Source organism: Colius striatus, chromosome 15 (genome assembly GCF_028858725.1).
Source record: "Colius striatus isolate bColStr4 chromosome 15, bColStr4.1.hap1, whole genome shotgun sequence".
Lineage (NCBI taxonomy): Eukaryota > Metazoa > Chordata > Aves > Coliiformes > Coliidae > Colius > Colius striatus.
Window position 1 is genome coordinate 16,970,896 of NC_084773.1, and position 102,720 is coordinate 17,073,615.

At 41.6% G+C, this 102,720-nt stretch overlaps 1 protein-coding gene across 1 annotated transcript; it reads right to left on the reverse strand.

The window, feature by feature from the left end:
• Window positions 1-12,572: 12,572 nt before the first annotated feature.
• Window positions 12,573-57,195, reverse strand: TAFA4 (TAFA chemokine like family member 4). Its single transcript, XM_010200283.2, has 4 exons — window positions 57,116-57,195; window positions 53,973-54,088; window positions 21,546-21,701; window positions 12,573-12,724 (listed from the first exon to the last, which is right to left on the reverse strand). Exons 1-4 carry the CDS (start codon window positions 57,193-57,195, stop codon window positions 12,573-12,575), a joined length of 504 nt encoding a protein of 167 aa, XP_010198585.2.
• Window positions 57,196-102,720: the final 45,525 nt, after the last annotated feature.

A 102,720-nucleotide genomic window follows, 5' to 3' on the forward strand; every position in this document is an offset into this window, starting at 1 on the left:
CCCAGTGCCAGAGCCTTGCTTTGATGCTGTCGACAGCTGGTTTTGATCTGGTCAAGCCTCTATCCTGAGACAAGAGGAAAGATAACAGCTACAGCTTTCAGTTTTCACCAAGTTCAAGCCCATCAGTTTCTTCAGCTTCTCCTTTTCCCCCCCTGCTCTTCCAAACACTCTGCTCTTCTTTACTCTGTCCTTGCCAGTGTGCATGTTCTTGGTGGATGGAGTGAAGGAGCAAAGTTTGGGAGTCAAACCCTTGGGAAAGGAGAAATGACCAGACCATGAGCAGTCAATGTGCCAAACTCACCTTGGTGTGCTGAGGGCTGCAGCAGTTGTACTGAAAAGGCTTCTGCCTCAGCAGTCAGTCACTTGCCCCTGCTGAACCACGGATCTTCACTTATCCTCATTGCTTGTCAGGAAAGGAATTCAGGGTTACTTAATGAAGGTTTTTATGACCTTCATGGAAGACAATCTATTGTGAGGAAGATAACCTGGTGGCTGAGTAAATGGAGAAAGAGCAAGGGCACAAGGGAGAAAAGATCCAGTAATGACAACTGGAGCTATACTCAGCCCACATTCTGAGGGCTTCTCTGCAAAAAAGCATTTACAGATATTTGAATAGAACAGTTCTGAAATGAAAGGTAAAATATTGATATGTTTGTCATCAACATACTGTAGCACAAATGCAGCTCCGTGGGCAGAGTCCTGAAAGCTATCATAAACAGCTCAAAAATTTTCCTCTTGCTTAAACTCTGACAGTCCAGATCTGGTTTGTTGCTAGGCTTAATCTTCAATCATGAGGCAAAACCAAAAAAACCCAACCCAACAAACCAAGGTTTTGCAAAAAGAATGCAAATATCCTTGTGTTTCATAAAAAAGGTCCTTTTTTGACACGATTACCCCAATCTAATTAAAAACCATGCTCATCACATCTTGGAAAATTAACTGTCTCCACATAGGACAAGTGCTATCATTTGGAGAGGTCACAATAAATTACTGATAAACAACAAAAAATAATGATTCCTGCTCTAAGTACCAAACTCTCTACAAATCTAATTAAAGAGAAAAAAAATCAGCATCCTGAAGTGACTCTGAGATGCTTCCCACTTGCAGAATAGAAGTCTGTGAGTTTAAGGTAGCAACTCAACACATTTGGGAAAGAGATGGAAAGTACAAAATGAATAATATAGAAGATGAGAGACAGGATTTTATGCAAATGCATTATGAATATCAATACACCCCAACACTAGAACAGTGAGCATATCATTATTGTGGAAACTAGGGGATTGGCTTTGTTGTCATTCAATGCCAAAAATCAATGCTTAGTATCCTTTTCTCATGACACTGTTACAATTCATAAATTATTAACTGGAGTCTTTTGTAAAAAGTTCCTGTTTACAAGGTTACTCTGTAAGTTAAAATGTTTGTTTCCCCTCAGATCTCTACTGTAAAGCATCTGTGGGTAGATTTACATGATGAAGTTGATAGATTTGTATTTTGACAGTACATCTGTCATCTTTGTTTTGTGTGTCAAGAGGTCAGGTGTGCACTTGGTGTTATCAGGTGGCTCATTAGAATCCTGTGGGATGTACTACCTTGTCTAGTTTACTGTAAGTGACAAAAAAATGTTCTTTTTAGCCCTTGCTGCAAGAATTCACATACCCTTTGCAATTGTTTGTATTTTCCTACTTCTAGAAAATTGGAATGAATTTTTAGCACATGTACAGAGAAAATGTCTAGGGACACAGCAGCATGTAGAGACAAAGCTCAGTGCTTTCTCACACACACACTTCTCCCACCCAATCAATTTGGGCTGCTAAGGGTGCAGAGTACCCTCGTGGCCTCTTCTTTACATGACCTGAAAAACATGCATAGACACTCAAGCACAGTCACATTACAACTTGCACAGTCTGTCAAATAAACATACGTTAACCACTGCCAGCAGGCCATCAGCTTTCTGCTAACTGCTGGTATGCTCTCTACAGGGGCAGGGCCTAATCCATAGGCTGTGAAAGTAGAGTGAAGTAGTCTTCTTCTTTCCAAAGACTGTGTAAAAGTTGTTGAAAGTAGCAGTACTATTCCTCTGCTCTTCCTGCAATATTCCTCTTGGATTTGCTAATGTCTCCTGCTGTCTGAGGGCACATTTTCAAAAGATAGACTCAAGAGCATCATTGTACGTTCATCTGGGCCTGTGTGAACTCAGCTCCAGGAGTTTCATACAAACCCAAGTGACAGCAGAGTTTAGTCCTGTGAATAGCAGTGCTCTTTTACAAAGCACTTATTTTATTTTGTTGAGACTTGGAGTAATGCATTTTATATTGATTTTACTACTGTGGTAGATTACTTTGTGGGCCACTTAATTTAAAGGGTAAGCAAACAGCTGACAGTTTTGCTTGCAAATCACTTGTTCTAGTGAGTTTTAAGCAATGGATATATTTGTTGAAAAATGTAGTAAAGAAAAAATTACTGTGTTTCTGTTCACTGGAAAATCCTTCAGCACATGATCTTGGGTAGATTTGCAGACACTCTAATTTTTTGTTATCTTTTAGGTTACTTTTCCACTGTTGTAATGTTCCTCACCTCTTCCTCATGGTTGCTGATGGATGGCATTGTAGATGTTCTTTTAAGGTACAAAAAAGTTATTTTTCTATTTATTGTGGCTCTTTGAGGTCTCAGATATATGAAGACCACAGGACAACTGTCCTTGAAAAGTCTATTGAATAACCCTTTGTATAACTAATAATAGACTATATCTTGAGGTAAAGTTTTCTTAGCAATGTTACCTTGTTCCTTTTCTGGCTCCCTGTAGGGATCATTTGTGATACTGAATGAACCTCATTCCTCAGCTTTCTTTTCATCTCTCAACCAAACTTTCCTTCTACTCAGAAGACTCAGCAAGAAGTTTCCTGACTGGAAAGCACTTCTGTGAAAAACCTCCCTGATGATCCAATTTAAACAAAAAACAAAACAAAAGGTTAAGCAAATGCATTCACTTGTGCATGCCCTTAGATACGTTCCAGAATGAAAAACTTACATTGGCTATAAGAGATTTACAAGTCTCTGAACTTCAGGCTCAGAAGGCACACAAAGATTGACTACACAAACTTTTCTTCCTTGTGTGCTATGGACAAGAAGAGCAGAGTCAGAGTAGATTGTCCATTTAGTCTCCCTCATGTCTGGACATCTCAAAGGCCAAGAAAGCCACATTGATTTCCAGGACCCATCCTATGCTGGAAAACTGCAACAGTGACATTTCACAGGCTTGAGCCTGCACATTCAGAGCAGCCTGTAGTGACCTGGCAAAATTTCATGACTGTAATTTTGTATAAATAATCATAATGAACACACTTTTTATCTATGCTACCAAAATTGCCCTTCTTTTGAGCACATGTAATTTCTATTAGTATTAATGGGAATGTCATGCACACACACAGAGAGCAGGGCAGAATGGTCCCTGAAGTGTTCTAACAGCAATATTAATTTCTCCTGCTGGGTGACTTTGTCCTCATAACAATAATAAAGCTACAGTATTTTATAAAATGCAAAAGGTCTCTTGAAGGTTGGTGCCAGCTGTTATTCTAACCTATTACCTTCGTGAGTTTTCATTCAAATTGGAAAAATCTGGTAACTGAGGCATACTCATACAAGATTCTAGACTTTAAAGTACAAGCTGACAACTCTACCTAGGTACTTTTTTTGTTTATAAAGAAAAAAAAAAAAAAAGAGTAACTTTAACAAGCAAAAGACAGAAAGAAAATGAATGGGAGACACACTGCTTCATCACCAAGGCAAAGTCCAGCTTTTATCATTGTCTAGATAATCCTGCTTTTGCAAAGGGGATCTAGTTGCTCAATTAAACATTAAGGTAATTGAAGTGGAAAACAGCATATTCTTTACATTTTCAAGTGTAGGAGTCTCATTTCCATGCAGTGAGAATCCCTGCAGCCGTAACCTTGAAAAGAAACATCCTTGATGAACTCAACCAGCGTATTCCAAAGTGAGCAGATCCACTCCGAGTCTGCCCAGAATTAACACAATGTAGTGCTTGGGGACATTGTCCTGAGAAAAGTAGTCATTTAAGTGATATTACTACAGTTTAGAGGCATGTCTGTATCCTAAAGAGTTAATTTTTTTTACTGAATCATCTAGATTTCAATAGATACAGAAGTATCTATTGTTATGACCGAAGTCTGAACTGTTCTCTTACCTCAGGGTCTGTTTGGTCTGTGAGAAAATTGTTAGTCTTCAAAGACACTTTTTATTGTTGTAAGTTTGTTATGAACTAACTCTTGAGAAAATTTACAGCAAATGTAAAAATTTTATTTGCTCTCTTTAGGTACCAATTCCAACACAAATCCTTGAAGATAACAGGCTTAGAGGTAAATGGAAAATGGAATAAAATCTATCGTGGATTTAACAGAGTTGGAGGATGCAAGAAAAACCTTGCAGGGATTTCTATTAAGATAATTTACTTTATAGATAAAGAAAATTCCATGTATCTACTTTAATCTATATATCAAAGCACTTATTTTGATACTACAGGTATTTCCTTATCTAATTGGAGAAGATAAGGGCAGTGGTAAGGAAATGGCTAAAGAGTGAACAAAGGCACTTTCTGTTCAAAATAAGATAAGATGGAGTTCCTCACCAGTCAGGCTCAGTAGTGTTCAACCACGGCCTTGCAGAGAGGGATGTGGAAAACCTCAGCACAGGGAACAGGCAGCACCTCATTGCCTCTGCCTGAGAGAGTAACAGTGGGTGACATTCATCAGCACAAACTTCAAGGCCACTCTCAGCAGTAGAATCAGTGAGAACATATGCTATTCAGCAAAGAGGCGTGACCTGAAAAAAGCAAGCCTAGAATATTAGTCAAACACTTGCTGACTGTGAATTGCTACCGTGATGCAACTACGAAAAGGGTAAAAGCTACACAGGCTGTAGAAAGTGAAGTATTTGCAGCAGCAATGGGGAAGTGTTAATGACACTCTAGAAAACTGGCAAAGGCAGATGTCAAATAAACTATGTAATTCTGGCAACCCTTGTACCAAAAATCATTCACTTAAATTTCAAGGGATGCAGAGAGGGCTACAAAGATAGGCAGAGGGGAAAAAAAAGTATGAAGAGGCCATGGTTATTTTATGTCTACTGAAATGTCACCCAGGTGATGGAAAATACATCAGGATCACCCTAATGAGGGGAGAAAACACCACATTTATGAAGATATTAGTATAATCAGGACATGAATCAGTTCACCTTGGGTATTAGAATAATATCTCAGAGGAGTGCCTCCAACAATCTCAGTTTGAAATTGTGTGGTAAAACATTGCCACTTTAAGACCAAGGGGATTACTTTCTGAACCAGACTATGAGACAGTGCCTGCCCAGACAAGAGTCTGGACATGATGATGCCTGGATTTTAGCCCCATGGAAGCTTCACAGTGGGACACAAACTGAGGTTTCTAAGGGATTGCAAGTATGCTGCTTACAAAAACCTCTCTTCTAGAACAAGCAGATAAATATAAACTAAGTAATTTACATAGAGAGCACACCACAAATCTGGGACACTGATCTCTTCTACTAGCAGAGCTGCTGGCAAAGACTTTAATTTTGCTCTTGCTCAGCAGAAGGGCAATGATGGTGTCAGATGCCAGACAACAGCATTAGAAGAAGCAGCAATCCTTCAAAAAGAGACAGGCATATATTACAGCTTCTGTGCAGTGAGTCAGAAAAAGCTTCAAATCAGCCCAAGATCCTCTGGTTTAGGAATATAAAATCTCTGCTATGGGCTGAGGATGTAGGAAGGTAAGCCATTAATTTGGGCTGTATTTCACAACCTTGTGCTATCAAACATATGTTGTAGTTTCCCCCTTCCTCAGTAGCAGCAAAAGCACCTTCCAGGTGGTTACTGCAAGGCTTGTAACATATTGTACCCCTTCTGGGTAAATGTGGTGCATGTCTTAAGTGGGAAAGACTTAATCAGACATACGAAGTTTTGGTTCTGTTCACCATTCCTTCACAAATCTGGTGCATGACCATAGGCAAGTAACTTCTTTTCTTTGTTTTTTTCTACAAGAAAAGAAAATAACTACTATTCTCTAAAACTTGTTTGTCCATTGAGAACATCTCAGCAATGGTTTTTACTATGTCTTTGTAGAGCACTTATCTAAATCAATAAATAACAGTTCTGGATCACCACTGTACAAATAGTAAATGAAACTGATCTTCAGTGATGATGCTGTTGAATACATATGCACAGAAACGGTGGAAATAGTAAAGGTCATGTTAAAATTTAATTGCAAAATCAAAACAATGGAAAAATATTAGGAATGTAGAGCTCATTAGGGCAAGCAGAGTCTATTAACTGATCAACTATCCAAGCACAGAGCAGAAAATCTCTTGTTTACTTATCACCGAGTACAATGACCACTATGATCCCGGCTGAAATCAAACACACCATTGAAAGTGAACTAAACCAGAGAAATCAAAACTAAACAACACACAGGGCCAGATCTTCCCACCACTGACTTCAACAGAATTATCTGGCTGAACACTCCCACTCACTCCAGCAAATCAAAAGCTAACAATTGCTACTCTGAATAGCTTCACACAGCTGATGGTATCTTCCCATAAACTAGAAAGCTTATGCACAATGACCTAATTAGTACAACACACTCAATATTTTTTGGCTTTTCTGACTATATAAAAATTAGATGTACATTGTTACCCTAATATTTACATAAAGTCTAACAATGAACTAAGTAGCTGGGTCAGAAGCAGTTCATCTCCATGATAGCCATCTGCACTGTTGCGCTTCATTCTGTTTCAATGCATCTTCAGCCACCAAATGACGTGTTGGGGAACAGACTGGCTATGGCTTCACCTCTACTTACTGTTCTATTTATGAAGACCGACGACAAAAAACTATAACAGGCAAATAAGTAAAACAGTATGAAATGCATCTACAATAATATGGTACAATTATGTGTCACAAAATGTAACCACTTTGAAATTCAGTCTGTCAAGGAACTGGACATTTAATTATTATAATCATTCTAAACAAGAACTAATTGAAACTGAAGATTCACTTATATCTAGAATTTCTTTATGAATTTTAAGTATGTTACCTATTAGGATATAACCAAAGCTATGAAAATACAAACAAATTACTCTCCTTCCAGTAAGCCTTCCTTACGCAGTACAAGGATGCTCTCCTTTTTTTGAAGCATCTGAATAAATATTTCTAGCTAATGGCTAAATTCTTTTCCATGTCTAGATTCAAAGAGGCAAGGAATATGTATACTTTGCTATTCCCCTAGAGAATGGATTTATTTTAAGATAAGAAAAACTATGTCTACTTTCAAATTTTGTCTCTTCCTCATGCTTTCCTGCCATCACTTATGAATGTAAAAGTTCAACTACCTAGAACTATCTAAAGAAATAAATCTAATTGTGCAGATATAACCAAAGTATGCTCTACAAAAATTGCTACTGATTTGTAAGTTCCATCTTTTCACCTTCATACAACCTTGTTAGTAACTAAATCACAATTGAAAATACACTAAGACATGACTTACTAACACTGTCCTGTTAACTCACTTAGCACTGGGATCAGCTTTATATTTTTCTGTTGTACTGTATAAGTACCTCAGACAAATCCATAGAATCAAAGAATCATTTAGGTTGAAGAAGAGCTTTAAGATCATGTTCCAACATTAGCATTTTCTTTCTATGACCCCCTAGATTACATTCATGATGGAAACTCATTTAAAACAATTTTACATATCTTAGTGTCATTAAGAAAGTCTTATCCTTGATGCACTGCAGACGTTTAGGTGTGTGCTTCCAGGAACTTCTGCCAGGTGTCAAATTCTTGGTAATCCAAGGTGTATTTCAGGCAGAATCAGATCTTGCTTTTTCTCAAGAAATTAAAATGTATCATTGCGTATGGCAAAATCCAGGTTCAGGAACTGTAGCCACAGTTGAAATGAGAAGTGTTGTCTTTCTTGCTGGCTAATATTTGCAAGTTCAAAGAATTAAGTCAGTAGCCTCATGACAAAAAAGGGTCTCTGTGTAACAGTGGAGCAACAGTTGCACAGGACATTGTTCCAGTAGTGACCCACAGGTTTATTCTTTGCTACCGTGTTACCTACAAAAGAAGAGGAAAGAATCAAGAAACAGGGATGATAACATGTGCTTTGTTGCTGCAAAGGAACTGTACACCCAAAGGCATCATGGATATACTTGCCCCAGACATATCTATATACCTTGCAGAGAAAGAGAATCTAGTGAACCTGCTTCTGTAGGGGGGTGGACTAGATGATCTCTGGAGGTCCCTTCCAACCCCTACCATTCCATGATTCTGTTAATAACACCGTTATTCAATAGCATAGGGGAGATGTGCAGGTAAGAAAAAGGCCATTCACTATTAAATTTGCTACCAACATGTCATGGAAATTTCCTTTATTTTGCTCACCATAATTTGTAACATCAATGCCTACAGCACAAGTGTACAACTTATATCTCACCAAAAAAACCCATTTACGCAAACTGACGCCCATTCCCAGTAGGCCACCTTATGGGAGGGAAGTAGGGATCAGATAGAACATGGTCTGCAGAGGGGGTGAATTGCTTTTGCAGCAGAAGCCAGATAGCACTTCTCCCACAGGATCCCACAGTCTCTTCCCCTTACAACCACAAGCACACTCAGGCAGGTGCTGCAGGGGTGAACATGCAAGCCTTAATGCACACACAGCGTGCATAAAATAAAGAGGTTTGGCTGCACAGTGAGGAGAGGTCATATCACAGAATCTTAAGTGTTGGAAGGGACCTCAAAAGATCATCTACTCCAACCCCACTGCCAGAGCAAGACCACATAGAGTAATCAGATTTCCCATCCTGGAAATAGAGGAGAACAGGCAGCCTACAAGGAAGAAAGCTTCGTCAGTTCTGCTCTAGAGTGTTCTAGAAGAAAAAGTAACCAAACAGCATAGAGAAGTTATTTCCTTCCCCAAGGTAACTGATGATATGAGCTTTCCAGCTTTTCACATTTTAACTGTCCCGTTCAGTTACTGATTATTCATCTAAACTCTGAGTTGCATCAGGAGTCTCCTGTGCTTCACAAACTTCAAGTTACTCTAATATTTTCACAAAATGAATAGATAAAAGAACTTAAAACTGATTAAATGGCATTTCCTCTTTCCGTGCACAATTAATGTGTGGAAGTCATTGTGCCAACTAACACTGATCCCAGTGTCTTAGAAAGCTTTAAAAATGGATTAGAAATCTAAATGGTAATAAGATAATCTTTGGTACATAACATAGAAACACAAAATGAATACAGAATGTATCACAAATCTTGTGGTTTAGACATAAGCCAGTTACCGGTCTGACAGGTCACACAGTCCTCTGGGTAAAGCTTTAATAATGCACTTGATACATATTTTTATCTGAATTTGGACAAATCTTCAGTTCATTTTTAAAATAAACTTTGTTTAAAAAGTTATATCATACTCTTCTTTTCCCTGTAACAAGAGAAGGTTTCTTTCCATTCTATTTTCCTTCTAGTTCAATATTGTCTGTGCCAAAAACTTCTGTTCAGTATCTGAAGTTACTATTACTCATTATATTTGTGCAACAACTATATCTTTGTAGACAGAGAAAACCACCCACAAGACAGGCAAAACACCTATTGAGGAAATATGGATGCCAGCACAGATTCTGTAGAACAGAACAGCTTTTACTGTCTAACAAGCAGACTGCCACATGTAAGCTTGTCATCCAGGGCTTCCCTAAGGTACAGGTGAGAGAAAGAACTACTCATGGGAATACCCTTGTACATGGGCACAGTCATGCTGTGAGATCACCCACTTCTCTCCATGTGACTTTGGAGAATTAAGCAACTCATCTTATCTGGAAACATACCTGCAGCTGGGCATGGTGGATCCCATCCACAAAACCCTTAACAAATCACATTATTTCTTACTTGGACCAATAAAGAAGATAAACTTCATGATTTCAGACTGATTCAGACTGACTCTCAAGAAGTATAGTATAAAAAAAACTAACTACAGGAGCACAGAAACTTGGTTGTAGCATGACAGGTCCTCAGCTTTTAGAGTCATGCTAAATCTCAGCCTCCAAAAGCAACTCTTTGGGGTTCAGTTAGTAACTCCACAGGTAAATGCAGAGAAAAAGCTTTTTTGTGTCAAAACCGAAGTATTTAAAAACATGAAAGTATTTCCCTCAAGTATCCACACATAAAACATATACAGCAAGCAATGGAGGAATTTCTAACAAGTAATTGAAAAGGGAGGTACTAAGACCTCTTTTTAAGGGAACTGCCCTTTAAGAAACACTGTCTGTTCCCTTCTTTAACATGGTCCATCACGAGTTAAAGCTTAGGACTCTCTTGTGTCACTCCAATGTAATGTTTAGCCTCTAACTCCATTGTTTATATTTATATTGTTGTAGTACTCCAAGACTCCAACCAGAATCACAATGTCCCTTATGTTTTTGCTAATCACATGTATGGGAAAATACAGTCCTACCTTAACATGCTCAACTCTGACACAACTGGGCAGGGAAAGAAATACAAAACCACAAAAGGAAAATGAACAGTTCTCAGGTCAGTAATACAGTAGAACAATTCATGTCAAAGCACAAGTGCCAGTTCTTTGCTTATCCTTTCAATTAAATGTCCCTCAAAGAAATCTCCTATGGTGATAAAAATCAATGCAAAATGCATTACTCTACATCCCAGCAAAGTACAGGAAGACTTTAATGAAACAACATTTACACTCCTATTGCTGCACTCTGCCCTCTGTTAGACCTACACAAACTTACTGGAGTTGATGAATTTGTACAGATCTAATTGCAGGTGAGATGATTTGTCCCACTCTAGCTTTATAAAGACATTCCTAACCTCCTCAGAACGCATTACCATGTGCTGTAGTTTGCTGTTTGCAATATTTTTCACGGATAATAAAATAAATGATGTATGCCAAATTTTCTCTTCTCCCACTGACTCAGGCTGTCTCTTCACTGTTTAAGAGCAAGTAATGAACACAGGTTATATGGCTCATGTGGTCAGTTGACCTCAATGGACTCAGTTGACCTCAAGGAAGAGACTGCTCCATGGATGAGGACTTGATGCCTCAGGCATCAACAACAAAAAAGTTCTTTCTTCTACTCTTCATCCCTCTGCTCTCTACTGAAGGCATCACAGATATTTAACTCTAACTTACTCTTTTCCACTAAAGTCCTTTGGGTATAAACTGCCATCCCTTTCCTGGTTTGTCCAGAGATGAAGTTGTCTCAGTATCTAGAACTCCTTCAGCAGCCTCACCCTTCAGTATGATGCTACACTGCTGTCCTTTATCTACATATGAGTAGTTAAAAGTCACTGTATGTGAAAAAATTTAAAGGCTGAGGCTAATTTGTATCTTGCAATAAGTGACTGCCAGTTACCCATACTGATTCTAGCATGTGCAGGTCAATGTTCAGATGTAGTACCCATCACAGGAGAACACCAGAACCTAAGCACACTATAGACTACATCTGTGGCATTTGATCAATAACACTGGTTTGCAACAATTCCTCTGATCTTAAAAGCAGAAATAGGGATATTCAGACTTGGTTTGGTCAGATTTTTCCAGTGAGCCTGCCAACATGCAGTGCCCGTGACTGGGTTTTTGGCCACTGGTATCACACCACAGCTGCCCAAACTATCTAATGCTCTCTGAGCCAGAAATCAGCAAAGTTTTCAATCTTTAGAATGGCCATTATTAAACAACATTTGGTGTCAGTATTTGCTTATTAATTCAGACTCTAAGCTAATCAACACTGACTCCCAACCAGAAGAGGCTGTAAAGGAGAAAGCTGAGCATGTATCTTTCCTTGCTATTGCCTGTTAAAGACTCCTGATTTATGATATATTTAGATATGCAGTTCACTATAACCTGTTGAACTCCAATCCACTGAACTCATTTTAGATTGTTAAGCAGACACAAGACATGATATTTTCACTCTGCTCACCATTAATTAAGAAATAGAGTGGCATAACAAAGGGGTTTTTTTTTAAAACCAGGCTGCCTACAGGATGGGTCATAAATAGAAATGATCTGAGCCAGTCTGATTTCCAATGGTGCTCAGTGTCCCACACTTTCCACAGACATCAGTGTAGATTCTCAACAACTCACCATGCAGGCTACTTCTTTCGAAAGCTAAAACAGCCTTGCATTAGCACAGGAATCTAACTTTAAGTGACACTGGTAAAGACCTTGGATCCATGTACTCAGTCTGCAAATTGAAGAATTGATCCTGGAACATGATTATCCCTCTAACACCGGTCACAACTGAATAGCTTCTTTGCTCCCTGAAAGAAGCAGAGCCTTCTTCAATTTTACTTCAGTGACTAACTTAACTGGGCTGGCAGGGAAGGGGCAGTTCTGACCCAACATTTGCCTCTCTGAGAACAATTGCATTAATCACAGCTTTCCAAAACACTGAGGAGTCCAGTTCTGCTCCTCACACCCGCAGATGTAACACAATAAGCAAGTGCTCTTGGCAGATTGCCACCTTTAAATATAGGTGATCTCTGTACTTGCCTTTGTGGTTTTGACTTTATTTCCACTGCTGCAAGACCAACCTGAATAGTCTGGTAGTACTTTACAATCCTCTCCATCCAAACAGGGGTTCATATGACACCACCACTTCTGTAGGACAATGGAAGCTAGAAAAAGAAATAGGAAAGAGAAACGGGATATAAGGGGGAGATTGCTGCTGTTAGTTTTAGTAAGTAGGTTGTCTGTGTCATTTCAATGGTTTGATTGCAAAAGGTAAAACTAACAGTTGCAGTTCTAATAGATTATCACACCAATTGTGTTTGAGCTAAAAATAAGGCTAAAAAAAATTCACCAGCACACAGAAGGATAAATGCCATATGCAAATGGTGAAGACAAGCAAGGACCAGCAGAGACTGACTGCAAGGTTTGAACTGACCTCTGCAAGAGCCTTTCCATCTCCACTGACTGCAAAGATGGCTTGTCTCCTTCATTTACAGGCTTCAGTCAAGTACCTGCTTTAAGATGGAATGAAACTAAGGCTTCTCATGTAACCCAGATATGCATATGCGAGACTGGATGAGGAAATGCCCGTTTCTCCCTTCACTGGATGAGAAAATAGAATTGCACAGAGATGTAAGCATGGGAGATCTGTCAGCAAATAGCACAGGTAAGAATGTGGAAACCACTGGAAAGCACTAGATTATTAACTAAAAATCCACTGGTAGTCATATTGCCTGTTCTGCAGTACATTTTGGAAGACTGCAGTAGTACACCTAAACTCTGCAAATGTATTAATTTTCAACTCTGAAGCCAATCTCCATGAATAAGACCATGCTTGTTATTTTTACAAATGTAGTCATGACTATATAATGCTGCTGTTAACAACAGATAGACTTCTCCACAAACAGCTGACAACATCTGCACGCATTTCTGGTTTGCACTGCTCATGGGATTCATCAAATCCCAGCAAATTATTATGAAGTAAATCAGTTTACAATCTTACAGAATCTCAATTAGGTTTCAAAACAAAATATGGCTTAAACTGTTGCTTCAGGTTGCCTGTATCACACTACTATAAGCACAAAATATGGAATTGCATGCTTTAAAAGATACCACATCCAAAAGAGATGAACAAAAGCGATTCAGTTTACTTCTCCTAAAGCACTTTTTTTCCTTTTAATTTCAAGGTAGATTCATACTTCTGCAACCTTCAAATTAAGGTGACGAGCTGACATCAGGATATTGCTGAAATGTTCATTCCATTATTTTTATATTGCACCTTCACTCTAAGCCTACATGAAAAGCACTATGACAAATACACTTCTGGAACACCACTTTGGCTTTTATAAACTATTCTTTTCATCTCTTAAAATTATAAAACAAATGTATGATTCCTTTCACTAGTTATTTGGATCTTAGATCATTGGCGTTGATATTGACAACAAAACAGATGAAGCAATATGTTTTGAGACCACAAAAAATGCACCAAACAGAGTAGTTTTTATTTATCTTTATGTCCTGCATCAACCTGCTCCTAGCACCTGATTTAAAAAAATAAAAGCAAAACCAGGCATTATTTGACTGGCCAGAAGTGCAGCACAGGGAAGCCACTCCTTGCCCATGCAACTTCCTGGTCCGTGTGGCTGGTGAAACTGGCCCATCATCTCCATATCACCTTCCATTAACATAAGCACAGATGAGAATGGAAAATTGCTGAGTCAAACATCCACAGACCCTACAACAGACTACATATTTCACCTTCTATTCACCTCTTGTTTAGACACTTACATAGGAAGTGACTCCCATTCTTCTGTTGACTGATTTCTATTCTGTGCAGGTAGCTCTCCTCAGAGTAATGGCAACACTTTGAAATACTTAATAAAGGTCTCATTCCATTAGTTTCCAGTAAATCCCCAAGTCTTTGCTGTAGTAATCCACTAATTCTTACATCCATTTTATGTCCAATTTCTTTGTAGCTCCAGTGACCACTCTGCTGTTGTATATGTCCTAACTGGCTATAGTTGTTTGTGTCAAACACACTCCTTAGATTAGTCCATTAAAATTCTCCACCAGAGCCTTAGGCTCATCTCCATAGCTCGAGTTCTTTAATTATTATTGTCCCTGTAACTGTGCAACTCACTGGAGGATATTAAGGCTTCCTCTCCTTTTCAGATTAAGGCACTCTTGGAGAAGTTCCAACTGATGACTTTTCTACGAAATGAGAGCAGCTATGTCACTCTCATGCACAACCACCTCCATGAAGGGAAAAGAGACTACTTTAGTTTGACATTAGCTAGATGATTTGCTGGAAATCAATCAGAAACCATCCAGAAACCCTGCCAGAAATAAATCTGCTGCTGACATCACTCCCTAGATAACATGACACCATGGAAACAGTAAGTTCATAGACTGTAAAGCCTAAAGGGTGTCACTACATCATCTCATCTTGCCTCAATGCAATTCACTGTGTTGTCCCTCCAGTTGTGTTTGGCTACACAATGTCTTCCAAGACAACCCAGAACAGGTGAAGTAAGAAATTTCTCCCATTGTCATTTTTCTGTCAGTTCTCAGCATAAGCAATCTCAGCATAAAGCATACAGCCTTAGTTTTCTTCCTCTTCTGGTGTGCTTTCTTCTCCTCCATTACAGCACCTGTTACCAATGATCATTTTCTGCAAACGACTCTCTGTCTAATAAGCTGAGCTGATTGAACTTTTTCAACTTCACACCACAATGAATTTGTCTTTATTCACACAGTGATTTCAAGAAGGTTCCACATCCTGTGAGCAGGACTATGCCAGGTGACTGCCTTGGGTTTCTCATTAATTACTCCTTTGCCCCATTGGATGAAAGCCATACATGTTTTTGACAGGAAAGATTCTATATTTGCTTTCAGGTCACTGCTGAAAACATTGCAAAGTGTCAAGTGTAGGGCTGAGCAGTGTGAAATCCTGGTAGGTATGTGCCATTTGACTACCACTTCCTACTGATGACTCTGGGGAGAGATGCATTTTGGAGGTATGCTAGGTAACTGACACTGAGCAGTGCACAAAGTGGCATGTGGTTCAAAATTAAATAGCTTTCCAAAAAAAGAGAAAATACTTAAATCCTCAGATGGATTTAGTAACCACATTTTTAGTTGAATAAATTATACCTAGCCTTCCAAGGTAATTTGGGAAACCCAGTCTTACAAGTAATGAACTCAGAAATTATTTGTCTTACTTTTGAAAACTCCTCAGCAAGTGAAATCAGTTGTGTCTGACAAATCTCTTTTCAGAAAGCTACATAAATTCTTGTGATCTGTACTCCAGGAACTTCTTGCCAACTGGATACCATATTGGCTTCTCAGTCTCACGCAGGTATGAGATCAGCACCAGCTGTGCCACCTAGACCATGCTGCCTGCCCTCTCAAAACTGACACAATACTAGTGCTCTTCTAGAATACCCTAAATATCATAGAATCATAGAATGGTAGAGTTGGAAGGGACCTTTAGAGATCATCTAGTCCAACTCCCCTGCAGAAGCAGGTTCACCTAGATAAGGTCACATAGGAACATGTCCAAGTGGGTGGGTCTTGAAGATCTCCAAGGAAGGAGCCTCCACAACTCCTCTGGGCAGCCTGTGCCAGGGCTCCCTCACCTAAACATAAAAAAAGACAATTTCACTGTTGAAGTGGAACTTTTTGTGTTCCAGCTTCATCCCATTACCCTTTGTCCTGTTGCTAGCTACTATAGAAAAAAGGGATGTTCCAGCCTCCTGACACCCACCCTTTAGATATTTGTAAATGTTAATAAGATCTCCCCTCAGTCTCCTCCAGACTAAACAGCCCCAGTTCCCGCAGTCTTTCCTTGTATGAAAGATGCTCCAGTCCCCTGATCATCTTGGTGGCAACTAAATATTCTTAAATACACTTTGAATTACATCAACTGACCAGAGATGTATTAGCCAGCTTGTCAGGACTCTAAACTACCCAGGGTCAGAATTAAAAAGAGACAAAAAAAAAAGGTTTCTTTCCAGTAGATGTTGCTTAGCAACTTCTTTAGTTCATAAGTTAGAAAGTACCTCCCAGTCCTGGTACTTCCCAAAAGAACTGTGATGTTGATTTTTCTTCAACATTAACAATATCAGTATTTCATGCAGTATGAGCCAAATATTTTTTTTTTTTTAAGGATTTGTCTGTGTTCTACTTGAACAAGTAAATTCACACTGTCTTTAGTCTGGACAAATACAGATGTCTTTCCTACTCCACTGGATTAAGTTTTTTCCATATAAATTTGCAGTACACTATTCATTCTACTGCAATATTTCCTTTTTTCCTTTGAATACTGACACAGTATTAGCATCCTTTTGAATTCTCAAGTACTCTGAAATCTATTCAAAAACAATGGGAGGGAAATCTTCTCAGCTATTTCTTCTTTTATCTATTTCATATGTATTGACTTTTTGTTTTCTTGTTTCTATATGCTCTCTTCCCTTCAGTCTGTAACCCAGATGGGCTTTCAGCCAAAATTGCCTTTTTTCTTCATTGATGTTCTTTAGCCCTACAAGAGATTGTTAAACAATTCTTCAGTCCCATTCACATTTTTTCCAGCCTGAGTGTTTCCTTCTCATAAATTCTAGAAGTAATGGAATTGTCTGGATGGAAGATGATTTCACTAGTGATGATTTACTTAGAGGCATTTAACACATTTAGCTAAGATAGCTACTCTACAGACAAAAGTTATTAATGTTTTATCTCCTTGGCAGTAGCTATTAGACAAGCTGGAGGTACTTACTCAAGGATGTTTATTTCCATAAAGAAAATGAGTATAAATGAAAATCTCATGACTACTTTAAATGTAATTTAGTCACTGATAGAAGAACGGGTCGACCTTTGCTAAACCAAATTCTGTATAGCTGCAGTCAAGTAGCGTAGCTACAACTCAAGGCTGGGCTGCAGGCTGTGTGGTGTGTCCTCCCTGTATGTTTAAATTCTTCAATATGCTCTGCTTTTTTTCCTGAGTTTAGTGGCTCAATTTATCTACAGCAACATTTCTCAAAATATCATGTGGGTCTGTGTTTAGAAGCTCAAATAACTGCCAGGAAAATGAGGTGTGCAGAAGAACTAGCCTTTGTTTTTTTGTTAGCCAATGGCTGTCAATAGCTTTCACAACTAAGTTCAAATACATATATGACAGTTTCTTGTTGGATGCATCCAAAATGCAATTATCTAGTGTGTTATCCTGGGCAAAAGATAAAAAATATCCTGTTCCAAAGAGTTCTTGTTCTATCTTCTCATCTAGGATACAAGTGATTTCACTGCACTAATAAAAATGCTAGAAAGATATGAGGCTATAAGAAACCTTGTTTTCCACTTTCATATCCTTCCTTTTAAATTAAGTACTTGTAATATTGTTAGTGGGAGAAGTCACAGTTTCCAAGATAAAAGACACTGTAGAAGTACAAAACACTCTACAAATGTCATTTAGTCTTCACAACACAGTATTACTGTACAACATGGAAAAGAACAGATTTATAGCAATTAAGGCACTTAAGACTCACTTCATGTATTTGCAAGACTTAACTAGCTTTTGTTTTCCTTTCTGCACCACTTCAACACCTTTTCCTTGGAACTCACCTGGATAGCTATCATTTCTTCTGTAACACAAGTACTGGGTTTTCTCCTTAGCATGCATCATGAGAAATGTCATTTCTGTGTGTAGATGTATGCCTGAACGTAATTATGCAAACACTCACTCTGATTTGGCTCCAGTAGGAGATCTTCCTGAAAGTTTGGTAGCTGTGGACGTTGGTACATGTATTCAGTAGCTTTTTGAGAAGGGCTTAGCCTTAAAATAGTTGTGCTCCATTAAACTGCTTCTTTAACTATGACCTTGTATAAAATTCTTCAGCATCTGTCAACCTATTTCAAAATGTAAATATCCATCTGGCCTATGACTGTATCCCCAAAAACAAGATGATGGGCTTTATAAGCCTATTTCATGGCCTATATATAGGAAAGGGCACAATGCCCAATACTCATCAACAAGCTCTTTTTGATGAACAAGGATCTAACCCCATGCAAGTTAACAAACAAGCTGTCACTGAAACCCAGTGGGATCTAGGTCAGGAAATCCATATGCTGCAAGACTGAGAAAACTAAAGAAAAATATCCAACTAAATTAAAAACCCGTGAAGTACTAAAACCAGATGTATAAATTTCAAATGAGAAAGGCTTATCTTAAAATCCAAATAGCAGAAAGCTGCCCAAATGTCAAGTTCAAGTCCAGAACAGAATGATAAATATAGTTTGTCTAGACTTTGCTAAATTCCCAGAGCTTTATAGTCTTTCATATCCTGAATAATTCTTGCAGGAGTCTTAATTTCTCATGGAGCAACTACAATTTATGACCAGTGATATGCTTGCCCAGCCTAACAGAAAGCTAGAATCAACTGGTTTGTTGAAACTAAAAGGAAAAATAGATCTTCACTTAAAAAGAGCAAAGAGCAGCAGACTTCTGTAAAATCATCATGCACATCTCAACAAAATTAATTCTAATTATTTCATTATATAACCATCCATTTGTTTGGTCAGGAAAGGAAAACACAATTACATTTCAATTGTTCTATAAGGCTGTAACTCTACAGAACATGGATTATGATCCCATTTACTCTCCTCTTTTTGGGGCTGCCCAAGTACAGCTGAAATCTGAAAAGTTCAGAAGCAACATCAACATAAGAGTGACTGATTTTATCCTCCTGTTTTCCAGCTGACTTGCAGAGAGTTATTGGTTTTTTGAGTGTGTCTAAAGAGGCTAAAATCCAAGCAGAATGTATTTTCTAAATCCAGATAGAACAAACTTAATCATATTTCCCATAAAAACTACTAAGCACCAGGCTACTTTTATCAAGAATTCCCATAGGTAAAAGCATTTCTCTGTGTATGACTTAAGATTATGTAGTCTAACAGAAGAGCTGGGTGGTACTTTCTGGAGACATATTCAATGAATCTGAACTATATTGTTTTCTGATTTTGTCCAAACATTGCACATAAGCAATTTGAGGATGGTCAGTCACTGGAACAGGCTCCCCAGGGAAGTGGTCATGTAACCAAGCCTGTCAGAGTTCAAGGAGGACCTGGATGACACTCTTAGCCATATGATTAAGTTTTAGGTAGTCGTGTGAGGAACAGAGCTTTGGATTCAATGATCCTTAAGGGTCTCTTCCAATCGGAGACATTCTATGATTCTATGGTGTGAGGAAGAAACCACCACGTGCATGCCATGCATGATCAACAGCACAGAGACAATTGCTGCCCTAACTACTACTAAGTAAGGTCTGAAGTTCAAAGAAAATACTTCAATAGACTACTACAAGCCAATTGTTCTATAAAATCTTCTCTTTTATTTAGAAAAGTAACTCTGTGCTTTGGGCATGTCCTTTAAGCTCAGGGCAATATATAGGCAAACTAAACAGGCCTGCATTCAGTAAAAAGCTGCTGAAAAAGAAAATGAAATGTCTGTATCAGACCAAAATATGCAAATTCTTGTCACAAACTGTTTCTGGCTTCCACAGTGTAGATGCCTGCTGAAGGATGTGTATATGGTGGAAGCAAACACATCTAATCCTGAGGCTAAGGAAAGATAGTTATAGTTTCTGTGCTGCAGCAACTGAATAACACTGACTATAGACCCAGATGCTTGCAAAACTAAGTCACGCATGCTAAAGCATTGCCCTAAGGGGTGAGGCAAAATCAAAGGCTTTCACTTTAGAAATCAAAATCTTACATTCATAGTATTTTGTTGTACTTAATTTCAGCTAAACTTGAAGAAAAAAACAGCTGCTAAATTCTTTCAGCAACTATTTGCATTGACTGAATTAAGCTTCTATGGTACCATGCATTTATATCTTTCCATCATGGAATGACAGTGTCACCTTTGCAATCCTTAAGCACATTTAAAACAATGCCTGACTTTTATTATCTGTTGTATGTTAAAGCATTTCTATTTTTTGATACAAAAAGTACTTTGGATTTGGCAAGAAAACTACTGAACAAATTACACAGTTGCAGTTGATTGTGTTCCTGAATTACAAGACACCAAAAGACTAAGCATCTAAAAAAAAAAAATCTACTTTCTTAGAGGTTCTCAAAACAGTCAACAGGCTTTAAAACAATCAAACATTGCATGCATTTGGAGTTTTATGTTTAAAACTAAATATCTCTGAATGTTAGATTAAAAAGCGGAGTTTGAAGCTTTTGTTTTATATTTCACTTGAAATGGTTGGAATTTTGTGTGAAAAAAGATCAAGGTAAGATTTTAGCTTTAGTGTATATAATCAATTTCATTTCAAAAGAGTTATACTGCTAAAAGTGTAAAGATGGCAATATTGAGGATTTCAACAGCTACGCAGGAAGGTGAAAGACTAAGGCACCTCTCCTACATTTTTCCTTCATTTGGTAGGTGTCCTGTGCAGCAGTGTGCTTGCTCTGCTCTCCAAACTCTAATGTATTTGGGGTCAAAATCCACAAAACTGAGCAGACATGGGGCATCATTGCAGCACTGATGTCCAGAATAAAGGCACATAAAATGGTGAAACATTCATCTAGAGAATAGCTCTCAAAATCAGATATCCCAGCACTATCTGTATGCCCAGTCTTAGGGCTGCATTTGATATCCAGTGAATTTTTAGCCAAGTTGGAAAGGTTAATACTATAAGCTTGAATTTCTTGGCTTATACTGTTTTCAGACTAGTTTTAAAGGAGAATTCTTGTGTGAAAAAAAAACCTAAGTTTTATTGGCACAGACATGAAATGGACAAGTACATATATTAAGAGGATTAATTATATCCAGATTCATGCACAGCCGCATTATCATCAACACACAGAGATATTTCCAAAGTTAACAAAAGAAAGGATTATGCTTTTGAGGCAGTGGGAAGTCAAACAATCAAGGAGACTAAACCTCTCAAGAAATCTTAATGAATTCTGAGAGAGTGGGAGACTGCTTACCTTCCACACACGAGGGCTGAGCCCTTGTTGTACCAGCCACCTGCCCTGGGAAGCAGGAACACTTGACCGTTTGCGATCGTTCTTCAATTCGGTTCTTATTGCAGCAACGATGCACTGCCACAACTTCACATGTCCCTTGCTTCACCTGGTGCTGTCCTAATAATTGCAGAGATAAGTCATGGAGAGCAAAACAAAACATCAGTGCATGAAGAAATGGTTTGTGCAGTCCTACAACGTACTGAATCTCTTGAACACCAGTTTAAACCCCAGGAAGACAAAGGAGCAAAGCACCTCGTAGCTTTTGGCTTATTCCCAAGTTTATCATAGTCTTACTAACAAAGATTATTTCATCATAACAAGTCAATTTTTCAATCTATCTTCCCTCCCTCTTACAAAGCCATAAGGAGAAAAGGAGATTGGAGTAATCAATTCAATGGATTAGACAAGAAGACACGCAGAGACAGAGCACAATCCTCCTCCTTTTGGCTTCTTTCCTCTTGCATTAGGTTTTATATTTAATTCTTTCCCTTCATAAATGGACACAATGGACAGAATAATACTTAATGCAAGAGATTTGTAAATAACAGGGAAACTTTCTAACATAACAACATGTAAACGCTGCTTGCTATGACTATCATTGAAGGTAGGCAAACAACAAGGTAGGCTGAAAAGCTGTCATAGACAGTCTTGTCAAAACAAAGCAAACAAAAAACAAACAAATCCAAGTTCCCTTCCAGACAATTTTGAAAGAACCTGTGATAAATATTCTATCCTACTGCTTTATTCTTAAGTGCCTCTCCTCACAATCCACCATTCCCTCTTTCTTTGTTTCATTTTCCCTTTCTCTTCTCTACTTGTTCCTGCCTTCATATCTTAGCTCCACTGCTTCTCACACCTGATTGTTTCCCTCCCCTGCCAAACTTACACTCGGCCTTGCCTTAAATCCTGTCTTGGTTTAAGCTCAGCTGGCAACAACCAACCACACAGATGCTCACTCACTCCTCCCCATCTTGGCCGGATGGGGATGAGAATGATGAGGAAAAAGTAAAACTTTGTGGGCTGAGATAAAGGCAATTAATTAGAACAGCATAAGGAGAGAACAAACAGCCATAACCTTAACAAAGGAATGCACAAAGTGAGTGATGCCCGGTGCTACCGTTCACCACAGAGAATTGACATTCAGTCCCGACTGAACAGCTCTGGATCCCACGCTATTTACTGAGCATGACGTCAGCAGAGGATCACAGAAACTTAAGGGCTGAAAGGGACCTGGAAAGATCATCCAGTCCAACCCCCCTGCCAGAGCAGGACCACCTGGAGGAGGTCACACAGGAACTTGTCCAGATGAGTTTTGAATGTCTCCAGAGAAGGAAAAAAATGTCTCCAGAAAAGCAGAGCAAACTAAATAAAGGAAGGTGAAAGGGAGAGCACTCTCCAGAAACAGACAATCCTCCCAGTAGCAAGCCTGGCGGACAGTCCTGTTTCCAATCAGTCTGTGCTTACCATGGTTTGGGTTGGGTTTTTTTTACAGTATTTGTTACTAATACCAGACACAGAACAATGAGACAGAGAACACCCTGGTCTGATGCAGTATGGCCAGGTTTACATCCTTAAGAGATGAAATCTCATCAAGTGATTAAGACCACTGTACTTTTGGGACAGAAACTTTTCTGAGTTGGTTAAGTGGGAAATCTTCACCTTCAATTCAGGTGCAATTCAGGTTTCTAAAGGGGTTTTGCAAAAAGAAAGAGTATTCAAATGCAATCTTTTTAATAGGTTGGCTTGGCAATGTTCCTTTGCTGTGTGTGCTTTGGTTTCACAAGTATTTCAAGCACCGCTAAAGGGTTGTCTGACTTCTGTTGCCAAATGTGTGTTCACGACAACCCTCAATGAAGAAGCAGCTATGTATATGCAATCTTGGAAAGGAAATATAGTCTTATGTTTGTGCACTCAACATGTAAAAAGAAATCATATTTTCAGACATGTTTTGGGTTTTTTTTTTCCTGGGGAAAATGCTACACTGTACTGTTAAGCAAAATATGCTACAGCAGAAAAAAATGCAGAAGGTATTTTACAGAAAGTTGTAAAATTGTTGAAGACAGCATAGAAGTATCTTACACAGCTATTGTAACACATTTATTGGCAGCCTGTGAATCTTCATGCAAGTAGCTAATATCCTTATCATAATAAACATGAAAAATATGAAAAGAACGACCGGCTTGTTGGACAGGAGTTGTATTGGATTCAACAGCAACATTTTTATTGACTTCAGGAGAGCAAGGTCACAGTTGGAACTGTCTCTTAAGAAGGATATTCTATAAGGGAAAGAAGAAAAAGCAAAAATTTGGAACTACTCAGGCAACATACTAGAGTTTGCCATGGATCTCATCTGAAAGACCAAGTGACCAGGTCTTATTTTTAATTAAAGTCATTATTCACCAGACATCAGATGCCAAGATAAGAGTAGAAGCCATTTTTTCAGAAGGTACATTGTAAGGATGGACTAGATCCAGCTCCAACAAATCAATACACACCTGAAAGAATGTCTATTTTCAAGCTCAAATCCTGCTTCCTTTAGGTGAACAGTCTGTTAAGCCAATACCAAAATAAATCAAACAGGTTGGCCCTGAGCATACAGCCCAAAAAAACCTGGGGCTCACTTTGAATTATCTTGTTTGAATTTTTAAGCAGTGACAGTGCTCCTCTGAAGTGCTAGGAGTCAACAAGCACATAGATGTTTGCAGAAGGCAAAATTAAGTTACCTCATGAATGCATCCTTTGGCTTAGTAGCTGTTTCACCCTACACTTATTCACACTTTGCAGCTACACAAGCACGTAAGAGAAAGCATCCCCTCTTTATCTGCTGCCTGAGGAGAGACTAAGGTTTGAAAGCACTGTTGCCATACAGGAAGACAGAGCTCTGCACCTTGTCTCTAGTGCACAGCTCTTGGAGAGTATAACAGCAAAAGGTATACTAATAAGCCAAAGATATCTGTATGCATCATTTGCATTAATTGGATTGTCCTTGTAATAGTCTTTCCCCTCCTACATGTTCACATCTATATTTCCTCCTGCTTGTTCACACACAACACTTTTTGTTCTGTTGAACACCATTTCTTCTCTTACTATCCAGACACATCTGTAAACAGATGCTGAACAAATGCTAAGTGTTAACATGCTAGCTTTCTGTCTTGTTCTTAGCAGTGGTCAGTGATGTAGAGGACAAGCACTCAGTTGGCACAGTGACTTTCAGATTTAAGAATACTCAGAGAATATCTTAAAACTAACCATCAACTCAGTCCATTCTCTGCCTAGATCTACTGAAACCTGTTGTATCTACATTCAAGTGCCCAAAGGCAGCAAAAAGCAAGGATATAAGAATACTCTCCCACACATTTTAATCTCCATCTTGCACTAGATAAACCGTCATCTCAGATTTAAAGTCCATTTAAAGTACAGCTGAGAGTATAATGACAGAAAAACTCAAGAACAGCCTTAAAGTATTTTATAATCAATGGATTCTCAGGAAGCCAGGGCATTAGAGGAGCAGGAAGTGAAGAATATTTAAGTGTGTGAAGATCACAGTAGGCGAACTCTACACCAGACACATCAGGAAAGCCATTTCAGGGAGAGCTGCAATGAGAGATAGGGAGAAAGCCAGGCTGTGGAGAGCAAAGCCCCTTCGGGCTCACTTATAAAAAGCCCATAAATTCATAGCTCTTCAACTGTAAACCTATTCAGATCTGCAACTTAAGGGCTGTCAATATTTGCAGTTGAAATTCAGTTACATCTTCCCATTTAAATAAGAAAACTCTCCAAGGTGAGATACATGTTATCAGCAACAGTACCAGAGAAAGGTTCCTGTCGTAGAACACCTTCCGCATACCGAAGAGGGAATGTCTGCCAGCCAGGTGCTGTGGAGGACAGAGGATGAATGTTGAAAACTGTGGGGCTCTGGGCTACATCCAATCAGGAGTTTGGCACATGTGTTACTCTCCATATCCCAATTTCTTTTCTGCTTAGCTTCCTAGAAATCCCAATGCTATTCAGATTCACTAAGGACACCTTATAAGATAGGGGCTCACTAAGGCTCCATAATACTCCCTGCTATGAACTTTGTTGCCTTTCATAATATGATATCTATGGATAACAACAGTGTTTGGGGTCCAGAATGCCTCCTAATAACCTCAAGGACTGGCCATGTGAAGGCTCTGTGGCTGTTTGTGTGGCCTTTCCAGCCCAGAGGATGGTAGACTGTGCAGAGCTGCTGGGCAGCCTTCATAATTTCAGAGAAGGAAGCCACCATCTCTGAAGAACAACAAAGTACAAACTAGGAAATTATTAGGCTTGCACATTACAAGCCAGAACAAGTGTTGTGAGTCGAGTTGACTGAATAATCACCGCTGAACAGTTTATTCTCAGTTTAATCCATTTTTTTCAACTAATGTATTTGACAAGACCTTATTTTCACTGTATTCATAGAAGTCAGAGGGCAGATATGCAATTAATGTTTCTGAAACTCTTTGAAACCCTCAAATGAAAAGAGGGAAATACAATTATTGTTAATAAAATATCAAATATCACAGTGATGTACTTTAAAACTACAAGGGAAATATCAAAGAAAGAGGAAGGCTTTCAGAAGGTTGCTAGCCAATTCTGTCCACATCCATTTCATCTCTGTGACTAATTCTAATCGCTCCCAAGGAGTACACTTTCAATGCTATATACATGCAGGCAGCATGCCTTTAACAGAAATCCTGAGTAATATCCTCTTTTTCTTAGCTATGAAATGTATTGAAAAGACATATTTAAAGGGAATTTTTATCTCTGTTTCATAAGCTGAAATCTTTGACAAAGAAAGCAACAGGTACAGTGGAGAATAGCACACCTAGACAGTAGGACAATATGACCCTGGCTCAGCACATACTGCAGTAAGCCTCAAAACCAGCGAGCTTAGTCCGTGCAATATCAACTGCATCATTTATTTAAAGGGTAAAAGGATGCCTGTCAATGGGGAGATGAATGGCTACAGAGTCTAATATTGCAGGCAAGAGAAACAAGTAAGTTTAAAACTCATCACCGATGCTGTTTGGGAAAAGAAAAGCACTCAGAAAACCCTTGTGCCAGTTCATCATCTGTTGTACCTGTATTTCATGCAGGCTTTTGCTTACAAATATATGAATACACAGAAGCATAGACCAAGAGGCAAATATTCTTAGGAAAAAATACCCACATATTAAGGAAATATTATTTGCTATTTTCCACATTTTTTTACTAAACATATTTATGAGAACCTTTCCAGCTCCTGGGGTGCTTTTTGGAGGGAAAGGGGAGAAGGGTTGTTTCTAAAGATGACACTTCTTCTCAAGAGAAGAAGCTAAAAGTCACTTGGAATGTAAAATTAACACAACACCATCTAGGCTGAAAATTTCAGCAGAGCTTTCTTCTCCTGCCATTCCATCAGCCACTGGATTTTTTCATAATAATTTCACATTCATGTCAAGGTCCTGACTTAGATGATCTCCTTCCTCAAGGATATACAATATTTATATATATACTTTCTCATAAATTGTCTCTGCATATACAAGTCGGTCCAGTTCCACTCGTAAAGTTTTACTTTTTAACTTGTTGGCAGCAAGGGACTGTTCAGAGATAGTCCAGGACTGTCACAAAAGGCCAGTTAAGCCACTCTACAGATAAATAGAAGTGTCTTCCCGTAATCACCTGCCCATGGTAACAGGCAAAGAAAAATGTAGCATGCACAGCAAAATAAAAAAGAGGGAGCAAGGAATCCAGCTTGCTGACCATTACTCTCACATTCCTCAAATATGTAACTGTGATTATTAGAGTTAACATCTGTAACAAAGCAAGCAAGCAAAGACACAATGATCTTCCAGATGAAGGAACTGAGGTTGATGCTCACATAATGTGGAGGTTTCCAACCAAAGAGTTTCTCACAGCCCATGAGAAAAAAGATCCAGCCTTTGTTGCAACCAAGACATTTGTGCTTCATCAGTTATGGATGCCAGTAGTATGACGTGCAAAATCACAATCAGAATTTTAACTGGATAATCAGGGATCCAGCAATGAACCTCTTCAACTTATTTTGGGTAAAAAGTGACAACCTGATGAAAACAACGACTCTTTAAACAACCAATCAATTTGAGAGGAACCCTAGGGATTCAGTAGATCTAGATGTGTATTTTAAAAACAAGGTGAATGACCTCAAATCCTGATAATGAGACCCAAAAAGTTAATGAAATCAAACACATAACCTTTCAGTGCAGGTGGAGAGACATGCTGACACAGCTGGAGTGAATCATGTAATACAGTGAATTCTTTGGCAAGTGTCAGAGGTCACATCCATATGGAGATTAAAGTCCCCTGGAATAAGTAGCATAGGTGACCTTACATCAGACACAAGCACCGAGACTTCTCCAAGGAATTAAATCTGACTAGTCGATAAATCAAAACAGCCAAGACCAAAGTAGGTGTTGCAAATGGGGAAGGGAGGAGGGAAAAGTTGCTGCAAATGAAAAGGAAGGTGGATGAAGAGTGACCTGGAAGCAAAAACAAATTAAAACATAAGCCTCTCAACCTGATGGGGTGCTATGCTGAAGCTAATCGATAAGGACTGTCTTTCAGCCAGGCAGTAATATTCATCCTGGTTCACCCACACCTATCACTTGTGCAAATGAAATCTAAGAGCATAAGACTGTATTAAGTACCTCAGAGTAAAGTGGTGTTAATCATTTCCTGTGGGAAATTTTCTCTTGGGTGGTTATTTTAGGTGAGGCAGAGGAGAAAATACAAGGGAAAGATTTGGTTTTCCATCATAACTTGTAGCAAATGAGCAACATAGTGCTCTCTAATAGAGAAGTATTTCCCACGTGTCCCATTAACATTCACTCTCACCATTACATGTGTACCACTCTTTTTCTCTCATTTGCTCCTTCCTTTACAAATTTATCATGAGAGAAAGGGAAAAAGAATGAAACTAGTTCCCTAGAGAGATTTCTGCTTGCCTGAAGGAAGTAGGTACACACCCTCCCATATAAGATAGGCTTCTGGTTATTCATCACACTGTAAGTAAAAATTAACAGCTTTGCCTGAATTGTAAGGGCTGATGGTCTCTGAAAAGAGGGTTGTTCTTGCCATAGAGAAGCAAAAGTAGCATACCTGGGACTACAAATTGGGAAGGTCTACTCCATCCACATTTGCAGCTACCCACCATACCCAGACTCAGTACTGTACTTGGACAACTTACTACTTCACATCTTTGGCATGCCAGAAGCTCCTTTAATATTAACATAAACTTTGAGAATGAGAGAAAGGAAACCTCTTAAGTCTGTCTCATTTAAGCAACAAAATAAAGGTCAATGATTAGGCCTTGTGCCCTTCTAACATTCCTCCATCACCCAAAATAGCAAATGAGCATTTTGAGTATTGCCTAAATACCAGAGGTACTTTTAATCTAGTTCAAGGTCATTCATCAGACAGGAATGATATTTGTTTACAGAATATGAAACAGCAATTGTCATCTCAGTCATTAGTCTCTGCAAATTGAGTAAATGGCAGTTGCCAGAGAGTTTATGAAAGTTCTTCTGGCTGTTCTGTTTACAGTCTCAATTTAAAAGCCTGCCTGGTAGTGAGTCTCTCCATTAATTGCTCCGTTTTTATTAAAATCATACAGTGGTATTTGTCCCTGCTAGAACTGTCTTTTGCAAAAAAAGAAAACCCAGGACTGGTGGATAAGACTGCAAATTCGACTGATACATTTCATTGCTGAAGTGAGATGAAATTTTCATGCGATAGGCAAATCGGGAAAATGGAATTTCGAGGACCGTTCCGTGCAATCAGATCAGTTAATGCACTGGGCACCCAGCCATCAGCTCCTCAGCTGGTCTTTAATTCCTGGAAAAGCCCTGATGTGTTGATCACCACTGATTAATTATTTTCAGAGTTTGCCTCATTTCATACGAGGTTTTCTATAGCTGTTACAGTTATCTTGGGTTTATTCCGATGGAATAGACAAGGAAAGCATCGCAGCAGTCCAACTATAAGATCCAGCTGCCAGTTAAGCAATAACAGGTCATAAAACTAAATTGCACAAATGCATTTTTAATTCTGAGTGGCATGAGGACTTTTAAATGGTTTCAGTATGTGCAGACCGTAATCCAACCTGCTGGAACAGCTAATTGAACTTAAGCTATTTTAACTATTAGATCCATAAATGCAAAGCATAAGTGAGATTTCCTGAATGCCAACAGACTTTTTAGTCAGTATTAATGAATGATGTTTCTTTTTCTTATATGGTAAAAAATAGCCCTGTAGAGTGCTCACAGTGAGGCAACAAAATATAATCATGACCAAATAAAATGAGAATCAGAATATGATAACAATTTCTCATAAGCAACCATTGTAACCCACAACCCTGACTTTTAAGCTAACAATAAGATAATAATTTAAAAGGTCAGAACTCAGAAGTTGTGATGGTTTATGCTTTTCCTATTTCATGCTGATGACTCTTTCAAAGCTTCACCATTAGAGTTCTTTTTCTTTTCAAGGTTCTGCAGATCTCTTCAGTTTCTCAATTTTCATTTTTTTAATCTCCTTTAACGAAAAATAAAGGTGAAAATAAAACTTTTTGATATTTCAGTTGAGGGCTGTAACCAAAGAAAATCCCAGAGAGGTGCAGTCTGGAGAGCCAAATCTGGAGATCTGTGCTCAATAACAAGGTTCATGCACAAGTGTGGGCTACCACAACACACATCCTATGCTCATCTTTCACCTTATTTCGACCATGAGATGGAAATTTCCTCCCTGAAAATGAAATGCATTTATTTTGTTATGTAGCAGCTGCAATAATAGCACTTTCCAACACCTGTGTGTAGTACGACGGTCACTGGCTTAGTCCCAGGACAAAACATGCTTGAATTACAGGCGCAAAGGAAGTAGAACTGAAGGGAAAGTCTCAAATTACCAAGGACTTTCAGATGTCCAGTTCTCATGTTGTCAATTAAATCTATCTGAAATCAATGGGAATTAGTTGTCTAAATAGCAGGAAGATACTTGGGTATCTTTCTAGATCTTGGTCATCAAGAAAAGGGGACATACTTCACTCAGAAGAGAGGGATTGCCCTTTCCAGTAGGAGTACTTGTAACAACTGGGCAAGTTGCAGCAACAGTGTAGTGAAATTGTCTTTCTAAAGTATCCCAGCTAGCTTGTCAGATTTGACAAACTTCTGTTCTTACCAGAAAACAACAGCCTTCCTCACCTGGTGAATTTTCCCTTGGCCCTAATGAGACTATCAGCAAATGAAGAGATGAATTAGAATAGTCATTAAGGAGGCAGAGCATAAAAAATGAGCCACAGGAAAGGTCAGAGCAACAAGGGTGAATGAAGAAGAGCACGTGCCCTGTCACAACTGTTGCAGATGTGAAGGAAACAACCACAGGAGAGAAGCAGATGTTCCTGTTAAAACTGTGCAAATCTGACGGCTGTTTTCAAGGGTAATGGAGCAGCCATAGGTGGCAGGAGAGGGCAGCCATTAACTTACACAGTGCTGGTTAGATTCCCCCAAGAGCCATTGACTTTAACAGCAATGCTCTACCATCTCCCCTGTCTGAATAAGATTAAAGGTGACCTGGTAGAGTTGTCATTAGTTCCACTACCTTTCCACAAAGATGGTACTCTAATTAAAATGGTTGGGTTTTTCCTCTTGAATGTGCACATTACAAGTGAGAGCTTTTAAAATCTTTCTTCTGATCATATGCTCAAAAAAAAAAAAAGGCCAAACAACAATTACACTGCTTATTTTTCTTAGTTCTAAAATCTCTATGGACTTTAGCTTATCAGAAATTAGTTTCTGCTAATGTGGATGGCTTTTCTTGAACTCAAAACATGCATTGCCTTGCTAACAAGATAAATTGTCAGAATGGTAACTAACTTTGAGAACTCATGGGCATTATCAGATTATATACAGTGTCCTTCTGGTAATTCCTTTAACTCAGTGTCCTGCCAGGAACAGGGTGGGAAGGATCTTTCATTCTACCTTGGCAAAGAGGACATTCAAGGAAAATAGCTCGAGCACCTGGCCTGCTGTGCCACAATTTCTTGAATGAAATAGTCTGAACTTTGTACTGTAAAAATACACACATTTCTGCATTAACAAAAAAATGAGTTTTGCTTCAAAAAGATGACAAAATTTTATCATTAGGCAATAAGTATGGTATTATTCAGCAGGGAAATGCTGACAAAGAAATAGCTTTTCAAAAGTCTGGTTTTCAGTTTATATATGATTTACTGTCTGCAAACTTCCTGTTTAAATACTCATAACAAAGTCTTTTACTTTTTAATCGTGTATCACATAGGAAATGAAATTGTAACTGAGGTCTCCAAGAAGTTGTTTCTGAGAATGTAAAAATGACAAGAAGTTAAGGCAAATTTTCCTTTATTTTTGGGCAAAGGTTAATGGAGAGGCAGAATAGGAAGGCTTTTAAAGACTCTGGAATAAGTATAAAATAGTTATTGAGTTTAAAACAATAAAATGGAAGATATATTCTGTTGTGAATCACTGGCTGTGCTAAGAAAGGATGCACCTAGGATGGATATTTTTATTCATTCTGAAATCAGGGGCAGATGCTCTGAGGTTATCACAAGTCCATACACTTTGGAAGTGGCTTCAGCTGAGAAAGTATCCATCTTCAACAACATAACCTCAGAGTTGACTTGTAAACAAGAAAACTAGTTTTCCACTACCAAGTTCCAAGCATTCTGTGCTCTGAAAAGCTGAAAAATAATGATCTATCTTTCATCACAACAACTCGAAACTACACCACAATGATGTAGGTAAGTGCAATTTCCACAGGCACCATGACAACCCCAAGAAAGACAGCACTCATGAAAGAGTCTCAGAGCCACACCTTCTGCATAGGTTGTGGATGGGACACTCAAAGAAAGCTGTGATTCTTTGCTGGCTCTCCACAGAGCCCACTCAAGCCACACCACGCTGTTTTGATGATCACAGCTGGCAGATGATTCCCAGCACAAAAACCCGGAAAAGTTTGCAAATATGACTTCCAAACTGACCGCAACAGTTAGGTACCTGAAGGGCTGAATGATTGTATTTAGTGTAAATTTAATATAAATGTCACTCCTTTCCTAAGCTTTAGGTACAAGTACCTGAAATATCAATAACAATCTCAGATCCCCTTGTTAGCTACAAAAGCTGCCCTTCTTCCCTCCTCTTGAAATCCTTTTCAGAGTGTGAGCTGGGGTGGGTTCTTTTCCAATGTGCCTGGGCTTCATATTCCTTAACACCAGTGACACTTTGAGAGCACTGAATGGCCACTTGTAGGCATCTTTTACAACCAAATGAACAAAGAGGTGTGTCAAAAGAAGAACTCAGCTCTCTCCTACTGAGAATTATTCCATTTTTTAGTTTGTACTCATTAAATTTTGCTAACTATTCAACATGAAATCAGACATGTTATTTGGCAACAAACTTGACAGCTACTTTCAACGGACTAGAAAAAACAGCATCATTTCTTTCCTGCAGGAATGCATTTTGCACTCTGGCATTAAAAGGTGCAGTCTCTTGAAAATCATAAGTCATTTTTTTCTTTTTCTTATTTAAAGTTCCTGAAATCTTATCAGGAACTTTGGTCATACATTGATAATTTAAATAGCACTGAAATTAGGTAAGATCATAGGTGTCTATTTCTTTCAATGAGCACAGATTTTTTCTTCTATTAAAGAAACTTTTTACACGTATATCAAATTTCATTAAGATTCCACTAGAGAAGTCTGTTAATCTAGACCCAACAAAGCCTGAAAATACTACACTTTCAAATCAGACATATCTGTTCAGAAAGTGTCTCAGCAAAATTGGGACTTCTTTCTTTAAAAGAATTTCTCACACATCCTCCCTAATATTAGCAAGAATGGTGTTATGACTGATCATGATTCGCTGCTTAAAGAGCAAGTAAATTTCAGATGAGAGGTGGGATGGCAATTACCTGGATGAATAGATCCTGTATTAGAGATTCAACATGCTGCCAGTCCAACACATTACCCTTTGTCAGCTTTTAAGTAATTTTAAGCATTTGGATAGAAGTGGATTATTAGATAGTTTATGTTTCAAGTCACACAGAGAATTTATAGAGGCTTACTACTGGAAGTGGAAAACATTTTATGTTGCAGGATTCCACAAATTACTTGCCCAGATACCTTCACGCTACAAAGCTGATGCTTTTGCTGAAGTTGAACAGGGACTCTTCCTCTCAGCTGCCACCTCAGACCATGGAACAACACTCGAAGTGCTGAATTCAAGTCTTTAAAGAAAAGCCTGTTAGCAAGGAGTGACCAGTTTCCAGCTATGGGTAGTTTAACTTCATTTTGTAAGCAGTCAGTAGGTGTAAAAGTAAATACAATCCAGCTTATGTCTTATGTTTATCAGTACTGAACCAAGACAGACTATTAGGCAAAATGAAAGTGGACTCAGTGAAACAATTTCTTATTTGTTTACTATACAGTATCATCTAATAAAGACTCCACAGAAACCAAATCCCTTCCTGAAGGTCTTTGCTTTGCTCAAAACTCATTACCCTAGAGACAGGAGATATCACTGATGTTATTTTAATCCAATAAGCTGCCTTTGCTCAGCTATATGGTAAGTCTTAACAAAACTTTGCTATGTACAGAGCAAAAATCTTCTCTCTCCTAGCAAGAAGATCTTGAACTTGAAGGTTTGAATCTGTAGCAAGACTATGGCAAAATGACTAGTTTTAATAGTAGTGCAGGATAAGGTCTTTTATTTTGAAATTTTAGGTTTTGCTTTACTGTATTAGTGCACATCCAGCAGCTCTTGTCACTAGTAATTACTACCCACAGCAACTACACAAAAATACTCACCAATTAGCTAATTTCAGCTTGACAGTTTGGGAAACAGAAAAGGAGAAATATGGACGTCTCCAAACCACAGGCAGCAGCTGACACACATCTTCTTTCTATCCAAAGGAGCTGCTGTCAAATGAACTGCTTAAAAAGAGTATTTGAGGTAGTTTTACAGAATACAGCAAGGATGCATTGCAGAGCCTGCAATGTATTAATTCTTGGGGTACTATTAAGATCAGTACAAATGAGAAATACTCCTTGGTGGCAAGAAGTGACAATTTCAGAAAAGTACTATTTATGGATGGCCAGTATTTTAAAGGCTAAAAAATGTTAAGAATAACAAATGCCTCTACAAAATAAAGCAAATCTTGACTTTCAGCAATATGCACTAAATATTTAATGAGGAATCCTGGAGCTCAGAAAGGTTTAAGATACTGTGTTAGGATATTGAACTAATAAGCTCCTCCAGTAAGCCTCTAAATACGTATAGTTAAACACTAGCTAGTTTATTTTAATTATTTAACACAGAGACTGAAGGAGGTTAATGTGACCCAGTGGACTTGTTTATGTTGAAAACTATTGCCTCTCCTTACTCAAAAATCTGCATGCTGAGCTGCATCACAGCACAGAGTTACAAGGGAGCAATAAGGAAGAGAGGTTTACAGCTGCTTGCTACCATCCAAATGATAGCATTTATACCAGGGCAGCGACTGCATGAAAGCACGAGTAATAAAAAAAGTCAGGCCCATTGACTTTGTTGACATCAGTGAGAAAAACTAACATGTGTAACTTAGGCACATAGTTGAGAACATCCTTGATGATGGGGGACGCTTCTTCCTTAAAAAGACTAAAAGCTAGTCTTGCGTAAGTGAAAAAGGTTTACCGATCTCACAGTAAAAACAACTTGATTTCCAAAAGAAAAAGCTGAGGTAAAACAATTCCAAAACCTCCAAGTAAGATCAACATCTTCTTGACTCACCTAAAATCTCAGAACTGGGGAAATCAGTGGGGCTGAAACAAAGCAGGAAGCTCATCCGTACAAAAAGGATGTTTAAAAATAATTAGTGATTCAAATATTTTGTCTGAGAATGAACCCAGGAGATACCAGAGTCTTTCTTATCTCCAGTTCTGAATAAAAATAGAACACTTAAGTCTTAATTTTGTTGGCTTATTTTTTCCTTGTCTGTCAGATTTTCATTACTACTTTCCTTTAAAGTTCTCCCAAGACTCAGTGATGTGCCCAGAGAGCTTTTAAATGAAAAGAGCTTACTTGCCTGGCATCTCTTTCCAGCCTCTCTTAGCTCTAATTACAAAGTAAAGATTAAAAAGACAAATGGGTTTTATCATTGAATCCTTGGCCTTTTGGAAAGATTAAAAAAACCCAAATCAAACCAAAAATCAGTGGAGTTTCCAACCTCAAATAAAATGTTGAAGTCAGCAGCTTGCACTGGGAGGGAAGGGAGTGGGGGAGATGAAATCCAATTTACAAAAAAATTCACCACAAAGCTCACATGCCTTGTGGCAATCTGCTTGAGTATGAAGTTGTGCAGCATGCAGGTGACATAATTAGGTCACTGGGGGCAAGGCTTCTTAGAACTATTACATAAAGAAATCTATAACATTTCCCAAATTAGACTTCCTCCGGGTTTCAAGGAGGTTCAAAACAGTAACTCTGCAAGTAATCTGGAGTAAGTCCTTCCTGGCCATGCATAGCATGGTCTGGCTAACTAAATATTCCATCATTATTCCATTCTCAGTTAGCAATTATTTATTGAATGCTGCTAAATACATTTTGTAACTTTGGCACTGAACACGAAACAAGACTAAAGAGATGCAACAGGCAAGCTGTCATTGGTGTTCCCCTGCCATTTCAGGATGAGGAGTAGCATTGCTCATATAATAAAGGTGTTTAATCAGAGTCAGTCTTTGCAGATAGGATTTTAAAAAGTGTTTAAATCATGACCCAGAAGCATGGAAAACAATTACCATTCCCACTCAGCATTTGTCGCTACTAACTCAAACAGTTGATATCTAATAATCAAAAAGTAATGGAACAGAAATCAAGTGTGAGTTGGACCTTCACATGCGAGAACAGCAACGGCTGTGCTGGGAGGGATAGACCCCAGTGTTGGGATCACAGTCCCCATTGACACACCAGCTACAGGTTACAGCCATAAGCAGCTGTGCATGTATGCAGTTACCGGATTTTTCAAGCTAGTGCAATACAAGTTCATGCAATACCTGCTCCTCTGTCACCACAGACTAGATGGAATCGCCCCACAATCTTAATATGTGGCCCATTTCACAGTGGCAATGCCATGAAAACCAGCATTCAAAGCATCACCATCTTCTCCCATCACAAGAAATCAATTTTTGTGACATTAAACAAATACTATTTCAGAGGCAACCGCCGCTTCTTGACATGACTGAAGAAATAATTTCTCATTGATTGTGCTGTTCCACTAAACTGCAACCATGAAAACATGTCTGCTTTCTGTTTCCATCTTACATCACTGCCCTGGCTCCCATTCTCATTCACTTTAAAGTGCTCAGGCATTTTCTATGGCCTTTAACTACAATGAAGCAAGTGTTGGTCCTGGTGCAGAGGTGTACTTATCAGCAATCTGCCAGGACACACAGGGTAGGTAATATTCACAAGTAGCTTTTTCTTAGTGGGCGTAATAATGACTCCACCATATTTAAGATCTTCACTGGTTGGATTTGGTCCAGCAATTTCAAAAAAGTATTGAGTCAGTGAACAGTTAGAAGGATTGTAAAATTATATATGTCCTGGGTCTTTAGAAAGTTTTAGTCCTTTTGGGCTAAATGGTGTTTGAAATACAAGATGCACACATGGTTCCCCTTTTGGAAAGCACTCTGAATTCAACAGTATCACTAAATACAATAATACTCAGTCATCACTAGTTGTCTGCATCAGTCCCAGTTCCATTTACTCTGAAGTATTGCATAATTAATTCAGAACATGCTGGACTGCTGGATTGACAAGTACCACAATACACAAGAGCATGAAATGGAACAGACTAACTAAAGGGAAGGATGAAACAACTTGCTCAGGACAAAAAGCAAAGCATTGTTCTTGCCACTTGTAGCTAATCCCAATACTTGGAACAAGACACCAACATAGGGATCTACTTAACAGCAGCCTTTTCATACAACTGTTAGAAATACATAAATCATCTCTTGATTATACTGTATCATCTCCTAATGAATGTACAGGAGGGAATCCCTGCACATATCTATGTTTTCCCCTTAAAATTCTGAAATTCCCCTTCAACACCCCAATTTCCTATGGATTATTTCATGTGTCCGCCACCTAGAGATGTTCTGGCCTCTCCATGGATCTTCCATCATCTATCTCCTGGGGCACACACAGTACCACTCCCAAAGGGTCAATCCCAGAGCTACATTAATAATGCTAGCCAATTACCTTCTCTGAATGACACAATTAACCCTAATGAAGAAATCTCTCTCTTTCTAAAAAATCCTTCAAAGCAACTTTTCCTTTAGGCTTTTAAGCCAACCAGATAAATTCAACAGACAAAATAGCCCCATAAGTCAGCCAGCCCCAATTTCCATCACATGGGACCAGGTAACACATTCAGCCAGTGCACATGGCTTGTATTGATTAGTTTCAAACAGGTTTGTGTCACTGTATCTGCAAGGAACTTCAGAAGGAGGTGAACAAGTTGCAAGAAACTTGTTTCATTCCAAGATTAAGGGCCATAATAGAGGTGAAGCCTGTACCAGCTCCAAGTTTGCATTTTTCCCTACATAGTAATTTTTCCTTACTTTATTATCTCCACATCCTGCCTAGCATCATCACTGAGACCTGTGGCTGGGATTAAGCCTCTTCTACATACCGAAAAGGAACTACTGTGGAATTACTGTTGAGAATCCAGTCACCAGGTGTCACTGCTCCAGCATTTATAAACCCTGCTGCTCTGGGGAAATAGTCTGTGGTTTCATCCCTTATTTCCTGCTTGCAACCAACAGCAATACCTTTATTCTACTCAATACCTTATTCATCCTAGTAAATATTTCCTCTTAAACTTACACACAAAGGAAGCAGGTGTCCTGTTTTCCAAAATACATCTTGCTGTCATTTCAGTTACAGTATTTACTGATTGGACAAGAATAACAAAAAGAAACAAGACATCTAGAAACAAGGTATCTATCAACTCTCAAGATTTAGTTCCAAGAGACCAGAAGTCAACAAATTTTAAAAACCCTCTTGTTCTATTGATTGAAATTCAGTTTCTAGCTACCCAAAAATGGTCCCATTATTAGAGTTTTAATTTTTGTTGGACTTTCCCATACTGCAGAGAGAGCCTTGACTATACAAATCTCTTTTCTCTTTACTATACTGACTCAGCAGACAAATATCTGAAAAATACACTGACACTAAGATGAACTGCCCACACTTTCACCTTAATGGATTGTTAGCCTCAGAGGCAAACTGGATCCCATTTAAATGCTGGCACACATATAAAGTATCTTAGGTCCGAGCACTCAGCATAAAATCATGGCATTTAGTCAAGAAACATGTGATATTATAAATGTATAATGCTACACAAAATGTTGTTACAAATGTTAAGTAATATAATTTACATTTTAAATAGGCTCCTAAATGCAGATAGTGCTCCATGTTACATGAAGAACGTGAGATTGCTCAAGGTCAAATGTAATTACAAAGCCTGCTAAGATGAGGATCATTTTTTAAGCAGTGGGAAATTAAATTATTTGTCCATGCTATCTGGCAGTAAATACCTGCCTGTTTTAATTGCTGTTGATATAGCCTAATAAAAACTGGAAGCGAAACGCTCATGCTCAGTTTCAGTTCCCTTCCCAGGTAAAGTTCTACCTGACATTCAGCAAGCTGAGAGGGCCACTGCTGCGGCCTGACCCACACCAGGTCCATGGGCACATCATCTACCCACTGGCTGACTCAGCCCCCAGCTCTTTGAAGATCTAGTATGGGAAAATGTGCTCTTGTGAGGACAATGTTCTCTTGTGAGAAGAGGAAACTGAAGACAAAGCTGTGCCTCTCCTGGATACATAGAGGCAAGGAGGAGAAGATTAAGTAGGGAGAAAGTCACATGAAAGCTGGGAGAATGCGTTCTAACTTGAACAGTTGAATTACTTGGACGAAAAAAGAAAAGGAACATATAGCTGTGTTCTGCTGCTGCCATCCAGTGGGCAGCTTGAGCAGAAAGTACAGATCGATGGCTAACAAGGGCTGAGGCACTGTCAGATTGATGCTGATTTTGCACCTTGCTGTCAAAGCCATCCATGACGAAAGTTTTCAGAGAAAGTAAAATAAGGCAGGTGCTGAATAAGAAGCCGATGGAACAGGCACAAGGACAAAGGAGACACTCTGCTGCTTCAGTTCGTTCCTAGCACTGCCTGTGAAATCACTCCACGGACTTGAGCACTTCGATCCTGCAGCTGTTTAGCTGTTTTAAGATGCTGAAGCTGACAGAGGGATGGTAACACAGAGCTTTGTAACACGCAGGATCTCTGCTTATACCCTCAGAAATGTCAAGTCTTCAAATCTACAAATTTGCTCACAGTTAAAAGGGAAGTTCAGACACCACCTTCATAGAATCACAGAATGGTAGGTTCTACCTTGCATACACACATTTGAAAAATCCTATTGGCTGCTAATCTGCAGTGATAGGTATCAAAATATCTTGTTAAATCTGGCTTTAAAAGCCTGTATCTGCCTTTTCTCAGTACTTGGGAGCTCAGAATATAGATGTGTAGAGCAAAATGAGACTGATACTCAGCTATCTATTTAGCATTCCCTCATAGATAACAGAGAGCCTCAGAATTGGTAAATGATAGCATAACATTTTCATTATCAACATCATTACTAGTGGATGATGAAGCAGAGGCAGCAACAACAATTTAAAGCCAACTCAAATCATCAGGGTATAGTCTATAGGGCAATTTATGAAGAAGATAAATTTCTGATGCTAATAGGACTCTACAACAAGACACCAACAGACAAGAACTCCTCCAGTAAATCAAGGAGAATGTGAGGGAAGGAGGAAGAAGTGGACTGACTTGGGAACAGGAGAGAGGAAAAGACAAAGTTGCCCTCAGCAGTCTAGCTGAACCTTCATCATATTTCCTGCAAAATTCTTACAAGCAATATAAAAATACCATTTAATCCACAATAACAAATCCCACTACACAGAGCTCTCCCAAACAGGAGCACGGATGTAGCAGCCAACAAAGGGGATGATGCCTGCCTTTGGGTGTATGGGAGGAAGCAGGTGAACTGTGGCCCAGTGAATACAAAACACCAAGCCCAGGACCCTCTCAGTGCTTAATTTCAGAAGGATTAATTTATGATGGTTATGTTTTTCCAGCGAAGAGATGTCTTTGCTTTGCCTCTTTAGCAAAGCACAAAAATCCCATTTACCTTTTAAAACAATTAACTGTAGCATTAAAGCCCTGGTAAATCACACACGTTTCATAGACAAGACTTACACAATACATCATATGAAGAACTATCTCAGCCTTTATACATTTCAACCAGGTTACTGTTTAACCACGTTTTCAACTTTAACTCTTTTTTGGATACAAGACAAGCAGAATTCACTGAAGATATGCAATATATTATTTAATCTGTGATTCTAGTCAAGACAGTATGTAATCATTAGTGCAGGCCTGTTTATCTCCCTCTTGTTTCATCATTCAGTAATTTAAATGGGATTTTTGAATTTCAATTGGCTTATCAAGTGCTCAATGACATCATGAGATCCTGTCTTCACTGAAAATGATTTCTGCTCTTTCTTCTTCCTTGAAGACTGTCATGTCCTGCTCACTCTATCAATCAGCCTGACATTATCTTCTTTCCACAGAGCAGATAGCTTAAGTCATCAGATTTACGCAAAAAATAACAAGTAGCTCTCATTGCCCCTGAGAGCACTTTGCAATTGGATGTTGTTCTTTATACACACTCCTTCTGAAGCACAGTGTTTATCCTTGTGTATTTCATACTGTCTTCTTTTTGTGTTCATCAGTTCTTTGCTTAATGCTTTATTTACTGTTATTTATAACATCAATGACTTCTTTTTTAAAAAAAAGAGTTACTTGCTGATTTTCAGATACTAAAACAAAGGTAAAAAGGAAGAGGTATATAAGAAAGTTAAATACAGGGATATTTAAGAAATCCATTAACGCAGATTGGAATTAAGATCTGAAATCCACACTCATACACTAGCACAACTCATCTGCTAAAACACAGGCCTCTAAATATACCCCAGCACACAGATAACTCCAGTGATCAGCATCTTCCTTTCACGCTTCTGGCCCTGTGTAGCATCTCCAATATAGATCAAAAGTACCTTTGCTTTCATTTAAGCCTGTCATCTCACTCTTCAACTAACCAGCTTCACTCCAACTTCACAGGGAAAGAAAAGGTGCCTCACTAAAAATGGCTTATTGTTTTGTGGGAACCTGAATGTGACATATCGTGGTGCTGTCTGAGGTCTTGATGGTGGTTTCAACCACTAAGGTTGGCCAAATGGTGGTGGGGAGTGGTACTGCCCTTGATCCTGATTTAAGACTAATGGGATGAAGCTGGAACACAAAAAGTTCCACTTATATTTAAGAAAAAACTATTTCACTGTTCAGGTGAGGGAGCCCTGGCACAGGCTGCCCAGAGGGGGTGTGGAGTCTCCTTCCTTTGAGGTTTTCAAGACCTGCCTGGACATGTTCCTATGCGACCTGATCTAGGTGACCCTGCTTCTGCAGGGGGGCTGGACTAGATGATCTCTAAAGGTCCCTTCCAATCCCTATCATTCTATGATTCTATAAGTCTGGAGGTCTGCATGGACTGAAGAGTGATGCTATCAACCAGTCATTTGAATGTGGCAATGCCAGAGTGCTGTTGGCACCTCCTAAGATATGTGCCACCTGAGCCATCACAGCTGCTGGACGACTGAAGGCTAAGAGGGGCCCTGGTATTCTGACTTTCTACATAGTAAGGAGAGAGAGTTTTACTACCTGTTACTGCATTTCTCATCAGGGATCTGAGCAGTGTGCAGCAACGTTTCCTCCTCAGTTAGCATTGTTTGTGATTTAGCAAGAGTCATCATGTTACTGGGGCGGGGGGGGGGGGGGGGGGTCGTATACTTCTCTGCCAGAAGTCCATACATATTGCTTCTCAAATCTAAGTTACCTTAGTGTTACCTGAGACAGAAGAACCCCCAACTTTTTCTCTCCCCATTCCCACAGACAAATGGCAAACCAGTTCTTAGTGAACATCCTAATATAAGAGCAGTGGCAATTAGCAACATCCATCTGCTGAGGCTGACCTAAAACAGACATCTTTTCATTGCTTGTCCTATGACTGAATTCATCATTTCACAACATACAGTTTTCCCTTGGTCAAGGAATGATTTTGCTAATACTGTTTTTAATCTAACACATCTCAAACTGAAAGCCCATGTCATACTCTCTAAAAAAAATTAGGGTAAGAATAAAGTATTTAGCAGTGAATGGAAAACTATAGCAATTTTAAAACTGCCATTTCTTTGCACAGTCTTTTAACTAACTCAGCTAACAGATGTTGGACTAGGAAATATTGGAAATAAGTTTGATAAGGAGCTTACTGGTCACTTGTCAGCTTTGATAGGTGTATACCTTCACTATAGTTGGCCAATGATGGTATTTAAGTACTGCTCTGTGTTGTTTGCATAAATAGAAGCCCAGCTGCCAAGTCACAGGCAAGGCAATCTAAATATGACCTCTGGCACTGGTCTGTAACTGAGTCCAATTTGTTCCCAAGACCTGGAAGCATTCACCATGCACACATGTGTGCTTCAGCCCCCCATCTGTTAAATGAGAATAATCACACTTCATCTGTAAAGCACTTCGTATTCTGCTGACAGACACCTTGTATTGTTTTGATTTCATTGAGTCTGGCTGCCAGAGCTACTGCAGCATATCACCATTTACTTAGACTGAAGCACTGGGGCAAAGACACTTCTCTCTTATTCAGAGGCTATGCAGAGAGAATGCTGGATCACCTTTATCCCTCTGGTAAACTGGTCATTCTGCAGCCATAGTTCTTTTTAATGCTGTTTTGATGCAGTTCTTGCTACAGCTGAAAGAAGAATGAAAATGATTCTGCAAAAAACGCTCCTCGGGTTTTGGTTCTGATCCAGAATTCAGTTAATCCAAATCCCTTGATACTGGGGAAGGGTCAGGAAAATGCTTTCCACAGTCACTGTTGGATTAGATTTGTTCTCCCAGAAGAGAGCATGTTTTCAGAGCAAACTCTTTTTCTCTCCAGCTTGGCACAAACTACCATGTGATACAGTCTGATAAAAGGATGTTTCTTTACATTAGCATAGCAGACTTATTTGTCAGTGGTAGACTAATTATCTTGGCTTCTTGTTCAGGGACTGTGGCATCCCTTGCAGTAAATTGCATTTTGCTGAGGGCAGCGGTTTGACTTCATTTTTAAAGAGTAAAGTTTTGGGGGGTTTATATTTCCAGTAAAAACAGTGTGGCAGGGGGAGAAAAATAGCACACCTGCCACAGCGTTTCCAAGTGAAATGTCAAACTACTGGTTTTCCTATGTAGTTCAAACAACAACAAAAAATTGAGCACAGGTCTGATGGTAATATCCACTCTCTTGTTTCCTTCTCATTCTGAAACCTTAGAAAGTCTGAAAAATTAACTCAATGCAAGTAAATTATTAAACTCTACTATGAGCTCCCCCAAAAAAACAGAATCCATTTGGACGCACAGTCAAATAAGTGACAGTCCTAAAAGACAGATTCCAGTGCAATCAGTCTTCTTTTTTAAGATGCATTTAGAAATACTGAAAATAAAAAGACCAGTTCCATTTTATTTCCTCAGTGTCCCAGAAGTGCTAACTCAAGCAGGGTGCACCTAGAGAACAATGAGGACCTCTTTCTACATTCAGACTGTTTTAGATGAGACATGTCAGGTGATTTAGTTTGGGGTTTCTTTGGTTGATTTCTTTCAGTTGGAGGAATACCAGCATCTGCTGAAAGGAGTCCATAGACAGAAATCATTAGCATACCCCTAATTGGGGCCAGACACACTGCTAGGGTGATTTATGCCAATTGATATAACTTGCACATTTTTCAAATAATATTCTGACCTGATTTTCATACTTCCAGCAAATTATATTTCCTAAAGAAAATGTAGGAGTAGTAACAAATATCAGTGACAATATACAGCCTAAGATCTCCCTCCTTGATCTCACCTCAAAATAGTAGATCATCATAAGAGGACAGGATCATTCTTTTGGGTGACCAGTTATTTACCGTGTCTCAGTTAGAAAACCAAAAACTTCCACTGGGGACAAGAGGTGTAGAGTGTTTCACAATTATCACTTGTTCATCAAATGAAATAAACTGGTTCCATAGTTTCCACTAGCTCAATATACTTTTTATTATCTCACCAGACTATGCAAATGACACCACTGGGGGTGGAGAATGTATCAGAAAGCCCCAATACTTTCAGATTGCCTGACACACAGGATAACATAAAAGAGCCGTAAATATGTATTTATAGGGAAAACAGATCTTTTCTTTCTCTTTTTCCATGAAATTGTCCTTTGTTGTATTGTGCATTGTGTTAGGAAGAGAAGTGGATCCAATCTAGTACCTTAGGTCATAGCTATGAATGAGGGAGTTGCATGCTGTTCTCTCCCTTTTTGCACCGTTTGTTGCTGAAGGACACTTGTGCTCTAAGTAAGCAGACTTAGATTAACCAATGCTGTCTTAGAGCCCTTGAACCCTCTCATCTTCATGTCCTGTCCATTGACAAGCCAGGAGCAGCACAGAGGAGGAAGGCCAGCATGCTCTCTATTAATTTTTATTTCCTACAACATAGAAGGAAACCTCTCAAAGAAAAAAAAGAGAGCTATAAAGAAAAGATGTACAGAGCACAAGAGATACTTTAAGCTTTTTCATCCAACCTGAAAATAAGATGCAGAGGAAAGACCACCTTGATACATTTAATTTTTTGCTTTACAATTGCTTGCGATTTAATTTTTGCCATCAGGCATCAACGGTCAATGTGAAACTAAAATCAGCTATGTGCAACACCCTACAAACACCTGTTAATCATGCTCTGTTACACACAGATCCTGCAGTTCCATCCCAGAAGTAAGGCACACCAAGCTAATCAGTAACAACTTGTCTCAGTACAAAAAAAACCAAAACCAGACAGTAGAAGAAATCTGTTTATTCCAAAATATTCACTGCATCATTGGATGCTACTTTAAGGAAACACAGATATAAGACTCATGGAAGGATTGATGTCAGGAAGATGCAAGCAGTAAATAATGTGAAGAGAAATCCTTCCTCACATTTATCTGGTTATTGTTTCTTAAAACAAACAGCTGTGACCATCACTGAACCAAGGCATATGGATGCTGTCCATCAGAGAAACAAAAGCAGAAGAAAGAAGAAGAAAAATAAAGGCAGGCTAAGCACCTAGGCAATAGAAATGTTGATCCTAGAATCTTCCACTCATAACTTCTGTCATTTCCTGAGTATCGTTAAAGATTGTCAACCCTGGAAGATAATGAATGTCAGGTATAGTCTCCACTCCTGTGCTGATGGATAGCATCTCCAGTCTGATGAGCAGAGATTACCCTGCTGAACCCTACAAGACATCTTTAATCTCCTGATTTAGAATCCATTGTCCTCTGCCAGTTGTCACTCTCCTGAAGGAATGCAAGACTGCTGCCAAACACTGACAAACAGATAGCTGCAGCAAAGGGCTATCAGCAGCAATCTGGAGTTGCTCCATCAACAAAACGCTAAAATGTTGTTTAAAAAAATTCCATCTTCAGGTTCTTCCATTATTAATTAAACATTTTCTGGTTTCCAAGAAAAAAAATGCTTGGTTGTACATGTCCTTGAAAGTAGAGACATCAACATTGTAAACTTTCAATCTAACATCAAGAGGCAGCTCTCTGGTAGGGGAAAATACCATGCACTGAGCACTTCTTCACACAGCCTGAGCAGGCTGGGCACAAGTGGGGCACGTTTGCCACTAAGTCTGACATTAAATTTCCTCCTCTTAAATACAGGGTGAATATTTTATACCTACCTACCTACAATTAAAACCATGGTAAAATGGAAGCCAGCATGGATGGCAAGCATGTCCTCACCTGCTTCTGAACCACCCTTCACCTGGCAGCACAGACAAAAACACACACTAAGCCTAAACCACCAAATCAACAGAAACTACTATCCATTTCCATGGGCTTTTATTCAAGCCTGTACAATCGCTCACTCGGGATGAAACTCTCCAGTAGTACGAGGCCTTACAATTACATTAAAATGTGACTTTAAGTTTGGGCCAGGCTCTGTGCTGCTATTATAATTAATGTAATTGCAAGGCTGTGGCAGTGCAGCCCATGTAGTAAGCACAGACGTGTCGATCAATAACAGAAGAGGCCCTAAAGCAATTTCCATCCCTCAAAACGGCAGTGATTTGCAAACACTGAATGATGACTTCTGTAAGAATGACTGGCTTAAGCACTAATAAAATCATAACTATGAAGTCTAACTTTTCTGTTGGGACTAAAAACCATGACACATCCAGAGCAGGCTGGAAACTAAATCACAGAAAAATCACAAACTTCCACTTCAGTAGGGTCAGGACTTCATCTTAGGCAAGCCCTTTAATCATTTCAGAGCAAGAAATTCAATGCAAGTCCTTTACATTTCAATCTATTGCCTTCATCACTCAAGCATCCATCCTCCCAAGGACTCAGCCTGTTGACCTCCATGTAAACCCAGAGCAGAGCTCCTGAGTAGAACATGTTCCACTTGTTGCTGCATCACTTTATCCAAATAATCACAGAGGGCAAGATGCTTTCCACCCTCTTTGTGGATTTTCACTTATCTAACCATTCTCTCCTCACATTAGCACAAGCCCACTCATTTGCAATAAGGTAATTTTTTACAATACAAGCTCCAAATTTGGGAGAAGCAGACTGAAAGAAAAAAAAAGAGCAAAGAAAGCTTTTTTGGTTAGAACTTTGGTCAATGAAATGTAAAGATTATTATTTATTGCAGATAGTAGCTGTATAAGAACGATGCTGTCAATGTAAAGTGAATAAAATAAAGGCAGTATTTTCACAAGCTTTCCCCAATGGCTTTAAAATAAGGTCACTTTGATCTTGTGGGAAAGAGCTTGGTTTCAGTCTCCTGCTCTACAGATTGATACACTGAACTTGGCCATTTGTGTGTTAAATGAGACTCCATCTTATTTTTGTTACAGAACTTTTTGTCCCCTTTTCAAACACAATGAAATATGATATGAAAAACCTACACATTCACCACTTTCTAAGTTTTTCCCCTGGCTCCCTGGAACACACACACACATCTTCTCATACACAATCACATTTCGTGCAGTTAAAGTGCATGTTCATGGAAAATGATGCCAGAAGCTACATTTTACCTTATAAAAGACTGAATTAACTGTGAATTGCTCCTTACTGATAATATAGCTATGCATCCAAATTGAAGACATTGTCAAAATCTGTCATTTATATTCAAAGTTCCAATTGTTATTTAAGGTAATAAAAAAAGTAGGGGGAGAGAGGGGAATAAAGTATTTCTCTTTTTTTTCATCTCAAAAATAAACATACCAGCAAACTTCAGCAGTGAACTCTGCTCCTATTGCTCAACTGAATTGCTGTCCTGGCTTTGGCTGGAATACAGTTAATGTTCTTTCTAGCAGCTATTAGAAGGCTGTGTTTTGGATTTTGGATGAGAATAACATCGATAACACCCTGATGTTTTAGTTGCTGCTGTGGAGTGCTTACATCAAGTCAAGGACATTTCAGCTTCTCCCCCTGCCCTGCCAGCAGAGGCTGGGGATGCACAAGAAGCTGGGAGGCCATACAGCCAAAGCAGCTGACCTGAGCTGGCCAAAGGTATATTCCATACCACAGGACCTCATGGTGAACAACAAAACTGGGGGGAGTTGGCCAGGGGTTGGCTGGGCATTTCTCAGCAGGTGGTGGGCGACTGTATTGTGCATCACTTATTTTGTATATTCTATTACTCTTTTCCCTTCCTTTTTTGTCCCATTGAACTGTCTTTATCTCAAGCTATGAGTTGCACTTCCCCCACCCATCCCCAGTTCTCTCCCCCATCCCACTGGGCAGATGAATAAGCAGCCATGTGGTGCTTAATTGCTGGCTGGGGTTAAAGCATGACAATTGCTTTCTCTGCCTTATTACTTGAAGGGATTACAGCCAGGGCTGTATATTGTAGCTACCCTATATTTAGAAGCTGGATAATAAAACAAATAAATAACACACTGAATAAAACATTAAGATATAAAAGGAGTTAAATAGAACAAAAGGCTAAAGCTTATTGTGCACTAACCATGTCTGCCCCGTTGAAATACAAAGGGTTCATCATTCTAATTAGTAAAATGCACAGTTATGACTTCAATGACAAGAAAGCAGGCGTGGTACCTGGCCTGAGCCCGTTTGGCAGCCTTGCAGGGCCCTCTGCTGGAACTGGGAATAGGGCTGCTGGAAGGAACTCAACCACAATACAAGGGGAGAATGAGAAGCTTGGGGTTTGCCATTTTTCTTCTTGAAAGTAGCAATGTTTCTAATACAAAGCTGCATTTTTTCAGACACACAGCTTTCACTTAAGTAGATGAAGTCCTGGAGCCTGTTTAAGGGAAGATTTTTCCCTCTGACTCTAACAGGGGCAGGATTCTGTCCACAAAGTCCTTTAAATTGTGAAAACTTGCAATTGATGTGGAACAATCCAGCCTACTACTAGACCACCTGAAATCAAAAGCATGAGGTACAAGTCAAAAAAGCAGGCTTGAAGGGTCCCGCAGACCAAAGCCATGTCTGATATATGCCTGGGCACATGAATTGCTATGTTATGTCTAAAGCAGAAACCTTCTGCTGGGATGTTCCCAGTGTCATTTATGCCCACCTGCTGCTCAACCTTTTGAGTCCAGACCAACAGCATCACTGAATCCCTTCTTCATCCTTCAGATGAACTGTGATGTTCACTACTTCTTCACATGACACCTGGTAACACATCCCATGCTGACAACTCATCAAGGTTTAACCTGTCATAGGCTGCTGTTCCTCCCTCCCTATGTAATAGAGGGCAGTGAAGCACGTATCTGCCCAGCTTGTTAGTGTGGTCGCTAGGTTTGAGAGAGGATTCTTCTACTCCTCCAGGGTACTGATTTCTCTTTGCCATTTGGGACACAGAAAAGAATTCTTAAGCACCTAGTTCAACACATACCCCGTGTACTGCCTTCAGCAGGTCTGGTTTGCTGACCATCAAGGGTCATCACCTCAGGTGAGCATCATCACATAAAACACAACAGTTTCAAAAAAAGCCAAGCTGCACTGGCAATTTGTGACCAAAACTGCTCAGCTGGCTACATCAACTAATGGTCTGCATGAGGTGACCTGAGGAAGTGTCTTTTCAATGTCTCATCATTTGTGGATCCTGACTTATAACAGTGAGATGGAAACATTTTTTTTGTGGTACTAAATGTATGTTGCTTCATCCAGCACAGCATGGAATTCACAGTTATATCGGTATCAGTTAGGTACTCTAGGAAGCTGAAATACTGCCCAACCTTAAGTAGCTATAGTAAGGTTGGTGCCTATGTTTCCCTCAGCTATTGTCAGGGCTGAAGAGGAACTCTTCTGAAGAGGAACAAAGCCAGATAAATATTCTGACATGTCTTCTCTCTATAGATGTATAGAGAGCCTGCTGAAATAAACTGCATAAGCACCATCTTCAGGATATAATGGTAATGCAAAGGAGCACTTCTCCTCTACCTCTTGCCTAGTTGTCAGAGACAAGTGGAAAAACACAAGAGACAAAAGGATACTGCCATGGCTGGATGAAGAAACATAAAGGATAGGAGATGGAAGGAAAACAGTTGTCTCTAGCCCATCTGTGGTCTAAACCAGATAAGTTAAAAATTACCTTGAAAATAAGGAACCAATACCTTATATGGAGAGTCTAAAGACTTCAGCCAAAGGATATCCTTAATATGACCACCAGAGATCACTATAAGCCACAAAAGACCAAAGTGGAAGGCCCTCAGAGACTTAAACCACTTGTAATGATCATGCAAATACAATAATTAGTTCCAGGAAATGTAGGAATATGTATAACTATTCAAGGAAGTTTGATACATATGGATGTAACAGCATTACATAAGCTTTACCCAAGGAAGCTTATGGCACGCCTGTTAGGAGGAGCCCGAATAAAGCAATGCCTGCTTTTTAACTCTAATTGGTGTTGAGAAGTTTCTGCCCAATTTCGGTGACATAGTTAACTCTGCCAGTAAAAGCAATTACAACATTTGAATGAAAAATAGGCTGTGGCCTCCAAATTGGGCTCAAGATCCTAATTGCGTCAAAGCAGTAGCAGGATTGTCTTGGTAGATTGAACAGTCTCTTTCTCCTCTAACAGTTATTTGATGGTAGCAAATATTTTGCAGAACAAAAGAAAGAACCATGTCTGTCTTACACTTCATTACAGTGAAGAGGCCTTTTTTGTCAAAGGGATTGTTCAGTGGCGTTCTCTCCCACTTCTCAGAAATAGGATGGTTATTGGGTCCTTAAAGATCTACTCTCTGTTCCTGGCTGAATACTGCAGAGACAACTGTCAAATACCATTCTTTCAGGCACCATCTAACATAACCAAAGTCAATAATTGTCTTCTCCTAGATGAAATCCCTTACAAACAGCAGTGTTTTGAAAAGAAAAAAGTCAATCCCCACTTTTCATCTTAAATACTGTTGTCTGCTGTTGGTTAATAAAGCTTCTTAGCTTTGATGAGCAAGCATTTTTTCAAAAATGACCAGTGATGGCAAGTACATAGCTTGAAACACAGCATGTCTTTCCCACCTCAGTACATACCTGTCAGGTTACAGCTGCTTGACCTAAGAGACAGCAGACAAGGTCTTTGCCAAACCTAAAGCTTAAATTCATCCCTGTAATGTGCTTTAGGACCATTTCACTTTCAAAAACATTATAGTTGCCTACTGACTGCAAAAATTTAATCTCAGTTGCCATCCAAGAACAAGCTAATTTGTATTAAACAAATGAGACTAATTATTTGCTTTCCACAAAACAGGCTACACTAAAAGCTGTAAATGATTTGCTTTCCTGATGAGCAAGGCATTGTCCTACTCACATATCACATTCTGTCACTGATCTGATCGTACATTAGAATGTCCATCTAGGTGTTGTATCCAATAGCAGAGAGAAGAAGAGGTTGGGAAATGCAGGCCCCTTGAGAAGAGTCTCCCAAGACTCTGTGGTGCCATGTGTCAGACACAAGGAGCTGGAGAATCAAAAACGCAGTGACTATTTTATCTGCTACATGGAATTGTGAAGTGGGATGGCTGTCACTTCAGTGTACAAATAAGAGACACTCAGCTCTAGGGAAGAACACGATACTGTAGTCTAAAAAGGTGCACAAAGGCTACAGCTTTAAGGCTATTTGAAATAACCTGACCAAATAATTTATGAAGAGTAGAACCTGTCTTTTAGCCTACTAGAGAAAGCATGGTATGCAAATCTGCTTAACAGTCGAGCAGCTTGATTGTGTTTTACAGAACTTCTTTAATATAGGAGAAGAAATTCTTGGTGTCAATTAAAAGTACGCAGTCAAGCATTCTGAAACATTATGTTTCAAAGGTTGTCATAATTTGCATAACACGCAATGAATGAGTGTTCATCACAGGAGCCCACAACACGACTACTGTCTTTTTACAGGTATTTTCCTTAGGTACACATGCAAAGTACAGCTTTAAAAGACAATAATAACATTTTCTTTTACAATAAGATTCTCCCCAGAATGACAAAAGCTGCAGAAGGCTGTTTTCCAGATTTTGCTGCATACTCAGCTCTGAAATGCTCTTCTAAGCAGCAGCTGTTTATAGGAAAGGTCAAGAGGGCCTAATTAACTTGTCACTGTGCATAGACCCCCTTCCTCATTGAAGTAATTCAACTAGTTTCCACAACAGCTACATGTAAAATGGTAATACAGATCAGCCTCTAACACTGTATTCACTGAATCACTTTAAGGGCTTTTCCTGCACCATGTCAGTTATTCTCCACAACTCTGTGTTTTAAGACAAACACATACAAGTGCTACACCTCATCAGGGAATGCAGAGCTGGTGACAGGATCAGGCAAGGAGGTGGTTTGTGTAGCTCCTAGATACACACACCGCTGATGTGCTGTGAGCACATGGCCAGCTGTATGCAGGTCACACTCAGTCTTGCTTGCCAGGACTGAAGAGACTTTGGCAAGCATATGAGGAGCCTTCGGCTCCTACCTAGACAACCATCAGAAGCAGCCAGGGCAGAGATCAATAGGTTGTCTCATCTGGAGGATGAAGCCTCTAACAAATGCATCCCCACTTCCTAGCACTGAGCTGAAGTGGATGCTAACATTAGACCTGGACCCACAAGAGTCTGGCTCAGAGCTGGAAACATTACGTATGGATTTAAGGTATGACATCTAATTTAAGAATGAGATTACATCACAAGCAGTAACACTTGAAGACATCCCCAAGCAAGTATGAAGCTAAGTATAGTACTGAGAATGCAGTCATTTCATCACAGTGTTGTAGCCAAGCTTTTGATCTCTTCTAAAAAGTAGAGTTCATAGGTGGTAGTTTTATTCTGTTAACTTACCTTTTTCTCTTCTGAGATCAAAGGTGACATAGGACTAACTCAGCTATCCAGTTTTAGGACTTGTACTGGTATCTTTGCATTAGCATTAGTACATCTATATTCCTTTCTTCTTTCAGGATGGTGTGTCTGCAAAATCCTAGCAGAGGATCCTGTCTGATATCTTTCCATGAAGCCAACCCAGCTTGTTTTGAGCTATTTCTGTCATTTATAGTAAGATACTACATTGTGCCTGGTAGATCTACTCAGCTACAGTAGTGCATTCTCTTAAATCCAGTATCTTTTTCTTTGCCTCACTATGCAAGATAGGAAAAGGAGGAATGTATCACAAGCTGAACTAAACCACAGTTCAGTATCTGTGTTAGTGAAAGAAATGGCTAAGGTAAGTCCAAGGGCTTTGATCTATTGGCCACCAAAGCAAACAATACCATTGTAAGGTATTTTGATAACAACTGGACTAAGAAATAAGATGAAGACACGCTTCAGAATATCTTTGAGTAAGGATAAAGCAAAACTACACATACAAATCCCAAAGTCTTAGCAGTCATGAAGTCACTCCAAACCTGTCTGGTGAGCTTCAGTACGTAAAACTAGTCAAGAAAAAAACATGAAAATTTACAATAACTCTATTTTTTTTCTTGTTGTTGTACTTTTAACCCATTGCACTGATTGTAACATGCTGTCAACAGCCTCATCAATTATCCATCAGTAAAAAGTGGACCCTAACATTCTGTGAGTGGTATTAATTGGTCTCAGTAGCGCATAATGAGTTTAAAAGCTCCTACCTGTGTGCCCCCGGGGATGGTGGCTAGAGGCGGACAACAATTTACAGCAGACCATTAACACATAGACCAGAAAGAGCCAGTCAGATAGAAGCATTGATTTGGCACTGAATCTCATCCTGGAGGCAGAAAAGGAAGCAGTTGAGTGAAAGAACAATGTGAGCAGGGAATAACATAAAAATTTCGTGGGGAAGGAAAAGCTGGAAAGATGCTGAAGAATAACTGATATGGGTTATTACAAGGCAACACTGACAAAATCATACTCATGGATTAGTTGGGATCAATATTTTGTTAAGTATGTTTTATAATTAGAAGCAATGCAGCAGCTACCACACATTGTATTACCCACAAACATAACCTTCTAATAAGACATTTTGAGTGCAATATATTTCCGTGAATCTGAAATAAGGGGTGGGATTTGTTTTGCTATTAAGATCCATTCACATTCAAATTTAAATGTACATATTTGGAAATTGTGCTACTGGTTTTTATCTGCATCAGCTTCAAAATTACAGAAATACCACAGGGAAAAAAAACTGTCTTTCTTACTTAACACGTCTCAGGACATGCTTGCTAAAACTACCAACTCCTATGTCGCCATGCACATAGATTGGCTGGATGTCCCAGCATACTTCATCTGCTGCCTTTCCTGAAGACCAAGAACTTGCTGAGAGTTAAACATTCATGAAACCAGTACCTTAGTCAAACATGCAAAGACTCCCTGCTCTGCCAGGGTGTTAGAAACTGCATTTCAGAAAACATTTGTTCTAAAACAGGCAGATATTGTTACTCATTCATTTTAGGTTCTAATACTAAGACCACAAATCCTCAGCAATTTTGCTGCAAATATCTACAATTAAATCTCTCAATAGCTTTTGTTATACCATTCATCATATACAGAGGTAATCTAATAATTTCCTTAAACTCAGTTATGATGATTTATTACTCATGCAATACGTAAACCGGCATGACGCAGTTGAACCCTTAGATATGATGTTCCACACTTTCAGCAAATGCTGTAAGCAGGAATACATCAAATCAATTAAAGGCAATTTATAGATTTGCATAAATTCAACTAAATACTACTTTCATAGCAGTAATGTTAGTCTGCAGTTAATCAGCACACTGGGATTTGGCCAAGCCTACCATAAACATGCTTATTTGCACCAAAAAGTCCTTTGGGAACTTTTCTCCACTGCAGATTCCAGTTCTGGTTCTTCAAGTATTTTCTAAATAATCTATCTGCATATCTTTAAAATAGCTGAGACTACTCAACCCCATCATTTTTACAAACTAAAATATAATCCCCTTATGCCTGGAGAGCTCTACTGCCAAAGCCAGGTGAAGCATTTGGATCCTGGTTTAAATTTGATAACCATCTACAGATGAACCTATTTTTAGAGCCTGCACAATTTTCCCTTTTGTGCAGCAGAAAACAATTTTGTTCTCTCATTGTGTACAAATGGGAATGTTGGTAAGGCCCAAACAAATCACAAATGCACTTATTAATATTACAAGTTAAGAGATCAAAGGCCTGTTGTATGTAAATATATTTTAGTGACAAACACTACTTCACATCTAAGAATAAAAACACACCGGTGAAAAACCCAGCAAGTTTATATATCCTTGTAGACTTTACCCCAGCCTAAAGACTTCTTTTAAAAAGCTTCACAAATATTGCTAAGAATAACTCATCATATCTACAAATTTAAGAAAAAGAAATGTATATGTAAAGAAGCCTCATTTTAAGGACTGATTTGACAAAAAGGTACCTTTCTTTGCTTTAAGAAGATGCTCTGTTTCAAGCCCAATACGTTGGCACTCTGAATGGAAATAAACCAGTACAGCAAGAAACTGAGGCTCATTTGCAGCAGCATCAGGAGTCTTTTCCTAGCGTGAATCAACCCCAGAAAATAAAGATATCACTGATCCTTGTCTACCCTACAAGTATCCTCTCATGGAGCACTCCCAAGCTAATTCAGAGCAGCTACACTTCAGCTAATAAGCATGGACCTAATCCACCTCTTGCAGACAGCTGAATAACACAATGCTACTGCAGCTAACGGGATTGAGTCACTGTGAAACAGGCATAAATGTTATTATTGATGTTGATTCAATGTTAGCCTAAGGAAACTGACCAGTAAGCTCTGAAATCAACTTACCATTTCAGATTTCAACCTACCAAATCTTCCCTAGGTAACTGTGCCTCATTTTCATGAGGAGAGAGATTAATTCAACCTTAGTTTTCATGTTCTTTCCATAAGAAACACACAGCTTACACCTCACGTACCAGTTACCACTAAAGAGAAAGTCATCATATGCTCATCTTGCAATACCATCCATCTGTTGCTCTAAATGCAAACATTGGAATCTGATCCAAATATCAGGGAAGACCCTAGCTCTGGGGTCATTCTGTAGTATCATAAAGAAGCCAGAGACCTTCCAACAGGTTTCCTGAGGTGTGACTGAAAGCAGGATTTAACCCTTTGGAATTAAACACCACAGGTCAGATACTTAGAGCATGGCCTTTCTGGTGTGAGTGGATGGAAGGGACGGGTATTTAGTTCCAAATCATGCACTGCATGCTCAACAGCTGCTATTTCAGCATGTTAGTGAACCCAGGTGTTCCCACCATTACCAGCACAGGAGCGAAGCACATCCCAGTGGAAATGATTGTGTGCTGATCTAATTTCAAATCCCAGATTGTGAGTTTGACTCTTTTGAAGCCATGGTCTTGGTGTTAGTGAAGGTGAAACAAGGTTTCAAGTTAACAAGTAACCTTACCCCTTTTTAAGTAAGTGTGTTCACTATAAAGCATCAACTTGGTTCTATCCAAACTGAAAGGCTGCAAAAAACATCCAGTACCATTCACATGATACATTTGCAGAGTTTAGTCAGCCTTACAGGTAGACATGACACAAGTCTTCAGCCTGCTAATAAAAAGAAATACAAGAGGATGTTCAAAAAGGCAGGGGAAAACATGAAATTTGGCAGAGAGATGCAGCAAGAGGTGCTGAGCCCTTCAACGTCAGTGGGCTGCGGCTTTCAGAAATGTCAAGCCTTCATTCTCTGTTGGGTTCAAGAGGATATTGTTGCTAACAAGAACAGCAAATCTGTGTCATTTGAAAGATAAAAAGTGCTCTTACCTTGGGGACTTTGCAAGAATTTTGTTCCAGTCAAACACAATTATTTCAGTGTGTTTTTCATAGTTATTCCAGATTCCCATTTGCGGCAGCAAATAAGCCTTTCTGCATTTCAGAATTTTTCCTTTGCTTTGGGGACCTAGAAAGAAAGCCATATTACACTGCAATTAACGTCCAGAATGCTGCTGTGAAATAGACCTTCACTACCAAAATTATTGTTGCACAGTGCCATCTACAGTGCAACCTGAGCTAAAAGGCTGCAGATCGTTCTTTTCACTTGTTTCCACGAGCACGGAGAAAACTGTGATGAGGCAGCTCTGAAATACCACTACAGTAACTAAAGGCAGAGATTGTCATACTAGAAATTACAAATGTAACATGCACAGCTCACTGTGTCCTTAAAACCACGTGCCCTTTTGCCACCCAACCACTGTGAAAGCTTTAAGGTCTAAGACACCACCACAGTGCAAACAGATTTCCACATGATTAAGTGAAACATCCATCAGTTTAAACCAGAGATTATTAAAGACAGAGCAAAAGTCTTTGACTGGTGCTCCAGGAGCAGAGAGTGTGTAGGGTCACATCAACAGGGATCAATGCATTGTAGCATCAGCTGACACTTTCGTCTCTACTTGCTTCCAGCCTCACATCTCACACCCAGCCCACCTTTACCCAGAAGCTACACTTTGAAATCACTATAGACAGACACTTTTGCAGCAGTATTGATACACGTTCCACAGAACAACGAGCTCAAACACTCCGTTTCATAGACATTTGAGTCTCTTTGCTTTCACTGTTTATATTTGTTCTCTCACTTCTATCCCTGGGCTCAACTTGACCTTCTGCTATTGAAAACATGACTCGGTGCAATTTGTGAGAGTAATAATAATGTGGTCTTCACCTACAGAACAATCACAATAACCTTTTCTCTTCTTCTCCCACCACTCATTTCCCTCTTCCTTTGATCAATTAGAGATTTGTTTTTAAGAAACATAAAATTACACTATCATATTGGAGGGTAAAAGATCTCTGGGGTCCTAAAATCACGTAGGCAGACACCTTTCAGAAGCTTAGGGCAGGAAAGCCCATGGCTCAATACACTCATCTCCTTTCTGTTCAGAACACCATGAGAAAACAGAGTAATTGCTGGAATTAAAGAGGTACCAGGCCAGCAATCTATAATTAATCACATTTTACTCTGTCTTCACTTTCCAATGTGGAGAGTTTCAGAAGAGCCAAAACTGCAGCAGTTCTAATCAAAATAAAACAGGGGCAAAGACATATCTTAAGACAAATCACTACCATCCTGTATTAATCCTTTCTTCCACAAATACACATTAAATAAATAAATAAATAGCAGGAATCAGTGTGCCTCAAAAGGCCTATGGAGAAAAAGCAAACAGGTTTTTTTCAATGTAGCATTGACTGACTGAAATGGTTGTGTGGTACATTTTTACCCATTTCATAACAGGACAGACAGATAAATATTCTTACAGAGCTCTTGTACAAATCAATATAGCAATACACTAACTTGGGTTGTAGCGCTTATCTGCTCTACAATTTTTATTACAGAGGGGGAAAAAAAACCTGTGCAGATGCATCTATAGGTAAATACTAACTTTAGTGTAACCTGTTCTGTAAACACATGTTAAATACTGGTAAAAGATAAGGAAATAGTAACTCATTCTACTTCAATGCATGTGGCAAATGTGGCAGATGATACCGCCGCCAGCGTATCTTGGGGCTCTCTGATGCCTTCCAGGCAGCAATATTTCTTAAGAAAATAGGGTTGTTTGAGAGGAGTATAAAGCAAACTCCCACAGTGCAATCTTAAGTCTGAGATTCAGCTGGTTTATGTCAATAAAGGAGAGACATCAGAACAAAAGCAAGAGGCTCACCTGGTTAACAACAGTAAAAGGAATTTCAGGCTTCTCCTGGCGAAACCATGTTTTGTGTGTATTCTGTGATCAGAGGGCTCAGTGTTGCTTTGGAAAGCAGAGCTGCTTATCTGATGGCTGCATAAACAAGTAAATCACTCCTGACCTTCTGCACCAGAAACTCTGCCAGGGCAGCGTGGCCTGGGAGGGCAGCTGCTCCCACCAGTGGGCACCAGCCCTCACACCAGGCACCTGCCAGCAAACCGCTTCACTCTAAACAACATAAAAGTCAGCATCACCTCCCAAGAGGCGCCCATACGTCTGACAACTGGAACTTTGGGGACAAAGTCCTTCAATGCAGACAGGTTAATTTGCACAGGAGGATTTTGAGCAGAAGAAACCCAAGGAAGGCAAAGGAAGGCTCGTGGGGAAAGATTTTGTACAATGACCTCTAGCCAGGAGGCAACTGAAACCCCACCTCCATCTCTAGCAAAGCTCCAGGAAAGAAAGATGGAGGAATGGGGAGAGGGGAAGGACTTCACTCTTGGACATGTGCCATCCATGAACAGCTCCTACTTTGCACACCAGTTCTCACTTCTGGCCACACAACTCTCCCACACCAGTATTTGGGATATACACAAGCCTGAACTAGTACTGTGCGTTCTGGTATCTGAAGAGAATCCCAATGGTCAGATGGGCTGTGCCTCAGTCCTGGCACTATCTCTGTACCCCTGCACTCCACTAAAATGGGTAAAAATAGCACTTCCCTATGTCAGACAGGCATTTGAAGAACAGGAACAATAAAGGTCTAAAGTTATTTGAAAACTGTACAGTCACTGCATATTTTTTTCTGAGAGATGGAATAAGATAGCATTTAAATTAGGTACTTCTACCAATATTTACATGTTGTGAAACACTTCTTATGGCTACTTTCTGTAACAAATACATTACTAAACCACCTTACATCATCTTTTATAATAAGCTATTAAATAATTTAGAAAACCTTTGTCCATTAAATATTTAAAACACATTCATGTCTCCATTCTCAATAATTCCTCAATCAAAATAAAGACAGTGCATCCTTGTGAAGCAATTGGTGAGAAGAAACGCAGTACGGACAGGTACCACGCAATTTTGTACACAGAGATTTGCCATCCTCAGAGCTTAGCCCCACTATCAGCTACACTAAACACATATGTTCTACTGAGTAAAGGAAAGCAGAGAAACGTCTGCAGTTTCTGGGGGAGGGGGGCAGCAGCAAGGGTGGGGAATCTAGTCAAGTCACTGTGTGCATTTGAAAAGTGGAGTTGGAGGGGGAAATAGACACAAAAATTAAGAACTGAGCTCAAGCAAACAGCTCCCTGTCCAGCTCCATCAGCTCAGGCTGCTCACTTCAGGGCCAAACGGCTATAAACAGGACACAAATTTATTAGTGTCCCTCCTTTATCCCACAAAAGCAGCCTGGCCCTGGCCCACAGGCCAGAGAGCGGCCGCTGCCCCTCAGGGCATGAAAGGTGACACTCCCTGGTCCTGGCAGCCCACAGAGCCGTGAGGGCCGCGAGCGTGGAAATGGTTTTGTTCGCGTGGAGTAGCTGCAGTTTTGCCGGTACTAACGGGCGATGCGGACCGATGTGATGCGATGCGATTCGGGGCGGAGCGATGCGATGCTATGCTGGGAGGCCGGCCCAGCGCGCACCTCGCTGAGAGCGGCCGCCGGGCGTGCGGCGTGGCGCTGCTGCCCCCTGGCGGCCCGCTGCCGCCTCAGCCCGCAGCCGTGGGGCCGGCGCCGGCGCAGGCCGCATGCATAATTCAGCGGCGAGCTATTAAACGCTTCCAACTTTTGTCATTACTCGGAAATCTCATTAAACCCCATCCGTACAACGTGCTCCACCGAACCCCGCTCATTGTTCCTCAGCAGAGCCATCCTGGCCCTCAGAGGGATCCTCTCCCAGCCCGCCCCGCCTGCTGCGCAGCCTCTAAATTCACGAGCGGTCCTTTGAGCAAGAATGAACTGTCCGTGCGAATTAAGTTTTGTCATTAATCATATTAACGTGTTGCTGTCACGGGATTCCTCCGTTCACCCGAGGGCTGGAGCGTGGGGCCCACGCGGGAGGAGGCGCCGGGCTGCTGTGGGTTCTGCTCTGCCTCATGGGCTGCACCCCAATATCCCCCGTGAGCCCACAGAAACTGCCCAGCCAGAGGGAAAACGAGCGCTTTAAATTCTTGTTTAATCTCGATTTAGATTCTATTTTAGATTTAGAATTTTGATTCTATGAATTTAGTCCCTCGACTCTCATCTAGAAATTTCTGCATCGGCTCAGGTAAATTTAGCTTGATCTGAAGACTCCACGTGGCATTTAATTCAACACAGCTAAGTTATTCCAACAGTTAATTAACCTCGCTTTAAAAACTGCACCTGATTTCTAAGCTGGATTTGTCCAGCTTCTTGCTTCTAGGCATCTGATCTCATTAGGCTTCTTGCTGGCAGATGAAAGCGACCTCCACTCTCCGTTGTCGCTGCCCACGCTCGCAGCCCGCCATCACATCCCACACTTTCACAGAAGTGAGATGGAGAAAACCTCTCCTTGGAGGGCTTTCTACTATTAAATTTGTCATGCAGCTCTTCTCTGAATCACCACTAGATTCTTAACATCAGGTATTTTGAAGTGAACCCCAGAAAATACAGTAACCAGAGATTACCCTCATCAGTACCACAAATAGAGGTAACAAACCTTCCAGCTTCTACCTCGTGTCCCCTCCTGGTATCTTCTGCTTATTTTCCCAGTTGGCACAACACACTGGGATATGTCAGGTTCTTAAAGGCCTCAGTTCTGATAATCATTACTCACATCAAGTAACAGCTACACCAGGTATGAAGGCACTATGCAAACTGAGGAAGGACACAGTTATGCACATAGGAACGTATGACTTATCTCAGCACAAGGAAGCAAAACCTTTATTGCACCCAATTCCTCTATCCTTTACTCCTAGAGTCAACATCAACTTTTCTCCTGCTGCGTCTGCTTCCCTACAAGTATCACCAAGGGAGGTCCAATCACATCAAGCTCCATATGGCAAACTGAAGTGAGAAAGGCTCTTCAAACAGCAAGAAAATCACCTAAACAAGGTGGCAGCAAACTGCACGCGTGCTTCCTCACGTTTAGGAAAGCCAGACATGTAGCCTAAAAACCGCAGGGGGACAGCAGCAGTTCCCAGCACTTCTCACACCCAACAGACTCCCAACACACTTCACCTGAAAGTTTTGAAGTGCTTTTATATGACATCACATTCTGTTTATGGCATCAGTCTCTGCTGGCAGCAGCTCAGTCTGCCACTGCTCAGCAGCCCTTTCCACAGGAATAGTTAAAAAAATCTCACTTAACAGCATCTGGGAGAGGTAGGGAGGAAAACAATGCCAATGAGAGCTACAGGAAATAAACCCTACCAGCCTCCTCATTCTAAGTGAGACTTTATGGCTTCCAAGTTTAGTACAGTGGAGCTCAGGTCACACAGAAGCAGTAACAGCAGAGCACAGAATCAGAAAACAAATTCAAGCAAGGGACTGAAGGTGAGAAACAAAAGGACTGACAGTTCACACAGCGTAAGGAGTAGTTTGAAATCAAAGCTGCTGAGGCAGAGCAACTCAGGTGGCTGATCAGAACACGGTGCAATGCAAACTACAGGGGCTAGATCAGGTCCCCTCCAGGCAAGGGAATAGTAGATTCTTCATTTACACTAACTCCACAGTATATTCACCAGAACTCACAACTTTCAAATGTATTTCTATGGCAAGAAGTAGTAATTGTACAAATAAAGCATGCAGGTTATACTGGCATAAATAACTGGTCACTTGCAATCTAGAAGTATAACCTCTGTATGAGATGATCATCTAAATGAAACACAATCTCATATAGAATTGGAATTTTTAGGAAAACATTTTATAATCTGCTTTTTTACCTCAAAGTGAGTCCTCATCTTTCCTCCAGGAAAATGCCCACCAAGACAAGCAGGACAGCTCAGAGAATAAAGTTCAGTTATTCCAGTTGTAAAGTAGAGGCAGAGCAGTCCCTTTTCTCCATAAAACATTATTTATCACCATCCCACAAAGAACCCTTCTGCCAAAGTAAACTCCTGAAGAGGTAAGTACTGCCATCAAGGTTTCCTTTTTAAGGTTGCACAGACTTCCCACCTTGGATAGCCAACACAATATACATCACAGCCCAGCATTTCAGTTCTTTCAACTCCATTTATCAGAGAGAATTTTTCACTGTGATTATCCAGGTTGGTTCAGTCCCTCACTACAGCTCAAAATCTTCCCCATCCTCTGGTGTATGGTCTACTTAAGAGGTGGGCACTGTGTTCAAGGAAGCACAGGAACAGCTTCAAACACGTTCAAAGATGAGGCAGAGCAGAGCCAGTGCCCCACTCCACTCCCAGCTGACCTCCCAGAAGCAGAGCAATACTCATGTAAAGCAGGCACCACACTCAAAAATGTGAAGAGAAATGTCTTTGAAGGAAACCTCTTCAGCAGGTTGTTTCAGACATGGCAAACAGGCATTTCCCCACTACTGTAAACTTTGCCTGACAGGTAGCAAAGCATTACAGTTGTTGCACAGATTTTTTCAAGCAATAAGACACTGATTTCCAGACTCTGAATTGCTGAACTAATTTCATTGCTCCCATGGAAAATCCACCTTTCTTCACACTAGGGGCGCAGGTGAGCTGCCGTGTCGTTTTGCAGAAATCACTCAGGAGTAGGAGGGAAGGGAGGAGGAAGCCTCATGCCAGTTTGTGGCATACACAACCTAACCCTAGGATAACAGGATAACCCTAGGATACCCTAACCCCAGTGGATAACACACTGGGATGTCCCAGACCTGTTCCAAGCACTTGGTAACCAGGTCAGGGCTCACAGGAGAGAATTAGGTGATCACTGAACTATGGGTGACCATTCACATTAAGCACAGGAGGCAATCCCAAGGGAATAACATGAAAATGAAGAGACTCCAAGTGTGAACATTAAAGAAAGGTTGAAGTAGCTCATTTGTTTAGTTGATAAAAGTTTATTGGAGACATGCTGTCTCCTCGAAGAGGTTTGCTGTAAAGAAGGGCACGATTTAAAGTGGTTCTCTGTAGCTACTGCAAACAGTAATAAATTGTGTCCTGCATAGATAATTTGGTGAGTGCATGAGAAGGAACTGTCTGCATCCAAGAGTGCTTCCCTAAGCTGTATTAGGCTCTGACTGCAACAGAGTGTGTTGATTGCTGTGTCACCAATGTAACCTGGTCTCTGCTTTTGTCTCAATTCAAGATACACTCCAAGAGGAAAGCATGGAATGGACAATTTTGCTTTTAGAACACAACCATGCTTTATGAGCACATTGGCTAATGAAGAATCCCAACTGTCTGGGTATATGGGATAATTGTTCCACTTGGGACTCATTAGCTAATTATTAAAAGATTCTAAGGAAAAGCATTTCATAAATACAGCAGTAAATTTCCAGATGTGTAATTATGGGCTGAATGCACATTTTTAGCATTGTGTTATCAACTCTTACAAGCCAACAGCAAAATATCGTGTGATATCTCCATTCCCTCTGTCAGTCTCAGGGCAACACGTAGGATAACTCCTAGCAAATCAAAATGTAACCTTTTTGATACTCCCATTTTTGTGCAAGGTAACACAGCTTAGGATTGGCTGAAAATTCTTCCCCTAGCATATCCAATCTCTTATGATAGCAGTGAAGAAAAAGACGGGCACTGGAGGGGAGAAGCACAGACCAAAGATATAATAACCCAGCTTCCTGCTCGTTTTGTTATTTTCATGCTATGGGACAAGCTTCTTAGTGTTGGAAAACACTGTTTGCTTATCAGAATCTGCTCTTAAGTGACTTTAAAAAAATCATTGCTTTACTGAATAGGGAAATTCCAGCACTGGATCCCTGACCCATCAGTTCAGGGACTGTTAACAAAAATAAGTAGTATAATATCATTCCTTATTTTCTGTGATAGAATGACAGAGGCAAAATACTGCTAAGAAGCTAGCAAGGCATTTGCATGGCATGAAGACTTGGAGTTGAGTCAATAAACAATTGCACTTTAAAAGAGAATCAAATCTTGTTCAATAACGAGCCCAGTTAAACGAACAAAAGCATATTCAGAACGAACCTCAAATTTGTATTTGCTCTTCTACGGTTTGGCAATGTCGTGCTGGATGGAAACACTGACTATCACACAGAGTACACTCACACTACCTGACCTAAGGATAACTTAATTCCTATTCCAGCACTGATGGCACTGGTCTGGAGTCCTGAACTCCCATCTCTGTTCAGCATTGCACCATGGAAAGTATCTGCATGTGTGGAGCTCACTGGAGCACCACAATCACAGCAGGGACATGGCACAGTTAGGTTTAGCTTTCATTGAGTTTTGAGAGATCTGGGTGAGGCTGTAGCTCTACACTGTGTTGTGCTCTTCAGGTACCAGGAGTCATATAAGGTTTTCTAATTTCTGACAGCAGCCTACTACCGAGTCGAGAAGAAAAATGAGCAGATAGATATATCTGTTAATGACCTCCTGAGCCATTGGTCCTGCAGCCCTGGAATCAATATTACATTGCCAGGAGAAAAAGCAAATTTAAAATGTGGACAGATCTCAGAGTTGTATCATTTGTGATGTGTAAGCAGCATGCCCTAGCTGCTTCAGTTAATCCAGCACACCACTGACACATCTGTGGAGTGACTCTACCTCTCTCCTGGAAGCCCTTGTCTTTTGCCTTGTAACAAGAAAAAAGAATCTGAATTCTATATGAATACATAAAGTAACCAAGCTCTCAAGGAGTTTCATTTCCAGCAGTGCCAGTTACTGCATGCCCTGATGCAAGACAATTTCAGAAGTCTCATAAATTGCATTTTGCCTCCTCACCTCCAAAAGGTATTTCCTTCAGGCCTCCTTCCCTGTCTCTTCTCAGCTCTCTCCATTTGTTGTTTGTGTAACATCTCTCCCTGCCTCCTCTCAGAAGTTCACCAGCTTGGCAGCAGCATGTGTATGAGCATCACGAGAATGGCTGGCAGGCAGAGAAAGAGACCCCACCTGAGCTATATCATGATCAATGGTGAAAAAAAAGGTCTCCTTGATTAGAGCAGGTTAATCATCTGCTGGCTGCTCTTTTCATCCCTTCACAGGCATGAAGAAGGCAGATAAGAGTTCTGGCTTTTGTTGAAATGAAAAAGAAGAAAACCTCAAAAGATGCACAGGGATTGGTAAGGAGGATAGTCCTGGACACCATCTTGTCACTGCACTACCAAGACAGGACAGCAGCAGCCACTGCAAGCTGATAACTGCTCTTCAGAAACTGTTAAAGGCATTAGCATGGTATTTCTCCTTCAAGTACCTGAATTGTCAGAAGATCCTCCTTCCAGTACCTGTCACAGCTGAAGGAACACCCATACAGGAGTCTCCATCAGTTACCCTGACTGAAGTAAGACCACAGCCACACTTTGAGTAACAGCACATCCTCTTCATGGCTGAGGCTAGAAACCTTCTTTATGTGTTAGGGCTTTTTAAAAAAATAAATAAGGTGAATAATAAGAATTTCCATTTTCAGAAAGCTCAGAGAGGGCTGAACTTCAGTCTTTCAGTTTCTATTGCCCCTTCATTCATGTGCAAGCCTCTTCATGATCATGTAACCATGTGCATGATTGATGGAAGGAGCTGAGATCAGAGTAAGTGTCATCACTTTGATTATGCTTTGAAATGCTTAGGGTTGGAAATGAAATATGAGATCCCCTCACTTTCCCTTCCTCACTTGAAGGCAATTATGATTGCCTTAAAGATGCGAGATCTGTTGAAAGTAATGAACTGCTGATTGTTTGTTTATTTTCAGGGTAGACAAGAATCAGCTTTTAATCAGCTTTTCATCACTGCTAGAGAGCTATTAACTCTCTTAAAAATAATTAGAAAACAGAAAAGAAAAATCTCCTCCAATTCTTTTCATCCAGGAAACTGGGACTGAAAAGAAAATCTCAAGATTCACTGAAAAAAGTTAACTTGGTATCACATTCAGTTCAATCTTTTAACAATGAGATACTGTTTGCCAGAGGTGGAGAAACAAAACGTGACAAACTGAACCATACTGAGTGTTTTTCCATAAAGGCTGGCACAGACAGTCACCCACCAAGGTGTGTGCTGACTGACACATCCATCTCATCACAGCCAGCACTGCCCTGCTCTCCCCCTTCCAAATCCCTCTGAAGTTTTTCCCCACCTTCTGTTTCCTGGAGGACTGTCCTTTTACCACAGCCTCCAGGTTTAGTCTCATGTTGGCAGTTGTTTCCCCTTACCTTCCTCATGTAAAATTTCTCTGTACTCATGCTCACAATGGCAGAGCTGAAGAAAATAACCATTTCCTTTTGAGTGGACTGTGCTTCCTGAGCTTGTAGGATGTTACACATACTGGCATCTGAATAAGAACCAATATTTTCAGCCACCTTGGGTAGACATTCAGTTATTTCTGCTGATTCTCCTTATAGCAAAGGGATTGCAGGAGTCTACCATGTCTCTGATCTCTGACTGTTCACTGACTCTTCTCTTTCCACACAATACATGTTTCCATTTTTAAGTAAATAAAGATGAATACTGTCCTGGGGAAAGAGGACTCAAACTTCATTACAGTAAAGACAGCACTCTCCAAGTTTCAATCATATTAGCAACAGGTATGAAATGTCTCAGCAGACACTACCTTTCAGTGATTTCAGACAGATAACATAACTAAACAGTTCTCTTCCATCTCACACAGAACTTTTCAGTAGCTTTCCCCACCAATAATCCCATGAAAAGATACCTTCCACAATGCATCATTTACTTCCACCCTGTTGCTACACAGACCTTTACAGTAAGCTGGTTGTAACTCACATGCAGTCATCCTTGCAGGAAAAGAAGCTCAGTCATGAGCACTTTGCTAGATGCTGAGACAACTGCTGTTGTACTGGTGTTGAACCACCCTTTGAACACCCATTTGCCTTTTGGGCAGCTGACCAGGTAACAACCTCTGTGTCCCCCTAAGGTGTGCTTAAAAGCGAGCAACTTTTAGTAAGAAGACTGGGGACAGACATGCTTTGTTGTTATCCCATTGCAGGGAACCTGTCCACAAAGCCAAGAAGGGATGCCCTTCTTGATGGTATGCATTAGCCAAACACAGGTACTCAAATCCAGTAAGAGCAAACTGAACTAAATGTAATGGGCTGTGAAAAACAGATCAGACTGGATTATGGATTCTAAGGGACAACTAACTAAAGAGCATGTGAAGGCCCAAGCTAATTAAATACTCCCCCACCAAGACCTCAGGGGCTGGTTTTGGAGGTGTTTTCCATTTTTTTTCAATTGCCCATTGGGGAAGAATTGTCATTCACATTAAAAAGGGATTCTTGTAAATCAATCAGCCTGAGACCCATATGACCTGTTAGTGTCTCTTTAAAGACTGATGAGCTGGAACACAAATGTGAAACTCTGTCACTTTAACTGTTCCCATCTGAGTTTCTTGCACTGAGATACATTTTTCAAGAGGCTCATAGAGCAGGTACATCATTGGTTCAAATTCTAGGGGTATTGCACAAAGCATTGCCACAGCCTGGCAACAAGCAAGACAGCCACATAAACAGAAAGAGGGTCACTAGAAAAGACAGTCACAGGACCGTTATCGATTAAAAAATGCTGTTATGAAAAATATGCTACACCTCAGGGACCACAGCAGGAATTTGTTAGGTCTTTTACTTTAATATTGGTCACTAATTAAATGCAAAACAGCAAAATTCACTTAAAAAAAAGAGGACAATATGGAAAAAACAACTTATGGGAGTTATATTTTCTCTGAGTAAAATCCCTTCCTTGCAAATAACAAGTATTTTGGCCAAAATTAGCAAGAGAGGCTGCAGTTAACTGAACTTTCACTCACCAGAGGGTACCACTGTATCCAGAAAGAACTTCTAATTTATTAAAGTTATTAATTTAATACAGACTTTGAATTCAGAGCTGTGCCTTGTACTTTTTCAGACACAGACCACTTGTTTTCACATATCTACTGCCAATTTAGTCTAATACGTTGTTTCTCAAGCAAGGATGAAGTGCTGCCCACCTCTTTCTCCCCATTTCACAGACAATGGTCAAAATTCCCTTCTCTAATCACAGAAACTGTTTGGTGAGCACCCAAAGGACATTTTCAAGAGAGTGCAACCACCCTTATTTTAGCCTCCTGGTCCTTTTTCCTTTTCTAAGCTGATGGCTTTGAGCAATTAAGACAAGTATTGGGTATTTATGTGTTCAGCTTCATTCAGATTGTGTGATTTTTTTTGAGGAGACATTTGTGAAGTGGTTTACAGCATCTGGATGTCAGACCAGCAGCATAACTCGCTTGGTATAGTGACAGAAGAAATGGCCAGTGGAGGGTGTGGTTTATCATTTTAAATTATTCTTGCATTGAGCCAAAGGCAGTTTCTTAAATCATGATTTTGTCCTTTTAAATTTGACTACTGAATTGTACAGGAATTCTTAATTATTTCTCTTCTTCCACTAGCACCATCCAACTTATTACCTCAGAGTAGCAGTATGGCATAAATAATCTATTGCCTTTTAACCTGAAGGTCTCAACATCTAGTCTTCAGGAATATGAAACATTTCTAATTTAATAATGCAATATTCCTCTGATAGCCACCCTAACTGGAAAGTATTGCATTCTGAAGGCACCATTTCTTCATTCAAGAGGATGTAGGGTCAAATAGATCAGTCAACAACAGTGTGTCCTCTTCCAGCAGAGACTCAGAAGTGCAGAGAGAGACTGAGAGCAGACTAGCTGTCACATGAAGAGCCTAGACCTACACACTGTTTGTCAGCATTCAAGCTGGAAGCGTGAGCACTGCACTGAGGAGAGCTGGCTGGGTTTTAGCACTGTCATTGATGCTCTGTGCTTGGATCTGTGCTTAGTTAGCAGAATACTATGAATAATGAAACAAGCTGCCCAGAAAGGTTGTGGAGTCTCCTTCTGTGGAGGTTTTCGAACCCACCTGGACACATTCCTGTGTGACCTGATCTGGGTTAACCTACTTTAGCAGGGGGTTGGACAGGATGATCTCTAGATGTCCCTTCAAATCCCTGCCATTCTGAGATATGATGCTTAGCCTGGCTTAAGCTTCATTGCCACAATCTAGACACAGCTGTAAGTTCTCTGGGACCCCTTGGAGCTTTCACTGACCACAGACTTCTGGCCCATCTTTACCCAAGACATGTCCCAAAGTGCAGAACCATAGTCATATCTTGTTTCTGTGCTGTACAGTGTTGAGCATAACACATTTCAGAGTGAAAGCAATAACCCAGAGGTTGGCCCCTTGGCACAGGAGGCATGTAGTGGGATCTCCACTGCAATTGGATAGGTTTCAGCTGAATTTGCACAGGAGCAGCATTTCTTTAAAAAATCTCTAAGAAAGGTCTGCTGAGCACCATGTAATAAAAATAAAGACAGACCAGACTTGACAAGTTTGCAATTAATTTTCCTTGGCTCTTATTTACATCTTTGATTCTGGCAGTCTTCTTCTAAACTAGAAACACTGGCTCCCATTCGTTACTCTTAACACAGCGAAATCCATAACGTGGCAGGTGTCTGCTACTCATTTCATCGACACAAGTATCATGTTTAATCAAAAGCTGAAGCAAGATAAAATGAATAAAACACAATAAAACAAAGTAAAGCCTGAAGCACCAGTTTATCCACAACGTTTCACAGTTTGGCAGGATGCTGCTGGGTAGAATCCGAGTAACATTTGTCTGCACAAATCACACACAGTCCTGTCAAACCATGCAGTGGAAGCTCTACAGAGACATCCTAACAGACTCCTCAGCTCACATCCTACCTACCAACCCTTGGCTTACCCAGAGATTTTATAAAGTCTCTCTCCAACATCTTCCTCTTACCAGTGTGGCCTATCTAAAACATAGCCCTCTTTTCATCACCCAAGTGAAATACTTCATTTAGGACAACCATGAGCCTAGCATTGGGAGAAGGCAAAATCTGAAAATCTTTGTGAACCAGCTGTTGTTTTGCCCTAGAAAGCAAACAGAGATGACTAGAAAAAATAGAAATATTTAACCTTCAAAACCACGGTTGGACAACGCATTTGCAACAGAAAGGCCACGACCCAAGGACCTGATGCAGCAGCTCAGCCATGCTTGTCAAATGATGTACTTGGAGCTGCTCTGAGATTTGAGAAAATATATGCTGAAAAACAGGATCTTCAAGCTGGAAAAGCCAGCATGACTTGGGAGTCACTTAGAATTTAAGCATGAATTGTGAAAGTCTTATTCAAGGCACATGACTATACACATAATGAGTCCCACCGGGGAATCCACCAGTGGAACTTGTGTGGGTGCTCGCTCTGTTACGTGAGACCAAAAAAAACCCCACAAACAAAAGAGTGTACAACACAGAGAAGCCCTTCCAGCAGAAGCCTTTTTATCTTCTCCTTTAATAAGAACAACTACAATGTCTTAATAGAGCAGCTCCTCCTACCAGCTCCTCCTCTATACTGTGTGCCCTGATGAGATCCGCACGATATCAAAAGCAACGCTGGATGAAACACAGAAGTCCCGAGATGTCCCTTTTTCATCGTGTATAATTTGTAGAGCTAGTCAAAAATAAGAGCAAGCAATTTAGCCTGGAATTTCATGAGCTCTGATATTCATAGCACACGTAATCAAAGAACATTATTTGCCAGTCACTGGAAAAACAATCAGGCTCATAACCTGATTTCCACCACCAAAGACAAAGGCTTTGCAAACATTACTATTGATCAGTAGAACTATTTTCATCAGGCTGCATTGCACTGGACATTAAATATCTAAAGTTAAGGCCTATATAAGCCAAAGCTGGAGCAGGTGGTTCCAAGAATTTAACATTCCCAATACATGAGCAATTTTCAAAAGAATAAGAAGCTGAAGACACTATGAAATCACACTAAAAGGGTATCATAAATGGATTTTATGTGATGCTGCAGGTTATATTACACGGTATTGACATACACAACAAATTAAAACAGCTAATTCATCTCACTACCTTCCACAGATAATTTTTTAATTAAGTTACTTATCTTTACCTACATATTTAAGAATGTAGATCTTTCATTATTCATCTCTTAAAGAAAATCAATGTTGTCCTGATTTGCTAAGGCTCAAACAAGAGAGGAGTATTCTCTAAGATAAGACGGTGTAATAGAAAAATCATTCATTAACAAGCCCCAAGAAAATGCTATTGAGCCCAATTTCATACTCCTGGAAGTCTGAATTATGAACCAAAAACTTAATGGTGCTCAATATGACTAAAATCTACATAATGGATTTATTTTCAGAGAATGCTTATAAATATGAAAGGAAAGGAGAGAAAACTATTAAGAGTGTCCAATTAAATGATTTGCAAAATTCATCCCTAACACTGAACTATAACCACTATCCAAAAGCTTGGCAGCCCGTGCTGACCGAGGAGGCTGAAGCCAGGCTGCAGCACTGGTTAGCTGTGAGTGGTGAAATGCTGTGCCACTGCACAGTTCTGAAATATTTGCACATCAAAACAGAGTCTGGTTTTACACTTGGGAATCTAAAGCTTTGTAAAAGACACCGTGAAAAGAGTGGACTTTGAATCTCGATTTCTCCAGGAAGTAGACTTTTTCTAGTCATCTTAAGTGTCCTTTTTCTCCTCAGGGTGACCTTAACGTTCAGATTTGTGAAATGGTTTCCTCTCATGTTCGATCCCACTGTGTAATACATGTTTAAAATGACTATTTATCTTCTTTAATATATTAGCCATATGTAGCAGGAGAAGCCTCGGTGGGAATTTTTGCTATTGAGTTTGCTGAAGCTTAAGTCAATGCTGATTTAGAAAACAAAACTTACACTTAGTAGCAAACAGTCATGAATACATTTATTGGAATAACATCTTGCCATTCTCCTCCAGCAGCCTGTTTAGCTCAGCCCTTGCAGCTCTGTGTACTGGGGTGTATTTACAGTGACCAAGGCAATCTCAAAGTAATGCTTTTATATCGCCTGTCTTATTACAATTACTTTTACAAGCCTGAACCGCTGGCATTTGGGATGCAGACCTGATAGGTCATAGATCTGATGGTTCTGAAAAATGTAAATGAAATGCAAATGAAGCAGGCAGGTATAAGTGATATTTCTTTCTGACAAGTGAGAAGCAAGGCGTTACTCAAAACCTGACGGCTGCAAAAGTTACACTGAAGCAAGTTCAAATGTTTTTAGATTTTGCCTTACTAATCATGACCTCAGCTGCTTGCACCATGTAATGACAATAATGAATAAACATGCTGTGCTTATGAAGAACTAGAACCTAACAAGCTGATCAATTGTTAATTCTATAAAGTGACTAAAACGTGTCTCTACTATCAATAAGTAAATCAGCTTTTATTTGCGGGACTGATGCACTTTGTACATATCCTCCAGCTATCCTGCCCTTCTCTATAATAATGTAATTATCAGTTTGGTCATATTTAAGTACAACCTGAATGAGATTTGATATTCTTTTTGTCTTGAGGGTGAAAAAAAATAGAAGGAGAAATTGTCTGGATATTTAAAGGGACACACTACGTTTGTTTGGAGGCTGCAGATTTTCCATTTGCCCTCCAATTAGTTATGCAAAAGTATTCATTTGAAAACCAATTATTGTACAGTATTACTCTAAAATCTTACAGGCTATTATCAGGGAGACATTCCAGGGAAGGCAGCCTTTTTAATGTGAGAGCCTTCTTGCTCTAAGCTTCTGTAACAAAGATTTTTAAACAAAAGGCAACAATTGCTTATTAACTGGAACAGAAGACGTTACTCCTGTAGAAAAAGAAGCATTTAAAGCAAGATCAGTTTGGCTTTATTCAGTTTTTCTTTTTCCCCTTAGACAAGGGAAACACAGAAGGTGTATCAAGTTTTCAGCCATAACACAATTATGTATATTCCAAATATGCTAATTACAAATAGCTGCCAGTCTCCACTCCACTTCTAAGCAAGATTTAACAGAAATAGTTCATTCACTGCTGAAAACTCTGTTCAAGAAGAAGAGTATGTAACACATGCAAAAACCAAGAGTTTTGCTGAAAATACCTGTTTTCCTTCTCATTCCTACAGCCGTCTGCAAAGATGTTGGGTGAATGCAGCTACCCCTTCACCCACTCAACAGCACAGCTCATCTCAGCCTAGAGTGCAACTGGGAAGCAAGAGTAACCTCAAGTGTGCCGTGGGTGAGTGATGCACATTGGCAGAGTAAGCAATTACCTTTAAAGCTGTTGCACCTTTTTCAGAGTTATAAACAAGTAATAACTCTTAAAGGTTTAGGGCTTGTATGTCTGTTCTATTGTTAAACCAAAATATGTATCATAAAAAGACAGGAAAGAAATGTTCTGGAGGGAAATGCTATTAAGTATGTGGATAAGCTCAATACCAATTAATTTCTAACACTTAATGAACCAAATGAACCTATTCATTTTGCAGGCGGAAGGTTACGCTAATCCTGCCAGAAACTGCCCCTCTTCACCTCAGCTCCAACCCTTTACATCAATTTGGTGCAGAAAAGGAGGGAGAATCATTTTGACCCCGTAATCTCTTAAATTGAGAGTATCAGTGCAGATTTTTAAAGGCAGCATTTTCTAACAGAATGTTGTTCTTTAAACGGTCCCTGAACAGAAACAGATCCATCATGAAAGAAAAGCTGAATGAATCACTTTAGCAGTACACCAAAAATATGGGGATAATTTAGTACTAAAACACTTTTTCCCCCTTCAGCCCCAGTACAGCCCATACACCTTCTAACTGGTAATTCCACAGTTAAACTGTAACTCCAGTAGTGCCTTTCAGCTAAACAAGCCAACATCAAATACTCTCTGATATTCTTCCAAATAATGGATATTAACTCAGAGACACTGTTTAACTGAGTGATGTAATAAGAATACACCCAATATGACAATCTTTCTACAGTCCACAAAATTATTAATCCTTTCTTCAGCTTCAGTGTCCTATTTTATGTGCAAGTCCCTTCACTGCTGTAGACGTGTGTTTGGGGACAATTTGATAGCACTTGACTTCTAACCCTGGTGTTTCAGTCATTAAATTGCCATTGCTCAGTACAAATACTAATAGAGTCAACAGGAGCCCAGCAGACAGTCAGGATCAGCCTTTTACAGCTACCTGTATTCATGCTGGGCCAATTCCACTGAAATCTGTAAAGCTCTTAAGAAGGGAGGCACCGCTGCATATGTCCAAAGAGGAAAAGGTTTGGCCTTTAACAACACCACCGGCTGACCAACACTGAGTTCACTGGCCCACTGCAACCCATTTTCCTTGGGGAGGAAACAGTGCTGTGGCTCCCAAGCTGGTTTCAGAGCAGTCAGCCACCACAGCTTTCTGTTTTCTCAGCTGCAGCAGTGTGGGTGGCAAGAGGTGAGGGTCCAGGGAGTGTGTCAGGCTGCATGGGGAGGCTCAGGCGGGGCAGAGTCCCCTCGGTGTGCAGGAAGCAGAGGAAGAGAGTTGTGGGGCATCACGAAGATTTCCTTAACACGCCATCACCTTTTCTAGGCACAGGGCAAGCAGATCTGCATACAGGCTGGCATTACCACAGGGCCTAGCAATGGCCAGAAGAGGCGATAACAGTGAAGGGGAAAATGTAAGCCCTCTTTCTTTCCTGTTAACACTCCATGCTGAGCCAGGATATTGGAAGGACACCTGAAAGTAGTGTGGTCTACCTGAATGCCCAGTGAAGGGACCAGCTGCAGAATCATAGAATGGTAGAGGTTAGAAGGGACCTCTAAAGATTATCTAGTCCAATAGCCCTGCTCAAGCAGGTCCACCTAGATCAGGTCACTCAGGAACACGTCCAGGCAGGTTTGGAAGCCTCCCGAGAAGGAGCCTCCTGGGCAGCCTGGGCCAGGGCTCCCTCACCTCAACAGTAAAGAAGCTTTTCCTTAAGTGGAACTTTTTGTGTTCCAGTTTATGTCCATCACCCCTAGCCCTGTCACTGGGCACTACAGAAAAAAGTGTCCCCTCCATCCTCTTGACATACACCTTTCAAATACTTGTAAGTATTAATGAGGTCCCCCCTCAGTCTCCTCTTCTCCAGGCTGACTCTTGACAGCTTCTCTATTTACTTCTTTATTTTTGGAACAACGAGTCCCAAAGATTTAACCAGGGCTATTAAGCCCAAGGCTTGTGTCTCAAAGCTTACCTCCATTAAAGACCTCAGCCACACTTGTTTAATAGTTTAAACAAAATGGGAAGTTTCAGTTAGGAGTCTAAGTTAAATGAGTTTTTCTATGAAACTGTAATAGAGATGCATTATAGTCATTTCTAAAGCAAGGCATTTCTCTTCCTGTCTCCAACATTATTAGCATGTTACAGTGGCTTAAATTAAAGAAGAAACATTTATTTTATCACCCTGATATCAGTTTACTGCAATATAACATTTTTGAAACAGGAAAATATCACAGCTTAGCATCATAAATTCAATACAGCAACAGGATAAATCCTTCCTAGTAATGTAAACCACTGTACTTCACAATATATCTGCATCTGCAAGGCACTTCTATTTGCTGATCAGACTATCATAAACACACATAACTCTCACTGAATAATGGAAGCGGCAGAGAAATCCGAGGGTAACTATGTTTTGTAGACTGAAACAGCCACAGCCTGGTCCTTCAAACAGATTCACTCATGCAGGGATGTTCCTGCTTCAGTGTGACAACATAAAATACCATTGTCCTCACAACTGGAACCTAGATAACATAGAAAGTTACATCAAAGTGTAGTCATTCCTTAATTACACATGCACAGACAGTATATTGGAAGCTTTATTAGCTTGCAATATATATTCCCAGAGATGTACAAGTAAAAGATTGGGTACCCCATCAATTAAGAATTTGTAAGTTTCTCACTGAACACCTGAGGTCAGCTTATTTCATTGTGTTCAAAACAAAACTCACTAACTATTTAATGCTTCCTACAACAACTCAATCTTCTCCTTTCCACTGAGGTTAACGTTCTGAAACTTGCACCAAATGGGGATTTGGCACAAACTGTAGGGAATGCAAGCACATGAATTAATAACCTGAATTATGCAAATATGAACCTGAGAGTTGCAATTTTGTTTCAAAAGCTAAAGGAACTCCTGATAGCTGGTTCACTCAGCCATTACTCAAATGTTTCTGGTTTACTTTGCAGTTCCTTGCAGCTCACCAGAGCTAAAGCATCAGAGTTCTGCTCCCTCCTTTTAAGGGGTTGGTTGCTGCCAGAAGCAGCAAGTCCAGTTACCCCCTGTCCTGCTGCGGAGGATATGAAGTGTGAGTCTTGCTTTGCAATTGGCTGGTTGGGGAACAGAAAGGGCAAGAGCTCTGCATTGAGGGTCAGGGACTAAGTTCTTTAACCATCATGTAACACAAAGGCTGAGATTGCTGACCCTTAAGATATTTATCCTTGCTTGTTATATCTCACAGCACTTGTGGCACAACTGCTGGTTTAAAGGAAGGAGGGAGAAAACTTGTAGTGATGTGTAGGGGCAAATATCCTCTGAGGAGAAGAACCTGATCCTGACAGAGTTTTTATTCCATAGATGTTCTCTGCAAAGTGTAACTAAAATTGAAACCCAACAGAAGGGGCAATAAAAACAACAGGTCACTTTTTGACTCACAGAGATAGCTGATACTTTCCTTCGTTGGAGCTTTCCTCTGGCACAGCTGTACTTAGTCCAAGGGAATCACCCATTCAGCTCACAGCCTTCCCAAAATAACCGCCAGGAAATATCAAATAAAGCAAAACTGGTGAAACTCAGTCTGTTGTTCCTCCTCATAAGCCTCTTTAGAATAGCAAAGAGGCTTCAGTGCCAGAGGCCAACAGAACTCCCCCCAGCTCACAGGTATTCCGGACACCTCGCGCCTGCGGAGCAGCTCAGATGCACTGCCGCACCTCAGCTGAAAGTGTGCTGTGATCTTCTGCTCTGCAGGGCTGGCACTGCCTTCCAAACAACTGCCTGTCTGACACTTATCACAGTTTTCAAAGGGAAAAAGAGATGCTCATGGAGTTCTACTAGACCTTGAGAGGGAGCAAGGAGTCCCAGGGCCAGAAACTTTGAGAGCAAGACAAGGAAAACCCGATAGCTTGGATGAAAAGTATGTAAATAGGAGAACTCTTTATTCCAGATACACTTCCAAAATCCAGGACAAAACAGTATCCTCCAGACTTTCCTCAGGAGACTGGACTGAGGCTTAGCACTCCAAGGTATCTCGTTGTCCCACATTTATAGTGAGTTAAAAAAGAATAAGAGATTTGTCTGAGAGTGTCATTAAAGTTTGATGTTCCCAACAAAACATTTGCACCCACAAATTCGAGTTGAGCTCTAGATTAAGAGTTCAATTTGTCATCGGCACTGCAAGAATACAATGATTTAAAGATTTCCTAAGAAGCTTCATTGTACAGAAACCTGAGAGTTAACTGCTTCCCATCCAATATTTTACACTTTACCTCTTACACATGCTTTTTTTCCCCTAACACCTGAGGAATGATGGACAAATTCTGTCCTTTTCCCTCAAAGCCCAGTCCTTAACCAGGCCATTTGCCTGAGAGAGGACAGCAGGTGCTTCAATTAATAAGAGATTGGCAGGGGGAGATGGCGAGCTGCTCCACTACAAGTACTCCACCCAGCTGCCAGCTCAGATCTAATCCAGAGGGGTCACATCTGGAAGGCAACACCAGGGAACGCCTGCATGGTGAGATGTATGACCAGGAGAACTGGTGGATTTAATTCATTTCTTAGGAATTCATATATGTCTTAGCAAAGTCAACAGGAATCTTTTCAGGCAATTTAAATCATTTCCCAGAATGAGGAAAGAGGCCATGGCATAAGTGGCATGGACTCAAGATATCTCTGCACCATGGCAAGGCAGAAAGCTCTTTAGTATCGGGCTGAAATCTATTACCAAGCCTCTTGTATCATTTTGCCTGTGTTTTTGGTCAATAATTAGGAGCTTTTTATCCATCAGAGTACATCAAACCTGTACCTTCCACAAGCACTGAAGTCACTCACAAAAATGATAGCAAACATCAATGTGAAACTAGAAGGCAAAAAAATCTGCCATGGCATCATCTAAACATGAGATAGTGAGTAACAGCATTTAAAAAATCTATTTCACACAGATGAAAATCATTACAGTTCTCTAGAGACCCCTCTCTCTCTCTGCAGTAACCCGTGTCATTTCCTGGCTGCTCAAAATGTGCCACAGGATATCAAAAGACAGTAAGGTTCTTCTAATTTTAATATTCCTCTAATCCAATAATGGCTTGTTTACTGCTTTCTAATTTAAAGGTAATTCATTAGATGTATCCTGTCACATCTTATTGGCATCGGAAGCATAAGAATCACAGGCACCTCTGAGGCACGTCAGTCCTGCTGCTGATGCTGTGTGGTTCCCTCAATGGAAACGGCTCTCGATGCAAGAGCTCTGAGAAGGGAGAGACTGTGTGTGTATGCACATAGAAATTACACATAAAAACATTCAAAGGCTCCAAGGATGAGCTCTGAACCCAAAATTCACTTTCCACTCTCAGAACTCTAGCAAACAGAAAACAGTTATGCTAATGTAAGTGATTGGCGTGTAAATACTTGTGATGGTGGCACAAAGTCTCACACAGACTGCACAGACAGCCCCCAACTGACCTCGGGGGGTACCTGGAGGAATCTTCTGTGGAATTAAAAAGGTAAGGAAACCTTAGAAGAGACAGTCTGAACTCAGAAATGAACATTTCAGGAGCTCGGCAACATCTGTTGTGATTCTGCACAAGCTACCCAAGACAGTTGAGTTTTTGAGCAACCCTACAGCAATGTAGCATGAACTGAGGCCAAAGGGCTTCCAACCTGCTAGAGTCTGGCAGCACAGAGGCACTGGGGTCCTGGGGCAAAAGCAGGAGAGCAGCAGAGCCCTCAGCACAGAGGGGGAGCGCAGCCACTGCAGCAGCCACCTGCCTGCACCGTTCCCCCTCACCCCCGCGACAGGGACTCTGTGCCCACCTCCATGGCAGCACATCTCCAAGCAATAAGGCAAAGGAGGTAATTTTACAGGTAAATCCACTGTGTGCTACAGCACATTGTTCAGGCAGCTTTCCTGCCAAGAGGACTGAGAACTCTGTGGCTGTTTATACTCTGCCAGCAACTGGCTCAGTCACACCACCTCTCTACACCAACAAACATATCCACTTTGCAGAATCTCTTCCTAAATGAAACCTTTCATCAACCCGACTAAGCACACACGTGTGGCTGTGCAAAGAACTGTGCCCATCTCAGAGCAGGGCACAACTCTGCCAAACGCCATGAAAGTGTGCTGGGAAACCACCCCAAACTTGCCTTACTCTTAGGAGCTGGGCAAGATCCTCACATCACTTTAGAAGCCAGTTTGGGTCAGTACGTGTCCAAACCCACTGCCTCATTGGCTGTCGGTGATGTCATGGCCAGGCATTAATCCCGAGTGACTGCAGGTTTAACATCACACGTATCACCACACCATCTACAGAACGACAATGAACGCGGCTCTTAGAGGAAAGGACTGGAGGGGGAGAATAAAAGCAACTTGTTGAAACGGAGAAAGTCGCATCTCTGAAGGGATGATTTCCACCTCTCTTTTTGTCAAAGTGAAGTTGGTGGGCTCAGGAAATAACACACGCCTCAGGGAAAGGAGTGGGCATTGTTAGAGCTCTCTGTTAAAGAAAGTAAATCTTCAAGGTCTGCCACTCAAAAAAAGTGCCAGTGGCGAGAAATCAATTGACCTGGGAAACAAAACTATCTCAGGAGCTAGAAAAGGGGGATCTGGAATTAAATAGATTTTTTTTAAAAAGGGAAAACATTAAAAAGTAAGAGCAGTGTCTACAAAGCGAGCCCGTCTGCTGCTGGAGACCTCCTCAGCACCGGAATAACTCTGGCAGTAAAGGAGTTCCATGCACACGCACCGGCAGCTGAGCATTGAACTGTAACAGCAATGCCTGAAGTGCTACGGACAGAGCCGGGGCTCGCTCAGCCTGCGGGGCTCGCTCAAGACTTAAAAGCGTAAATATTCCAGATACTTGCCGGCAAGGTGGGGATGGAAGGAGGGAGGAGGGTCTGCCTGGAGCCGGGTACTTACTTGTCAGACCGTGACGGCCACTTCAGAAACAGAGAAGTCACTATTCCCCACCGCGCTCCTACCAACTGCACTCCTAAATACGAGTCACACCGCAGAGGAGGCTCCGCTTCTCCCCCTGTCCCCGGCGCGGACCGTCCCTCCAACCCGCCCCAGCCCCTCTCCCCGGGTAGCGCTTACCGGGCCGCCGGCTCGTCCGAGGAGAGGCCGGGCCGAGGCGCGCCGGCCGCAGGAGCCGCGTGTCGGGGCAGATGAGCGGCGGGTGCGCGGGGCCGCCCGCAGGATGCTCCGCACAGCCCCTCCGGAGCGGAGCCTGCGCATCGCCCCAAGCGGCTTCCGACGCACCGCCGCTGCCACCCCCCTCCTCCTCCTCCTCCCAGCCGGGGGAGGAAGGCCGGCGGTACGGCTTCTCTCTCTCTTTGCCACCTCCGCCAGGTCCCCGCGCCCTCCCCTCGCTTCCTCCCTTCTAAACGACTCCACCGCGCACGTTACGCGCCGGAGCCACAGCTCTGGGCAAAGTGCCCTCTCTGCCCCCGCCCCGGACAACGGGGATGCTGCAGGGGAGGATTCGCTGCCTCCCGCAGCCGGAGCCGCCCGCCCGGGCTCAGCTCGGGCTTTTCACAGAGCCCTGACCTTATTTTAGCATCCGCGTGGTCGCTGCTCAGCCGAGAGACGAGGAAGGAGACGTTTCTTCAGCTCGCAGCCGGGCCGGAGTTCGCAGCATCTTTTCGAGACAGCAGCAACTTGAGAAGGGTGCGGCGGGTCAGGGCCACGACCTGCCCCCGCCTCTCACCGCACATCTGATCCCTGCCGCCCCGCACGGCTGCCGATAAAGGATCGCCTTCAAACACCCAGTGTAAATGGAAAAAGTGAACGGATTCCGTTTCTTGCTCCGCCACTGACTTTCTGCCCAACCTTCATCACCTCACTTTGCACCCTCCGTTTCTTCTGTAGCTCGGGTGCTTGCTTGAACACTGATGTCCAAATATGTGCTTCAGTAGGCGTCAGGCATTTAAATATCCCCAGCTCTCAGTCCCGTTTCTGTGAGAGAGGGCAGTGTCTCACCGTCAGCGACCACAGAGCTCAGTGCAGCGGTAGCTGATCTTGGCCATAGTCCCTAAATGCTGGTACGATACAAACCTTCGTCATCCTGAGCAAACACTCCTTAAATTGGAAGAACTACTGAAAACATACCTTGTGGAACAGGGCAGGCGACTGTCACTGCAGGAAATCACTCATCAGCTACTGATGTGTAATTGTATACTGCCTTGAAAGTTGTCCATGCACAACTTTTGTAGTGCACAGCTGAAAAACAGTAAAAATCTCAGCAGCTTTCATACCATGGCTCACTGTAAATTCAGGATACACTAACAGACTCACATCCTGGATAAATTCATTTAGCCTGAAAGAAAGGGTCCAGACTCCCAGCCTTAGCTCTCCCTCACCTCACGTTAGCACACCTCAGCTACCCTCTTTTAATCAACAGGAGCTACGATACAGTCAAAATAGGAGGGAACAAGCACACAGCATCAGAACACGTTTCCCCATCTCACTCCTTACACCTGGAGCTACCAGCTTCCTGCCTACTGCTTCTGATCCTGAACATCCCTCTGGACTTCTAGCAAATGGGACAGGGAAAAGGCAGGGAAGAGACGGAGCAGCAAGCTTGCCCAAAGTAGATCTGGGGCAAAAGGGAGAGAACGGGATGTACTGGTTGGAAAGGGAAAGATTTAGAGGACAAGGAGAGGCAGAACAGAAACAAAAGGGTCTTATCTTGCTGCCTGGAGAACAATTTGTTGGGAGCAGGCTAGCCAGGCCATCAGGAGTTCACAGCTGTCCCTGCCCTGGTGCTATCCTGCGCTCACATCTCCCTCCCCAATCACCTCGGGCTCAGACCCGTCCCTCAGACTCAGATTTCCCATCCAGACAATGCAGACGGCCCCATTTCTAGCGCGGGGCAGCTGTCAAAATGAATTAAGTGATGTCCAAAGCGTACTTTGAAATGCAGATATTATGCTCGCTGCTTTTAATGCCTCCAAAGCGCTCTCCAGATATCTCTAAATCCTCAAGATCTCCCTTGATCAATTCCTGTTTTACAGATGAGGAGGCTGAGCAGAGGGACAGAGGCTTTAGTCTCTTTCTTTTATATGGGGTTCTGGGGGTCCCTCTGACCTTGCCCTGGCTCAGGCTCCCGGCTGCTGACCTGCACCAACTGACCCACATCCAAAGCCACATTTTGCTGACGACACAGAACAAGCCTCACACGGGCAGTGTGAGCCTCCCCACATGCTTACTAACCCATTATAAAGCTATTTCTTGTGACAAGGTAATGCCCAGGTTGGAGCTCCCATCCCCTCCCACAACCTGGTGTTACACCCGTGTTTCTGGCACCCCCTGGAAAGTGTGGGTGTTGTGGGGCTGAGCTAAATCTCCTCCATTTTCCTTGCCTTCCAAGGTGTACTGGGAAGGAGCAGGACACAGGAGCTTCTAGTCCCCAGGCCTGTGATCAAATTATCTCTCCCTCTGTCACACATCCTAATCATCACAGCTGGCGGTCATGCCAACAATATTAACGCTGCTGAGTAGCTTTCAGTTTTGCAATTAGCAAGGTTTTCTGCTTCCCTCCAGTAAAAAAAACCAGGCTTGTACTACTTAATGCTGCATACACACCACAGACACAGTCAAGGCCCATGGAAGAGCCTCACTGAGCTCATCTGACACTCCAAGTGCTGTAGATATTACACGTCTTTTGACTATTACCCCGGTTACAAAGCTCAGCCTTTCCATCCGTGTTTACCCTCCCTCCCTTTTTTGTTTGCAAAATTAGGCAATGTGCAGTTTAAATAAACAACTATTGTACTATTAAACATTGATTAAAGAAAAGGGTTTGCACTTAAATTATTAAGTGGTAAGATAAAAAGCATCCCTTCCCTTTTGTACGCTACTTTATTCAGAAGTCAAACTTCTGTAGTCTCACGGAATGCTAATGAGCAGCATAATAATGCACAAGGGCAAGAGGGGGCTGAGTAATTAAAAACAGAGGCCAGAAATCAAAAGGCTTGAAATATACTTACCAAAATAATTCAATTATACATTAGAAACCTGGGATAATCAAGACACATCCCACAGTTTCATTCATCATTATGCCCCAATTTAATATCTGGTTAGGTTTGCTGTACACCAAAGGAAGCAGCAACTGAGACTTTCATGTGTGATGCCTCAGCTGAAGAGACAAAGGCAACACACACACTCAGGTCCAGCTCTCATCACGCTGCATCTTGAAAATGGCTTCACTTGACTGCCTATATTCTCAGTTATCTGGTTTGGGGAACTATTTGTAGCCACAAGATATTTCTGTGCTGCTTGTATATTCCATTTCTCTGCAGCTTTGCAATTAATTAATGCAAATCTCCACACCCATTTTATCTTCCCTACACAAATCCATTTCCCACCCCTCTCCTTGGCTTCACCTCTTCTTGTGGCTTCAGGCTTTCCTGGTTATCCACAAAACCCCTTCCCAGCAAAGCAGTGGACAGGTTCATTCAGCCAACCAGGCATTTAGCTGAGATGGCAACACAAGCCTCCCAAGTTTTCATGCAACACAAGCTGGGTCAAAACCCAACTCTGTAGCTTTGCAATGTCACTGCTCTTTGTGAGCCAAGGAGTCCCAGCACAGTTTCCAGTCTCCAGGACAATGAAGGAGGAGGACTGTCTATTTCAAGGACATTCCAGTGCCATGGGATAAAACAAGTAGAAAAAAAGAGCCAGTTTGATCTTGTTCAGTGATTTTGGAGATCAACGGAGGATTTAAGTGATTCTACCTTGTGGAGTCTGGATGCAATAAGCAATGATCAAACCTGCTCCTATCAGCACCGAGAGTGGCTTCATGGAGGGAACTACAAGAGATGCAGTCAGGAGCCGTGGAACAAACAGATAAAGGGAGCAGAAGCTTCCAGCTGACAAAAGCCAGCACTGTGGTTCAAAAAGTCTGCAGGTGCAAGAGTTGTTCCCTCCGTTCTGGCACACAACTGAGGCAGCAACAGGTGAAAACTGTTGGAAGCAACCAATTTCATCCAAAAACATTAAAATAATCAGGATTTTCAGCAAAGCCACCACTCAATTGCTCATCAGCTTCCTGACGAATCCGAGCCTCATTGTCTTCTTAGAATTTTGAAAGGTTGAAGCATAGAGACTATTAGTTGTGTCTAATGAGAGAAGTCACACAAAGTAGTGCTGTGCTTCACAGGCCCAGAGGAGCCCGTGGGCCCAGACACATCATAATGGCAAACAGCAAAAAAAGGGGAACAGGAATCTCAGGTTAAGATTTCCAAACCAGAGGTCTTAATTAAAAATGATGATTATGACTTCAGCAGATGGGTGGCATTTAGGATAGTCCCAGCTATAATCTCAGCTATTACTGAGATTCACTACATGTTTAATTTAGAACAAAACACCACGTGAGAAAGAGAGAGAGAGGTGCTTCGGCCAATTTCTGACAGCAGCTCACAGGGATGGAACAAGCTTTCCCCAGTTCTGTCAGCTACATCTTCCTCAAGCAGAAATAAAGCTCCTTCTGAGGTATTTGAGCACCCCCAAAAGAAGTCTACATTCACTTGGTAAAAAGGAGATCATCAGGACAAACAAACCAGCTGGGAATGTGAGCCTGAGCACTGCTTGCCAAGGAGGGAGAGGAAAATGTACAAGTTAAGACATGTAATTTCAACATAGAGTGAAGCAGAGAGCAAAATACCTATTTCCCCCCACTTTTCTAATGAGGAATTCATTTTTAGAAGGGAAGACACCGATGTACACGTCGCTTGATTTTGCAGAGGGATTGACTGAAAGGGGGGAGCTGCATCTGGGGCAGAACCTGAGCTACACGAGTGCCCCACTGCTCAATATTCCTTTGCCAAGTTTGGTGATGAAATACTCTAACAGATAGCTCAGTGACATCCTTTGCTGAGAAACAGTCTGGGGCAGTAATTCTAACAGGACAAGTCAGCTGTAATGAATCTCTTTCCTCGACGCAGATGGGGCCTCACTTTACTCACGTGCACAGCTTCTTCCACTTCCTAAGACTACAGAGAGACAAGAGCAAGCAGCTCTGGCCTCTTATCTTACCTGCCTTAAACAATATAGTGGCAATCAATAAGTGAACTTCATTTTTTTTTCAATATGCAATTACATGGAATAGATTATAGAAGTGACAAAACACAGAACAACACCACAAACACAGAGCTGGGCTCTGATTTCTATCAGTATGAGATCAAAGTAGTGTAGTTGCTCATTTACAGCTCAAAGCTGCGTTATTTCCCCTCACCCAGACTGTATTGCTAGTCTGCTGAACTCTGTAAAACAAAAACATCGAGCTATCTTCATATTCCTTCCGCAGTAAATAACGATTTACAAAGGAGGGGGGAAAAAAATCTCCCTTCCCCTCCCTCTTTCAATTCATTAAGTTCAACCATGATAACCAGTGAAGCATACAGGAAAGGGTTAGGTATCTCTGCCTCTGAATATTTAATTCAGGGCTAAATGTAATGCACAGCATCCTTATACCCTGAGGAGTTCAGCAGCCAATATGCCGATGAATATATCCTGACAATAGTGATATTTTCTGCACTTTGGAGGCATGAGTGACATTTGCTCACCACATATGTTACATCGGATGCTGAGGTCTACACTTGTGAGAAATTAATCAGAATCCATCTGTTTCCTCCTCGTCCTGGACAATTTCATTACAACTTAACCAAAGATTATAGGATTCCCATGTCTGTGTCCCCAGCCCCCAGCCCAGTCTTGGTGTTTCCACACTGAACGATTAAAGCTGCTTAGTTTAAGTAAGGTCAGAATCAATCTTCCTTCCTGGAGGGAAAGGCATAATACTCATGAGCAGGGTCCAGAATCTGCTCTAAATTACATGTAGGTAAATCCAGACTATCCCTATTGAACCAAAGGGGCTTTAGAGTTATCATGGAGCGGGATCTGGACCTTGATCCTCGAGACGGCACAAAGTCAGTCACCCTGCAGGTCCTCCACTACATTCTCCTTTACCTGTCCAGGGGGTGAGCAAAGGGAGGGCTCAGCTTTCCTGTATGGCTGGGAGATGTTGAGCTAGTGCTGGGAAAAGAGAAGTCTCTGCCTTAAAATACTCCTTGTACTTGCACATGCAGCTTAGCACCTTCGTTGTTTATTTCTTATTTCCTAGTACCTCTCTAATTCTATGCAAAAGCAAGGGAGAAATGGACAAAAAGATTGCTGCAACTCAGTGCATTTATTGTGCTAAATATTTGAACCATGTGCAATTGGTATGTGTCTAAAAGTGGAGGGTTTTTTTCTAAGAGTTCTTTAGATGAGGCACAAATGGCACCAAAAAACCCTCAAAAGCATAAAAATGAATAGAATTTGCTACCCATTGCTAACTAACAGTGGCAGCCAAGCCTGCTAACACAAGGCCTCCTGGATGATGGGGAAGCCAAAGCTATGAACCAAAAAGTGAGGTTTCCACTACAGAAACCATCAGCAGAGAGACAACAAATGAGAAGCCTGAGAAAGCCCAGGAAGGAGGGAAACAAGTTCCTGTGGTAAGGAACTAAGAGGCAGCTGTAGCACTACGTGTCAGGGACACAACAGACTGCAAGCTGGCTGCTGCTGCATGAAGGGATGGCAGCAGGAGATGGCAGGTCCCTTTTGAGGGGAGCAGCATCACCTGCATCTGCCTAAAGCCTTTTTGTCACTTACCTGAGCAAAGGAGGGCACCTGGAGGTGTGAGGTTTCCCACCAGCTCAGCAGGACCACTCAGCTCCTCTCGTTGTGGCAGGACACCCAGACCCTGTCCTGTCAGGTGCTGGGCTCACTGAGCTGCTGGGCCCCAACAGGGTCAGGCTGATGTGGCTACCCTAAAGCAGGCCAATACCCTGCAGCACTGCAGCTTCACAGGGACCAGCCCCAAAACCAGAGTGTGCTCTTCAGGAGGGAGACAAATCCAGCAAAGCTGTGCAGGTCCGCTTAGAAAGGGCAGCTCTAAGCAATAGGTTGTGGCAATGAGATTTGTCTGCAAGCAGAGAAATTCACCCAGCGGTGGGGAGGTGGAGGCTGAAGGTAGATGAGCTCTGCAAAGCAAAACACCACTCAGGCAGCCCAAGATAGGAAACTGCACAAAGCTCCCTGACCCCGCTGGGAGCCGAGCTGCCTTCCCCACTTCTCGCTGCCATTATTCCAGCTGACTTGCAGATACCCAATAGTTATTTCTGAAACGAAGGTGCATTCAGATCAGGCTGTCACAGCCTGTCTCTTCAACCCTGGCTTACTTGATCAGATGCTGGTTTGCTGTAACATGATCACATGGTACCAGGGCTTTAAACAGGACCTATATTCTAGCTCCAGTGCTGGATACTTCCCTGCCAGAAAGATATTGACACACTGGGAGGTGGCTATAAAAGAAAGATCTTGCATAAATTAACTTCTGCTATTTATAGACGTGGAGAGCAGCCTGTCCATGGGACCATCTGCTAACCTCTGTCCCATGGCAATTGAAGTCAACATTTCACCATATCTTCTCCATCAAGGGCTCAGATTATTCACCCTACTCTTTTTTTGGCATAACACCAACCTTTCATCTGTGCCGCTGAGGGTCTTTCCCAACTTTCCACAACACTTCTCACATCCACTCTCCAAGTGCCTGTTACAAGAAAGGGAAGACTCAGACTGTTAGTTTTTATTACTGTGAGGCCAAGGGCCAGTAGGTGACAACGGCTCTAATTATTCCATTGACTCTCTAATCATTTCATTGCTTCTCAGGAACTTTCCTAAGAAACTGATATTACACACCAAATGAATGAATTTATATATTAGTTCTGCAGCAGACATCATACAATTAAGCCTTTCCAGTGCTCCTTGTTAGAAACATTCCACACACATTTTCAGAAGCGACTTCTGGTTTTGGACACCATGTTTTTCCAGCATCCAACACAAAATGCTTTCCAAAATGATCAAAGTCCTGTGAGCAGACCTTTTGCCATCTCATTTTCTTCAAGGAAAGCTGGGAGCCTACAAAATGTGGCATCCAAACATTTTGCTTTAGAAAACACACAAAGACCCCAAGCAACTGTATTTATTGTATAGCTTGTGCATATTACAGATACCAGAGGATTTTCTGAAGTACCTTAAAAGCTCGAGCCCTGCTGCCTTGTTCTGTATCTTTTCCTACACAACACATTTTTATTACTCTATGTAATGTTAATAATTTATACTGGCACTATCATTTTGGCAGTTGCATTCACTGCATTTAGCAACAGGAGGTACTCTAAAAGCAAGTTAGAAAACACAAAAGATTCGATTAGCAGGAAGATCTGCCAGAAGGACAGCCTGACAGCAGGACTGAAGGGCTCTTGCTCAGGGCATGATGTTATTGTAGAGAAACAGCAACTCAGAGATCCACACCTCATGGACACTAATCCATCTGGTTCATCAAAAGGCTTTCTTAGCTGGGACATTGCTCAGTCACACAAAGAACATCCCAAACAATGCTCCACACCTTTCTCATAGCTGATATCTCCAAAAGCTGCTCTTTTTTTCTGTATGTGTGGATGTGCACATGAGGCAGAGACAGAAATGGAAATGTTGAGTAGTGACACAACCAAATACCATCCATTTTGGTCTGAAACTTAGTGCAGTCACAAGACAATTAGAAGCTATGTGAGCATAGAGTTCTCCACAGCCTGTGCTGTCTGTGCCACTCTGCATTGGAATGATTCTCTCCCCAAACCTCCCTTTCCCTGCCAGTCTCCCCAAAGCTTTCCTCTCTCTGGTTTCCACTTTCTGACAGAGGATACAAAACCTCTGAGAATGAAGGTGCTGAGGATGAGCTTTACAGCCACAACTGTCTTCCTAAGGGTCTAAAATCTCTGCTCAAAACCTAAAGGTTATTATGCAAAGTCCTAAAGGAGAAAAAGGGGTGTAATACCTTCCCTCAGTCTCTAAAAAGATAAAACAAACCATTACTGGCTACGGATATAACATATACAAAGTATACCAGGGCATGGATGTGAGTATTTGTGGAGAGGTTTCAAAGCTATTGTTGTCCATTTTTGCACATTAAAACCCACAAAGAGATTTATTTAGAGCATTAAATCATTTCATGTCTCCCTAGCTAGATTTTTAACTACTAAAATATTCATCATGCACTCCAAGAACCTCGATGCCAAGTTTTGGCATTGGGTTTTTATAACCTTTTAAATAGCTTCTTTAAAATACCTTCAGGTGTACACATTGCTCTTTAAACACACACACAGAGAAAATAAGAGCTTATTCTAAAACACCAAAGAGAGAAATGCGACATCAGGCACTGCTGAGACCACAGATCTGCCCATCAGCAGTGGGCTCTGACCCCAGGGCAACAGAGGGGTGAGTTCCACTAATTTCAGTGCTCAGGATGAAGAGGATGGGCATTCCTTCAAAGCTGAAGGTTTTCCAGATGAAAGCTCTTTTGGCTTCACATCAGTAGTTGTAATTTTCAACCACCAAGAAAACAGGACAAAAAACTTCTATAAAGTGGATATTTGTGTCAAAACCTTCCTTTTAGATTTCCCTTTAGATGGACAAGATTTCTCAGTGCCAACTGTCCATTTTCTGTTTGAAAATCTGCCCCTCACCTTGTTATGCCCTTTGACAGGATACCCTGGGCCTGGCATGATGCTTGGTGGCAGGGATGGAACTCCTACCCAAGGTATCCTGACAGTGGGCACTGATCTGCATTTGCCAGAGACAATCACACAGCTGCCTCTCTGAGGTGAGTAACCTGTGGGGATACATAAGGTGCCATCCCTGCAGTCAGCACTTGCCACAGAGGGCAAGAGGAGCCACGTGCCAGCAAAAGGGGATCCAAAGGGGATTTCTTACCCATGCTGCAGGGGGAGTGAAAGGCGCACACACACTACAATCACCCTGTGAGCAGCAAGAGGTGGGTCTGTAGCTCACAAAATCATCTCAGCAACAGCTTCCCAGCCAAAAGATCAGCAGCACCACAGAGACTCAGCCCACCTGTGGCTTTCAGTATGGTGGCAGATGAAGCATCTTCTGCCTGGAAGGAGACTTTGGACAGGACCTCAGAGCGAGGCCAGGGCTGGCTCAGGATGCCTTCACACCCAGGTGACGTGGCTGCTCCTCACCCTGCAGCCTCCTCAGCTGGAGATGCCAAATGTGATCAAATGCAATCTGGCAGCTGTAAAGCTCAGTTACAAACTGCCTGAGAGGAGATTACCTTTGGTTTCAAGAATATTTCTTTTAATCTGAAGAGAAGCAAACACCTCCCCTCTCTTCCCCATGAAGCCTCTGCTTTATGCACAGAGCCAACCCTGTTCTCAGACACCTCTCTACATTCCTACTTGTGATTTAACTTCTTCCATGTGGCAAGTAAATATCTTTTAAGTGTCCTTCCTTCTGTTTTTTTCTCACAGAGGAAGGAGTCCAAGAGTGAGGCACAAACCTGAAAAGTGATACCAGCAGCTTTGGCATCTCCTCCAAGAGCTCTGGCCACTGTGGCTCCTTGGAAGGCAATAATAGGCAACATCTTCAGGCAACTTCATACAGAGTTTGTGCCATTGTTTCTCTGTCTTAAGAGGTTTCACTCTTCATCTACGTAAACACTGAAAGCAGGGCAGGTTGTTTCCTTTTCATAGTCTCCAAGGAGTGAGAGATGTGCTTGGACATAGTTATTCCACCTGTTTGGTTTTCTGTCCCAGACACTGAGAAAGGCAAGAAGGAGTGCATTTGTACACACTGACTACATTATTACTGAACAAAGAACCGATCACTGAGCGTCTGGGTCATTTAAAAGGTGACGCACTGGTGAGGAAATGCATTTAGTTTATTTATGGCCAAGAGAAAGACACACTGGATTCAATATATCATGGGCTTTCCCAGGTGAAATGCTCCAGTGAAGACAAAGTGGAGATCTCACAACTGGGGAGGAAACTTGTTCATTTTCAGCAAATGGCTGGTTATATGGCACATTAGGTATCATGAATAGATTAAATAACATTTACTGAAACATGACCTGCTATTTCCACAAACAAGTCTCTTGCCTTTACCACATTTATTTCCTACAAACCCTTTGATTTTCATTTAATGCCTATCTAAAGGGCTGAAGACCCAGGCACTCAGTTGTACTGACATTATCTTTTAATTAGCAGAGGTCACTTCATGCTTTTAGCACAACTAACAGTTGCTTTCTTTCCATTATCAACTATTAGAGCATCACAGGTATTGCAGATAGATTAAAACTTGAAAATCCTTTGGCATAAAAGTATCTCAAGACAAATATAATCAAGCTATTGCATGTAGATCACCTTCCCTGACAGCTCTGATTGCCACTCTGTTAGTGTGTGACTGATTATCACTGTGCAGAATCATTCTGTGGGAAGCATCTCCATTTGTGGAGCATCATCAGGAAGGATGATTTCGGATCTGAGGCTAAAGGACTGCTCTTCTGGTACCGTGGGTCTCAGCAGGGGACTGACCAAGCTGAGGTTGAAACTCAGGGCTATCTCCAGCTGCATCTGTCTGACATCCTTTAAGTGTTTCCAAAACCTTGTCTCAGAAAAGCCAAAATTAGGGTTCACATAGGATTGGTAAGTAATAAATACATCTGACACTGGAGAGACACACACAACTGGCTGCTCGGCACTGCAGCTCAATGCACGTATTAAAAACGTGACCAGCTGTATAGTCTTGCAAAGATAAATCAGTGTTCTTACAGCTGAAGCTGGGATCAGTGGAGAAAGACCTAACTGGGTGTTTCGTGGTGAGAAATTTGTCTGAAGTGAGTATTTTGGGAGCAGGGACTGTGTTCAGTTCCAGAGAGTGGCAGCTCTTCTCGAGTCAGAGTCACCGGCCCTTTTGACAGACAGATTGTAAAAGCTAAAGGCAAATAGACAGAGCCACCATCTCCAATACCTAATAGTTTTGTTAATCCTTATCCTTTTGACCCATGCACAAAGAACATTATTCCAGGAAGCCCACGGTAAGAACTCCTTTATAATCCCTGTATTATGTTCTATCTGGCACCGAGTTCTCAAAGTCAGTAAAATGAGAAGAGCCGTTACAAATTAACAAAGGCTTCTTACTCTTGGTAGCTTTTCATTGCCAGACAAGGAGCATATGTCTGAAAACATATGGTAAACAACAAAACCAGGATGAACCAGACAAAAAAAAAGACACACAAAAAAAATAGAGCAAGCATTTCTATTTGAAAAACAATTACATAAAGCTCCCTTGGAATGGCCATACACATCCACAAACCAGCCAGTCTCATCTCCTCTCCTGCACTTAGGTTATGAAAGGATTTAGTTTCCCAAGAAAAGAATATGAGACACAAGGAATGCAGGACAATTTTAAATTAAACAGCATGGCTATGGTAACATCTGCAATAGATTGGGTGCCCTAAACACAGTGCAGGAGATAACAGCTGCCTTATCTACAGTTTGGTAAATAATTTCTCCTACCTCAAGGGCCATTACATCTTCAGCTCTTTCTGTCATTTGTGATTCCACTGAGGGGCTGAGGCATAAAAACCTCTACAGGTGCTTATGGTGCAAGTGAGCAGCTATAAATAACATGGCTGCACTGGCCAGGCAGGACAAGAAACCTCATTTGCATCCTGATGGTCCTTCATTAGACACCAACTTTCAGCCCTACAGATCTGAGCAGCTCCTCACACGGAATTTGGCAGGTGGTCACTAAGCAGCAACATGAGCCATTAGGGAAAAGGCTTCCTGTTGGCTAACATCCCAAAAGCTCCCCAGTCTTCTCCCAAGAGAAAGGGGGAGTGGGGGTGAGGTTAAAACCCCTCCAAGCATCATGTTCAGCAGGAAAATCTTCCTCTCCTAAACTGGAACTGGTCAGAGAGGAGACAAGAGGCCTCACTGTGGGGTGACACTCACACACCTCCCCCTGCACTGCCGCTGGGCTCCAGCCCCAGGGAGCACGAGGCCCCTCCAAACTGTGACCCACTGTGGTAGGCTGTATGGGGACCAGAACTCTATGGCTCTATTGCAGTTAAGTGTTAAAATAAACCCAAAGGAGTGTGGCTGGAGACTGCTTGTATTACTGGGCAAAGATTTCAGCCCAGGGCTGGTGCAGCAGCATCCTCCCAGTGGGTCTCTGGACGGGCACAGCGCAGCACCAAGAGTAGTTCAAACACAAGGCTGTGAGGGAATCTTACTGCATGGGGCTGTTTTTGGAGAGTGGAAAAAGAAAGGAGAGGGTCACCTTAACTGAAAGGGGAAAACCCATAGTGTACAAAGGGATTAAGACTAAAAAAGCCGATGAGAAGGCGAGGGGGCACTTAGACGAGGCAGGCAGAGCTCGGCACGTACGCGATGCACAGAGATCTCACGGGACAAGGTTAGGACAGAAGTGACAGCTGGTCTGAAGAAATAGCATTTTAAGATCCAAAACCCTGTCAGGAAAACCCAACCGTGCGGCCGATGGAGCAGCTCAATAAAAACGGGCAGGCAGAGAAAGGACGCGAGGCACATAAATACAGGCTTCCTCAAGCCAGCGAGAAATGGAACGGCAAAATGGAGCAAACGAGGCTGCCCGGTGACAGGAGACAGCCCTGATTTATGTGCCTGGCTGAAACACGGCAGCGGGGAAGGCACAGGGGGAAACCGTGTTGTCTCAGTAGGAATTATTCAGCAAAGGAGGGTTAGGTCATGGCCAGAGCACCAGAAAGAGCCTCTGTAAGCCAAGTTTCCCAAGGAAGAACAATCAGGCAGGCGATGCATAATTGATGTGGATGTACCAGGAGCGTTGTAGGCTCTGGGGATAGAAAGGGATTTAAAAGATAAATCAACAAACAGTTAATAATAAAGGAGTAGTGACTCCTAATTACCTGTGTACAACTGATTACAGCCCGTGCCACACTGACAAGCTGTTTCTTAGCAACTCGGAGGCAGCTTTTGGAAGGGCTCCTTCCAGGGAGAGCAGCTCACAGCTCCTGAAGTCCAAAGTTTAGCTGTAAACTCTGCCCGGACCATTAGGTTTTAGGGGCTGTGGTACACTGTAGCGATGTAATTTACCTCCCATAGGAGAAGATCACACTAAAAAAAAAGCATAAAGATTTGGGAACACAGACAGGAATCAAGCAGTCCTGTTAATGAGGAGATTCAAACGGTGGAGCTGGCATGGGGGCTGCCCAGGTGTTTCTGGCAGAGAGAGGTGCAGCACTGCCCGAGCCAGCGGGATTATCAGGGCCAGATGGCTTCACCCAAAAGCTCTGCAGGGAGACAGCAATCGAGCTGCTGGCTTGGAGCCTCTGCTCATTAACCTCAGGTGTCCCACTCTTTTTTTTTTGTTAAGAAATGCTCAAGACAAAACCATTTCCCAGCCATGACTTTTATTGTTTTCCTTGCTCAGAGAAGTGAATTTTTTGGAGAAATCGTTAAACAGTGACACACAGGTATCTTTCTGGAGAGGAAAACTGCAGCTTCCTGCAAGCTAACCTGAACAATAATAACAATCACACAATCTGAAGAAGTCCTGGGCAAAGGCACTGACTGGAGAGTGCCTCAAGAACTAGTTAAAAGACATAGCTGGTGAATTTTTAAGAGGATCAAAGATCTGCATCACCGTTGATGTTTAATAAATTAATGAGCTAGAAAGGCACACAAAGAATAATCATCAAATACTAGGGAAAAGCTCAAAAAGCTCCAGGGACAGACAAAATCTGCAGGAACAGTCACAAGGAAAAAGAAAGGAATAGCCTTGGAGCACAGTGCAGCCCTGCTCCTTGGTAGATGAGAGTCTTAATTCCTTGGAAACTGCTCCCAGTAATAATCAGTTCTAAAGAACAAAATTAAATGGAGCTGCCTACAACAGCCCTGCCAAAAGTTTTCTCTGTGAAGTTCTGGCTGGGAGAGCAGCTGTCAGCACAAGTGTCACCAGGTGAAGTGACATCAGCCCCCACCCCTGATGCAGTCCCAAGAAGGACGAATTGGGGGTGTCAGTGGGGGCAGTGGCAGCTCCCACTCTCCATCTTGGACCAATGGCAAAGATCCAAAGTAATACAAGAAAAGCTCACCAAGAAGCAGCAGCACAGGTCTGGTTAACTCCCAGAGGAGATGAGTAACAGAGGATGCTGGGGGTAAATTGACACCTGCCCCCAGGGTGAGAAATTTGGGCATCTCTGCTTGGTAAAGAGAAGAAAAAGAATTTAAAAACACTTTAAAAAGGAAGAGCTTGGATGACAGGAGTTTTCAAAGTGATGGAGAGATATGCTGGGGGATGATGAAGCTGGAAGGGATGTGCTGTAGTTTCATCACCACACATCCATGTCCAGCAGGACCTGCACAAGGATCTGCACAGGATCTGCAGTCATGTTCCTTTTCATTCTTCTTCATTTAAATGTCCCAAGCACACAATTTGATAAGCAAGTCCCTGTATTCCTGGGCTCAGAAGCCTGTCTCACACAGCAGTGCAACGCAGATATTCACGGGAAAGACCTTTAATAAACTGCTCTGTCAAAAACAATCTGCCCATGGAAGAGGATGGACTGTGTGAATGTGATATTGGAGAGCTGCTAGAAGGTAAATATGAGAAGCAGCAAACACTGTTTTATCAGGAGGAGACAGAACTCAGAAAGCCTCAGACAAAAAGCAATAGTATTTAGTATTTGCAAAACCTCTGAGGGAAACATTTTTCACCTAGTGCTGAGTGAGATCTGAGGTTCTCAGCCAAGTCCCTTCTGCAGAGATGAAGCTGCTGCCCTCCAGACAGGGTTTGTACTTTCTCCTGTAGTGTCCAAAGTGACAACAGCATCCTCACTTGATGGTATTGCACAAAGCTGATATTGAATGCTTTCAAATCTGATCAATAAACACAATTTATATTAAATGACCAGAAAGCTGTCAATTTGGGGTTTTAATCCTAGACTTTCTCATCAGTTCCTGACTCAAAAGGAAAACATTATGGCTATTAAGCAAGGAAAAACTGGTTTATTACATACCATTTGGAAATGTTTTCTTTGAAGCACACATTAACAGGTCAAATATTCCCTACTATTTCTTTGGGTGGAATATTCAAACCACTGAGTAGATAATACCATGGGCAGTTTTGCAACCAAGGCTGTTAGAAGGAAGTTTGGAGCATCCATGTTCCTCTTAACTTACTCATTTGGGTTTTCTTCCTCTCTCAAAATGAAGTGTTTTAAATATTGTGCATTGAACTAACTGCCTAGTTTGCTTTTGTCAGGGGAAAGCAGTGCCATAAACACCACGGTGCCTTCCAGACACTACAGACATAACCTGAGGGGGCCACACGTTTGGTGTCCCCAGGGAGCAGACTGCTTGCAAGAACCCAAAGCAAAGCATCACTCAGGCTTCAAAACATACAGGTGCAGTTTTCAGCTGCAGCTGCTCCTGCTGACCATCATCCAGCTTTGGCATTAATGACAAGGCAGGGGATACTTGCTGTGCCAAGTGTATCCCATCCAAGGAATCCTCTGCATTTCTCCAGGGCCAACTCAGCCACTGCTGAGGAATGGAATGCCCCAGGGCTGCAGGTCCCAACAAGAGGGGGATTTCCACATCTATCTAGGGACTGAGAGCCACAGTGCCCTGTTCCCCCCACCCTACCTAAAACAAAGACACCTGCTTTACTTTCATAGAATCATTTTGGTTGAAAAAGTCCTTTAAGATCAAATCCAACCCCTCACCCCACACTGCCAAGCCCACCCCTACCCCATGGCTCTCAGCACCTCAGCTATGTGCCTTTTAAATAGCTCCAGGGATGGGGACTCAACCAACTCCCTGGGCAGCCTGGGACAGAGTCTAACAACCCTCTCAGGGATAAAGATCCTCCTCACCTCCAATCGAAACCTCTCCTGGTGCAACTTGAGGCCGTTTCCTCTTCTCCTATCACTTGTTACTTGAGAGAAGAGACCGACCCCAACCTCACTGCAACCTCCTGTCAGGGAGTTGCAGAGACTACTCATGGTCTCCCTTCAGCCTCTTCTTCTCCAGGCTGAACACTCCCAGGGCCCTCACCTGCTCCCCATCACACTTGTGCTCCAGCCTGTTCCCCACCTCCAGTGCCCATCTCTGGACACACTCCAGACCCTCAGTGTCAGGGGCCCTGAACATAGTATTTGAGGTGCTGCCTCACCAGTGCCAAGGGGAACAATGACTTCCCTGGTCCTGCTGGCCACACTCTTTCTCATACAAGCCAGGATACATATCAACAGCTGCCTTAGCCACCCGAGCACACTGCTGGTGTTTTCCCCCCACCAAGCCACTTCCTTGCTCACAAGAGTTCCCAGGCTTCAAAGCAACACACATTGAAGCATTCCTTCAACACTTTGCTGGGGCTGTGGCACTCCAGCTCTGACTGCTCAGCTCCTTTGGCTGTGAAGCCCTCTGCTCCCCCCTAAGCAAGGGCAAAGGGCCCAGAGATCCCACCCTGTCCCTTTTCTGGGGGAAAGCTGCTGACACAGGCACACAAATGACTGACAACATTAAGCTACCAGGGAGGAGGGCGTTGTGTAAAGCAGGATGCAGGCTGCTTAAATAATGAATTAAGAGGCATCAAAGAATGTGTATGTAAAAGGATAGAGAAGGAAGGTCTGATATTTTAGACTATGCTAGACCACAATGAATAAGTTATAAGAAAGACTGAATACTTTACTAAGTATATAAAGATGTCTAGCAAAAGAAAAGTTCCTACACTTCTCATCTCCCACTGGGCCCCCAAAAGACAGAGCTGAAGGTTCGGCCAGCCCATGAGGTTTTTTTCCACGGACACTTTGGTGTGTACTGAGGTGTCTTTGTTTAACAGCATCCATTCTGTCTTCCAGCCCTTTACACCAGAAACAAGCCTGCTTATTTTTCTGATGCTGCTGAAGTTCTCCCAGTCATAACAAACTGAGAACACCCAGTCAGTTTGACAAAGATGAAGTGATAGGTAGGAGGCACATTTCATTACACTAGCAAGGCTTTGGCGTGGTAATTGGTGAAGAAACAATTCCGAGCTGTCAGCTCGACACACACACCTTTCCTCTGAGTGATGTGCTGAGTCCTTGGTGGAGTGAGGGGGATGTTTTCACAAAGCCCTGACCACTCATGGACACGGCTCCCCAGCTGCCTCCTGCACATCCCACGGGCCAGGGCAGGCTCCCACACCTGACACATGACTGTGATGAGGATTTTAATTACACAGAACAGAGAGAGCCCCACTGCAGCCTCTCCAGAGCCACACACAGCCCTGTGGATGAGAGCAGAGAGGTGCCAACTTGTGGCAGTCAGTTACTGACTTCCCCTCCCCAGGAGTCTGCTCCAGTCCTGCATCATTGAAAGGAAAACAATCCTTTCCATGTTTCATCATGAGTGCCCACAGAGGGGCTGCAAAGAGCCCCAAACCAAACACCCAAGTGAAGGACGGATGTGTTGCTGTCGCATTACAGAAAGGGACAGCGTCTGCCTTCTGGTGAGTTTTTCCACCCTATTGCAGAACTCACCTGCTTTCCATCCTTCCTGCACCACAATTCAAACAGTTGCTACCCTGTTTTAACTTTTAAAGCTCATTTTTGTTTCACCCAGCTGTTGAAAGCTGTGGGTCAGGAGAGTAGAGAAAGCAGCTCCACTGGCTTTAGCCAAGGCGCAGGGGCATCGCAGGATGCCTCAGCCCTCTCGGGGCAGGCAGGGCCCTGCCTCACCTCAACCCCTCTCAAAGCACCACAGAAAAGTCAATCAGTTCCATTTTCAATGGCCAGTTGTGAGATGGGTTTGGAACAGGGGTAATCTGCAAAGCTCAAATGTTTTTCTTTAAAAACAAATCCATTGGTTTGGGTTTTTTAAACAGAAAATCAACTCCCCCACTCTCCAGTATTTCCCTTCTGCTTTCTGAGTGCCAGGGGTCTACATTTGCACCAACACCAGATGGGCACAGCCCCCAGTGAACTACATGGGAGAAGCAATTAGGTAGTGGAAGGTGTAATGACCTGTTGCTAGTCCAGGTAAGGTGGCACAGAAGTGAAAATGGAGACTTTGCAGCAGAACAGCAAATGCATTAACTGCTGGAAAGTGACAGCTGGGCACGAGGTGGTTTCACAAGAAAACGTGAGACAGCATTTACCTACAAAAGATTAACTGACACCAACTAAGTTGCTTAAAGAAAAACTGAAGGAAGATATTCTGTTCTTAGAGCATCTGAACAGTCCTATGCCAAAACCCGAAATCTCCTTGCATTAACCTTTTTCTTCCCTGAGCATTTCCTTCCATAAACAGGGAAAGGGAAACCAAAATCATCATCTGCAGTAGCGTTTTTGTGACTCGCTGCATTTGCAATGAGATTCCCTCTGAACAGCCGAGAACAGTGTTGGAAAGAGCTCTGGTGCCACCTACTGCACTGTGCTGCAACACATAGTAAATGCTGCTCTGCCTCACCTGGAAGTCGCATGTCCACTCACAGCAAGAGATGACTACAGCGACAGAGCCCGAGGGGACACGCAGCAGCCACGGCATTCGCTGTGGGGATCTCACAGTGCTCCCAGAAAAGCTGGGAGGGACTTTGAGAGGCCAGTAACCAGTAACACGAACCTCCAACTCTAAGCAGTGGGGTAGCTGAGCTTTAGACAAGTGATCTCTCAGCCTCTACCCAAAGGCTTTGTACGCTTTGGGTATCACGTTGTTGCAAACATCTTCCTAAGGGCCCAAACCAGACCTGGATTCTAAATACCCCAAGTCCCAAATCCATGCCCTATTAGAGGCTATGCATATCCAAAACAAACCCAGCTGCTTTCATTCTCAGGAATAGAGTCATTTGCCTTATTTTTTCTCCTTGTCTTCCTTTTGACTTGCCATGGAAAGATAGGAAAGGGCAGGAAAATCAAGAAAACATCAATTAAAGTAAGAGATACAGTCTGCCCTTCATTCTGGAGTTTTATTTCCTTCCTCAAGACAGTGGTAACAACAGAAACCCAGCTGCACTGTATGCAATACACCAAGTCCATTGCTTGTGTTTTATTTCTACACCAGCATTGTTTTAACAATATTCCTTGCCTGCTTTTTTAATACTATAAAAATGTTTCCTCTTTAGAAGAGAGAACAGCAGTCTATAAAAAAATCCATCTGAGAACATGCTGCCAGCTCTATCAAACCATGGCAACAACCTTCCTGCCACCCTCCAGCTCCCACCCGGGTTTCCAGCCCTGGCCCCACTCCTCAGGGTGCCCCTGACTGGAGATGCTACTCCCTCCTCACTCGGCTCACACCCAGGGAATTCAGGTCCTTTTGTTTCTCATTCCTGTGCCACCCCCATGTTTATGACAGTGACATTTTCACTACCCTCATTCCTGACTCTGTCCCAGTGGGGTTTCCACACACTTCACTTGATTTATGTGTTCACTGAGGTCTTTTGAGCCTCGGGCTTGGGAACGATTCTTCCCATCTTACCCATCTGTAGCCTTTACACTTAGTCCTCCCCCCTCTCACTCCCTCTGCACATCTCCTTCCTCATATCCACAAAATGCTTTTATCAGCTGCACTGTTTGAGATGCCCCTTCCATAAATTCCTCAGAAGTTACTGGAACTTGGTGCCTGGGCTCACCGAGACTGGCTCGCTCATCTGCCAGCTCTGGGGCTTTCTCTGGAAAGGTGACCCCCACCACACTCCAGACCTGTCTACCTGCTTTGGGGTGCTGCCACACCAGAGGAGCAGCTTACAGCTGTTCCTTACACTGCAGACAATCACAGGATTGTTTTGGCTGGAAAAGAACTTGAAGCTTCATCACATCCAACCACTGAACTGACACCACTAATCCATGTCCTTCAGCACCTCAGCCACACAGCTTTCCAGTATCTCCAGGGATGGGCCCCCCATCACCTTCCTGGGTAGCCTGGGCCCATGTTTAGTGAAGAAGGTTTTCTCAATCTCCAATCTAAACCTCCCCTGGCACAATTTGAGGTCATTTCCTCTTGTCCAGTCACTTGTCTCTTCTCAGAGGCTGACCCCTACCTCACTACAACCTCCTTTCAGGTTCATAGCCCATCTCTACAGGAGAAACAAGCCTGTGGCAAGGAGTTTAAACTGCAGGCTCTAACTAAGGCTGCCTTGGGCTGAAAGGAGAGAGAGGCCTCAGCAAACCTGTCGTGCTCAGGAGGAGCAGCTCCCACTCAGAGCAGGTTAGTCCCTTCGGCAGCTGCAGGTTTGGCGTCCTCACACCCACGCTGTGAGATGAGGAGCTGAAATGCAGGAAGGCTGATGAGAATTCACAGCTACTTTGGCCACCTCAGGGCCAATGCCAGAAGAGTATTCAGTAGTTCTTTTGCTTCAGACAGAAATCCCAATCCATGAGAAACACATGGTTAGAGCAGTGGAAGGAAGAGCTCAACTTCAAGGCAAACACTGGAAATGGAAACAGCTATTCAGTGTTGAAAACCAAAGAAAATGACTCCCTCACATTTTACCCTTCTGAGCAGATTAAAAGTTCTCAAGGAGAATGTTTCCTTCAGTTCCTCTCCTGCTTAAAAAAATGAAA

Excerpts from the sequence above, each read along its gene's own strand:
- TAFA4 (XM_010200283.2), bottom strand. The coding sequence starts at position 57,195 with ATGGGAATCTGGAATAACTATGAAAAACACACTGAAATAATTGTGTTT. Across the intron at positions 21,702-53,972 it reads CCATCCCCGGGGGCACACAG|GACAGCACCAGGTGAAGCAA; the intron begins GTAGGAGCTTTT and ends TGCAATTATTAG. Across the intron at positions 12,725-21,545 it reads TCAGCCCTCGTGTGTGGAAG|CTTCCATTGTCCTACAGAAG; the intron begins GTAAGCAGTCTC and ends TTCTTTTTCTAG.